The sequence below is a fragment of the Equus quagga genome, chromosome 20 (assembly GCF_021613505.1).
Source record: "Equus quagga isolate Etosha38 chromosome 20, UCLA_HA_Equagga_1.0, whole genome shotgun sequence".
Taxonomy (NCBI): domain Eukaryota; kingdom Metazoa; phylum Chordata; class Mammalia; order Perissodactyla; family Equidae; genus Equus; species Equus quagga.
The window spans coordinates 3,579,969-3,707,796 of NC_060286.1; the positions used below are offsets into that span (position 1 = coordinate 3,579,969).

General features: G+C 40.1%; 1 protein-coding gene and 1 long non-coding RNA gene across 2 annotated transcripts; both read left to right on the forward strand.

The window, feature by feature from the left end:
- Window positions 1-55,694: 55,694 nt before the first annotated feature.
- On the forward strand, window positions 55,695-121,650 carry TMEM260 (transmembrane protein 260). Its single transcript, XM_046647296.1, has 16 exons — window positions 55,695-56,272; window positions 60,983-61,014; window positions 61,742-61,893; window positions 80,926-81,103; window positions 82,281-82,394; window positions 88,854-89,033; window positions 90,563-90,603; window positions 93,946-94,029; window positions 95,236-95,350; window positions 96,651-96,820; window positions 98,768-98,939; window positions 104,375-104,523; window positions 111,706-111,882; window positions 113,261-113,314; window positions 115,111-115,201; window positions 119,360-121,650. Exons 1-16 carry the CDS (start codon window positions 56,119-56,121, stop codon window positions 119,612-119,614), a joined length of 2,118 nt encoding a protein of 705 aa, XP_046503252.1. The 5' UTR covers window positions 55,695-56,118; the 3' UTR covers window positions 119,615-121,650.
- Window positions 121,651-122,493: 843 nt separating this feature from the next.
- LOC124230699 (uncharacterized) lies at window positions 122,494-126,363 on the forward strand. Its single transcript, XR_006886276.1, has 3 exons — window positions 122,494-122,544; window positions 125,233-125,391; window positions 126,233-126,363. It is a non-coding gene; the product is annotated as an uncharacterized LOC124230699 (long non-coding RNA).
- The last annotated feature ends 1,465 nt before the right edge of the window (window positions 126,364-127,828 follow it).

A 127,828-nucleotide genomic window follows, 5' to 3' on the forward strand; every position in this document is an offset into this window, starting at 1 on the left:
ATAGTTACTTAAATTCCCTTTTTGTTCAGGCACATCTCTAACAACAACAAGTTTCCCTGTATGCTTTATTTCACTTGATGGTTTCTTCAAGTTTGCACTGTCGCCCCCCGAGAAAGAAAAATGCAGTGGCTTAAAGAAACAGGTAGTGCGGCTAAGAACGTTTGTGCCAGTGTCTTCAGCTTTTGGTCGGTCTTCCTTTTACTGTCTTGAACTGTGAAATTTTCCAAAGTCTCTCATGATCGCTTTTGAAATTAAGTTAGTCTAGTAAAAATGTCACTGCAAGTCAGAAACTCTTCTGTGTTGCTTTTCCTCACTGTTCATCCCTTTGGCCAATAGCTGTGCAGACGATTTTGTTTCCCAGCACGGGCAGAAGCTTAATGTGAGGTTGTTATTACCTAACGTTGTTTGAAATCTTGTACCTGGAGGGTGAACGTTCAAGATAAGTGAGCTGGAAGTGTAGGGGAGCACGTGTCATTTGCTGATGGGAAAGCCAAGGAATGGCGCAATTCAGTAACTGGGTTGAGACCAGAATGCATCTTCTTTGTAGTCAGAGGGGAACTTGCTGGCATGGTGGTTGGGAATGAATTAGTTTTCTATTGCTGTGAAACAAATTACCACAAACTTAGTGGCTTAAAGCAACACCAATTTATCATCTCATAGTTTCTGTCAGTCAGGTCCACTGGCTGGAATCAAAGTGTGCTGAGGCCTGAGGTCCTCTTGTGGGCAGAATCCACTTCCTCGTGGTTGTAGGACTGAGGTCTTTGTTGGGTTTTCTGCTAGCTGTTGGCTAGGGACGCTGTTAATCACCATGTGGCCCCCACAGGCAGTTCACAACTTGGATGTTTTTCTTTCTTCCAGGCCAGCTGGTGTGTGTCTCTCTGCCTTCCACTTCTGTGACCAGACAGGGGAAACTCTGCTTTTAAAGGGCACGTGTGATTAGCTCAGGCTCATGTGGATAATCTCCCTTTCTGAAGGTCAGCTGACATGGAAACTTAACTACATTTGCAAAATCCCTTCAAAATAATAACTGTGCATGCTGATAGATATTAACTAGACTTATTGTGGTGATCATTTTGCAACATACACAAATATTGAATGATTATGTTGTACACCTGAAACTAATGTACTATTATATGTCAATTATATCTCAGTTAAAAAAATAATAATTTTGTTAGCATTTGATCGAATAACAGGGAGAAGTGGTATGTACACCACAGGCTGGGAAACTTGGGGACCATCTTAGAGTTCTGCCCACTGCAGGGGAACCGTCAGAGCTTCAATTTCTTCTTTGAAATTGCTGGGGCACCTAAAACTTTCTCATGAGAAAGTCATTCCTTTGGGCTTAAGCTTTGTATTTCTAAGTGTCTTATAAAATAAAACCAACTACTAAATCTACTTCGGTCATATCATTTTTGAGCACCTGCTGTTTGTAGGCACTATATATTACTTTATTTAATCTTCTGAGTAACCCTGTAAGAAATGCGTTATTATCCCTACTTCATAAATGGGGAAACTGAGAGCCAGCAAGATAAAAAAACACAACGGTTTATGGATGGGGTTGGTGTTCAAATTCAAAGCTGTCTGAGACAAAGTGATGCTTTTTCTCACCATACTACTCTATGTGTCTATATCAGTCCGAGTTCTGACGGAAAACAAATAGAACACTCAAAGAGCTATAATCGAAAAGAGTTTAATTGATGAATTCTTTGTAGAGGTGTAGGTAAGGTTAAAGAATCAACAAGAGGAGGGAGCATCTGAGAAGGAGGAGTAGCAGGAAGCCATGGCCACCTCTAGGCCTGAAGGGACAAGGAGAGGGAATGGAGGTAGCAGCACCTAGAGAAAGGCCTAGCCAAGGGGGAAGCCGGGCAGGGGTGAAGGTCGGCCTCTCATGGGGAAGGGGTGAAATAAATAACCTACCTCTCCTTTCCACCTCCAGTCTCCTGCTGTTGATTTCCATTGGCCAAATGTAGCTGGAAGCCCGAGGGCAAGACAGCCCAGGTGACGCAGTCCACCGGGGCAGCATCCCAGGACACTAAGCAGGGCTGTGTGCAGTGGAGGGTGCGTCTAGAGAGGGAAATGGAGTATAACCAGAATAATTTCCAAAAACACAGGTACCTCTGTATGAGCAACGTATGGGAAGCTTCTTGAAGCCAAAGTCTCTGTCTCATATTTTTCACCTTAATATGATTTACAGAGACAGATACTTGATTAACACTTGATTTCTCAATAGTTAACATCTTGAAGAGTGTCTTAGTTTGCTAGGGCTGCCATGACAAAATACCACAGTCTCAAGGGCTTAAACAACAGAAATTTATTTTCTCATAGTTCTGGGGGCTAGAAGTCCAAGATCAAGGTGTTGGCAGGTTTGGTTTCTTCTGAGGCCTCTCTCCTTGGCTTGCAGATGGTCACCTTCTCGCTGTGGCCTCACATGGTCTTTTCTCTGTGCATGTGCACCCCTGATGTCTCTTTGTCCAAATTTCCTCTTCTAATAAGGACACCAGTCAGATTGGATTAGGGCCCACCCTAAGGACTTTAATTTAACTTAGTCACCTCTTAAAGCCTCGATCTCCAATATAATCACATTCTGAAGTACTAAGGTTAGGGCTTCAGCATATGCGGAGGATATGCCCTCATATCAATTCAGCCCATAACAACCGTGTTGGGCTTATGACACTAATTTCTAACTAGCTAAAAGAGAATGGAAAAAGTAAGCAGGAAGTGGAGAAGAGGAAAGGGAAGGAAATGTCCTCAGGTTTTTGCCCAAGAGGACGCTTCTGAAGTATACATTGCTCTAGCAGATTCTCCCTGCCATGGCCAGTCTTCAGGAACTGGTGGGACAGGGGTCGGGGGCATGGTGGAGAAGGACCCTAACAGGGAGGGGATGCTTATTTTATGATTTTGCCTAGTGATACGCTCCCTGCACCCCACAGTGACACAGAACAAGAATTTAAACTAGGCTCCCCTAAACGAGAATGACGTCAGACATAGGGTGAGCTCAGAAATTATTAAAATCAGATGATGTCAAACCCACTTGCGATAAAGCAAAAGAGAATCAAGTGCCCTAGCAGCGGCTCCCAACCCTGGCTATGCATCTGACTCTGCTACGGCACTTTAAAAAATAAACGTAGAGAGGCTTGGGCTCTGTCCCTGGTGATTCTGAAAGAGTAAGTCTGGAGTAGAGACTTGAATATTTTTAAAGTTCCATAAATGATTCTAGCACGTAGCCAGAGTTGAGAAACACTGGCAAGTATTCACGTAAGGAACTATCTATATGTGCAATTTAACACAGATGAATTCAACTCTAAGAACTCAGAGAGAAATAATTTGAAAAGCACTAGTATTTTCGCTTATCATACCACTCAATGCGCATAAGCCTTGGAAGATGTGCGACCATGAGCCTGAAGCCAGGGATTCGCTTTCCTGTGACTACCATCTGCTTCTCAGAATGTGTGCAAGTTGCCACTTCAGCTGTGAGAGACTGGTGTTCAAAGTACGCATTTTTGTTCATCATGGCTCCTAATTCAAACCAGTAACGTCATCTGGTGCTCAACCAAAGAAATAGCAATTCCTATTCCAGTCCTAAAGAAGAGACTGGCTGGGTTGGGCGTATTCAGAAACGGGTGTGTCAGAATCCAACATGGCCTCTCTCAAGAGATTTTTAAGGGTGGATTTTTTACTATATGAGATTTCCTCCTCAATTGCTGACTTTAGTGCTTAACCCCTACATAACATATGATTCTATTTTATTAGTTTCGTATACCCTGCAAAAAAGGGCATCCCTAAATTGATTTAAATAGAGTGTTCTAAACCATTTTATTCCTTCAATATCACATCACTATTTAATAAGTGCCTACAGGTATCAAGAGTACATGAAGAAGACGCAGATACCCTGCCCTCCTAGTCAAGTTGTGGACAGAGATGATAAGCAAAGAGTAAGTAGAAGGCACTGTCTATGAGGCAGTGACAAGTGCCATGGTTCAGGGCAGGAGACCAACCATGACAAGCAGAGGAGTGATCGGGGGAAGGAGAAGGAAAAAGGGAAGAGTGACGTCCTGGTAGCCGAGTACAAAAGGCTTTCCAAGGAGGAAAGAAAGACCAACTGGATCAGGTGGCAACGTGATGATGACCTTAACAAAGGCAGTTCTGCAGGAGAAGCAGGGATGCTAGTCTGGCTGAAGTGGGTTCAAGAAAAATAAGGGGAATTGGAGACATTAGGTATAGACAACTCTTTAGGGGAAATTTATGTTTCTGAACATCCTGTTTTATCTCAAGGTTGGGGCAAACACTGACCGTGAAATGACGTGTGAAGGTGAGATGGCAGGTCCGTCTGCCACTTACGGAGGGGAGGGGTCACTCTAGGCCCCGGCAGTCTGACTTTGTGTCCTCTGTCCCCCTTTTCACTTTCCAGTGTCTTCCCTAGAGACGCTTCCCCTTCAGGATCTAGTGGTCTCCCTTTTCAAATCCTGCTTGCTAGCAGTCATTAGCAGACACGCAAATCAATTCAATGCCTCTCTGGGGTGTATCTGCCTTGCATTCACCAGCAGGATGGGCAGGCTTTCCCTGCCAAGGAACCCTCCCTGTGACGCCTCAAATCCAAGCTGCCCACTTGGCTTATAAGAGGACTCGGCCTGCTAAGGCAAGTCTTAAGGGTTTCTAAAAAAGGAAAACCAAAATGAACCCATAGAGAGGAACAACCTAAAAAGTGTCTTGCATGAGCAACGGGGAGGGGAAAAAGGCCTCATCTCTCCTCTCGGAGGCCATAATGCTTTCGGAACTCAATGCTCCGATTCATACAATTCACTGCTATAGCATTAAGCCTGAATGGCATTTGGCAGCAGATAAAGTCTCTCTGTGTCACACAGTGGAGGGCTATGTGGCCAGATCTTGTTTAGAATTACATTTAAAACCTGGAAATCAAATGATATGTCCAGATAACTTCTGTGGTAAACCCCAAACCAGTTATGCTTCAGGTTAAGCCTCTGCATTTTGAAACAATGTGCCTTTATTCTCTCCAGGGCAATACTCGGACCTTCCTGCCAGCAATATCAAATAACAAGAGGCTGAGTGACTCCCTGTGCGAGCATGAAAGGACAAACGGCGAAGGAAGCAGCACCGCTCTGCTGAGAAAATCTCTGTCTTTGATACATCTCCTCAACACACACATCAAATGGGTTCACACCCTCTTGGGTCCTTGAGTTATTTTCTAATCTCTAAAGTTTTGAAAACAAACAAAAAACCCTAAACAAACCCAAAAACATTCCATCACTCCATAAAAATAGAGCTCTTCGTGTTCTTAATTTCTTTTCTTTGTCCCCCTCACTTGAACACGTCGCTCCTGGTCATAGAATGGTGTCCTTCCGCTGTGTCCTGTCTCTCAGCATCTCAGAGTTTGAATGCGCTAGGACAACCGACAGACCCTCTCGGTGGCTCTTTGGGGCAAGAAAATAATCCAATCCTGGTAACAGAGATAGAAAAGGGACAAAATTCATTTATGTTATTTAGTCTTCATCTTATCTCCAAGGCCGACAAGGAATGCAATGTCTTGAGCAAGCTTGAAGCGTATGCCCGTGATGTTGATGGATCCCCTGCCAATGTACGTCCCTTGTGAATGAACCCGATTTCCTCAGGAAATAGTTCTGGCCTTCCCTTCTGCCTTCCATACAGGAATATCTTCTGTGAGGCACGTGTGATCATGGTCACACCAGGCACGAGGAGAAGTCTTTAAGCACCTATGTTGGTTTCATCTGGCCTGTGGGATCAGCTTCTATTCAAGGTCAGAGCTCATGAATGAGTTGCTAAGATTTTCTGCTGCACGTGCTCCCTGAAAGCAATATCTGATGCAGAGAGGGAGAAGCAGCAGCTTGGGCACTGAGCACGTTTCAGTCCATTGGGGCAGGGACATACCATCTGCAAAAGTTCAATAATCATCATTTTATTACTTTAGAAGTAAGAGAAGGATTTTTTTCCTTCGGGTAAAAAATATTGCAGCAGATTTTCTTGCTAAAAGAGTCATTTAAATATTACTGGTCACGTCACATTGTGGTTGTTTGGAAATAATTATATCCATATCACAGACAGTAAATAATAGATGTGCGTTCGCTAACGTTTTATTCATGTTCTGTTTTAATACGGCAAACTTAGAAGTAATTTAATCTCCCAGTAAATTGAAGTGGTGGGGGGTTCTTCACACAGAAGACTGCAAGTTATTAATTCAGGGCAGTCTTCATCTTGCACAATTAGTCACTGTTTGCAGCTGGAAATGTTTTATTAATTTTCCATAGCAGTTGATTTTCCACAGTTTTCTCAGTTTAAATTAAGCAGTAAGAGCTGCTGTTTCTTCTTAAATAAATTTTCTTCCCACAGAAATACATGCTTCTGGCAATGTCAATTTTCCCATTTGATTAAAGTGCCAGCAGGCAATTAATAACTTAATGCATTTAAAGTACTTTTGGAAAAAGTAATTTGAATAGCCAAACTTGTGTATTTGAATTGATTGTTGCAGAAGATTTAATAGGCATTTGAAAATCCTAGAACCTTGGAGAGGACAAATGTGGCCCAGCAACCACATCTGGGGGACTGTGGGACGATCTCCATAAAAAGCCCAGAGCTGGCACTCACACTTGGGCAGAGGGACAGGTGACTACCACTTTGCAGGAGGCTGAAGGAAGAAAGGCAACCTCAAAATGGTCTTCATGGGGGTGCGCAGAAGACTCTAGGCTATGACATTCTAGAAGCCTAGAAGACATCTAGGAATGATGGTGTGGTCTGAGTGGGAAAACCATTTAAAAAGCAATGAGACAACAAGGATGAACCTTTGAAGACGTTACGCTTAAGTGAAAGAAGCCAAACACAAAAGGACAAATGTTGTATGACTCCACTTATATGAGGAACCTAGAGCAGTCAAATGCATGGAGACGGAAAGTACAACAGTGGTTGCCAGGGGAGGGGGAGTTCACGTTTAACGTGTACAAGAGTTTCTGTTAGAGGTGATGAACAAGTTCTGAAGAGAGAGGGTGGTGGTGGTTATGTGACACACGGCTGTACTTAATGCCACTGAATTATACACTCAAACGGGTTAAAAGGGTAAATTTTATGTTATTTACATTTTACCACAATTAAAAAAAAAAGGCAATGTGGCCTTTTCCCTGTTCAAAATGTAGAAGCAAGGATGTAGTGGGTCCTCTGGTACAAAATTCCGTAGTTCCTTGGGTCTTCCTGGAGCAGCCATGACCAACTGTGCTGACAACACAGGAGCCAAAACTATGTATATCATTTCTGTGAAGTGGACCAAGGGACAGCCAAACAGACTTCCCGCTTCTGATGTGGGTGACATGGTGATGGCCACAGTCAAGAAAGGCAAACCAGAGCTCAGAGAGGTTTATCCAGCAGTGGTAATTCAACAATGGAAGTCATTCTGGAAGAAGATAGTGTGTTCCTTTATTTTGACCATCACGTAGGGGCCATAGTAAATAATAGTAAACAATAAAGGTGAGATGAGGGGTTCTGCCATCATAGGGCCAGTTGCAAAGTTGTGTACAGATTTGTGAACTAGAATTGTGTCCAATGATACAACGTTGTACAATTCTCCAAGGTATTTAAAAACAACAACAACAACAACAACAAAACCACCCTATTAAAAAAATATTTGCCCCCGGGACCCCCCTGGTGGTATATGGGTTAAGTTCCCATGAGCTGCTTCAGTGGCCTGTGGTTCGCGGGTTTGAATCCTGGGGGCAGACCCAGCACTGCTCATCAGGTCACAATGTGGTGGCATCCCACATAAAATAGAGGAAGGTTAGCACACATGTTAGCTCAGTGGCAATCTTCCTCAAGCAAAAAGAGGAGGATTGGCAACAGATATTAGCTCAGGGCCAACCTTCCTCACACACACACCCAATCTATATATATATATCTGCCCCCCACAAAAAAGAGTAATAAGGACATTCAGAGCTAATTGGTTTCCTTTTTAAAGGAAAACACACACAGATAAAGGAAACACGCGTAGAGTCATCGATAGTGAGAGTTACGGGCTGCTGTTTGACAGCAAGTCTCTAACCGGCCTCCATGTACCTGGCTCAGACACTGCCCATTGCATGTGAGGAACACGCTGACCAACGCTCAGCAAAAGCTGAGAGCTCCGCCCCAGGAGCTTTGCTCGTGCAGTCTTCTCCCGCCGGTCGCCGTCTGCCTCCGGAGGGTCAGTGAGGATTGTTCCCAAATCTGTTTACGCCAGGTTATTTTAATTACGCAACTTAATTAAATATTATATAAGCTGATGAAATGTGAGCTCACAAAGAGAGCTGTTGTTTCTATGAAAACCAAGTTGAAACGAGCCTTAGTGAAACTTGACAAAGTGAGCCCTAAAAAAATACTGCCTATGTACTAGATGTGGACAAAGTACTGTTAAAGCTGGGGAAAATTATCAAAATGAAAAAGGATTCTGAACTTAGGTGGCTTTACAGGTGTCTTTATGTTTTGCTTCACTTGAAAGAAACTGAAACTGGATGAAGCCACGGGGGATGCACCCCCGGCCTGTTCTAAGCCCAGATGACTAGAAACTCCAGCAGATTCACACACAACAGTAAGGCCTTGGCTCCCATCCAACTGCATTGGATAAAGTAACATTTACTGAACTTTCAGGCATCCAGAGCTGGGAACCAATAATTATTGTTTTGACAAAGCCAGTGGATTGGTAGTAGCTGTCTAGCTGCTGTGTTGAAAAGTGTTCTGAATTATGCCGGGACTCAGTAAGCAGAAGTGCAAAGAATTGGCAGTGTTTTCCAGGGATGTGAAAGGGAAGCAAAATGAAAAAAGTACCACATATTCACTATGACTGATCTAGAAAAAGATAGGTAAGCACAAATTAAAACCAAATATTCTAACTGCTAGTTATTTTTATTGAACTCTTTACCAGATCTAAGACCAAGTTTACTTTTATTCCCATAAAATGGCATGAGTAGTGTAAATCACCCTTCTTGTTTCAACCCTAGCAGAACCTACTCATGACCAGAACGAGATGCCCTTTGTCTTGTAGAGGAGTCAACTAGGTCCCACAGATCCTGCTGACCCACCCAGGACTCTCTCCTGAAGAATAACATCCTATTCACTAATTGTCTTTCTAAAGACATGTCAACAGTGTTGACAAGTGTGTTGGATTTCTTTTGAAAAGCCCATTCTTAGGGGCTAGCCAACTTACTACTTCAATCATCTACCTGCTTGGAGAAAGTGTAAAGTGGTCTTTAAAAATATTTTGAAGAATGATACTAGGAGATGGTTTGTATCATTTTCCTAACACTGAGCTGGCACATTCCTGACAGTTCTAATGTAGATAATGGATCATGTGCACAGTGCCAGGAGAGAAAGATGGGGATTTATGTTGTGAGTATCAGTTTTTTACATGTCTCAAAGTGTGATGTACACCAGCTGAGGGCTTCAATTCACTTAGTGAAAGAGGAAATGGCAGCTGGGTTGCATTAATTAAAGAAAAAAAGTATGTAATAATAGGATTAATGTTAGCACCAGCTATTGCAGAGCACCAGCAAGTCAGTTTGATGCTTGCCCTGTTTATTATTAAGTATCAGGATATCAGAACAGGTTCTTCTTCTGGAGACCTGCTGATAGGAGGAAAGAGAATTTAAAACTGACAAATCATTTACACCTTCAGAAAACATCTTTTATTTAGGCTTTTTTTTTTTAATCTTTCTTCCTTTATGCCATCAAATTTTGTGGCTGTTGTGTTGTTGTTTTGTAAATATTTGTGCAAAGGGGGGCCTATTAGATATGTCTCAACGTATCAACAGGTTTCTGAGTTCTAGGTCTCTGAAAATCTGTCCCAGCTTTCCCCACCTAAAAAGAAAAGATCTGTGTAACTTAATAGATAACAGAACCATAATAGCTATAAAAAGCAGAGGTATCTGTTACGATTAACTTTGTCCACATGACCAAAAAAAAACTCCACAAAATAAACTAAAAGCCAAACAGAGGATTAAACAAGATAGAAGTATCTTTCTTTCTCATGTAAAAGAAGTCAATGGAAAGCAATCTATGGCTGGCATAGCAGCTCCAAGCTCACCAAGGACTAGGTACTCTCCAGTTTGATGCTCTGACATCATTTGTATGCCATCTCATGTTCCAGAATGACTGCTCGAGTTCCAGCCATTATGTCTACCTTCCAAGCAGAAAATAGAACCAGAGAAGAGATCTTCTCCCCTTGAGGACACTTCCCCAAAATTACATACAACTTCTTTTTTACATGTCATTGGCCAAACTTGTATCATTTGGCCACACCCAGTTGCAAGAAAGATTGAGGAGCATGTTCTTTTGATTAGATTGCAAGATGTTTAACTAAAAATTAGAATTTTTTTGTTACCAAAGCAGGATAGGGAAACCACTAAAAAAAAAAGTGAAAAAAGAGGTATAAATGATATATTAAGAAAGGAGAAAAAAATGGAGTCATATGAAATGCTCAATTAAAACCATAAAAGATAGAAAAAGTGTAGAAGACAAAAATAGGAACAAAGAACAAGGGCAACAAATAGGGAGTAGTAATGAATATGGTAGATATTAATCCAACCATAACAATAATCACTTAGAATGTTAATGGTCTAAGTGTGCCAATTAAAGGACAGAGATTGTCAGAGTGGATCAAAAAGCATGACCCAACTATATGTTGTCTACAGGAAACCCACTTTAAATATAAAGACACATATAGATTAAAAGTAAATGGATAGAGGGCTGGCCCCGTGGCCGAGTGGTTAAGTTCGCGCGCTCCGCTGCAGGCGGCCCAGTGTTTCGTCGGTTCGAATCCTGGGCGCGGACATGGCACTGCTCGTCAGACCACGCTGAGGCAGCGTCCCACATGCCACAACTAGAGGAACCCACAACGAAGAACACACAACTATGTACCGGGGGGCTTTGGAGAGAAAAAGGAAAAAATAAAATCTTTAAAAAAAAAAAAAAAAAGTAAATGGATAGAGAAAAATATACCATCTAACACTAGTAAAAAGAAATCAAGAATAGCTATATTTAAAACAGAGCAGACTTCAAAGTAAGAAAAGTGATCAGGATAAAGAAGGGCATTAGATAATGATAAAGGGGTCTATCCTCCAAGAAGACATAGCAATTCTTAATGTGTATGTGTTTAACAACAGAACATCAAACAGCATGAGGCAAAAATAGATAGAACAGCAAGGAGAGATAGATGAATGACCTGTCATAATTGAAGACTTCAACACCCCTCTCTAAGAAATGGACAGATCCAGCAGGCATAAAATCAGAAAGGACCTAAAGGAGCCCAACAACACCATCAATCAACTGGATATAGTGGACATCTATAGACTACTTCATCCAAGAAAATAGAATAAACATTTTTCTCAAAGTTACGTGGAATAGTCAAGAAGATAGACCATATTCTGGGCCATAAAACACACCTTAACAAATTTAACGGAATAGTAATCATACAATGTCTGCTCTCAGATCACAATGGAATTAAACTAGAAATCAATAATAGATAACTGAATAATCCCAAAATATGTGGAGATTATGTCCTCTGTCACCACTCCTTTTCAATATGATACTAGAAGTCCTTGCTAATGCAATAAGGCAAGAAAATAAAATAAAATGTATATAGATTGGGAAGGAAGACATAAAACTGTCTTTGTTCACAGATGACATGATTGTCTATGGAGAAAATCCAAAAGAATCAATAAAAAAACTTCTGAAACTAATAAGCACTTATAGTACAGTTGCGGGATACAAGGTTAATATACAAAGTTAAACATTTTTCTATATACCAACAATGAACAAGTGGAATTTGAAATTAAAAACAAAATATATTTACATTAACACCGCCCAAAATAAAATACTTAGCTAGAAATATAGCAAAATATCTAGAAGGTCTAAATGAGGACAACTACAAAACTCTGATGAGTGAAATCAAATAACTAAATAAATGGAGGGCTATTCTATGTTCATGGAAAGTGAGACTCAATATTGTCAAGATATCAGTTCTTCCCAACTTGATCTATAAATTTAATGCAGTCCCAATCAAAATTCTAGCAAGTTATTTTGTGGATATCAATAGAACTAATGCTAAAGTCTATATGGAAATGCCAGAGACCCAGAATAGCTAACATAATATTGAAGGAGAAGAATAAAATTGGAGGACTGATGCTACCTGACTTAAGATTTGCTGTAAAGCTACTGTATATCTTCTTCTTACGTTGTAATTTAGACAGTGTGGTGTTGGCAAAGGAACAGACAAATAGATAAGTGAAACAGAGTAGAGAAATAGATCCCCATAAATACATTCAACTGATCTCTGACAAAGTAGTAAAGACAATACAATGGAACAAAGATAGTCTCTTCAACAAATAGTACTGGAACAACTGGATAGCCACATCCAAAAAGATGAATCTAGACACAGACTTCACACTCTTCAAACAATTAACTCAAAATGGATCACAGATCTACATGTAAAATATAAAACTACAAAACTCCTAGAAGATAACAGGAAAAAACCTAGATGACAGTGGGTATGGTGACATCTTTTAGATACAACACCAAAGACATGATCTGTGAAAGATATAACTAATAAACTGAAATATATTAAAATTAAAAACTTCTGCTCTGTGAGAGATAATATAAAGAGAATGAGAAGACAAGCCACAGACTGTGAGAAAATATTTGCAAAAAATCTATCTGATAAAGGACTGTTATCCAAAGACCTCTTAAAACTCAGCAATAAGAAAACAAACAACCTGATCAAAACATGGGCCAAAGACTTTAACAGATACCTCAACAAAGAAGATGTACAGATGGCAAGTAAGCATATGAAAAGATGTTCCATATCGTATGTCAACAGGGAACTGCAAATTAAAACAACAATGAGATACCACTACACACCGATTAGAATGGTCAAAATCCAGAGCACTGATAACACCAAATGCTGGCAAGAATGTAGAGCGATAGGAACTCTCATATATTGCTGATGGGAATGCAAAATTGCACAGCCACTCTAGAAGAGTTTGGTGGTTTCTTCCAAACTAAATATACTCAATATACAATCCAGCAGTCATGTTCCTTGGTATTTACCCAAAGGAGAGGAAAACTATGTCCACACAAAAACCTGCACACAAATATTTATAGCAGCTTTATTCATAATTGCTAAAACTTGAAAGCAACTTCAGTATGAAGGAAGGAAGAAGAAGGAACTGTCCTTCAGTAGGTGAATAGATGAATAAACTGTGGTACATCCAGACAATGGAATGTTATTCAGCACTAAAAAGAAATGAGCTATCAAGCCATGAAAAATACATGTAGGAACCTTAAATGCATGTTACCAAGTGAAAGAAACCAATGTGAAAACGCTAAATACTGTATAATCCCAACTATATGGCATTCTGGAAAAGGCAAAATTTTCGAGGTAATTAAAAGATCAGTGGTTTCCAGGGGCAAGGTGGGAGGTAAAGAGTGGACGGAGATGAATAGGCAGAGCGCAGAGGATTTTTAGGGCAATGAAAATACTCTGCATGATATAATGATGGATACATGTCATTATACATTTGTCCAAGCTCATAGAACGTACTACATCAAGAGTGAACCCTAAGGTAAGCTATGGAATTGTTTGTGATAATGATGTGTCAATGTAGGTCATCTTTGGTAAAATAATAATGGAGGACACTATGTATGTTGGGGGCGGGGGGCAGGAAGTACAGGGGAAATCTCTGTATCTTCCTCTCAATTTTACTGAAAATTAAAAACTTCTCTAAAAACTAAAGTCTTTGGCAAGGGTGCCCACTCTCGTCACTCTTATTCAACATAGTACTGGAGGTTTTGGCCAGAGCAATTAGGCAAGAAAAAGAAATAGAAGGAATCCAAATAAGCAGTGAAGTGAAACTCTCACTATTTGCAAACATCATGATTTTATATATAGAAAACCCTAAAGAATCAATTAGAAAATTTTTAGAAATAATGAAAAACTTCAGCAAAGTTGCAGGGTACAAAATCAACTTACAAAAGTCAGTTGCATTTCTATATTCTAATAATGAACTAGCAGACAGAGAACTCGAGAATACAATCTCATTTACAGTCTCAACAAAAAGAACAAAATATATAGGAATAAATTTAATGAAGAAGGTGAAAGACTTATACACTGAAAACTATAAGATATTATTGAAAGAAATCGATGATGACATAAAGAAATGGAAAGATATTCCATGAACATGGATTGGAAGAATACAGTTAAAATGTCCATACTACCTAAAGCAATCTACAGATTCAATGTAATCCCAATCAGAATCCCAATGACGTTCTTCACAGAAATAGAACAAAGAATCCTAAAATTCATATGCGGCAAAACAAAAGACCCCCAATAGCTAAAGCAATCCTGAGAAAAAAGAACAAAGCTGGAGGTATCACAATCCCTGGCTTCAAAATATACTACAAAGCTATAGTGATCAAAACAGCATGGTACTGGTACAAGAACAGACACACAGATCAATGGAACAGAACTGGAAGCCCATAAATCAAACCACACATCTACAGACAGCTAATCTTCGACAAAGGAGCTAAGAACATACAATGGAGAAAGGAAAGTCTCTTCAATAAATGGTGTTGGGAAAACTGGACAGCCACATGCGAAAGAATGAAAGTAGACCATTATCTTACACTTTACACAAAAATTAACTCAAAATGGAATAAAGACTTGAAAGTAAGACCTGAAACCATAAAATTCCTAGAAGAAAATATAGGCAGTACACTCTTTGACATTGGTCTTAGAAGAATCTTTTCAAATAGCATGTCTACTTGGACAATGGAAACAAAAGAAAAAATAAACGGGTGGGACGTCATCAGGCTAAAGAGCTTCTGGAAGGCACAGGAAACCAGGAACAAAATGAAAAGACAACTCACCAACTGGAAGAAAATATTTTCAAATCATATACCCAACAAGGGGTTAATCTCCAAAATATATAAAGAACTCACACAACTCAACAACAAGAAAACAACCAAACTGACCCAAAAAGTGGGCAGGGGCTATGAACAGACATTTCTCCAAAGAAGATATACAGATGGCAAATGGGCACAGGAAAATATGTTCAACATCACTAATCATCAGGGAAATGCAAATCAAAACTACACTAAGATATCACCTTATACCTCTTAGAATGGCTATAGTCACCAAGACAAAAAATAACAAATGTTGGAGAGGACGTGGAGAAAAGGAAACCCTCATACACTGCTGGTGGGAATGCAAACCAGTGCAGCCACTGTGAAAAATAGTATGGCGATTCTCCAAAAATTAAACATAGAAATAGCATATGACCCAGCTATCCCACTACTTGGTATTTATCCAAAGAACTTGAAATCAACAATCCAAAGAGACTTATGCACCCCTATGTTCATTGCAGCATTATTCATAGTAGCCAAGACATGGAAGCAATCCAAGCACCCATCAACTGATGATGGATAAAGAAGATGTGATATATATATATACAATTGAATACCAGTCAGCCATAAAAAAAGACAAAATCACCCCATTTGCAACAACATGTATGGATCTTGAAGGTATTATGTTAAGTGAAATAAGCCAGACAGAGAAAGACAAACACCATATGATTTCACTCATGTGTGGAAGATTAATATATGGACAAAAAGAACTGTTTAGTGGTTATCAGGGGGAAGGGGTTGGGGGGGCAGAAGGGGTAAAAGGGCACATTTATATGGTGACAAATAATAATGCACAACTGAAATTTCACAATGTTATAAACTATGATGGCCTCAATAAAATTTAAAAAACAAATAATAAAGTCTTTAGGGCCAGCCCTGGTGGCCTAGTGGTTAAGTTTGGTGCGCATTCTGCTTTGGCCGCCAGGGTTCAGTTCCTAGGCACGGACCTACACCACTCTTCTATCAGTGGCCATGCTGTGGGGGCAGCTCATATACAAAATAGAGGAAGACTGACAACAAATGTTAGCTCAAGGTGACTCTTCCTCTGCAAAAAAATCTTTTAAAAATTTTTATCTAAATCAAAGAGGAGGAGAGAATGAATATTGGAGGTAGATAGCCTTCTTGGCCTCAAAGAGCATCCATAATCTGTGAGGACGGTTTTAGAGAAAGCAACTTTTATACCTATCTTCAAAATTCCCTTGTTGATACTATGAGAATACATACATATTGAGCTGGAAGGATCCTTAGAGGGGTGCAGTCTGGGTTTCTTTGCTGGCATTTTGTTTATAGAGCACCAAATGCTGCTCTCACCACTCTCACCTCCCCACCAGACATGAAATGTTTTGTCAATTTCAAGGAGGCAAGTTTAAAACACTTTGGCAAGTTTTATCTTGTTTTGCTTCCTAGGAGAGACCCAAACCATCCCTTGTCCTCCTACCCCATCCCCAGAAAAGTTTCTAAGCCAAGAATCTATTATCTCTTATCTTGCAACACTAAAAAAAAGGAATGCATTTCCATTGATTGAAAAAGTTCAGAAGTAAAGTCACAGATAACATGTAGAATTAAGGAAGGTTGCTATTTCTTTCTGCCATCTTTGAGTGCTTGCATTTGTTTTTTTCTTTTCTAGGTATCTGCTCCTTCTTTGTATATTCCCTCTTTCCCCTTTCTTCCTTCCTTCCTTAAATCATCACAAAGACATTCATCAGAGTTAGTGTACAACTCCTGGCAAATGCAGGAGCCTTGAACTGCTGGGTCTCTGGGTGCTGACGCAGCAGGATGCCCGTGCTTTGGGCAGCGGGAGACGGCTGTCTGTGGCAGGCTCTGGCACCAGGCCTCCCACCCAGACGTCCTCCAATGCCTCCCTTCCTAGCCCACCACCAGTCAAGGGTACTTCTGGGAGAGCAGCTCCTTTCTGCTTTTCCTAAGTGTTTCTTCCGCTGCAATCTGCCCCTGCCAGCTCCTCCTGAGCTCACTTGCATTGATTCCTGAAAATCATCAATACCTAAGCTTTTTTCTTTATTCTACTGGTTGCAAATATTAAGCTTGGGGTAAATTTTCTGAAAAGTTAAATGGAAAAGGTGAGTTAGGCTCTTGGATGTGTAATGCTCTTTCCTCTTGGTTGAGGGAAAGAGCATTCTAAGCAATAATTTTAAATCCACTTCAGTGAGTACCTTGAAGCAAGGAAAGGAGTGAGAAAAGCAAGCTTGATGGAGAGCATTAGGCAATTATCATTGAAAATTATTTAAGCTTAAATAAGTAAAATAATTTATTCTATAAAATCATACCAAGCACTGGAAAGGATTCTGCGTGGTCAGTTTGCTTTCTCGCATAGCAGCTGAAGAGGTAAGCAAAAATGTTGAATTCTAAAAGTCTCAACTTAGTGAATGAATATAAATTTGGGGGTGGCATTAAATACCTGAAGATGATGATGAGTCATTGCTGCAAACGGATTGACAAGTGGGGTTAAATGATTTTCAATGATATGAAAACCTAATAAAATGAAAACATTGAGTCCCCTGCAAATGATGACCTTCTCCCCACTTCTTCAGCCATAAAATGAACTCTTTCCAGTACTTGTAGAGAACCACCAGAGCACGGTGATTAAGAACATAGACCTTGGAGCCAGACGGCCTGAGTTTGAATCATAATTCTGCCGCTTCAAGCTATATACCCCTGGATACATCAGCTAAGGCCTCTGTGCCTTGGTTTCCTCATCTGTAAAATAGGGGTAATTATGTGAGTTATAGGTGTAAGTGCTTAGAACAGGGCCTGGCCCACAGGAAGCACTATATATATTATCTATTTCTATTTGTTACACATGCATTCTTTGCTTGTTGAGTAGCCCTGTCTTTGCCCTCACTGTATTCGGGACTGTGAGCTCTGGGGAAACTGCACCCCTCAGCTTGCTGGATGTGGGGGTCCCCATAATGGGATGCGCATATCCCACTGCTCCTCACCATTCTTGGAGTGTGGGGGGAATCGTGCACGTTTCTGCTGGGTGAGGGGGAGGGTCTTCTCCTCTCACTCCCACTGCTCCTATTTTTGTGAAAGGGTCCAGTGGTCACCTGCTCCTGCCCTCGGGACTCTACCTGAGAAAGACTGATCGAGCACCTGCAGTATGCCAGCCCCTGGGGAGTCGCTGGTAATGCTGAGATTGACAGGCAGCGCCTGCTCTGGAGGCCGCGGTGAGACACAGTGTGAGACAAACAGAGGCAGGTACGAAAGGCCGTGAGAGCCCGTGGGATGCACCACCTGGACTTATGAGGGATCAGGAAAGACTATATCCAGAAGGTGACATATTTAAGTAAATATTGAGGAATTGATGGAATTCTCCAGACAGGCAAGAAGGGATGAGGCACAAGAAACCAAGCACCAAAGTCCCCAGAATGTGACTAGTCTGGGGAATGGAGAGGTCTCCGTTCTATAGATCTCACCTGGAATTGGGTTGACCCTCTGGCAAGAATGTGGCTAGTCCAGTCCGTACAGCCTCTTTCTGGTTAAGAGGATGGAGGTGAAGCTTGGTGAGTGAAGCACAGGCGGGACCAGCCCCTGCAGCTCCCTGTCTGGGCGCCCTATGCTTTGGTCCTGCACTCGGGCTCTCACAGCTCTTGTTGTGACATGTTGTGGTCTTTCTCCCAGAGGTTAAGGATTCCACGCGACTCCTCTCTCTCTATCCTCTGGGACAGCATCTCAGACTGGGGTTCTCAGACCACCTGCATGAGAATCAAACGGGAGCATGTTTAAAAGCACGGGTTTCTAGGCCATCCCCAGTGGCCGAGTGGTTAAGTTCAGTGTGCTCTGCTTTGGTGGCCCGGGTTTGGTTCCCAGCCACCGACCTACGCCACTCTGCCTCAGCAAAACAAACAAACAAAGGAAAAACCCATGGATTTCCACCCCCACCCAGCTCTACTGAATCAAATGTCCTGGGGTGAGTGCTGGAAATCTTCATGTTTAACAAGGAAAAGGGCTGGGGTGGAAATATACTTTTTATGATAAACTCCCCAGGTAAATATATGTATGTTATAGTAGGGGAGCCACCGCTGTGGGGCCTTGTAGAGAGCATGGCATATAGACACTCAGGAAAAGTTTAATAAAGAAAAGACTAAGTGGATCCTTAGGAATGGAATTTGGTGGGGGGGAGGGGGGGGGAGGTTTGTGACATGGGCCGTTCTGAGTCTTCCCTCACAGCCTCTAGGTGGAATCCCTGACTGGGATCCCTCTTCTGCCCCTGGTCCCCATCTCCTTTCCCTGTCCTTGCTTCCCACAAAGTAGCCTTTCCCTAATTGCTTCTCCAGGGCACAGTTAGCCACCCGTTCACCTTCAAAGCTCCAGTGAGCACAACCGGCCTGGCTCCAACTCAAGGTTTGTTGTGGTCAGCTACATCCTGGTTTCTCAAGCTCCTCCCCACTTTTCTTTAAAAAAAAGGGAAAAATCTACTTCTTCAGACCTCTGCAGACCAGCGGATGAATCAGCCAAAATTCTCAACAGGTGATAACCGCTGAATATAGTGCAAATTCCAGGTGACAGACTTGTAAACACAGTCCTTCCAAAGCCATGGCTTTCAACCCCGGCGGCACATTGGAATCATCAGGGGAGCGTTTAAAGGAGCTCCTGCCTGGTCTCACGCCCGGAGATTCTGAGGTATCGGTCTAGGCACAGCCTGGGCTTCGGGGGTTTCCACAAGCTCCTCAAGGGATTCCAATGTGCCGTCAGGGTGAGAATGACTGCTCTAGAGACACCATCATCTCAGAAGTTCTGATGATCGAGTCTTCAAGCGTCCTGACAAGTCAGCCTGCGGAAGGGTAGTTGGGGGCAGGAGGGCACCTAGCCACATCACCCCGGCCCTGAGCTGGTTTAAAGGGTGGCTCAGCTAAACAGGTGCTCAAGACTCTGCTAAAGTGCCCCTGGAAATGGAAGAAGGTGGAGAAATCTATACTTACTAGGACACTTTTCAGGGAAGGAATTGCAACAGTTTAAAAGGAATTCTTTGATAACTAGCTTGAAGTATGAAATTATTAAACCCCAAAGGGCACGCTATGAGGGGCAATTAATGGTTACCAAACTTTCTTCTAAGTAGAAGGAGCTTGAGTACTCGCAAGGGTTTTGTTTTGCTGGGTGGGACTTAGCAATCTGGGGCCAGAGCTGCATCATTGACACCAACAGTCAGTAGGCGTTCTCCGAGCTTCCCACCTTAAGCCGTCAGCCTTTTCTGCATATTGAACATAAATGTAAGAACATTGGTTTGAAAGAGATCAAGTCATTGAGTCCTCTCATTTCAGTCTGGACCTGCCCATCAGCTCCTCTACCACTATGTTTTTAAAAAGCCTCCAGCCCAGGTCCTGCTTCCTGCAAAGACAGGGACGTGGAGCTCAGAGTGCCCCTGAGAGCAGAGGAGGCTGAAGCTGGCTGCCTGCTGAGATGGTATTTTGTTACAACTGTTGCAAACCTCCAGCCAATTTAGATCACATTGTTTAATTGTGCATCTATAAAATACTTTTGCCAACATGCTTCACTTTTTAAAATATCCTTACTAATGCTGATACTTAACAAGCATTTTTTAAAATTTGCTTCTTGTTTTAGTCAATTCTTAACCTGTCTTAACAGACGTATAAGTGAAAGGATAGGTTACCCGAAAAGGGATCTTGAGCAGAAAGGGGCATCTTTCTGGCAATTAGATGACAAGGCAATAAACAGCTAAAATCCTCAGGGGAGGGCCGTCGGAGGCGTCGCAGCTGCAGTCTGAAGTCAGCCTGGGTCCTGGAGGGAAGCCCACAGCTGGTACGTTTTCAGTGTCATGACCCATTTGCTTGGGGTGCAGCCAAAGGGATGTCTTATACTCCCACATCATCGACTACTAAGGCACCTGATCCAACAGGCGTATATTCAGAGCCCAGCCCTGGAGGGGGGCTTGGCTGAAGTGGTCTCTCCCCTCTAAATGGGGAGAGAAGGTATGCTTTTCCATACTGAGAAGTTATCTAGAAAAGTATACCTCAGCACAAACAGATGATAGAACATGTACCTATATTTTAACTCAGTTATTTCACCTGCAAAATAGGGTAGTAATACTTAGCACAGGGTTGTTGCTAAGTGAAATGACTGTATATCATTGGAATAAAATATTTAAACACCGAGCATATAGTAACAGCTCAAGTAATGATACTTCTTTTCCATCTATTAATTGAGGAGAGAAAGAACTTAAAGATCATCTGGTTTAGTATCTTCATTTTAAAGATAAGGAAACTGAGACCCAGAGAGGTAAAGTGACTTGCCCAAAGTGACAAAGGTAGGAAAAAGCAGAGTTAATAACTGAAGAAAGGAACTGTATTTTTCTTTGGATTTCTCAGAAAGCGATTTCCAGCGCTCTTCAAACTTCCACGCTGCCCTCTAAAACGAATGCCCCAGAACAATGACCTGAGGTCATTTAAATGACAAAATATAGGTCCCCCACCTAGGTTTAAAGCCATGTTTATCTGTTTTCAGTTGAGAAAGCTGCTAATGGCCCTAACCATGCCTTTCCCGGTTGAAGCATAGAGCCAAAACATTTGCAGCCTGAGGATTCTCTCCCACTGCTTGGAGATCAAACACAAACAGAAGCCATGGGGGGCCGGGCCATCTCTAACTGAGAGAATCAATACCGATGAAACAGATAAAATCCCCAAATCTCAAAATAATGAAAACAAAGATATCCAAGTAATAAAAGCTGCTAGAATCACAAAGACAATACAACTCCGATCTCAGCTGGCTCGAAGAAAGTGTCCATTAACAAGGGATTAACACAAGGGAAGTACACAACCAGTCAATAGGAAATGAAAACATTTCCCACCGCCTAGTTGCATTTGAGCCCACGCTAGGATTACGGATCGGGGTGTTGAGATGGTGTGGTTCTGACTACGGAAAGAGCGTCTCCAGAAGCCCTCAGCCATATGCCGACTTAAAGAAACAGCCCGAGCTGCTACTCGCTGGACTGAAAATTTGGAACTGACAAGCCAGACGATGAGACGAGACCTGATTAACAGCCCTTTATTAGTCGTGTCCATTGTCACTTTCAAATCAAAGTTCGAAAGAAAGCCTCCATCACTGCAGCACCTTCTAAAATATGCATTTTAGTCAAATTTCCCAAATGCCAGAGCTTTGGGGGAGAGGGGAAGGGCAAAAAACCACAACTGTGGAATAAAACGTTATTAGCTTTTCATAAAATAAGTAAAATGGCATTTTATGTGCCCAAATAAAGACAACATAGGCATTTTTTCAATATAAAATATCATAGTTTGAATGAAATTGGAAGCAAACATAAAAAATGAATATAGTTGACCAGCGGGTATAAATTAGTGCAATAATTACATTCTTATAATGGCTGTGATATTCCTAGTTAATAGCCAAGCAGCCTATAGAGTTGAATTAAAAGTATGATATTTAGGGGCCAGCCCGGTGGTACAGTGGTTAAGTGTGCATGTTCTGCTTCGGTGGCCCGGGGCTCACCAGTTCGGATCCCAGGTGCACGCATGACCCTGCTTGGCAAGCCATGCTGTGGCGGCATCCCACATAAAAAAGTAGAGGATGGTTGGCATAGATGCTAGCTCAGGGCCAATCTTCCTCACACACAAAAAGAGTGGGACTGCCTCAGAAAGTCTGACTAAACCTTAAGGGTTTCCCTGTGATGGATTTGTCACTATCCTAGAAGAAAGACACATTTATGGGGGCTTCTCCCATTCCTTCCAGAGTTCAGCAATCCCGGGTCTATCTCATCTGCTGCTGTCTCTGAAAAATCTTTCCTCTACAGCTTTTGTGTCTACACGTGTGTATATATGGGCTCACATAAATCATTCACGTCTATGTCAATTACTAAAATATTCTGTGGGATGCAAGCTTGCCCTGTCTCCTCAGGAGAAAATATTATTTTAGCAAAAACATGAAGCTTAGTCCCAATAACTTGCAACTTAAATGCAAAGGATTTGAGGCAGTTCTTTGGGGCTAAAAACGTATTAGTAAAGGCTTAGGTGGAGGAAGAGACAAGAGTAGCTTTGGAATTGTTTATCTATCTGTTGGGAAAATCTTTTCATGTAGATGGCCTCCCAACCTTTTAAAAACACTGCTTAGCAAAGTAGGAGGGCTGGCATCCCTGCCTCTTTTTTTCAATTTCCCTAAGCAGAGGCTATTTCAATATCGTGCGGCAGCCAATTGTGCTGCAGTCACCACCATCCCCGGGGAATCATAAGGAAGTCGCTGAAACGGGAGAACAGCAACACTTCTGTGCTTGGTGAGATTTCAACATGGTGCCTTAGTCAACAAGCCTTGGGTACCTACCACTGGGAATATGATACATAAGATAGGGTCCTCAGGAAGCTGCCAAGCATTTAAGACATGAAGATGGGTTTTGGAATCAGACCACCCTAGAACCCAATCCCAAAGTGATAGACACTAAAGTTACTGTCCTAATCATTCTCACTTACTCTTTGCTGAAAAAAAAAAAATCTTTTTTTGGGTTCTTTGTCTCAAAAAAAAGTACTGTTTCCTGGCCACCTCTGCAGATAGAGGTAGCTATGAGACATGCTCTGGCTGATGAGATGCTGGATATGATTCTGGAGACACTTTTAATTAAGAAGGGCAGCCTTGGGGCTGGCCCCGTGGCCGAGTGGTTAAGTTCGCGCGCTGTGCTGCTGGCGGCCCAGTGTTTCGTTGGTTCGAATCCTGGGCGCGGACATGGCACTGCTCATCAAACCACGCTGAGGCAGCGTCCCACATACCACAACTAGAAGGACCCACAACGAAGAATATATAACTATGTACCGGGGGGCTTTGGGGAGAAAAAGGAAAAAATAAAATCTTTAAAAAAAAAAAAAAAGAAAAAGAAGGGCAGCCTCAGCAGGCAGAGTGCTTTGCCTGTCTGTCCCTCTCCCTTCTTTTTGCCAGAGGTCTAGCAGCCACTTGGCAATGATGAATCCAAGGACAAAGGCCAACACACTCTGAATGGCATGGTGAAAAGACACAAAAAGCCTGAGTCCCTGGGATCCCTGAGCTAATACAGCAACCCTAGACTGCCTCCCCTTGACATCTTGTTGCATGAGCCAAATAAACTCCAACTTGCTTAAGCCACCAATTGTCAAGCATTCTACTATTTGCAGCCAAGGAGCTTCTAAATAATAAACCAGTATCTCTGAGCTTCATTGCCTCATCTGCAAAATGGGGATATAATCTTCACCAACTTTGGAGATTTGCTGTAAAGCCTCGTTGGTACATGTGTAATTCCTAGTCCAATGCCTGACTCACAGTAATAATTGGAGGCTATCATCATTATTACTATTATTTACTAACAAGGTTGAAATGAGTATTTCTTTTTCTTTGGGGAAACTTGAAGGAGCAGAGCCAAGCTTTCCCTGAGATGGGGACTGACTTGTGGGCAAGGTGCTGAGGTCGTGTTGGGTGGAGACCAGCTGACTGAGCTCAGCTGTATAAGGACCTTTACCTTAGGAGGACAATCTATAAATAGTCAATATCCAAAAACTGTCTCCCTCTGTTCTTCCTGTAGGAGATTTTTCTGGCTTATTGCTAAGGCATACTAGATGTTTCTACCACTTAGACAGCAAGCCGTTGCTTTGTTTATGGTGAAACCAAATCCCTCGGCTGCGTTTTCTCCCTGAGCAGTAATCACGGCAGCAAACTGCAAAATTAGCATCTAACAGAGCATTTCAATCAAAGATGAGAGAAACATTCTTTGGACCACAGGTTTTTGCCTCCAAAGATAGCACTTCTTTTTTTTCTGAGTATGTGAAATTGCCCTAATTCTGATTTATTTGATGTGATATGCTTTGGGCCTCCTGGTTTCAATCTTGCAGACAAAATGATCAGTTGTTGCCCTTTTTTTTAACCTGTATAAATTACTTTTAGCTAAAGCTTGTTGATATTTTGGTCCAGCACGGTCAGTACAAGGGGCATACAAACACATCATGTGTGATGATTCTGCATCTTCTGATCTTTAGCATTCATGCTGAAGACGACAATACAGTTATCCTTATTAGATAATGTTACTTCAAAGAGAAAGGTCTACTTCATGGTAAACCACTCCTTTATCTGGAAATATCTAGCAAGTGCTCTTCCTGAACCTGTGGCAGGATCACTAAGCCAGCTCTCCACCTCAGAATCCTCTCAGCATTCAAGATGAAATCTAATTGTCATCTCTGGTCCAGAAACTCGGAGCCAACCTGGAGCCTTTTTCATGATCCCCAATCCATATACATTAAACGGTGGGCTGCCTCCTCATCACCCCATTCTACTTCCACAGCATCTTTTGAATGTAAATCCTTTTTTCTTCACGCACGTCGTGCAAGCTCTCATCCAGGTCTTCAGCGTGTCTAAGGTGATCTGTCAGACTCATGTTTCAATGGGTCTCCCCATCTCCAAGACCTCCTGCTTCCCTCCATGCTCCGCTCTGCTGCCCAGGTGGTCCAAAACTCAGAGCTCGTTAGTGATATTTGTTTTAAACACTTTCAACTGCTCCCCACTGCTACCTGGTAATGTCCAAATCCCTTAGAGTGGTAATCAAGACCCTTAACAATCAAGCCCCAATCTACCTTTTCATTTTAACCTCCAGCCACCTTTTTTCATTGATCCCTACTCCAAACTATTTCCCATACTCCCAAGAAACCTAGCACCTTCATGTCAGGTATATTTATGGAACCTGCTCTCTACTTGGCTTGCTCTTAATTCTTACCTAAAAGAAAAGATGGAGAGATTGAATTGAACCTATTAAAGGAAAACCACATGTTGCAATGTAGGACACAACCTGGGGAGGCTACCAGAGTTCTCCCTCATGGGCCATGCACAGCCCACTCCATCAGTCACGGTAGACACGAAAGGCAGCCTGAGTCACCAGCTGCTTCTGACAGATTTATTTGTGCAATTCACTTTATTGGTAAAATTAGATGTAAAGAAATAGCTCATCCACAAATACACGATGAAATAAAAATTGTCTTTCACTTCCTATAGTTTGTTGAGGCTCAGCTTATAAGAACAGCTCCTAAGCAGTATAGGGGAGAGCACACCATCTCCGCGCCCATTCGGAAGGGGCCACAAATCCTGCCTTTGTCAATTAGTCCAGGTGGTAGCCCCTCAGGCCTCAGTCCCCTTACCTGTAAAATGCAGATGATGTTACCTACCTCCTAGAATTTTTAAAGGATGTAATGAGAAAACCCATGTTATATACTTATACAAGAGATATAAACAGTACTATTATTATGAATGTCACAAGCTTATTTTTAATTCTAACAACTATCATAGGAATTTGTCTTAGAGAGAAAACTGTCTCTGATTGGAAAAGTACTTCAGTAAATGCCTGCTATAGAATAAGAGACCCCAAACATTCTTTTTTTCTGTTTTTTTTTTTTTTGCTTGTTTTTCTATATCACAAGAACCTATTTACAACCACCCTGCTGGGGGTGAGAATCACAAGGCAGCAACAGCTTGGAATCTCCAGGGCCCAGCACCCGGGGAGAGCAGGTTCCCCTCTCCACAGGCTGGTGACACAACTCTGGTAGAGTTTCATGTCTCATCAGTTATTCGCTCACATTTTTCAACCAGGAGAAGTCTCAGATTTTTCCTGAAAATTGATGCTTTAAACAGAAGACACAGGAGCTTAGGGAAAAGATACTTATTGGGGGAAGAGGGGCCCAGAGGAGGGAACATGCCAAAACCAGGACGCCCACTTTACCTCTCCCTAAGGCTGGTGCCAAGAAATTATCATCTGAAATAGCAAGGAAGAAGGGGGTGAATATTTATTGTCTACTTCACATGGGTGCTTTGCTGGGTACCTTATATGATAACAAAACCAACAATGTTAGCTATCTTTTTCAAAATAATAATTATTTGCCATGTATCATACTAATTGTCATATAAGTATTTTTTAAGTTCATTCTTGTGACAATGTTGTAAGCATTTAGTAGTTACCTCTATTTTACAGAAGATGAAATAGAAGCTCAGAGAGGCTAAATCATTTGTCCAAGGTCACACAACTCGTTATTCTAATTCCAGCTGGAACTAGACACCGGCGCTGCCTGACTCCAGGACATCGGCATGCTCTTTTCCACACACCAGAGCAGCTCTCAACAGGAAAGATGTTCATGGGGAAGATGGCCATTTCCCATCAATCATCATATGCCCAGCTCTAGTAGAGTTCCTCACTCATAGTAGGCGCTCAGCAAATGTTTATAGAATGAATAAAAGTAGAAAAAAAGACAGGACAAAAGTAGGTATGGAGCATTAATACATTGCAAAGGAGCAAGAGAGGGAAATGAGAGGACAAGTGGGTGTCCTTCATAATTCAGAGCGACACCACGTAACTTGTTGCACCATTCTTGATTGGCTACATTTAATGATGCCCACGCCTGATTTACACGGTCAGAAATAAAGTCAACTGCAGCGACTATCATTTTGCGAGCCTGGTTGGACTCTGCAGACCTGCTGATTTCCATTAAGTGCCGTTTAGAAAAATAATTATGTGACTCTGCCCTGTTGGCATTAAATATACATTGTTGGTTTGGCTGCTAAAATATAACATTCAAGGAGCGCAGAGAGACAACCAATGTTTTTTTTTAAAGATGCTTTAACTGCAGATGGGAGATACTCGGTGGTTCCCCGTTGCAATCTGCCACACATGCCCCGTCCCCTGCGCTGGAGGGGCTGTGCTGTCTGTGCCACAGAGCCAGCAGTCACGGATTATGGCTGCAAGGGGTGCCCAGGTTTAATCTCATTTTTGAATGAATTAATATTATTAGTTTTGACAAATTAATGGTATTAAATGTGCAAGGTTAGTATGAATTATGTCCACATGCACCTATTACTAAATGTGCCTCATTCTTGTGTAAGAAAGCTTATAGAATCAATTCAGTGGAATCTTCTCTCTTTTCCATATTCTAAAATGCCTTCCTAGAAGCCTTAAAAAGATGGGCTAGTATACCTATGGACAAATGTTTAATGATAAAAATCCGTACCTCCGTCCATGCTGAAGGGGCTTCATGACTGAGTCAGGCACCAGAGGAAAAGACTTTACGGTGGTATTACACGTCCTTACACATGTAATCTAAGTATACTCCATCCAAGAAGATCCTGTCTTCTAGAAAAGCTTTGAGCCTCCCCATCTGCCCTTCCCTCTTCCAGTTAAAAAATCAGTGCTAGGGTATACCCATTTCCTTGGCATTAAAATAAAATTAGAAAATCTTTTTCAGTTTGAAACCAATTTTTTTCCTAACCTAAGTCTAAATGAAATGCATGTTGTTAGAGTCCTATGTCAGCAAAACTCAAATTCACGTCTATGGTTAAAGTTTTGGGGGAGATGATGATCAAATGTGAATGAGCTCAAACGATTTTTTTCTGAATGATATTTTTAATTATTAATTTAAGGAACCTACAATGTTGAATGCTGTGAACCTGCACATTTTTTAACCTGGACAACGTGGCACGTGCTGTTTGAGTCAACTAAGGACTGAAGAGGTTAGTGACTTGCTTGAGGTCACGTAGCCAGTTGGGAATGGATGAGGACCAGAAACAAGTCCTCAAATTCCTCCATCAGTGCTCTTGCACACTGTGTACTATTCCACATTGGTGTGCACATGCATGTGTGTACAATACCACGTTGGTGTGCACATGCTCACACACATTTAAAAAATGAAAACAGCCTACTTAAATGAGAATTTTGGGTATTACCCAACAGGAAAGGATATTTGAAACTCAAATAAATCATGGTGGAAAGTCCATCCGGGTTGCACGGAGAGAATTCATTCACTGGGGGTGCCATTAAAGTCAATGGTAAGAAGTCTGAAGAGACGGGAGCTGTAGTTTTCAGTAAGAATGGAAACACCTGCCAGGGTTTTGGCTGTGCCTGCAGACCTGGGTTAGTGATTTCATGGGTAAGCCGGTCTGAGATGTGAGGCTTCTGTTTGGCACGTTTTTGTACTACAGTGCATTCCAACCCAGAAGGATCAGAACCTTGAGTAGCTCAGGTGTCTGAAGAGACGCAATGTTGGGGCGAGCTGGAGGTTCCAGAACAGACAGGGGACACAGAGGCTGAGACAGCCTCTCATTGCCCAGGTGGAGCGAGAACAGCAATAGCCACCATTCATGAGTGGGGTGGGCTGGGCACTCCTCTGGGTCTTCTCCTTGAGCTAACTCATTCAATCCAACAGCAACGCTATAAGGAGGTGCTGTCATTATCCTTTTTCCATCTGGTGAAACTGGGTGCAGAGAGGTCAGTGAGTGGTGGGTCTGGGATCCACCTCAGGTGGTCTGGCTCCGGAGCCTGTGCCCTCAACACCAGAGCACCCCTCACACGTAGAAACCTGGGAATATTTCTTTGGAAAACTCATAAAGTCTATGTTCTCTTCAAATATCCATGCTGAGAAAAGTTCCGATCTTCTACACTGCCTCCTGCATGAGAGGAAGGAAACTTGGGCCAGTCCAGGCTCTGCCACCTAGTAGCCACCTGCCCTTTGGCAAGTCATACAACCACTCTAGACATTCATTTCCTTGTATGCAAATTATGTTAGGCTAATTCTGACAGTCACGTTTAGCTACGAAGTTCTATGATCCTAATCACTTGGAGATTATACTATTTACTAATTAGTTTTACATTACATAGATTCATATTATAACTTTTTTCGTTATACTCAGGAAATACCTTTGATAATACATAGATGACTTACTAATTCGTGAGTAAGACTCTTCTAAGGGTATATGTCTTATCCCTTGAATGACATTTTAACATCATGCCCCTTCTAATATTTTCAATTGAGATCAGGAAAGAAAAAGAATTTCAGAAAGAATTTTTCTAAGAGACAAGGCTGAGCAATGCATTAAGCTAAATTTTCTAAGGATATATGGAAATATCGTGAATGGAAAATACACCATGCTCTGATTAACAGAGTCACTCACGCCATATTTTCATTAGTCACCGTCCGGTGAAAAGAGCATGGTCTGGGCAGACTTGAGACAGGAATTCCAGTCCCAGGTCTGGCTAGTTAGACCTATGACCTTGGGCCAGTCCCCGCGTCTCCTAGGTCTCAGTATTTGAAGGGAGCTGTTTAGTCCAACTCATTTCCTTGCTAGCATAATGGTGAAAACATAGGCAGGGCCTCCCAAAAGGGCTCAGTTCCGGGGCCACTCCGCCAGTGTGGACCACCCAAGGTGACTGCACCTGAAAAGAGGCCTTATTCTTGGCATCTTTCACAGGCTTCATGGGATAAATGGTTAAAGAAGGAGATTTCAAAGTTGTATCAAAGTAATGTTGAGAAAAGGGCAGGAGGATGTGGTGTCCCTTACACTCTCCCCAACTCCAAGCACAGGATCCAGGAGAAGCTGCCCTAGCTGCGTACCCAGTAGATAGATGCTGAAGGACCACCCTTCAAAGCTAATGGATTCCGCAGAGGGTAACGGAAGGCTGCAGTCTCTGTGAAGATTCCCTTAGAAGCAGGGCTTTCAGAAACAGTGATTCCACAGGTAAATAGAGACAACTGTTCATCTCCACGGCCTGTGTTTGTGTGTGTATGTTTCCCAGAGCTTCTTTCAAACTTGAGTTTTGCAATTCTTAAACACCTTTTCAGCTCTTCTCTGAAGATCCTGAGTGTTCTTTTGTACACCACATCTTCCAACCCCCAAGGAGGCACTAATCCACCCCACCTCCAGCAATTAGCCTAACCAATATTGAAGTGCTGAATTTTTTTCAAGTTCTGTTTGTTTTGCCCATGACATTAAGTTGTGGTTAGATTGTAAGGATGGCTACGACAGCCATTTACATTGCTAGGGACCTTATTTTGGGGAGAAAAAAATACCCTAAAGTGTTGTTTATTTTTATCATTATTTTTGTTTTAAAATTCTCCCAGGATTTTCTCTCCACACCTTACCTCATTCTGCGTATTTTAGGAATAACTGTGAACTTGTCTGTGTAAAACTGCCCTGAGCTATTCTTTAAGTTAATTATCACTTCTTTTGGTTCTGTGAATGGCTGTTCAATGACACTGTCAGCAAGTGGAATGAACCAAATTACTTTAATTATGGAGTAATTGCACAGAGTGATGGTAATTAAATCTTGATCAGTTTAAGTGAGTAAATTAATTGCTCCAACTTGGAATGCACACCACAGCAAGAGGAGTTGTTTTGTAGTTTAATTAACACCGTCCACTGAAGTCTTATCGTATCTAAAATGCAGACAGTTAATGAGTTTGATATTATTCTCACCTTCATAAGAACTAGGACAGAATACATGCTGAGAAAGGTAGTGTACTGGGGAATGATAGAAAACTTAATATTCTTGTCACTTGTATAGATATATTGGTTGCAATCTCTACTTTGCCTTCTGGAGAAATGTGCAAATAGAAATATTTCCATATAATTAGCTTCTGGCCCCATTTCATTCCGATATTCCCTGATCTGTGCAACAGTATACATTTCTGAATTTGTTAATGTTTTACATTTCTACAGCCTGAATTTCATTGTGGATTTATCCATCATCTGCTTGCTTTTACTTTGGAGGAGTCCTGCCATTGTGAAGGTGTGCATGAGGTCTTCATAAAATTTCATCAGTTATCAACCATCATTTATTAGGCATAGATTTCTCTGACTGTTCTATTATCCGTTCCCCAGTGCTGGGAAATGCTTTCTGTTTTTAGAGGAACTTTCCTGCCTAGATCTAGATTAGAGATGCTCAGCGCTGACTATGAATTAGAATCACCTACAAAACCTAAAAAAATTACCAATACACAGGCCCCAGTATAGAATTTAGAGGGATTCAGACATGGGTATGTTTTAAGAGCTCGTCAGGTAACTCAAATGTGCATCACAAATTGAGAGCCACCATGCATCCCATTCTATAACCCTGAGGAAGATGGTATTATCACAAATTTCTGGGTAAAGACCCTCTGGCTTATTCTGGACAGAGTCTGAGGATTGGGACCTGGACTCTTAAGAGCCTGGACTCTTAAGAGATTGTCTCCTAAGAGCCAATTCTTCATAAATGTTCTACAACCATGCTCTAGAATAAACCAAATTGATAAGTCTCAGTTTACAAAGTAGAGAAACAAAGAAGCAAAGAAAATGAACATGATTTCTTTAGCAATCTTCAGCATTGTCTTATCAAACTCCAGGTAAGAAAAAGATGTATTGTTCTAAGCCCCAAGAGTGTTCATTTGTGGGCAGTTAGTTTCAGGCCATTTCTTTAGCGTCAGTGGGTAGTAGTGATTAAATGTACTTGGTCGGGGGAATGGCCCTGATTGGAGTAGTAAGTAAGCTTCTCAAGGTCATGCGTTGCCAAAGCCAGAACTTGAATCTAGTCTTCTCTGATTTCAGCGTCCACCAATGGTGGGCCTCTACACAGCAGTCTCTAGCTCAAAGTTAACACATTCAGTGGGAACATGACCGAAGAAAGTGTGTAGATTCCTGGAAGTGTTCACACATGAGTTGACAACTGAGTTGGATTTTGAAAACAAGATAGAGTTTTCTGTGTGGAGAAAGGGAAGGAAATGTTCTGAAAGCCAAGGGAACTGCATGTGCTAAAGGACACAAATTTGGGAAACTGCACATGGCCTTGCTGTGACTGGAGCATGCATTGTGGAGGGGAGACATATGCTAAAGCCAATGGACCAAAACTATCAATAACATACTCCTATGCAAAAAAGACAAATTTATTTAGCTTGTTGTGGCAAGCGAGATTGGTCAGCAGAAGGTTTGTGGAGCAGCCTGGTAAGAGGGAATTGGGAGGGGCTCTCTACAGGACTTGGGCTTTTGCTAGGTGGTTCTAAGGAGGGTTTAGGAAAGTGCAGGCTCATTCTGGATTGAGTGCCATCAAGAACGGGGAATTCAGTAATTGGATTTTTAACAATTTTATCTAGGAGATGAAAAGATTAAAGCAGGGCTAGCATCATCACTGGTAAAGTCTTCCGTGTTAGCTTGGAAAGGGGGCTATTTAGTCATTTTTGTGGTTGCGGAGTGTCCTTGTCTCTGTTTGTTTCAGACATGGTCATGCAGGGAAGTTTCCTGACCACTGTTACATGAGCACAGTTATGTTCAGTTGGGAACCTCACAGACTAGCCTCCAGGAATGTTTTTTACCTTCTCAAGGGGCAGGCCCTTAACTGACATATTAAGGGGCTAAGACTTATATGTTGAAGAGTTTTAAAAAGTGAAATAACACAATACAATTTCTGTTTTGGAAGAATCCCTCAGGTAGCTATGTGGAAGATGGTTTTGAATATGGCAAGACTAGATGCAGATGTCCCAATGGGAGCAGAGGAAAGAAAATGCCCAAGAATGGAGATTGAGAGGAAAAGACTGTTAAGAGATGCCTCATGGGTAGAAAAGAGAAAAATTGTACTTTATAACAATTCAAAGAGAAATAACAATACAAGTTTACTTGGACAAATCAAGGATGTCTCTTTATCTCTATTGTTTCGTTGGGGAAAACTACTTTGAAATTTTAAAGAGTTTCCTTTTCCTTGAAAACTAAAATCCAGTGTTTACTAAGTTCCTGCTGAGCAAACATAATTTCTTAGGCCCCTGAAACTTGTTTCAGCTCTGGAAATGTCCCTACATAGCCTTTTCTTACTTAGGATGCAAAAAGTTTGCAATATATTCATCCTGGCACAGTTCAGAGAAATACACCAAGCAAAGAGATAGCCGGTCCCAGGTTTTCTTGGGAGATGGACTCCATCTGTTGGTCCACGGCTGCGAGTCCTCATTCCGCTGCCAGGAGCCTGAGCAGCAGATAGGAAGGACAGCTGATGAAATAGGGTCGGTCATTCAGCCCACGCCTAGTCTCCAGAGTGCTCTTCATCCCATTCTGCCCCAGTGAAAAGAGTAAATGGGCCATGTGGAGAAACAAGAAATCACTAGAAAGCAGTAGAACTCTGGAAATTAGGAGAAAAGAGAGAAAACTTTCTTTAGTGTCGGGCAGGAGATTGATAGCAACCGAGCATCAAGGAGAGGGGACCACCGTTTTCAGAAACAGAATGCTAATTATAATGTTGTCCTGCTTTTCTTTAATCCATAAAGTTGTCATTTACTGATGTAAAAACAGGTGCATAGAGAAGACTCATGTGACGGAGGGAGGAATGAACCTAACAATGAAATCAGGAACAATAAATCATATAGTATTGCTTATTAATGGCCATAGGATAGGCATTTTAGCTATTTAGGGGAAAAAGGATACGACAATATGCAAAAAAAGTCTTTCCTCTTAGTCATTTTGTTTATTTGGGAGATTGCCTCAAGTCACTTAACTTAATTCTAATCTGTGAGAGCACATTTATATAAATAGCTTTGAGCAGAGTGCTTCTTACCATTTACTTCTACTCCATTTAACGTCAGTGTTTTGAGGAGCAGACATTGGTTTGAGAGCAACGTTTCATAAAACTCAGATGTCTTATTTACCCAGTACTTCTACAAGCCTATTCTGCAAATTAATCTTTTCTAAAAGTGTTGTATCAAGCCAAGTGAAACCCTCAGAAAGTGAGGATTTTATTACTTCATGACCTTATGTTTTAGTGGAGAAAAAGTAGCTTTGCACTCCCTAAAATGTGTTAATGTAGGGATAGAAATCTTTATCCTTCCACTTATATCGTGTCCAATCACCAGAATGGATTAGGCCCTAAATAATCTGACATTAGTATTAAAGCAAATATTTAAAAACATGTGTAGCCATTACTGGTACATTATGTATGGAGCTTTATTTCTTGGTATTAAAACATATCCTGACCCCAAAAACATTTAGTAGAAATCATGACTATTATGTGAAGTCGGGCAGGGAATACAGATTATGACTTACATCATTTTTTCAATTAGTAGCAGAGGAAAGATTGATGGCCATTTAAGAACTGATTAGAGAGACAGCGGATTAGAAAGGGGGTGCCTGGTGACACATTTTGCTTCCCAGCCTTTAAATGTGTCTGACTGCAGTGCTGAAGGACATCTGCCACGAGCAAACAGCGCATCATGTTCGGATTTCACAACTAAACAATGCTGTAACTAGCACGAAAGGTGTGTCAAAATCTCCAAAAACCACAAACCACTTTTCAATTATCAACAAATTGGAAGTGGCATTACATAAAGCTATATATATGATTAATGTAAATTATTTTCCAAAAACACAATTTCACATATTTCAAAATGTAGCTCATTTTCCATCCAATTGCCTAGGTTATTCTGGCACCTAATTATTAATCAGTAACTAATTTCTTTAACACACTCTATTTTGAGCCCCTGCCATTTGTTTTCACTCTGACAAACCCCGTGGGACATATAGATGCATAGTACATTGTTCCTGCTCTCATGGAGCTTACAATCTACATGAAGAATCATTAAAGGCTAAATGCTGGCATGTTAAAATAACATGATATCATCAATCTAAGCCACAATACATTGCTTAACAGTCAAATAAAGGGAATAGATTGTATGAGTGCTCTCAGCTTGTGGTAGGCAGGAAAGCGTTGTTGGGTTCGAGTAGTCAGTTGAAGCTTTATGAGGAAACGGGTATTAAGCTGGTTCATGAAAGATGAATAGGGTGTGCTGGTGAAAAGCAGCTCCAGGGCTAGGGAACCTGATTTGGAGCTTTTGCACTTTCCATAAATACTCCCGCCATGGCTGATTTAAAGCTACCAACCTGACATCATTGAAAATGAAATGGGAGAGAAATGCTCACAGTTGGCTGTTGTGAGCCAGTACAAGCTGACTCCGACACCACTGAATGGGAAATTTACAAGTGATGAAGATTCATTCAGTTCAGCAAGTGTCTTAGTTTATTTTTTATTGAAGTAACAGTGGTTTATAACATAAATTTCAGGTGTACAACATTATAATTCAACTTCCGTATAGACTGCATGGTGTTCCCCGCCAAAAGTGTGGTTGCCATCCATCACCTTACACATGTGCCCCTTAACGCCTTTCGCCCTCCCCTCACCCCCTTCCCCTCTGGTAACCATCAATCTGTTCTCTGTATCTATGTGTTTATTTATCTTTCACATGAGTGAAATCATATGATATTTGTCTTTCTCTCTCTGACTTATTTTGCTTAGCATTATACCCTTAAGGTCCACCATCCATGTTGTCACAGATGGCAAGATTTCATCTTTTTTGGGGGCAGCCCCATGGCCGAGTGGTTAAGTTCACATGCTCCGCTTTGGTGGCCCAGGGTCTGGCTAGTTCGGATCCTGGGCACGGACAGGGCATCACTCATCAAGCCATGCTAAGGCGGTATCCCACATGCCACAACTAGAAGGAGCCATGACTAAAAGTGTGCAACTATGTGCCAGGGGGAAATGTTAAAATGCCTCTGGTGAATCTGGCTTTCATTCCCCGTGACTGGTGAAACAGTCTTTGGGAACTAAGGCAGTAGCAAACCTGCTGTGTGAGATCAGGTCTCCCAGAGGGACATTCTGCAGCCGCCGCTTTGCTTTGGATATATGTGTGTATCCAAAGAAATGTTAACGTGACTTAAATATTGCTAGCAATTTTCAAGTGAAAATGCATGGCTGAGGGGAGAAGAAAAGGCAATTTGCCCATTCATTCCACTACAAAAAATTAGAATAGACTTTATTTTCTTTGCTTCAATCCCTGCCTCCTTGTTCTTTCTTTTTCTCTTTTACTTTCTCTCCCCATTCCTTTTTTTGCTACCTCCACCTCTCATTAACCTTGATTTACAGACAACCTCCAAGTTTACAAAAACAGCTCTTGAGAGAACTGTTCTGACAGTTGCTGGAAGGCTGTTGCTCAGCTGTACCTCTGGCCCAGCACTACTCTCCGTGCTTTGGGTACACAGGTGAACAGTACAAAGATAAGACCCCTGCCCTCATGGGGTCCACATTCCAGCTGTCTGGAAACCACAGGTTGACTGATTTCCTATGGAATAGCAGGGTTATATAGGGGAGTCATAAAAGTAAAGGCTGATGGCAGAATTCCAGGATTCTAGACTCACCGCCTAGTCCCTGAATATTGCTTATGCCCATAACGCCCTCTCCAACATTCCATTTTCATCCTAAATTGGAATTGATGACCTGACATTACCAAACACTGCACTTTCCAGAAAGGACTCCAAAAGTACCAGATTCTTAGAAACGGTGTGAAGTGGGAGATTTAAAATACAAATCTTAATTTATTTGACAGAAAGAATGGGGAGGTCAAACTCTTAAGACAAAAAGACTACTGATTTCTCCGAGAGTAAATATAGAGCACCCAGCTCAGACTGTTTTGTAAGAATTACCAGGGCGAGGAAGGACGACCAGAATAGTCTTTTATGGTCTAGAATTGCTGGTGCATGATAATAATAAAAAGTGGACTGACTTTCAGTTGAATTTATTGTTTTACAGTCTCTCCAGATGACGTCTCCATTTTGCTTCACCCGGGCCCACCCCTCCCAGTGGCCCCCCCTTGGTACACCGCTGTTCTCCTTTCAAACGTCATCTTAGACTCATCGCATCTATAAAGTCCTTTAGACCAGCCCATGTCAAGCTGATTCCTAGCATCTGTTTCTTCTATGATCTTCTATAGCCATTATACTCTGTCCCTCTTAATTAGCCCGTATTTAAATGCAACCTTCAGTGTGTTAATTATTCCTTCCTGCGTATGCTGTACCTCCTCAAACAAAAGGTAATGAGGGCAGGACTGGGTCTGGCACCCAGCACCTACCAAATGACCTGATAGCTGCACAGTAATTGTCCATCGGTTGGTAGCGCAGAAGGGTGTGGATGGCTCTGTGCGAACCAGTGCCCTCAGAGGCCCAGCTCCTCTCACGGGAGGTGAGTGCATCACTGTCCCAGTGTGGGCCCACGTTGGGCTCCCTGCAGAGACTCAGCCACGTGTAATGACCCAATGCAACTGGCCCGCCAGGCAGGGAGGGGAAGACAGGCTGGGGAGCCTGACCTGGGGGCAACATTTCAGGAATAAAGGGCAGAATGCTGCTGAGGTACAAGGTGGGGACCTGCGTCTGGGCCAGTGGGAGAAGAGGAAGAAGTAAAAGCTTTGTGAAGTCTGGGGCCCAGCAGTACTGCCCGGGATCTGTGCAACAGAGTGTGTCTCCCAAAAGGGTGGGACTCTGCCCAACTTTGCCACAGATGCCTGCGCGGTCTTCAGACGATGGGAGGGGCATCATGAGAGAGCAATCTGACAGGGAAAAAAATAGCAGCATTGGGAAGGGACAGTGGTGTCCAGCGAAGGGAATGGTGCCTGGCAGGGGTGGCCAATCTCCCAGGTGCCACCTATTAATTGTAAAAACCCTAACGTCTAGCGAGAGCACACCTCGCCCCAAGCACTAGTTTGATGTGCTTTATGTATGTCATCTCTTTGCTCTTCACAATCCTTTGAGGTAGTGTGATCTCACAGATACGATGTGGCAGAATAGGGATAGTAGCCGACTGAATTTGTTCAAGAGCACGCGTGAGGCAGCCCCCAGAAACATCAGACACACCTGTGGGGTGAGCTTTCCAGAGTCTGAATATTGGGGTGGGTTTTTCCAGTGGCTATTTTGTTCATGTGTCCCCATGTGATTTCACTGTTGGTGAAACCCCAGAAAACATGGATGACAAGAATAAAATAATCACACCGGGTTAAGGAGAAGGGAGATAACCACAAATCACAAACAAAGTAGTCCAGGCTCAAATATCTGGAGGGTGGGTGGTAATGGCGGGATGGTACTGCGCTGTGCTGATGTCCCCAGGGCAGATGGGTACCTAGGAAGAAGCTGATTAGCACTGAGGGCTGGCAGATCACCGGCCCTGCAGGGACAGCAGAGGGAAGACTAGCCTTGAAGCAGGCCTTGGGGGAGGTGGGAAGCCTCTCACCCTCCTCCTGCCCTCCCCCCTCCCCTCCCCGAGGAGGCTTATTAGCTGGTGCTTATTACTAGGCCGCAAAGAAGTGACTGTTCCTTAGTGACACTCAGACCAGTGGTTCTCAGCCCAGGCTGAACACTGGAACCACCTGGGGCTTTAAAAACAGCCCCACTCACCTCAGAGATTATTTTATTGGGCTGGGGTGTAGCCTGGGAGGGGGGGATGTTGAGCAGAATGGATCAAGATTTTTCAAAGCTCCCCCAGGTGATTCTAATGTGCAGCTGCCAAGGCTGAAAGGCCCCGGGTTAGAGCAGGCCCTGAGGAAGGAGAGTGAGTGCACCTGACGTGGACTGAGCACCTACTGTCCCAGGCACCGTGCTGGGTGCTTTCAGGGACCTTTCTCATCCTGAAAATCAACCTGCAGGGAGGTATGCTCATCCCATTTTGAGAAGCGCGCCAACTAAGCCTTGGGGCTAAGTCAAGGTCACAGTGCATCTCTGCCACCTGCCCCCAACCCTTCCTGCTGTAACTGCTGTCCGTCCTGGAAGGACAGCACCATCATTTCAAACACTGAAAAGAGACGTAGAAAGAGACCAGAGATTATCTTCTCAAATACTCCTCATGACAGATTATAAAGACACGAAGTGAGGCCCTGCCACACCCTTCCTGCCAATATTGCAAAATTGTCCTTGAGCCTGTCTCCTTCCTCACAGCTGTGCTGCTGTCCCCTCTGACAGGGTTTGCCCGTGTGTCTCAGAACTTCATCTCCCTCCTTCTGATGCGGTGCCACGCCAGGTGCTGAGGGATATGTCAAGGAGCTGGAATACACAGCGCTTGCCTTTGGGAAATCTCTCATTGAGCAGAGAACATTAACTGAAACTACTTTGGAACAGCAATATGGGGCAGGGTCGAATTATTTGCAAGGCAGTGAATTGCTCTAGCCTAAAATGTGGTCCTCGGACCAGAAGCACCTATATCCCGTGGGAGTTTGTCAGAAATGCAGGATCTCAGGCTGCACCCCGGACCCACTGGTTCAGAATCTGGTTCTCACACAATCCCCATTTATACGTTAAAATGTGGAAGCAAGCAGTGGTCATGAGTGATACTGGCATTACTTGTGTCCCTTTGTTGCTTTAGGAACATCTGTTTTAGCCTCTTTTTCCGAAGAATTTCTCCCTCTGCCCCCGCTACTTTTTTTTTAAAGAGCGTAGTTGCAATTTTCCCTGTTCTTCTTAAAGTACACGAACCAAGATGAGCAGAGAACCAGGATCTTGCTCATAACTCAGTCTTTTGTCAGGCTTCCTTATGTGGCCCCAGGCGCCTGGCACAGCTGCCGATATTTAGCTACGTTCTGCACCAGCAGTTCTAGCATTTGGTATGTGAAATTCATTTTTCTCTCTCTGGCTTAGAAAAGCCTGGGGCAAAGGAGGTGAAGAACGCGGCTCTTGCAGGACATCAGGGTTGTATTAGGTGTGGCAGCGAGCTCAGAGCATTTTCATTTTAGGTTCTGGCATTTTATTTAGGTCGTGGCCATCTATCCCTTTAAATGGAGGCAGGAGGATTTCTTTAATAAGGCCACAAACAAAGGTTTGTAGTTCTAAAGGCTCACCATTTGACTCAGGAGTCCTTAAATGGAGTTATACCCTAACCAGGGGTTGTGTTCTGCTCTATGTTTGGGATAGTTACTCTCAGAAATGTTCAGCGAAGTCCTCTCAAGCATGATCTTCAGACACTTATGATATTAATTGTTCCATTTAATAAGGGACCCACAGTCCCCTTAACCCTACGTGAACGTGATTTTCATGTAGTCAAGCAACAAAGTGAATCACTTTCTCAGATCCTAGATTTCCTCTTTAACAAACCTGTTCTACTCCTTGTTTTAGCATTAAGAATAAAGACCTACCTTTGCTATTGAACAGATTCAAAAACAAAACCTACTCAAACAGAGGAATGAATTTGCACATATTGGGAAACTCTCTGGAGTTTAAGGATGTGGATGACTTTGAAACAAACTGCATTGTTCTTGCACATGTGCAGAATTATGCTCTATAATGTTTGCATTTAGGAAAATTAATTATGATCCGAAGTCATGGGTTAGAAATATAATTAAACTGATTAGTGTCATAGGATAAAAATAAAAAGCAAGGCCTGTGACAGCTCCCCACGTGCCCCCAACTCCCCAGAAAGGCTCTTAAAGGAACATTTACAACACAAGCCTTTGTTCCCTCAATCTGTGGTGCTCAGGTCAGGTGGACCCTGTGGTGTGGCTGAAATATTTCAAACAGTCACTCACAAATGTGTCATTTGACCTGCTGTTCTTCCAAAGAGGTAGGAAAAATGTGTTTCTTGCTGGGATAACTTGAAATCAAATAAACATAATCTCTTTAATTCTTTCTAAACAGTTCCATATTTTAAGTCTAAACACAATAGAACACAAAGCTTCTGGCTTTAAAAAATAAAAGTTTTTATTTTTTATGTGTTGTTGGATTTTTTTTTCTTCCAGTATGTGTAAGTTTGATTTTAAGAGTATCATTTATTTCAAACCAAGTAAATGTATTTCCTTCAGTTTGGAGACACACACAAAAAAGATAGCAGCATCGTTACTTGGTTAAATGTCCATGGGTGCTTTTGTGAGCGCTATCTTTACACAAAGACAGATGTTCTTGTTTATATTAACCATCACTTGATAGACCAGAAGAAAGTGTAAACCCAGGCTTGCCACAAATGGAATGATATTTCCTTATGTAAAATTGGTTCTGGTCCATTGTTTTTATTTATCTGCAATAATGGTACTCACTCAAGTTTGTAATAACACTGTCATGGCTGAAAGGAGTTTGTTTTAGGTATTATATCTGTTATCTGCCTCCTCTCCCTTCTTTAAACAGAATCTCCAAGGAGAAAGTCTGAATGTGGCTTGGATTTAAGAAGAAGAGAAAAAAACAAAAGCTTTCCTAAAACCTCATTGGGCAGGATGTTATTTTAGATTGTTTTAAGATTTTTAATAATTCGTTTGTTTGCCCTTGGCATTAAACATTGGATAAAACAGAAATTGCCTTATTCTTAGAGGAGAATTACAAGGCTTGAAGTCATCATATAATGTTCTATTAATTTCCTTTGCTGTCTTGAGGCAAGCATACCTAACCCTTTGCAGAAACAAGGAATGTTTTCTAGTGCTCCCTTGCAGGGGATACGTACAGCAGTTTCGAAGTGTCTGCTTTGCATCACCACCACTAGAGTGCGCTCTAGTGCCACAAGATTCAGAACGTTTTCTTCAGACAGTTGGCAGGGTAGATGGGTAAAATGCCTGGAAAAAAATCTTTCCATCTAATTACACGTGTCCCTTTAAGTGTGTTGGTAAGAATGGATTACATTAAGGTGGAATTGCAGACTTTACCTTCAATATTAATGCATGACAATATTTTGGGTGAGTTTTTTTTGTGTACTTAAATTAGTTCCACTTAGCTCCAACGGTATAGTCAGAAGTATTATTTTTCCTCCATCCACAAGCTGCGTTTTCAGGCAATAACTCTCTCACTTTGTGTATAAATAAGCTTTGCCGTAGCCCCACGCACAGATGTGCAGGAGGATGGCTCGGGAAGAATGAACTTCTTGAGCGTTTGCTGCCCTCATCTCACGTCCCCGGCAGAGGACCCTCCCCGTATCTTAGCCCCCTAGGGAGTGACCAGACCACAGTCTCAGCATCTGCACTGGGCGCTGGCCATGCCGGGGGACAGCATGTGCACCTCAGTGCGACCCTAGCACAGTTTAGCAGCACCTCCTGCCTCAGCCCTCTATTCACACAGAGCACAGACTCCTCCCGAGGAGCGAGCATCACTGTGACTCTCTCCAGGCGCTGTGGGCCTTGTGTCTCCAGTGACTCACAGTCCTTTTGCTCTTGAGCCTTTAAACAGCATCAAACCCAATACAACTTCTTCTCCAGGCATCAGTCATCGTTGATCCAGCGAAGTCTGGACCACTTGTCCCCCTAGATGTCTGAGACTCTGTGCTCAGGGTTCAGCGACACAACCTCTGGGGCTCACATTCTCCTTCTGAGCAGAAGGTAGCCTAAGGCCACTTTCACAGAAGCATGTAGCTGAGTCTGCCTGGACAGACGGAGGCCCAGCTCTTGAGTCACCCTGAAGCAGATTGGCCCTAGAGGGACCACAGTCCAGAGTGCCATCTGAGGTGTCCGGTGTGCCAGGCTTCCTTTGCCTCACTATGGGCCTAGAGGGCCCCCCACAGGTGTCCAGCCCTGTGTGGGGCTTGGTGCTACCTGCTCCTGGGAACCTCAGTGAGGTTTGGAGCAGAAACATCCCAGCCCCCTTCTCAGGGGGGGTGGTGGTGAATGCTCTTCGCTGGACGGTTTCTTTTGCACAATGGGGACACGAAGAGATAGCTTAGGAGATTTCAGGCTCCCCCAGCCCAATAATCTCCACCTAGCCCCTTTCAAAGCCACCCCAAATAAAAGCAGAATCTAAATACAAGCAGTGCACTTGCTGTGTAAGTACAGCTTTAAGCCAGGCCACGGACTGAGCCCCTGCCTGAGGCCACGAGCCCTCTCTCTTCTGGCGTGGCTCCCAAGCAGCCAGTCCTGACTCCCCTTCCAGAAACCCAGGGGCCAGCCCCTCCTGGCTCCAAGCCTCCTGGGGAAGAAGAACACCGTCTGCCCTACTCCTGATCCCGAGATTCCATCAGGACCAGGAGCCCCCAAATGCCAGGTTTGTGGCACCTCACAGGCTTCAGAGAACACCCGTGATGATGGTCTGTGTGATAACAAAGCCCCCGAGCCGACCCCTGCTCTCCTCGGGCTCTCCTGAAGTTCCTTCAGCCTGTGCGCCTGCGACTTGCACACACGCAACCCCAGCCGTCTACTTCCCACCGGGGCCGCGGCGGGATCCGGCGTGTGGCGGGCGGAGCACAGGCCCCGAACCCTCAGCTTGTGCACTGTGCAGTCAAGGAGCTTCACGCGAACTTTCTGGGCCTCCGTTTCCCTGTTTGTAGAGGAGCCGAGGCAGGTGACCCGGGCTTAGCGCGCGCGACTTCCCCGCGGAGGCCGGCGCCCGTCCCACCCCGTCCCCCGCCGCGCCTGGCGCCCCCACCGAGCAGGTGGCTACTCCGCCGCCGAGTCAAAGCGGACTTGGCCTTGCGGAGCGAGCCGCAGGCGTCCTTCCTGGGTGTGTTACTTACCAAACAAGCTGGGAACTTCAAAAGCAACGAAGGTTTGACAGACTTGAAAAGAAAACAAGAATTCTGAGATTTACACAAAAATAAATGTTCTCCTGCCACAAAATTGAGTTTCCACCACTGAAAATGTTGTGATGTGCTGGCTTTTTGTAAATTGTTGCTATTATTTATTTGACATTTATTAAATCTACCTTGGGAGTTGGAGATACAAAAATGAAGAAATAATGTGGTTCCCGCCTCTGAAGCACTCACAGTCTACCTGGGGCTAGAGCCACACAACTTGGCGCTGTAACGAGAGCTTGTTGCATAGAATTTATAGTGCATAATTACGATTCCTCACAGTGTATGGTGGACACTATTTGATAATCTCATACCAAAACACAAATGCACTCATATTTGGGAATATTTCCTCCTAAAGCATTTTCCCCGTTCAATATGGTGACAGGAGCATAGAATATTATGGAAAGAACACTCGACTAAGTCCCAGTTCCGGTTCTGCCATCAACCAGCTGTGGCTCAGGTGCGATGCTTTGCCTTCCTGGTGTCTGCTTCCTTAACTGTAACACCGAGGGTTGTCACTTTAGATCAGTGGGCCCCAGACCAAGCTAATCAACAAGGTCACCGGAGATAGCCAGGACCTACCTGCAATTATTAATGAGACTCTCCAAGGGTGGGCCCAGGAATCCACATTTTTAACAACCTCTGCCAAACATTTCTGATGATCAGCCAGGTTTATGAAATACCACTCTCGGTCTTTCTTTAACATACCTCTTTTCTCACTTTGCTTGAAGAAATCTCTCTCAAATTCACCCCAGTCTCTTCCCTCACCTTCTCACTCCTTGCTGAGGGATTTCAGAACACGCTCTTTTGCATCTGTGGCCTGAGACACACACCTCTGCTCCTCCTGTGTCCTCAGGTCCTTCTTCCGCTGGGAGCCCATTCTATTCTGACTGCCTCAGTTCCTTCTCCACAGCTCGCTAATGCTTACAGCTGAAGTCACTTATAGGATGAACCCAGTCCCAACTATCCCACTCCCACCACCCACACATCCACACACTCAGGCTTTGAGGCCAACCCAGCCCAAGAAAAGGGCACTTCAAAAATTAACTCAAGGACACAGTGTCAAAGCAAGGGCCACTTGCCAGACAAGACAGTTGTCCATCATGGTTAATGTGTGGGCCTGAGATGAAATACGTGGGTCTGAACTCCTGGGGTTCACGCCCCAGCTCACCAGCTCAGTGACTTAGGCAAATTACCTGACCTCTCTGTAGCTCCCTTTCCTCATCTGTAAAATGGAAATAAAAGTAGTTTCTAGCTCAAGGTTGCTGGAATGTAAAATGAGATCATGTGTAATAGCTACCCTCTTTGGGGGCCTTAATATGCTGCAGGCACTGTTCTAAGCATTGTACATATACTAACACAGTGCACTGGTGGAAGCAGGTCTCAAACCCAGACAGGTAGGCTCAGAGTCTGTGGTCTCAGCCACTACTCTATAACTTATGTAACACACTTCAGGAAGTGCCTGGCATACAGTAGGAGTTCAATAAATGTTAATTTAAAGAAAATCTGTCCATGAGTTTCTTGTGACTCTGACTCACTTTTTATTTAGGATCCAGAATCTGGGCTCTTGCTTTCTACGTTGTGACTATTCCTTTATCTTATAGTCCAACTACAGCCAGACTCTGCATTACTTTCTGTGACTCCATCTTACCACCTGTCTACTTATCCAGTTCCCCCAGGGCTCATCCACCTCCGAAGAGCTCCCTTTTGTGAGACCTTCCTTCCTAATCCCTGTGTCTTTAGCCCCACACAGTGTTTCTGCTCTTCTTCCCCCATCCTCCTGAGAAGGACTTGACTGTGCTGGCCTGATGGAAGATGGAAGACCCATGGAGGAGAATTAAGTCATCAGTCCTCCCAGGCAAGACCATCCTAGACCAGCCAGCAGCCAGCCAATCCTCAGACATGTGAGCAAGTTCAGCCAAGGTCAGCAGAGTTACCATGCCAATTTCCCCAGATTCGTGAGCAATCATAAGCCCTTATTGTTGTATGCCACTGAGGTTTTGCAGTGTTTTGTTATACAGCACTATTGAAGTAATAGATATCTGGTACATAAATGTTAAGTGACATCACATGGATGCAATAACAAAAGCCAGAATGTGGGAAATCCTACAGGATGAATAATCCAGTTTCCTCTCTTGTCCTGTAGAATCCCTCACATTCTGGAGGGAGAAATGTTATAGATTAAACGAGACTTAAAGACATACGAGCAAAGGCTATGTCAAGATCTTATATGAACCTTAATTCAAACAAACCTGCTATTTAAAGACATTTCTAAGACAACAAGGGAAATTTAACATTAACAGGATAGTTGGTAATATTAATAAATTATTGCTAATTTTAGGCGTTATAATGATAAGATAGTTATGTTTTTAAAAAGGAGACCATATCTCTTAGAGACATATGCTGAAACATTTATGCATGAAATGATGTCTGGGATTCTCTTTTCAATAATCCAGTGCAGAAAAAAGGAGGGGAGGGCTATTGATGAAACACAAGTAGTCATATATTGATAAGTGTTGCAGCTGAGTGATGAGTACTAGAGATTCAGTATACTATTATCTCTAGTTCTGTGTATGCTTGAAAAAAATCCATAATAAAAAGAAAGAAAAGGAAGGAAGGAAGGAAGGGAGAGAAGTAAAAATAGGATGGTGAGGAATAAGGAGCAATTAGAAATCATGAAAGTGAAAAGTACAGTTGATTATATATACTGTTAAAAAAATTCATTAGGTAAGCTACCTGTTTTTAACTGAAGAGATAATAAGTAAATTGGAAGAAAGAACTAAGTAAATCTCTCAAAATGTAGCTCAGAAAGATAAGAAATGGAAAATCTGTAAGAGATTTAGAAACAAGGAGAAGCCCAGTTGGAGTTCCAGAAGGAAAGGAAAGATAATGTGATAGAGAAGCAGTCTTTGAAAAGATAATGGCTAACAATTTTTCAAAGCTAAAAGACCTGAATCTTCACATTGAAAAGAACAAATGAGTGCCAAGCAGAATAAATTTAGAAAGATCTATGCCCAGAAACATCACACAAAATTTAAAAACAATAAAGATGAAGAAAGAACCCAAACAGCTATCAGAGAGAAAAGGCAAAATAGCTAAAGGAATGAAAATTTGATTAATAATAGATTTCTTATCAATAGATGCCTGGGAAAAAAACAGGGCAATAAAAGTGCTGAGGGGGAAAATGATGAATTTAAAATTCTATACCCAGCTAAATCATCATTCAGAATCAGGATGAAAAAAAAGACAAGGTCAGACATTCAGAGATTCAGAAACTACTGAAAGATATATTTCAGAAAAAATGAACCCAGAAGGAAATGGCAGGATGAAAGAACTGATAGTGGAAAAATATTTAGAAATCTAAATATTACTGGAAAAAGCACCTGCATTTAAATGTGCATATTCTAATGCATCTAATTCCCTTCTTCTTCATCTCTGCCACCACTGCTCTGGTTAGGACGTGAGCCAGCTCTCATCTAGACTACTCCTGTGCTCACTCCTAACCGCCTTCCCTGCCTCTCTTCTTACTTACCTTTCTTCTTCACCTGCAGCCAGGGTGAACTTGCTAAAACATAGATCATACAACACATTGGAAGTTTCCTGACATTTTTAGGATAAAGGTCTTGAGATTATGTGTCTGACCAGAGGAACAGGACACCAGTTTGGATTTTGTTTTTGCCGCTGTAAGTATTCTTCCCTCTCTGTCCCAAGAGGGGAGCCAGATCTTCATGTTCTCCCAGGTCCGTGTTGGAGAAGGGCAAGGAGAGGTTACCAGGAAGAAGGCAACTCCAGGCTGGGCGTTTGTTTCTCACATTTGGGCTCATGGATGTTGTCTTGTCCCAGAAAGGGAGAGGAAGGGCACAAGAGCTGAGGGTTTAAGACATAGAAGGAACCAAACTAGAGGGGTGAGAGATTTCCAGAGATGAGAGACCAGATTCTCGAAGGTCTCCAAGCAGGTGGAGACCCAGATTCACTTGCTAGCAACACTTTGCAGTAAGAACTGGTGGAGGATGCCTGAGTGGGGTAGAGGGAACAAGGAGTGGGATACATACACAGACAGGCATCTCTTTGGCATCCCTGGGGGGAAATCTCTGCAGGCCCAAACCTGGTACTGGCATTGATGGCACCTGCCTTCAAGGGACCCTGTGGATTGGACAAGGAGCACATCAGCAGAGACCACCATGCAGATTAAGCCCAAAATGTGGCTTCACTTTTCTTACCTTTTTTTTCATCAATAAAATGAGGATATTGTGAGAATTAAATAAAATATTCTAGGTCAAGCGCTTAGCAGCCAGCCTGGCACACAGTAAGCACTCAACAAATGTTGGTTGTTATTATTATTCACTTCAAATATATCAATTGGGTAATAATGCCTGCCATACTTATAATTGTTTACCAGTGCATGCAGCCTGGCACAAAGTAGATACCTAATTGATATTTTTGAAGTGAATAATAATCAACATTTGTTGAGTGCTTACTCTGTGCCAGGCTGGCTGTTAAGCACTTAACCTAGATTATTTTATTTAATTCTCACAATATCCCCATTTTATAAATGGGAAAAACAAGGTAAGAAAAGTTAAGCAATTTGCCCAGCTAGTAAGTGATGGAGGTGGGATTTGAACTCAGGCAGTCTGACTCCAAAGCTCATGGATGTGACCACTGCCCTGTAGTCCTGAAAGGAGTGTGGCTCCTGGTAGGCCGGGTACCACCGTGCTCCTGAGCTCTTGCAGGACTACCATGGTGCTGAGAGGCCCGTCTCACAGTTAGGACTGCTTCCCGCCATCCCTGTGTGCTATCTGTTGGCTCCATGCTCCCCTCCCTGCTGCTCTTGCAACCTTCCTCTGTTTCTACAAACACGCCTGCTTTATGTACCACCCTCGCGTCTCAGACATTACCTTCTGAGGTGAAGACTCTAGAACCTACTAAACCCATCTTCTTTCATGTGCACAGAGGAGAAGGTTCTCATTTGTCCCTTAGGTAGTGTATTTGAATCTTAATAGTAACACTTGATGAATGGGCCCTGGACTGACTCCACTGATTACGGTCAGCTCATTCAAAAGGTCCTAAGTCCAACCTCATGATTCACCCAAATGACACACTCCACATGGGGCATTCCTGTGAGGAAACAAAGCTCTTTTATTGGGTTTGTGGAAAAATAGACCACCAAGCATGGCATTAACTTCCTGACACCTGACAGAAGTCTCCTGTGTTCAGATACTCTTCATCTCAGCTTATCTTTGGCTTCACATGAACTTGCTGTTACTATCCTTCCAAGATGAGCATCAACTCTCAGTGTCCTTGCCTTTCCCATCTGGGGAGAGACAAGCAGTGGGGATGGATCTAGGGCATTATTTAACAGGGTGTAATGCCAGCCCCAGAAGCCTTCGTGTATGTGGGGCTCAGACCTCCAAAAGTGCCCCAACTCCCTACCTCATCCAGCTCCCATCCTTTTTGGAGCTCCCCTCCTTCAGAGAAAAGCCAGCTTCCCACTGGGCTCTGTTACCTGGGAAGTAAGGAGTTTCTCCCTTGCTCATCTTACTCACTCCTAAGATCCAGGCACAAGAAAGAGGACCCATCTTATCTTACTTAGGAAGACAAAGATAACTAAGACATTCTTCTGATGCATTGTGAAACACTAAGTTGTCTTTTGACTCTCAAAACATTTTGAGCCACTGTTTGTCTTCTAAACCCCAGCTGTTAGTGTGTGGCTATTTTCTAAAGGGGAAGAAAAGTTTTAGTCTCAGAAAATCATTCAAATACAGTCTGACACCTATTTTAGTGTTTTTCTTCCCAAATCCCAAGGTTAGATCACCATAAGCAAACTGACACTTCTGGAGACAACCTCCCCAACTTCAGTGATTAGTGTGGCTGAGTGACTAATCCCAGCATTTCAGGTCAGGGAGAAGGAAAGAGCGGGATCACAGCCTGACTGGCAGTGGGGCCTGGGGCTATTGATCCTCAGAAAGTGCCATCCAGGGACTCCCTTCCTGAAGCCAGAGAAACGATTGCATAGTCCAGAATGGGTAAACTTTAATTATGTGCGGAATCACTACTTGTAGGCATGTGTATGAAAATAATTTATTTTATCAACTACGTTAAACTCATCATGATGTTACACATCCATCCTTTGGTGATTTTTCTTCAGATGTTGAAATCATCAAAGCAAGAAACTTGAGAGAGAAGAAAATACACTAACCTGGGAGTCAGGTACTAGATCATTAACTATGCCCATAGTTCAGAGCTTGTAAATCCTGTCACCGGGAAGGTCCTTTATTCTACTACCGGAATGCCTTTGATGACCTTGGGGATGCTAGTTTGAGCAAGCTATCGTGGTGCCAAAGTGGGGGAAGCATTTAGAGTTTGCAGAGGCAATTTTGGGAGTGAGGTGGATGAGGAGGCAAGTGAGCAGGAAGCTGGGCGATGGCTGTTGGTTGAACGCTTCTCCCCGTTCTACTAGAACTCAGCTTGTTTGGCACAAGTGGATTGCTATGGAAACGAGAAAAGGCCGAGTTTTGGCTGATGCAGCATGTTGAAGAGCAAGAGACAGAGTGGAACACGGTAGCAAGATTTCCCACCCTGGAAATACTGGGAAGGAGTTTGGACTTCTACAGACCTTGGAATTGGGGTTTTTATCCAATTAGACTCTAGGGAGCAAGGAGCTTCCCAGTTCACATCCTGGCTGCAAATGGATGGTTTGTTTCTCTCATATATTTGCATTTCTAGCAAATTAACTTTGAATTGGAAGTAGAAAAGTATGAGTCTTACTTGGCCTATTTTAAAATCATATCCTGGAGTGTTTCTTCTAAATGTTGGATAATAATAATGATAGCAAACATTGATTATGGCTCACAATGAGCCAGGCTTTGTTCTTTTTATCATTTTACTTATTCTTCAGATCAAACTTATGAGGATGGAATTGTTGTTATTCTCATTTTTCAGATGAGCAATCTGAGGGCCAAAGAAGTTAAGAAACTTGTTCAAGATCACAAAGATAATTCGTAGTGCCAGGATTTAACACAAGCGGCTCCCTGGACTATTAAGAAAATGTTTAATACCATATAAGTTCCATAATTTCTAAATTACCCTGTATAGTTATAGGTCTCTGAAGTTTCCTTTATCATTTGATTTATATCTGAGGTCTGGCTTAGCACAGACCTTCTTTAGGTGGGTTAGATATAATCTTTTCTAAAAACAATGGCGAAGTTAGATATCCTCTCTACAACCATTCTACTGTCAATCATCAAATACTTTTTGAGTTCTTATTATGTCCTAGGTACTATGATCGGCACTAGGATAAATCCACAATCCTAGTATTCAATATTTATTTTCAATGTGATAGATACTTTTTTAATGTCATCTTCTTTACTGACTGTAAAAAATTCATTATTTGAACCTGAATTAGAATAAAAAGATTTTGAAAATAGCATGAATCATTAAAAATTCTAGTTGAATTATTCAGGTATGAGCTCACCAGATTTTGAAACAGTAGTACCATAATATTTGTTATAAGACTCTTCCGTGTTGGGGCCAGACTTTTCTTTTCCTAAATGCATATTGTACCAATGTTTTGAATTTTCCAGCCATCCTGCCTCAAATGTGTTTTCTTCACTCAAATAGAAAAAAATAACATTTGCCCCATATATTTTCTTTATTTTCATATCAAGGGTCTTTTTGGAGGATGCGTTAAAGATGGCCATAAATTCTTCCCTATTCCCCTTGATAGGTGGAGTCTAACTCCCTTCGTCCCGAATCTGGGCTGGCCTTAGCAACATGTCTTAGTAATTTGTAACTCGCCCAGTAACATTCTGGGCCTTCTGAGGCCACGTGATTAAAAAAACCCAAAAACCCTTGCAGCTTCAGCCCTGGCCTCTTACAAGGCTCTGGGAAACTCAAGCAGTTGACAGGTTCAAGGACCCTGAGACCACAGTCGCAATCACCCCCCGAGGTAAGGACCGTTATCCCAACATCTGTGAGGATGATTTCCAGTTTTGTTCATAGTTTAAAACTCTATGGATATGTCTCTAAACAATTTGGTTTAGTTTTACTATCTTTCAACTTTAAATAACTAGAATCTTTCTACACGTATAATTTTATAACTTGCTCCTTTCGCTCAATATGTTTTGTGAGAGTCATCCGTATTATTCCATGGGAGCTAGCTACAGTTTGTTCATTCTCTTTGTTGTACAGTATTTCACTGTATAAATATACTTGGATTTATTTCTCTAGTCCATTGTTGATGGGTGTTTGGGGTTGCTCCTATTTTGGGGCTCTTATGAACAATACTGCTATGAACACTTTGTATCTGTCTCCAGGCTTCTCTAGGTACAAACCTGCAGTGGAATTGCTGGGTTACAGGCTCTGCACATCTTTATCTTCACTTTTGTTTCCCAAAGTGGTTTTACAACTTACACTCCTGATAACATTTCCATTGTTCCACACAGTTGTCAACAGCATATATAGTGAAACTTTCATTTTTGCTAACCTGGTAGGCGTGTGGTATCTATCCCATTGTGGTTTTAATTTGCATTTCTATGATTACTAATAAAATTGGACACATTTTCATATGTTTACAGACCATTTAGGTCAAATTATATGAATATCTCATAGATTTTTGATTCATGTAGCTAAGCGGCCCTCTAAAATGTTACACCAAATTCCTTTATCACCAATACTCTATAGGTACTAAATATCTTTGGCAGTTGGAAAGGTGAAAATGGCTTTTCTTTGTTTTCATTTCAAATTCCTTTGATTACTAGTACATTTGAGTGATTAAAATTATTTTTCTAAGGCATGTTTGTGTCTTCTTGCATTGTCCTATTGTGGATGGCTTATCGGCTAGTATTCCAGGTATCTAATTTTTCTAATTTAAAGTTTCTAACTAAAATTTCACAGACATTAGCGAGATTAAGAAACGTTTGACTTTATTCAAGTGGGGTTTGGGGGGATAATGACTTCTAAATGACAATTTATTTATTTAATTTTTTTGCTGAGGAAAATTCAGCCTGAGCTAACATCTGTTGCCAATCCTTCTCTCTCTTTTTTTCTTTTTGCTTGAGGAAGATTTGCCCTGAGCTACCATCTGTGCCAGTCTTCCTCTATTTTGTACGTGGGTCACCGCCACAGCATGGCCACCAATGAGTGGTGTAGGTCTGTGCCTGGGAACACAACCTGGGCTGCTGAAGCAGAGTGTGCCAAACTTAACAACTAGGCCATGGGTCTGGCCCCCTAAATGACAACTTCTTAGGCAAATTTTAGCACATTAATGTCTGTGAAGCTGATCTGAACGCTCAGAAAGAGTAAAACAAAGGGGAGTGACTTCTGCTTCCAGAAAGATGGAGTAGACACACTTTCCCCTATTCCTCTTGCTTTCCCTTTCTTCCTCAAATACAGATGTAATGTCTGAAGCACTAGCAGCATCTTGGATCAGGAGATAATCTTGAGGATGTAAGCTGAGTGGGATGGTGCCGGAAGATACAAGGACCTCAGTTTTGTCCTTAATGACATCAAGGAGTTGCCAAACCAGTGCTGGACTGACTTTCTCCAGATTTCTTTTACGAAAGAGAATAAACTCTTGCTTGTTTAACCCACTGTGGCAGAGTCTCTGTTACTAGCAGCTAAACGCAATCCCTAACAAACACACCAGTGATTTATCATTGTCCACTTATTACATAAATATTTGTTGTGTTATTTTGTGCCAGGCACTTTTTTTAGGCATGGGTATCCAGTGGAAATAAGACAGAAAAAGTCTGCCAGGTTTGAAATGCTGTTTAGACAAAAATTAAGAAATCATATGGCAGTTGTGTTAAAATTTTTTAAAAAAAGCTGTAACTTTAAGGAGAGATTTGTGGTATGTAGCTTTGAAACGTAACAGCCTATAGTTACTATTTAAAGTTTCAATAAAATCGTCTTGGGAAGGAAAGGCATAAAGAGAGAGAATAATTCTACATCTCAGCCCTGGCACACTCTGATGTTTGGAGGTCTGAGGGAGGCGGCGCTGGGCGGAGAGGCCAGCGGTAAAAGGAGAGCCAAAGGAGCACACTCCAAATTGTATAAACTCCAGCCCCCAAAACCAAGATGCGCCTCTCTTCATCATCCTTCATCTCTCTGTGACAACCTGACCACATATACTTCATTGACATCATTTCTTCCTTAGCTGCTTCTCGTACTTCACTCTCTTCCACGGTTCTCTCCTCTTCTGCCGCCATTCCCTAAAAGAAGAGATGGGCTAACATTTTGCCTCAACTTTGTTCTCGCTACACTTTGCTTTTGTCAACTTATTTATTCATCTCATCGTTACATGAACAACTCCCCAATTCATACTTCCGGGGCTGATCTCTACCTCCCAAACATGGGCAAAGAATTATGCCCCTTTAAAAGTAATTTGCCATGATAAAAATTTATCTTTTTATAAAACTCATGAGCAAAAGATGAAATGGATAAAAAGGGAATGAAGTATATGCTTGGCTCAGTCAGTATTATTCATTGGTACGCTCTTTCAGAAAACAGAGGAGACAGCCTGTCTTAGTAATCTATTGTTGGGTAACGAATACTCCAAAATTTAGTGGACTAAAACAATATTTATTATTTCACAGCTTCTGTAGGACAGCACTCTGGGAGAGGCTTAACTGGGTCCTCAGCGTGAGGGTCTCACAGGCTGCAATCAAGGTCTTGGCAGGAGAGAGTCATCTCAAGGCTCACATGGGGAGAGATGCACTCCCTAGCTCCCTCCAACGGTGTTAGTCTGTTAGTTCCTCGAAGGTTATTGGACTGAGGGCCTCAGTTCCTCACTGGCTGCTGGCTGGAGGTGACGCTCAGTTCCTTGCCATGTGGACCTCTCCAAAAAGCAGCTCACAACATGGTAGGTGGCTTCATCGAAAAGAGCCAATGAGAGGGCAAGAGAGGTAGTGCCCAAGAGGGGAATGCAAGCAAGATGAAAGTCCGTCTTTTATAACCTAATCTTGAAAGCGACCTCCATCACTTTTGCCTTATTCTGTTGATGGAAGCGAGTCTCTAGATCTGGCCCAGACACAAGGGGAGAGGATTACACAGGGGAGAGAATATCCGGAGGCAGGGAACTTTGGGAGCAGCCTACCACATAGCTACTGCCCTCCAGGAACTTACGATACAGCTGAGAAAGCATTATGTAAGTACCTGAGGAAGACTAAGGGACGCAATGACGGCCACTCTATGCAGTGGATGTTAGTTACTCGGCAGTGAGACACTGTGTTCCTGTCAGATCGCTTGTACCACGGTTTCGATTGCCACTGATCTTCAGTGTATTCTGCTATGCATTCCACGGAGGTTGCCGTCCTCCTCTCCACTCCAGAATAATTGCTATAATGATGTAAAATGTAAGCTTAAAAATCCTACTAAGAGCTGTGCTATGTGGTTGTCCGGTCGTCCCCACTCTTTTTTGCATTGCAGCTCAAGTATTGTGACTCCGTTTCATTTCCCACTTTGCGGTCAAAGCTCCACCAAAATAAATACCTCTCTTCATTAAAGTAGGAGACCACTTTCCCACGACATGAGTTATTTAATATAGAAACAAGTTTCTCAACTCCTGTGCAGAGTTTTTCTCATGGTGTAAGAAAAAAAACAGACCAACTAGCTTATTTTAATCTTTCTGAAAATGACTCGGCGATTTAGTAGTTAGCACCTGGGCTCACGACCAGCCGTAGCAAGCGCGCGCTGGCCGCGTTTCCCGGCTCCCTCTGCCCAGCGCGCGCCCACGCCGGCGGGTCGGGCAGGGTGGGCTCCGGCGGGCGGGCCGGCCTTCCGTGCAGTTCCACCCCGCGCCGCAGGCGGCAGAGGCGGCCCGTCCCCACCCCGGGACCTCCATCCTGCTTCCGTCTCCGTCAGACGCGACCAAGTCGGCGCGCGGGGGGGCGGCCGCGGAGCCGGCGGCCCCGGGCCCAGGTTGCGGCCCGAGAGGCCGTCCCGCGCGAGCCGCTGCTTGGGGCGCGCAGCAGCTGTCAGCCGAGGCGCGAGGGGCGCTGCCGGAGCCCCGGGCCTGGCTCTGGCGACGCCGCCGTCCCCCCGCCCGGCGGAGGCCCGCCCCGGAAGCCGCCGCGCGGCCGCGCTCGCCTCGCCGGGGCCTCGGGCTGCCGGTCGTCGGTCCTCCGTGCCCGCCGGCCATGGGGCTCCGCGGCGACGGCCCGGCCCGGGGGCGGGCAGCCCGAGCGTGGCCGCGGCGCTCCGGGGGCCTCGGCGGCGGCCTGGCCGTGTTCGGGGCGGTGGCGGCCGTGTTCACCGCCACGCTGCCGCCCTCGGTGCCGGGGGGAGACTCGGGTAAAGTACGCTCAGGCCGCCCCTGCCCCTCGCGTGCGCGCACCGCTCTCCGGGCCGGGCCGGGCGGCCAGGGAACGGGACCGGTGGCCATCCTGTGACTGGTCCTTTAGTCCTCGGGCTTTCGGGGCGGGCTGGTGCCTCGCCCGCTGGGACTCCCGGCCTGTGCCCTTCGCGGCTCATCTACCGGCCCCGCGTGTGCACAGGCGGGGCTGCCCGAGTCCCCGCGGCTTCAGCCCGGGCCCCGGCGGCGGGAGCGCGGGTTGGCGCAGGGGCTAGTGCGCAGGCGCCGCCCACAGGCGCGGGGAGGGAGGGGGGCGGAGAAGCGGGAGGGACGCGGACGCAGGCGGCGGGGGCGGAACGGCCCTGAGGCGGTGGCGGCGTGCTTGACAGCTGGCTGGGGCGCGGGAGGCGGCCCGCGGACCGTGTCGGGCGGGGCGCTGGGCGGGGCGGCGGCCGGGTGGCTGCGAGCACGCCGCCTCTGCAGCCGCGCGGGCCGCACGCGCCCCGGGGTCGCAGGAATGATGGTTGGGCGTGTAGGATGAGGAGGGAGATCCAGGGTTTGTTCCGCTGCCAAGTTAAGTGGCCCTCCAGTAATGCCTGGGAATGGCCAGCACGGTCAGAACGGTGCTGTCACTGCGGGAGGAGGCTCTATAGATTGAAGAAACTGAAGGCAGCCTTATCTTGCCGCTGAAGAGACCCGCAAGTCGAGGGACTGAAAACGGCAGCCGTTGGCGTGCCGCGTTTTCCGGGGCCGGGCGCTCTTGCTGGGTCCGGGTTGCTGTCGGCTTGTGGGCTGCGCGGCGGTCCCCTCGGGCTCCCCTGGAGGAGGATTCGCTTCCAAGCTCAATCCGGTTCTCTGCCAAGTGGGTCCCTGGGTAAACTGACCTCTGTCAAGAGAGGGAGAGGGCGCCTGTGTCCGAGCCTCTGTCGCTTGTAACCTACCCCTGGAAGCGGAGACCGCTGCGCTGTTCTGTTCTGGGCAGTCTGTCCGTCCAGCCCGCGCCCAGGGGACAAGGTCACAGTGAGGATACCAGGAGTCGGGCGCACGGGGGCGTCTTCAAGGCTGCCTCCCACGTTGAGGACTCTTGATGTTCCTCTACACGCCGTTCCCATTATTCTTTCTTTCAGGTCCTATTGAACAAAGGGGAGCAATGTTTCATTAGTACAGTGGGGAATGGAGTCACCATATTCCCAAGGTTTATGTTAATAGAAATAACTTTCTAGTTGCCGGAGTTTTGACATTAGAGAGCCTTCCTCAGGGGCTGTGTAGTTGTGTACCTTTACAAAAAGAAGAAAACATTGACAGTTACCATGGTGGTGTGAGCCTGAGGTATTGGGGTGGGATGAATAATCCTAACAACACTTATTGAGCACCTACTGTGTGCCAGGCACTGGTCCAAGCGCTTCATGTGGATTGTCCTTTAACCCTCCCAGCCCCTACTCTGTGCTGTAGGTACTGTCAATAGCTTCCTTTTATAAATGACAAAACTAAGCCTAAGCTGTGTCCAGAAGGACACAGCTAAAAAGTCGGGGCAGTCAAGGAAAGAAGCCAAGTAGATTGACTTGAGAACATGCTCTCTTAACCTCTGCTCTAAATTCTTTGTTAAATTTGTCATCACATATATATAGTCATAGTTAAAGTCTATTTAAAAATCTGTGATTATTGTCTTTATTAATACCGTCTTTTAGTTTTCTATGAAAAATAAAGTTATCTCTTCACTTTGAGTTACACAGTTTTTAGGTGTTCTGATTTGTTTAGTTTGATGCTAAGTAGTGGTTGCTTCTAGTATTTTGATGTTCATTTTTGGGGATGATAAATAAAGTTTTCCAAGTATTTCCAGTAAAATTTGTATAATATCTTTATAATTTTGTTCATATATTGAATGTACTCTTCCCCTTGTGTTTATGATATATATTTTTATCAATAAACAGCACATCTTAAAACTGATATAAAGCATGTATTCTTTTTCCTGATAAATATAAAATTATACTCTATAAATCCATCATATTGTGTGGCCTTACCAAAACTCTTTTTTGCACCACTTGGTACACGTGGTTGATTTATGGGCCGGAGTGCTCATGGTCCCTTGGAGGAGAGGGTGGGAATCTACTTCTATTTGTTATTCTTGGGAAAAATAAATTAGCTTGTATATGTGTTTGTATATTTTAAGAATACTGTCTTTAAAAGATGCTACATGACAATATAATTGTATAATTAATATAAAATATAGAGGGAGCTGGTTTTTATAAAGCTTAAGCATCTACTAACAACTCTGAGCTTGCCACCCATTTGTGTCCCAGACAAAAAAGCTGTGGTTCTCAAACTTGACTGTACTTCAGAATTGCCTGGGCGGCTTGGCCCCAGGGCCAGAGGTCTTATGTAGGTAGGTTTGGGGTATGCTCAAGGGATCTTCAGTTTTAAAAAGCAGATATTTCTGATGCAGGTCATAATAAGACTTAAATTTGAGGAAACCTTAGTGTAAAGAGTTGAGAGCAAGGACCAAGTAGGCTTTTTTTTTTTTACTATTCACTTTTTTTCTCTTTATCATATTCAATTTTAAGAGTTTGTTTAGTTTTTTATCAAGGATACGTTTATAGACTTTGAATGGTAGCATCTTTTCTACTTAGATTTTAGTTTAACATTTGATGAGAGTTGGTTATGGAAATTTGTCGCATTCCAGATTTATCTTTATACCAGCAACTCCAGCAAAGAATAACAGCATGTTGACTTTTTAATGGTAAAAAGAAGTTAGAGAAGACAGGCTATTTTTCTTAATGTTAAATGTAATTCTAAATACATTTTAAATGGAAGAGAATGAATAGTGACCTTGAAAATTTGAATGTAACTTTGCTTCATCGCATCTATAGAAATAAAAGAACCAAAAATTGATGAAAACAGTTTGGGAGTGAAGACATAAGGGCTAACCCATTCTAGGGTAAAACTATAGAATATCCTTGACAGTAGTTACAAAGGGAACAGTTATTTTAAATATTTTTACGTCACAAACAATTTCTTTAGAAAGTAGGTAGGATACAAAAAGTGCCTTTGGTTTCTAAGGTGCCCTTGAATATCTTCAGAAAACTTAAAGGATGTTCTTAAGTAATAGACTTAAGTGAGCAATATCTGTCTTTGGGTGCCTTATGGGGCTTCCATGATGCAAGCAGTCACTCACCTAATATAGAGGTGTCTGAGCAGCAAGGGTGACAATGTGATAGGTCATTTTGTCAGCCTCTACGGGCAAGGCTTGAATTAGATTATGTGGCCAGAGGAGGGAGAGGTGGTGCTGTCTGGACAGGATCCTGAAATGGATAGGATAATATTTTCAGCTTAGTGGGAAAGAGAAATGAAAACAACTAACCAGAATATAAGGCAATCTAAATAGGGTGCGAAATAGAGAGGTCCAAGCAGGTTCTATGGAAGAGGAAGAAAAGATTAATTCTGATGGGGGAGGCCGGGCAGAGATGTATAAGGAAAGGTGTCATGAGAAGGTGGCAATTGAACTAGGCCTTGAAGGATTTAGGAGAGAATGCCATGTGAGAAAATGAGTGATAAGAGGTGCGAAAGAGGACCGTTCCAGAGGAACAGTGGGTAACAGATTTGACTGAGGTTTTCATGGATATAAGCCTTGTAAAGGGACCTGGAGCCACAGAGGCCTTGCATGTCATCCTGAAGACTCTGAACTTCATTCAGTAAGGAGAGAGCAGCCGCTGAGAAATTTTAGACTAGGGATACGATCCAACCTTTTTTGGGGGGATGGGGGTGGCAGTAATAAGTGATTTCACTATGAAGATGAGTTGAAGTAGATTGGTCAAAGCTATTACTGTAGTCCAGGCCAGAGAGGATAAAGGTATAAACTATGGCTGGGGTAGTAGAAATTAAGAGTATTGATATCCATTGAAGGATAGAAAATGGACATTAATATATTTCCTAATAGATAATAGTAACTTTCATTAATCATCAATAAGTATTAATTGATTTCTTACATTGTACTGTATTATAGTGTACAGGGATGTGTCAGAAATGGTCCCTGTGCTCTGGATACTTAAAATATTAACAAATAAGCATTGAGTTACTGCATCATAATTTTAGAAATAATTAATAATGGTGAGGAATTATAAAGAACTATGAAATAATATAATGCTTAATGTTTTAAAAAAATATATGGTAAAGCTTACCAAAATAACCTGGAGCTAATAAGCATTTGGTGATTGTTTAAAGGTGTGTAACATAATTAATGTAGAGAAGATATCCAAATACCAGTTTAGGGCAGAATGGAACATTTTATGGAGTGTCCAAAACTCAGATGTCTGCACATTTTACATATGATAAGGTTGTATCTTTATAGACAGTTTTGGACTAAATTTTTGAGGGATAAAGAGCATATTACACTAATGCGCTGTAAATGTTTTTATATATTTGCAAGTGTATACAACTTTCAGGAGGGAAAATAAGCATTTTTTTTAAAAAAAACTAGACTTCACCTATATTTCCACTGACCAGTTACTAAAAACTATCAAAGATAGTTTGTTCAATAAGACCTAAGGGGGAAAATATTCTTAGACTATTTCATGCTGTTAAATCTCTACAGATTTACAGTTTTATCCAGTTAAATTAATGCAAAACCCCAATGCAAGCATTTGGATTTTGAAAACTTTGGAGGAGTGTCATTTTCTAATAGTAATTATTGGTTTTACATTATTTTTTCACAGGGGAACTGATCACAGCCGCACATGAGCTTGGAGTAAGTATTAGTTTTATTGTTTAATCAATGCTCTCATTAACAGTTTTAGGAATTAAGAAAGTTTAATTAAGCATGGAGTAAAGTAGATTAATTTATTTTCAAACCCCAGTTTTTAGTAACTTATAAGTACAGTACGTGACAATTTACTTTAAGTTTTAAATCCAATTAAACTAAATTATAAAGCAAAGCCTTTACTATATATACAGTAGCTGGCTTATTATCACCCCAAATTTTGTATAAGCTATGGAGAATAAAATAAATCGGGTTAACAGTTTTAATAAGTTTATTATTTAATAAACTTTATTATGGTGCATGATCCCTTTAGGCAAGACCTTAGGACTGTCAGCATGGTGGTAATCCGATAGCAGTGTGGTCTTTCAACTTTCTAACCAATACGATATTTCAGAACCTGCTTTTTTTCAGTAGCCTTTTAAATGACCCTAATGTTCTGTGAACCCAGAGAACAAACTACTTAAGAACTGACAATGAATGTGTCACCCTTTCTCTAGGTGACACACCATGTGAGAGACGCTGCCAAATCCACTAAAGAAAATATTTATTTGTATTGGCACAAGAGGATTACAATGGAAAAGCACTATTCAAACATTTAGTCATTGGCTCTTAGTCTTTATACTTGCCTGAGAAAAGGGCTACTTTTCAATTAAAGCCAGTGTGACTCTTCTTTTACGAGATGAAAACCTTCTCACTGTTGCTAATTTTTCCATAGGTTGCCCATCCTCCTGGCTATCCTTTGTTCACTCTGGTGGCTCAACTGGCAATTACCCTGTTTCCTTTTGGTTCAGTTGCTTACCGAGTCAATCTTCTGTGCGGCTTATTTGGAGCAGTAGCTGCATCATTACTTTTTTTCACCGCTTTCAGGTAAAGTAGTTGATTAGTTAAAATTAATTTTGACTAGTTGGAGATGTAGCTTTCTTATAGCCCAAGTGTGTACATTAAAAAGAACAAATCTTTTGTTGCTTGGAATTCCTAATCACTCATGTGACTTCACTTTCTTAATTTACAATAGTTTCATATGCATTTGACTCCCTCAAATGATGACACAGTTGGTTCTGCTTCATACAATGGAGTGAAGGTGTCACCAGTTCATTATCACAGTTCTCTGGTTAGGCAGAACTAATAAGGTTTGTCATTTTATGGAGATGCAGATGGGCTGGTTTAATTCAACAACATGAAGTTCATCTTTTGATAAATGGTAAATATCATTTAATTACTCACAGTATTGCTGATGGGCAGCCACCCATCAGGTCTGAGCTAATACCAAATCGTCCTGTGTTCTAAATACGCACATGTTGTGTACTTTTTGAAATGAAGCTATTAACTAAGGAAATCAGTTTGGGATGTGGTTTTAGTAAGGTTTCACTTTGTTCCATTATAGCTGTAGGGAGGATAAGCAAATTAGACCCCACTTACTTCATGATAGAAGGCTTTCTTAGTTTAGAAGCCTACCCTGCTCTTAAAAAATGGGTCATTAGTTTAGGATATTTGTAAACTCATTTGTCTAACCTGTGCCTAAGAGGATTATAATGAAAAATACAAATTATACTTCCTGCAAAGGGAAAACCAAATTGAAAGACTTTCAGAAACTATTGCAGGTTTCATTATAAAAACAAATAATTTTTGTATGTAAATATAGTAAAATTTGAATAGACAATTTCAGATGTCACTTTTGGACACTAATGTTTTTATTTGCATTACTCATAATATTGCTCTTTGGTTAAATTCTCTCTAAATTCCCTTTTAATTATTTATAGAAAGGTAAAAGTTAAAATAATTATGACTCTAAAGCATACTTTAAATCTATTTGTGGAAAGCTGCCAGATTCAAATGTCATAATTGTTGATCATTTACCAAATTTTTATATTATTTAATGTGTTTCTATTTCAGTCTTATAGGTTTTCAGTAATAGCCAAATCTTTAAGTATGAAATTTTTAAAATAACATCTCTGCTTGTATTGATTAGTGTTATGAATACTTTCTTTTTCTAAATGATTAGAATAATCTTTATTAGAATTGTTTCTTCTGAATCTTTTATAATTAAGAATCTGTCATTATTTTTGTTGAGAGAAAAACTGATCTTTTTTTAAATATTTAAGTTGGAATTTAGAGCTTACCTGTTCTGTATTGAATGTATGAGTTATTAATTTTTACAAGACATTTAAGACAGACATTAAAGAAAATTAATACTTGTATTTATTTAGATAGTGCATCTGTATTTTAAAAGATCATTTCTATAGCATACACATATATTTAAATGCTATGTGGATATAAATAGCTCTTATATAAAGTGATTAGTTTTCTAAAACTCTTCCATGTTTTTTGATATTTTAATTGTTGATGCCATTCCACATGAAAACCACTGTAAAAATTATGTATAAAAATCTTTATCTTTGTAGAATCCAAATGGCTTTGTACGATAATTTTCCTTTGAGTTGTCCACGTTTTTAAAATAGCTTTTATCGTTATGCTTGATTCTAATGGGCTTTAGATTAGCACACTAGCCTGTGACCCTTTTCTTTTACTATACAGTTTTAATGGCAAATTTGTATATTTACTGACATATGTTTTAAATCAAAAACTCCTAATATGACTAAACTGGATATTTGAGTGGTTTTAGTAATATAATACTTTGGAAAAGTTGCTTTCTTTCAGAAAAGAGGTCTAACGATATTGTCTCTTACATACATTTTAATATGAAAGTACTTCATTATTTTGAATACAAATAATTGACAAGGTACACGTCCTTTGGGAACAACCTAGTTCAAGTGGCAAATCTGTTTTGTCAAACAATAGACACCCTTCAGGAAAGAGCAAGCCATCTCTATGGTAATAGGACTAACAGTAGCCTATTGATTGAGTGGAAGAAGACATTATACAATGTCAGCTGGCTTGTTACAATTTCATTTGTTGTATGACCTGAACTTAACCTTTAAAACCTTTCTTCTGTGAATATAAACCCAACAGCAGGACACAGTTTTTGTACTGCCGTTACAGTGACGGCTTTTTTCCAGTCCCAGCATACAGTAAATGTATTCCTTTACAGGTTAACTCCTTTATCAGAATTTGTTTAGGAGACATTTCATTACTTTGTACATTTACAGACCAAATCATCATTCCATTTTGTTGTTGAATATTGAAGGCTTTTGATCCAGGAAACAGTTTTATTCTTTCTTTCCCCCATCACTTAAGAGAACATTACTGTACATGTAGGATTAGTGCTGACTGGTGTGCAGTAAATTAATTCTTTTAACAGGTTTAGTTTTTTTCAGGTAATTGTTCACATAGCATTCACTATATTTAGCTCTTGGGGTGGACATAAAGACCTTCTGTGCCTTTTAAACAAAGATTGTATTTCAAAAGCAAATTTCTGTTTAAATGTGTTGATGTAAAAAGCTCTATTTTTTTAGTAAACATGACAGACTGAAAGAACAATTTATTCGTTGTTTCCAATTGCTATGTAATTTTTGCTTTTCTTGCATCTTTCTCTTGCTTTTAAAAGCTGTGAGATGTCATTAACACTGCCTTTTTTGTCAGTCTTTCCTAATGGTTGGCAAGAACTCATTTATGTTTGCTCTGCCCTAATGTAGAAAGCATATGAGTAAAACAGCACATTGAAAGCTGTATGTATCACTTTAGTGTATTGAATTAAAAATAGTAAGATTGTGGCAGTTGTTTCTGTGTATATTTATGTATTGTCCCCTTCGGGGGTATTTTTAAGCATGCGTTATATTAAGGGAGTTTAATCTAATACATTTCATTTATATGAAATAGTATTCATTTTATTAATGTGTGCATTCAAGACTATGTAATACAGTTAGTGATTTATAGGAACTAGGAAGTTCTTTTTTAAGGCCATTGAAGTAAATGATTTTTAAGATTGATAGTATGATATTTAAAGTATCATATTTGAAATTCACAAATCCTATTAGTACAAAATAAAAAAGTTGCAGATAATATAAATGACTAATATGAACACCATTTAGCGTTGCCTAGTACTTGAATTTCAAACTTATTTTCTAAGAAATGTCAGACTAGGTCCCATGGACTGAAGAAGGAGGGACTGAAATCTCCATCGTGAGACCTCAGCGTGCTTGCGTTTCCTGTGTTCTGGTGTCCCCGAAAGAGGCTGGGGCATGTTGATAGCATTGTATGAAAGTTCTTTCCCTCAGGGAGGGTTTAAATTGCTGATGATCTCAGATGAGGGCGCACCTGTGTTATTTATTTTGGTGGTTACAGGGTAGGGGTATATTCTCAACAGGCTTGAGAGCCAGTGCATCCTTTTTCAACTAGTGTGGGTCAAAGGGAGCTGCAGAAGGGTAGAAGAATTCGTTCGACAGTATTCGTTGAGCACTTATGTGAATGGAAAGTAAAATTGTTTTAGTTTTTATAATCAAAATTCAGTGCTTATTTTGAAGAAAGTAAGACAAAGTCACTAACTATTAAACAGTTTTTCAAATATTTCTTCTAAAAGGCTCTGTTTCAGGAAACTTCCATAAAAAAACTTTCCAGTACCGTTAACTTTGTACAATAAGAAATCAGATCTCTTAATGCCAAGCAGGTTACCTAGAATATATGAATATTAATAACAATTAAAGGTATATTGAAACTATGCCTGCTTACTACAAAGAACTTATAAGCAATTTGACTAATATTTAAATATCTTCTGGCAGATTGTTTTGTGCCAACATTCTATTTATGGGGTATTTTATTCTTTATAAGTTACATATTTCCAAACATTATGCTGCTGCTAAAAATTAATTTGATCACACTTAGAAAAGGAACACTTGATTCTGAGCACTGTGTCTGCCATTCTTATAGCTTCAGCTAGGATTCCATTCAATAAAGAATAGAAAATTAAAATGCCATACCTTAGAGAATGTAGAATCTCCTGCTTAAGAGACATTTGGATTTTCCAGCTCAAAGAGTATTTTAGATTATTGCCGTAGAGAATAATGTGAAGCTCTCCCTAATTTCAGAGGTAACTATGCATAAGTAACAAATAGTCACCCAGTTTTTGTAGTTGGAGAAGAATGGGAAGTACTGGAGCATTAATTTCCATTCAGGAGAATATCTGTCTTGATCCCTGCTTAATTGATCATATATTTCTCTCATACTTGTATTAAAATTGCATTGACTGGGACTGGTTAAGCATATTAAGAGCTCGGTTCATTTGCATTTTCTTATAAGTAGAGGGACATATTAGGCTGAAATAGCAGCACTTCGTTTTGAAGGAAAAAAAGCAGGGCAAAAACTCTTTTTTAAGACTGTGGAGTCTTCTCTGACAGCTAGTCAGAGTTAGAATTAGTTCAAGGGAATGTTAATAATGCACTGCCTGGCCTAATCCCTTTGATATCACCAGGTATCCTCCTGTTCATGGGTTAATTGCTTTAAAAGCGAAGGCAATATTCTGAGCGGTGGGCCGCTTCACCTTTTCACAGCTGTTACCATTGAGTGACAACTAAATCCCATGTGTAAGATGAGGAAGAGCTCAATCTCCAATTGGGAGAAAATTTATGTAAACCACAATCCCTTCAGAATGTGCGGAAGTCATAGACTTTCTTGATTTACTCTGCTTTTCCCAGAAAGCTCTATTGTTCACTTTCCTAAGTCCCATCAACCCTTTGTAGCAGAATATCACAGCGGCAGCAGATAGCTTGAAATATATAAATGCTATCATAGCTCTGATTAATAGCAGTGCTTATGAGTCAAGTCTGATAACAGTGCAGCTCTCCACTCAATTTCAGATACTGCTAATGGAATCTGTCTTCTCCAATTGTAATATGAGAAGGCCTAATTTGCCATGGAGCTTGGAGCTGTCACCAGTAGGGGATTGTGGGGTCAGATGGGAGCTGCCAGGTTTTTGCCCTGCAGCTTGTATCTCTCACTTTGAATAGAGCAGCCCCCTGCCTGCCAGTTAGCTGATAGGCCGCGGTGGGGTTTATGCCACTGTATACAATAGGAAAGGGCTACATAGGCTGACTTTATAATTGTGAAGCTAGCTCATATTTCCACAGCTACTGTGCTGCATAATTTCTAATAAGTGGTTTTAACAAATGTCAGATTATGAAAAGTTTCCTCAATTACAAAAACTTATAAAACATTTAAATTGCTAAATCTGGTTCCTGCCGAGATTTTGCCACTGAAACTAGTCATCAGTCATTATGGCCATAATAATAAATGCATATATTTCTTAAAAATAAAATTATAGATCATAACTCAGAGATTTGTAGCTTTTCAAAGCTACAAAAATGGGAAAGTCTTAATGAACTGAAATATTAAGATATATTTCATAACTTTGCATAATAAGACTACTTAGTATTAAATCTCTATTGTTTATTAAGTTGGTTAGCGATGCTGATGAAAGTAGTGTAATACCCTCATTCTGTTGATTTTCGTTATTTGGATCTTTTAGGTTTACTTCATATACCTTTGGTATTTTAACATTTTAAAACTTATACAGCATCTTCTAAGTTTTGAGTTAAAAAGGACCTGGAGTGATGCCTTGGCCCGTGCCTTTGAGAATAACATGCTGGAATATATTTAACCAATTTCACTTTTGCTACTGAATACAAAATACACTATCAAGATTGAGTAACAAGCTAATCCTGAAGTCTTGTGTTCTTTTAAACATTTCAAGCAAAATTGACAAAAATCTGTAATTTGTGAGTTATTTTAAACTAGGCCCTGCTTTAAGAAGACACTGACTCCCATTGTGCAAGTTATTTGACATACCATGAAAACTTAGTAAAATGTAAATGATGGTGATTCCTATAAAGCCCAATTCAGTGTTTTTCTTTTCGATATTCAGGGATAAGTTGATAGGATATAATAAAATGAATTGTTCTAAACCTTAAATAGCTTTTCTCGTTTATTGGCAAATGCAAAAATCTTACTTCTAATGGAAATTGTGTGATTACATTTTATTTATGGAAGCTATTCGTAATCGTATTCCCTCCGTTTCAGTTGTGCTTTTTTCCCCTTCTAAGGCTTTTAAATTTTTTCCCCAATTTTATTTAGTGGTTTTAAATCAGGAATAATATTTTGTACTTTTCCTTTTAGTGTACTGATAGTTGGTATTTATGTAGCTGAAAATTCAGGGGAGAACAGTTTTTTTCTTTTTGATTGAATCTCGTGCAATAGAACAAAGCTTGGTAGGATTTTATCTGGAGTGAAAGTAAATTTTTATAAAATGTGGGGAAAAGGGCTTACTTGCAAATTTATTAAAGATGGAAATGTTTTACACTTTTTTAGGTGTCATGGTGGTTTCAGAGATATAACTTTAATATACAGTGTCCTAAATTATTGATTTACATTCATTAGGTCTAAACTTGAAAAGAAGAAATTTAGATTCCACTGCTGTCTAAATGGCCACTGACCATAATTTGCCCACAGAGTACCTGGCATATATTAGATGCTCAATATGCATTTGCTGAAAGAGTGTTGAGTGCACTGCCACAGAAAGAGAGTGTTGAGTGGTTTTCTGTCAGTAGCTTAGCTTCCCAGTTTGACCATTCTCCAAATACACTGAAGAGATAAATACATGCATGTTGGTTGTGTGAATGAGCCAGAAGGTAACATTTGTATAATTTTCATGAATAAGACCCAGAAAGATAAGAATTTGGGAGGATGGGGGTGGTAGATTTGCTGTTAATAGTATCCTCCTTTACCGTACTTCTTCCCTGAAATCCATTGCAATTTTTTAGTTGTCAATATGAGTTGATAGTAATTTATTTAACAGTAATGTTCAGATGCTGCATTGTGGCCTTCCTACTTGATTCTACTTATTTCAAGTAGGAGTTTTCGGTGTAGACAGAGGGGAGTGTACCCTCCATGTTGGGTTCTTTGCATGCAAGTAGCACAGAAGACAAATAGATTCATGAATTTTATGAGGCACGTCAAATGTGTATTCTGAAAGAATTTCAGGTTTCTGTTATTTGCCTTTTGATTGAGGGTTAGACAAACATGTGACTACACATGAAAATCAAATACCGTGTAGTGGAAAGAAAAATACGCCTTATCATCAATAGTAAACTTGTGTCAGTGGTGTACCTTGTAACCTCCTGATTTATCCATTGTGTCAACAGATGGATAGTATTCCATCAGTGAGAAAACCACTGCACAATCAGTACCCGTTTTAGGAATCTTATCTGGGGCTCATGGATTGTGTGGGCCAAAAAGAGAGCAGTTAAGGTTTAAACACAGAATTCTGAGCCTCGCATTTGTTAGGATACTCTTAATGGCATCACATATCCCTTACCCTAGTGGAGAATGGTGTCATTCGCATTATCTGGGTGAGATTTTAGACATTTGACCACCCTTCTCATACTATCTGTCACACTCTTCATATATCTTTCCTCATTGCCTAACTTCTGTGTTCTCTTGGAATGTGAACTACATGATTTTAGTGTGAACCCAAATAAAAAGCAATTTGGAAGATTTATTTACTGCAATGTAAAATATAAAATATATTTATTTATATAAAATAAAACATACTTCAATGACTTTTAGATTATTTAGTATTTTGGATCATCGGTATCATTGTTAGTGTGAAACCTTGAAAATTGAGCATACCTCTCTAGGAGTGTAAAATCTTGATTTTGATTGTTAGGATTGACATGTGACTCTCTCTTACAATATGGTGGTTATGTTATTAAAATTATCATGGTAATTGTGTTTGAAGTGTGTGATCTTTGTATAGCCTCGTAAGACGTTATCTTTCTGTAGTTAGGTTAGATTCTAAAAATACATATTTCATTTGAAGAGCGGTCTCCTTTGACCTCCTTCTTTGAGGCTCTATGAGAATTAGATTGCAAATGGAAAACATTTTTTTCTCGTATTATATCTAACTCATCATAAATGTTCTTAAGTTAAAGCGGAAAATAGTTTAGACTATTTTGCAATTTTATTAAAGAGTTCTGGTGAAAAGAGTTCTCATGTTATTCACATCCTCTTTGAATTTTTCTTCAGTTTATTAGTTTTGTTGAAGTAATAAACTGAAGAAAAACAATTTTTATCAATTTTATCAATTTCAATGGAAGAATGTATGTCTTTTAATTTTAATGAGCTAATTTTAAGATGCCACTTTAGTACATTAAGTGTAAATAAATAAATTTATTAATTCCTTAGTAGCTTTTTAAAAAAAATAATAATTTCTTGGGGCTGGCCCCGTGGCCGAGTGGTTAAGTTTGTCTGCTCCACTTTGGCAGCCCAGGGTTTTGCCGGTTGGGATCCTAGGCACGGACCTAGTACCGCTCATGAAGCCATGCTGAGGTGGTGTCCTACATAGCACAACCAGAAGGACCTACAACTAGAATAGACAACTATGTACTGTGGGGCTTTGGGGAGAAGAAGAAGAGAAAAAAAGGTGGGCAAGAGATGTTAGCTCAGGTGCCAATCTTTAAAAAAAGTAAATAATTTCTTAAGTATATTTATTTAAAAAAAAACGGAAATTGAAAGTAGGACTCCTGGATTGCCAAGAAAAAAATGCACTGGTGCTTTTGATTATGTCATTTTTGTTTGAAAAAAAAAATCAGACTTAGTCTACAGGTAGCTGACACTTGTTCTGTCTTATTTGGGAGGTACTTATATTTATATAGTCCATCTGTACATTAGACTTTATGGATGATACCAAACAGCTCATTTTGTGGGCTCAAAGCAACAATTTCATTTAAAACTCATGTTTAAATAATAATGTCAGATTGAATATTCCTTCTATATATTTTTACAAGAAAGATTACTTACCAGAAATTTGGGCTATCAATCATTTAACAGTATTTAGGTAGTCAGATTTATGAATAATGTTTCACTCTACCTATATAATCTAATTCTGCCAAGAAAACTTAAAAAATATGTTGTAGCCTTTTCAGGAAAAAAAAATTGTAGAGTGTGTATTCTGGTTAGAATTATTCCCCGAAAGAGTTAGATTACAACTGATTTGTCTGATCACTTACTCTGGGGCACCTTCATTGAGAGGGATCGTCATGGGCCAAATTCAAGACAGTGGATTAATTGGAGGCTCTAGGAATTCTGTAGATTCATAGGACTCATAGCTTCTTAAAAAAACTGATAAATAACCAGATAATAAGTGCTTGCTCAGTCACCTCATTTGCTTAATGCAGTTAAGACTAGATTCACCTTCAGACACACGCATCAACGTCTTTGCAGCATCACCTATGTAAGTTGTCTTTTTCTATCTCACATTTGCAGTGGCTTGTTCATATGGAAGGTTCATTGATATTTAGCTCAGTAAGACTTAAGGTGGAAACCTTGAGGTATTTTGTTTGAAATTTCACAAAAATTTGAGAAAATGTAAGAGATATTCTTTACACATCAGTATGTGAAAGGCAATATGAGTAACTATGAACCTTCTATATTTTATTATTTCCTTTGAAATATTTATGTTATAGACAAGGAATAAATCAAGTAATATGAAAAAAATGCTTAAGTAAATATTTATGTCTGTATTCTTGCCAAAATAATATTTAAATACTTAAAGTACAGAATGATGAAATGATTATTCCTTAGTTTCTGTAAGCTATATCCATATGGACATGACTTTATTTTTAAAAAATCAATGTAACAAAATCAAATGAATCCTTTAATTTTTTCCTTAATTTCATTTGTTACTAAGATACCGCTTTTATAACAGTAAAGGGCAGCAACGATAAAGGACATAGTTCTTAAAAGAAGCAAAATTTACTCCAATACCAAGACATCTTTTCTTTCCATTTTCAAAAAAAGATTAGTTTCTAAATAATAGCTTAAGTAATTTTATAAAGCATTATTTGGAAATGGTTGGATTTAAGTTGAGGTAACTAGAAACCATTGTATTTGGAGAGCATTAAAAACTAAAGATGAAGTATGTCTGAAATAAAACAGGTAGGAAAACATTTAGTTTTAAAAAATCACATAGCTTTTCTAGAGACACCCACATACACACATAAGTATGTATATGTAAACTGAGCTGTCCTTTTAGTTTTAAAAAGGCGCTAATATGCTGGCATGGCTATCCAGTGGTATCAATAGTTCAAAAATAATTCTATTGGTTTTGTAATACATTATTTAGAGAATTTTAAGTTCCTCAAATCTGGTTTCCTTATTGTGTTTTGATTAGGTTCAAGTTAAAAATTTCTATTCTACAGGATCACGTTTTTCTAGAAATATAGAAAAAACTGTCTATTCAGTACCCATTCAATACCTTTGATTTAATGAATGTCTGAAGGAGTGGCAACTACGCTAGTCTTAGCGAAAGTACTTCTGGGAATCTTCCTGGAAAGGAGATGCCTATGCTGAGTTGTAGGCAATAAGTGGGAGCTGGCCAAGTGAAGGCAAAACAGTGCTCTGGACATAGGGAAGCTCATGTGCACAGAAACCCAGAGGTGGAGGAGAAACAGCTTGTTAGTACAGGAACTTGCAAGTCATTTAGTGTTGCTGGAACACCATGTTTGAGATAGGTTATGTCAAAAAATGAAGCTACGAGTGGGCTGAGACCAGATCATAAAAGGACTTGTCTATTGTGATGAGGAGCTTGTAATATGACTCATGATCAAAGAGGAGTCCTTAAGGGGTTGAAGGCAGAAAAGTGCAAGGTGAGACGTTTTAGATGCCTCACCCTGGTGGCAGCGGTGGGCCTCGGACTGGAGTCAGAGAGCAGACAAAGCTGTGTGATGAGAATAGCTGAGACAAAGCAGTGGTGGAATGGGTGCAGAGAAGAGAATGAGTTTTTAAAATGTTTATGAAGTAAAATTGGCAAGATGTGGTATGTTCACCATGGGAAGGAGCTTTGACGATGACTCCTAGGTGTCTTAACTCAAACTAGGTAGATAATGAAAGTCACTAAGAGAGAACCCAGGAGCAGGAAGCATTTTAGGGAAGAGGATGAGAAATTTTGACATTGAGGTTCTGTGGGACATCCAGAGGTGGGGTGGCTTTGTGGTGAGGAGTACAACTGTCAGGTGGAGACATGTAAGTCTGAAACAAGTGAGAGGCAGTGCTGGGGACAGATTTGGTTTTTCAGTTTGTGGTTGACATCAAGGTGGTGGATAAAAGCCACCCAGGCAGAGTAGGTGGAGTGAGAACAACAATTGCCTGAGAATGAAATCTTGGGAAACACTGGCTTTAAAGAAGTTAACAGAAGAGGAGGAGCTATTTGGAGAGAACACAGAAGGGAGATCCAGGGCCACAGTAGGAAAGCCGGAGGGATGTGGGGGTCCCTGATGTCAACTCAGCGGAGTGATCAACGCAGCAGAGAGGTCTGGAAGCCTGTTGTGTTTGGCAGGTAGCTGGTCACTGGGTGCTAATTTGGCAGAGTGCTAGGCAGAGAACAGAGGGTGGAGGCTGCAGATGTGGACAGCGTGAGGCTAACACTGAGCCTGGCCGTGACGCTGCAGCTTGCCTTCATGAAATAAATCATCCATGATGTCAGCTTGCTTTTGTCGTTTATCTCTGCCTCAGTAAGATGAAAGGAAGCATGTTCAGATAATGTAATATGCCTTGAACAGTGTGATGAGGCTGCTTACCTATAGAGTCAGTGAATGAGTTGAAGACCTCCAAAGTCATCAGAAAGTCCTCACCCTTACCATTGTGACATCATCCTTTGACTCGTCAACAAGTCGGAGACTCAGCCTGCGGTGTAGTGATGGGGGGCATCACGTCTCCCTGTTAGCCTGCATGTGATGTGGCACAGGGCCACACACCTGTCTTCCTACGTTGCACTCACGCTGAACTTATTAACATGTGATGTACTGCTTGTCTTTCAGGACAGATACTTAGTTTTAATGAAAATCTTGTGATTTGGAGAAGAGCTTTATTAACTCTTTTCTATCAGGGGCTCGTTCAACAGTAGAGTCCACTCTTGCTTAATGGGTCTATTCCACCCTTTAACAATTTGATGTCCCTTTCTCCAACCCACTTTCCACTCCCTGGCATGACTTTAGCCTTCAGTTCACTCATTTCCTTGATGCCTGTACACTTGTCTTCATTTAAATGAGACCTGGAACCCTTTGCTCATCCTTTTTATCTCCTCCGTCAGCCCCCTGCTGGCTTTACTTCCTTCCCTATGTAATGTAGGCCCTGTGGCTCCTTACTTGAACTCCCTTTTCCTCTTCTCCTTCTATCCTACTCACCTAGTAAGGCCCCTAACCCTGGGTCAGTCCAACCTCTCCAAGCTTGGCTCAGGCTGCTGCAGACGTTTCCACAGGCGTGCAGACTGATGCTGCTGCTGCATATCCACCGTCTCTGCAGTCTCCAGCCTCAGCTGAGCATCTCTTGCTTCCTACAAATCCTTGTTATGTATCCCTCCTCAGTTTGTGGAATTTCCACGACAGATGGTTTAGATTATCTCTACTTTTCTTGATTCACTAGTGTATATGTTACATAGTTGGTGAACGTTGATTAATTCTGAATCTTAGCATAAAGCAAACTTTTAAAGGCAGTGTGTTAAAATATGTGCATTTTAAGGGACATTCACAGTTTGATTTATAAAAGGCTGTTGAAATCAAAGAAAACTCATACAGACTGAGCCTATATACCTTATTTTATCGAGAACATAAATAGCAAAACAATGAGGCCTTCAAAATGTTTCATATTCTACATACTCTCTTTATAGATGCACACTGACTTTCTGCTCTTGGGCATACTGCCCTCTCTTCTATTTTGCACAAAGCTCTGACAACTTCAGCATTTGTTTTCAGAATTTCCTCACATGGTTTCCCTTGAAAACTTAATAGAAATAATAAAGAGGGAAATCCAGTTGTTTCGGTCAGGATTCTTGGTTGCAAGCAATTGATTCCAGCAGTTCAGCAGAGAAGAAATGTATTAAAAGGAAGCTGGGAAGAATCCTACAACTCAATGATAAAAAGCCAACCCAATTTAAAAAATGAGCAAAGGATCTGAATTTCTCCAAGGAAGATATACTAATAGCCAATAAGCACTTGAAAAGATGCTCGACATCATGAACCATTAGGGAAATGCAAATCAAAACCTCAATGAGAAACCACTTCATACCATTAGGATGGCTAGACTCAAAAAGTCGGATAACAGGTGTTCACTAGGTTGTGGAGAAATCAGCACCCTCATCCACTGCTGGTGGGAGTGTATAATTGTGCAGCCATGTTGGAAAACAGTCTATCAGCTCCTCAAACAATTAAACAGAGTTGCCATATGACCTGGCAGTTCCACTCCTAGGTAGATACCCACAGAAATGAAAACATGTGTCCTCACAAAAACTTGTTCATGGATGTTTATAGCAGCATTATTTGTAATAGCCAAAAGGTGGAAACAACCCAAATATACATCAGTGGAAGAATGGATAAGCAAAATGTGGTAAATCTATATAGTGGAATATTAATTCAGCTATAAAAAGGAATGAAATACTGATACGTGCTACAAGTTGGATGAACCTAGAAAACACTGTGCTAAGTAAAAGAAGTCAGTCACAAAAGTCCACATGTTATATGATTACATTCATGTGAAAGTCCAGAAGAAGGAAATCTATAGAGACAGAAAGTAGACTAGTGGTTGTTTAAACCTGGGGTGGGGTTAGGGATGGGAGTAGGGAGGTGACAGCTAAACAGGATGGGGTTTCTTTTTGAGGTGATGAAAATATTATAAAATTGACTGGTGAGCCAGCCCTGATGGCCTAGCAGTTAAGGTTTGGTGCATTCCGCTTTGGCGGCCTGGGTTCAGTTCCAGGATGTGGAACCACACCACTCGTCTGTCAGTAGCCATGCTGTGGTGGCCACTCACATAGAGGAGCTAGAAGAATTTACAACTATACACAACCATGTACTGAGGCTTGGCGGGGGGGATGGAAGAAAAAGGAGGAAGATTGGTAACAGATACTGGCTTAGAATGAATCTTCCCCTGCAAAAAAAAAAAAAAAATTGTGGTGATGGTTGCATATCTGTAAATACACCAAAAATCTTTAATTGTACATTTTAAATGGGTGAATTTTATGATATGTGAATTATATATCAGTAAAACTGTTTTTTTACAAAAGGAAACTTTCAATTCTAGAATTGTAAAAAGAAAGAGGAAAAGAAGGAAGTTGGAGAGCTCGCAGAATTTCTAGGAGGGCTGGCTTACCAGGCTCTGAGCCTGAAACATCTGGAGTTCTAGGCAGGTATGTTCTAGTGAAACCACCACCGCTGCCATCTCTGGACACTGGACACCCCAGCTTCCACCTCCAGCACTGACCTGGATTCTGAATATTGTCCCTGAAAGTCTGCCATCATCATCTATGGAAATGACACATTAATGCCACCAGCCATGTCTCAATGGGTTCTGCCCCATCCCTGCTTCTTTGCCTCAGGAGTTTCCAATTCAAAGAATGGAGCAGGTGCTTCTGGTAGGCAGAGCCCAGGACCTACACTCATGCTCTACCTGCAAGGAAGACCGGAAAGTATCTTGTGTTTTCAATGGTGTAATAGGAGGGGGCTGTGCCTCATAAACTGGGCATCCCTCAAGCGTAGAAAGGGAGTTTACATGGTGAGTAGCAAAGCAAAAACCGAAAGATCCTCTACTCTTTTTGTCTTCAATTTATATTAGGACTGCAACCCAAATTCCTATAGACTTAGTCTGATTTCTAAGCAAGCTCATTTGAGATGCTAAAAAGATCAAGATTATAGGTTTGATTTCTGTTACTGGTTTTATAATCAGTTGGTTGCCTTCTCTTTTATAACCTTACCCAGCAGTCTTAGAAATTATTTCCTGATATCAAGGAGAATCAGATGAAAGAGTATATGGATTATTCATTGCAAAACCATTCTGACTTGGGTGGGGGTGGGGGTGGGGGTGGAGAAAATTCAGATTGTACTCCTTGCTGATGTGGGATTAGTCTTCAATAAAATGCTAATGCATATAACTATGTGTAATAGGCTCAGGTGACTGGATAGATTTTATCACTGAAGTTGATAATTTTACCTTTCTCTCTTCTATTTTTAAAGCTTTATGAAATATTTGGAAAGGCAGTTTTTATATATAGTTCATAATTTCAATAATTAGTGTCAATAATTCAAACACTTTGGGATGTCTTCTGAAGCATAATAACTTGTTAAAAATCATTGTAGGTTAGTGAGTTTTCTTCCTGAGGATTCTACATATCAGGACTTTCTTCTCAATTCTCCTTAATTAACTGTCTCATGGTTTTAAACTTTGACCTATTTCCCTTTCAAAAAAAAGGTTAAAATCAGTCTTGAGAGATGTTAAATATAATTCAAGCTGGTAGTGTGTTGTTTTGATAAAGTAAAAATAAATACAATTCTAATAATCTATAAAACTTCTATTCTTCACTCCAGGATGTACATATTTAACCAAGTAAAAATACAGTATATCATTAATCTAGAATAAATTATTTGACATTAAGATTAAATAACCATCATTTACCCCATGCTGTAATGGGACTAAATGGCTAGACTAACGGTTTGAATCCTGGTTCTGCCACTTAAATGCCATAGGACCTTGGAAAAATTACTTGACCTCTCTGGGCCTCAGTTTCTTCATTTGAAAAAAGAAGATAAATGGCATCCACTCATAGGGTTATTGTAAAAATTAAATGAATTACTATAAGGAAAGCACTTAGAAGAAAGAATATCTGACGCATGGCAGGCAAAACTCAATAAATGTTAGCAAATTACTATCTCAGGAATATGTTGATTTATTTTGTTAACTTTTTTTTTTCCTTTTTCTCCACAAAGCCCCCCCAGTACATAGTTGTATATTCTTCTTTGTGGGTCCTTCTAGTTGTGGCATGTGGGACACTGCCTCAGCGTGGTTTGATGAGCAGTGCCATGTCCGCACCCAGGATTCGAACCAACGAAACACTGGGCCGCCTGCAGCGGAGCGCGCAAACTTAACCACTCGGCCATGGGGCCAGCCCCTATTTTGTTAACTTTTTATTTTGACTTAACTTCAGATTTATAGCAAAGTAGCTAGAATAGCCCACTCTGTATACCCTTCACGCAGGTTCCTCACAAGTTAATATTTCACCACATTTGCTTATTCTTGACCCTGTGCATATGTGTGTTGTTTTGTTTTGTTTTTAACCATTTAACAGTAAGCTGCAGTCATGGTCCCCTTTTACCTTTAAGTGCTTCTGAGTATGTTTCTTTAAAACAAGGACATTTTCCTACATATCCACAGTGCAGGTCTCAGGAAATCATCATTGATACAACATTGTTATCTGATCTTCAGACCTGCTTCAGTTTTGCCACTTGTCCCAATAATGCACTTTATAGCAGAAGGAAATCCCAAATCACACCTTTAATTCTCTTGTCATATCCCTTTTGTCTTCTTAATCTGGAGCAGTTCTTCATGATTTTTTTTTTGGTCTTTCTAGACCTTGACATTTTTTGACATATCCAGGCCAGTTATTTGGTAGAATGTCCTTCAATTTGAGTTTGTTGTTTCTTCATGCTTAGATTCAGGTAATGCATTTTTGGCAGGAATGCCATAGAAATGATGCTGTGTTCTTTTCCTTGGAATAGGTCAGGAAGCATATGATGTTTATCCTATTGCTGGGCTGTTAACTTTGATCATGTGGTTGAGATTGCGTCTGCCACCTTTGCCACTGTAAGGCTAACATTTTTCCGTTTTAATTAATCTGTTTATAAGGAGATACCTTTAGACTATGTACGTATTTCTGTTACTGCAAAACTTTAGCCCACTAGTTTGGTATCCGTCGATGATTATCATGATGGTTGTCAAACGGTGATTTCTGATGCCATCCCTTCTCCTACAGTTGTTAGTTACTAGTTGACTTTCTATGGACGTTCCCGTCTCCTCCGTGTATGTACATCAGTATAGCTTCATGGGTTTTTGTTTATTCATTGGGTTACACCCTATTACTATAATTATTTTGGTGGTCAAGTTATCCCCAGTTTGGCCTGTGAGAGCCCCTTTCAGCTACCTCCTGGGTCCTGTTGTCATATCCCTGTTTGAGCACTTCCTTACTTTCTGGCACAAGATGTTTTGGATTCATTTTTTATTTGAGCTCCCCCAGCCCTGGAATCAGTCCTTTCTCCAAGAATGCTAATTTATGTTTTAAGTAGAGGGGGGAATCTTATATCTTATGCTGACTTTCCAAAGTAATATTCACAGATGAACTTAGAAGTTCTGTTAAAAATGTTACTAATACTTTAAGATTAATTCATTCTCTCATTCACTGTTTCCTTTTTGTGCTTGGGGCTAGACGCTTCCAATATAAGTGAAGTTTAACTCCAGTTCACATTTCAAAAACAATCTCAAAATAATTGTTAAGACAATTAAATGCTGTAGATGTTCAGAGATGGGCTAGAAACCTGGGAATTGAAGAGAAGTTTGAGAAAAGAGTAGAATTTGACTATATGGAGCAAAGGGGGCATTCATTTCAGGGGTACAGCATAAGCAAAGGTGTGGTGCTAGGAATAGGCATGTCTTATTAGGGAGTTTTGAGTAGCCTGACTAGTAGATGGAGATAATGTTGGTAATTAGTGACTATGTGGGGTCCAGTTTATTGGGAACCTACATTCCAGGCTGATTCATTTAGAATTTATCCCATAGGCAATGAAGAGTCCTTAAGTTTGGGGCGAGGGAGTCATAAAGAGTATGTTTTAGGAAGTTTAATCTGATGCTATATTGCAGAATAGAGTGGAAAACAGAAGACAAGTTAGGAAACTATTAAAATAATTGAGTCTAAGGCAGTAGGAATACAAATTGAAAGAAATTTGGAAAGTACTTTGGAAGGAAGAAATGATTTTAGTGTGTTGAATCAGGATGACTGGGAGAATGAGGACCTCTGAAATAAGTAGGAAACTGATGATTTTTATAAGGGAAAGAAAACAGGAACAAATTGCAAAGAGAAACTCAAAAGAAAACATGTTTGATGATACTCAAATTTTTATTTTAACTTTTCTTTTCTATAGCGGTTGGTTAAAAGCCATAGAATTACTCCGTAACTTTTTATACAAAACAATGTAGTTAAAAAGTAATGACATGGGGCCATATAATACCCTAATTATTAGACACAGTAATGCTGTCTGAATTTCATAACACTTGTTAGAAATAGATATTCAGTAATAGCTTTAATTTTCATGTTTTTAGATTTATAGTGAAATATAAAGTTGTTTTGGTTTGATATGCTCTGGTATATTCAGCCACATTACCAGTCTCAAATCATATCTCTGAACCAAGATCCAGATTCCTGATTGATTTGAAATGTATGGCTCTTGTTGGCATTTTGGGGTGAGAAATTTGTTTCCAAGTATAGCATTTGATTCTTTTTGTGTTATTAAAACTCACATTCTCATCTGTCTCTTTAAAAAATATATCATTTTTAACTTCAACTTTGTGTGAAGAAGAAATCATCAGAAACTAAGAGCTTAAAAAATCTTAACATCACCACATATTGTAACCAAGACATCCTTTGCCATGTGCTGGGAGATAATTGTAGAAAGTACCTAGATCCAAACTTCCACAAGAAGTGAGAATGAATGTTCTTGAATAGGTATCTTGCCGTTTCATTAATTTCTACAACTAAGCATATTTCAGTGTTCACCAGACCATCATTATTCTTCATAGATGCAGCAAGAAAAATGACACAGGTTTGTTATCTCTCTGGCTGCTATCTCTTCAGGCTTTCTGAATTGGCTTGAATCCTAGAGGTTAGATCTGATAACTAAACCTCCTTCAGTCCATAGGATTCCAGCAGGGTTGTTTGTTTGTTTGTTAATACGTTAATATATGAACTTCCTAATTAAAATTTTTTGAAAGAAATTTTACATGAAGTAATGTATTAACCATATAATGTGTTGGGATAGTGCTGGGTGACATAATTTCTGCTGCTACAGTTTATAAAAAGGAAAATAAAGTCAGTTCTTTTTGTTGGGAAAGAAGATTTCATGTTATCTGTCTTTGCAGGCTTTCTGGCTCATATGCTGGAGGAATCCTTGCTGCGGGGGTGTTTTCATTTTCTCGTCTAACATGGCAGTGGTCCATTGCAGCAGAGGTTTTTAGCTTAAACAATCTGTTTGTGGGGCTGCTTATGGCTCTTACTGTACATTTTGAGGAGGCAGCAACTGCAGAAGAAAGATCAAAGGTAACCTATTTTGATCAAAGTGAAGTCACTTTTTGTTTTAATTTTTAGACAGATGCTGTATTTCTTTTTAAGTTCGGTTTAGATACCGTTTATCTATTCTGATTACTGTCAAGGTAATCTAGGCATGTTAAGAGAGAAGATATTCTCAGTTCTTTTACTGTGAACCATGAGAGCCTTTATAAAACATGGGACTTTTTTTTTTCTCTTAGAGTTCAAAAGTTTTTTGGAGAATGAGAGGATTCTGAAATCCCTTTTGAGTCCTATGGGAAAGACAGGCTTGTTAGATAGTTCCTTCATCGTTTGTGTGTGTGTATGTGTGTGATCTTAAGATGCCAAGCTCTGGATTGACCCTCTCAAGTTATATATCGTTATGGTACATTGACTTGCTCCTTAATTGCAAAAAGATCAAATTTGTCCTTTTTCTAACTGAAAGGAGAATATCAGATGTAAAAATGACATAGTTTGGAAGAGCTTGCAATGAATTGTAAGGCAAACGCTCTCGTCAGAATCGTCTGAAATGTGAAGGAACCCTGTCTTCCGAGGGCTTACAGTCTGCGCGTTGGAAAGAGCCGCATCATCCTAGTCTAGGCAGCTTTGTGTCGGCAACGAATATAGAAACACAAGAACATCATGGTTCATCTGTGGTTTCTGTAAACAGATCTGTGATGCTATGAGAGTTTATTTTTGGTTTAAAATTAACTTTTTTACTGATTATGAAAATAACGCATGTTCAAAAAAAGCAAAAACACCACCCATGGATAACCAGGTTTCTAATTACAAAGTATTATATTTCATTTATTTAATTTAATAGGAGAAAAGGTAGAAAGAATTGCTGAACTTCAGTTATAGACTTTATTTGAATAAGAATTATGTGATATCCTATTACTTTTAGGACTCATCTAGTCACTATACAGGACTTTCTAAAACTTAGTTTGAAGACAGTCATTTAAGGGCAAACTGCAATGATTTGGTGAGAATGAAAAATATTAATAAAAAATAATGGTGTTAAATATTAGTGATTGTTAAAGCCTGACTTCTTGCATCTGAGAGGTTGATTGTAACCTGCTGGTGGTACAAATACTTGGTTTTAATGTAAAGAATAGCTTTTTACTATTGTGCTTACGTAGAGTTTTGGGTGAATGTTTAGCTTGGATTTTTTTCTTTTATTTATTTTCAGATAGCCAAAATTGGTGCTTTCTGCTGTGGCCTTAGCTTATGTAATCAGCACACAATAGTGCTCTATGTTTTGTGCATAGTACCATGGATTCTCTTTCGACTTTTAAAAGAGAAGGTAGGTCTTTGCATTTTGGAAAAAAAAAATCATAATATTTTATTTAAGCACGATATAACATTTATGGCATCAGAAAACATGGGGCTTTAATTTTTTTTTAGTTTTATATAAAGCATAAATAACCTTAGGCCCTAACAACATTGACTGAAAAAGTAGGATTTACAAAAATTATGCAGTATTGATTGCAGTGGCATCTGGTCTGTTTTATAATTTTCCTATGGATTCTGAACAACAACTTGATGAAAATAGGCTAAAGGGACTTAAAAACAAATAGCAAATTTCCTCAATGGTTTTATTCTACATTCTGAGATGAAGAATAGTGTATTAATAATAGTTCATTCACTCATCCAATTGTTTGTTGAGTGCCTGCTCGGTACCAGCTGCTTCCTCGGTGCTGGAGATTCAGCTCTCAACACAACAGACACCATTGCTGCCATTGTGAAATAAACAATAACATCTCTGGTAAATAGCAGTCCTGTTTTCTCAGAACAGATTTTCTTAGCGTTAAAAACGATTTATTTTAGTTTCTTCTTTCTCTGAAAGGAAAAATGATTAGTAATTTAGATGGCGGTATAGAGCAATATAGGAAAATTATTTGTTAGGCAATGGAGACGTAAGGCAAGGAGAAGGCAGGGAGCAGAGTTAGACACTAGTTCTTGGAAAGAGAAACTCTGTTCTATCAGTCTTCCTCACAGAGGTTAAAACAGTCCATATACAAAGCCAATACTGGAGTCATTTCACTTACTTTATTGTTTGTTTGTTAATTACACCTCAGCCACCTTAGTTTATCATTTCATTATTTGTCACTTATACCCAGCTATAATCAGAATTATATTAAGAAAAACACACATAATAAAATTATTATATAGAAATAGGGAAATAATTATACCAAAGCTTTAGATAATTGTAGTTACTACACTTGAATGCATTTTCTTTCTTAGCTTCTTGGCAACAAAGCAAAAAGGGTAATGTGGAGCTTTTAAAATTCTTTTTATGTGATTAAAAAAAATGAAAAGGAAACATAACAATTGACAGGAAAGATCAACTTTTTCTTGGAACTGAATTCTATTAAGTCAATCATATAAGACCTTATGTAAGGGATGTTAAACAGCGTGACAGGCAGTGTCTTTAATAGTGATTTTATAGAGTATAGAGTTCTTTATATAATTTTTTATTATATAAGCCCTTGGTTAAAAGAATTGAGATATGATATGAAAAAGTATAACTCAACGAAGACTTTTCTATTGAATACAGACCTGAGGAGGCCCAAATATTTTTCTTGTGAATTGATGGATGCACAGATGGAGATGCATATCAGTGCATCCTGATATCAGTCATCTTAGCCAGGCTTCTTTTTTTTCCCTAGTCTTCATTTCTCTTTTAGTTTTTTTTGCAGCTGTATTGAGATATAATTGACATATAACATTGTGTGAGCTTAAAGTATACAATGTGATGATTTAATATATCTATATTGCAAAATGATTACCACAATAAAGTTAACCAACACCTCCATCACCTCACATAGTTACAATTTTGTGTGTGTGGGTTGAAAACTTTTAAGATCTACTCTCTTAGCATCTTTCAAACATACAATACAGTGGTCATGCATTGCTTAACAAAAGGGGTATGTTCTGAGAAGTGTGTCCTGAGGCGGTTTCATCGTGCGAACATCACGGAGTGTATTTACACAATGCTAGATGGTATAATCTACTACATACCTAAGCTCCATGGTACTAATCTTCTGGGACCACCATTGTATATGTGGTCCATCGTTGACCGAAACGTCATTTTGCAGTGCATGACTATATTGTTAACTATACTCACTATGCTGTACATCACATCCCCAGAACTTATTTGTGTTATAACTGGAAGTTTGTACCCTTTGACCACTTTCACTAATTTCCCTCACCTCTCAACCCCCACCTCTGGCAACCACCAATCTACGCTGTTTCTATGAATTCCATTTTTTAGATTCTACATATAAGTGAGGTCATACAGTAATTATCTTTCTCTGTCTGACTTATTTCATTAACATAATGTTCTCAAGGTCAATCCATGTTGTCAGAAATGGCAGGATTTCCTTCTTTTATGGCTGAATAATACTCCATTCCACACCACATTTCTTTTTTCTGTTCATATGTTGATAGACACTTAGGTTGTTTCCACATCTTGGCTTTATTAATAATGCTGCAATGAAGATGGGTGTACAGCTGTCTTTTCAAGACAGTGGTATCATTTCCTTTGGATATATACCCAGAAGTGGAATTGCTGGATCATATGGTAGTTATGTTTTTAATTTTCTGAGGAACCACCATACTGTTTTCCACAGTGACTACACCAATTTACATTCTCACCAACGTTGTACAATGGCTCCCTTTTCTCCACATCCACGTCAACGCTTACCTCTTGTCTTTTTGATAATAGCCATTCTAACAGGTGTCAGGTTATTCTCATTGTGGTTTTGATTTGCATTTTCCTGATGATTAGTGATGTTGAACACCTTTTCATATATCTGATGGCCATTTGAATATATTTTTTGGAAAAATATCTATTAGGTCCCTTGCCCATTTTTTAGTCAGATTATTTGTTTTTTTGCTGTTGAGTTGTGTGAGTTCCTTATATTTTTCAGATATCAACCCCTTATCAGATATGCAGTTTGCAAATATTTTCTCCTGTAGGTTGCCTTTTTGTCTTGTTGATCATTTCTTTTTTGTACACAAGCTTTTTAGTTTAATGTAGTCCCGTTTGTTATTTTTGCTTTCATAGCTTGTGCTTTTGGTCTCATAGCTAAGAAATCATTGTCATGACAAAGTCAAGGAGCTTTTTTCCTATGTTTTCTTCTAGGAATTTTATGGTTTCAGATTTTATATTTAAGTCTTGAATCCATTTTGAGTTAATTTTTCTGTGTGGTGTAAGATAGGGGTCCAGTTTCATTCTTTTGCATGTGAATCTCCATTTTTCCCAACACTGTTTATTGAACAGACTATCTTTTCCCCATTGAGTATTCTTGATTCCCTTGTTATATATGCATGGGTTTACTTCTGGGCCTCAATTCTGTTCCATTGGTCTATGTGTCTGTTTTTATGCCAGTACCATATTGTTTTGTTTACTATAGCTTTGTAATATAGTTTGAAATAAGGAAGTGTGATGCCTCCAGCTTTGTTCTTCTTTCTCATGATTGCTTTGGTTATTCAAAGTCTTTTGTTGTTCCATACAAAGTTTAGAATTTTTTTTTCTATTTTTGTAAAAATTGCTGTTGGAATCTTGATAGGGATTTTATTGAATCTATAGATAGCTTTGAGTAGTATGGACATTTTACCAATATTAATTCTTCCAATCCATGAACACGAGATATCTTTCCATTTAGTTGTGTCTTCTTCAATTTCTTTCGTCAATGTTTTATAGTTTTATAGATCTTTCACCTCCTTAGTTAAATTTATTTCTAAGTGTTTTACTATTTTGATGCTATTGTAAATGGGATTGCTTATTTTTTTTAGGTAGTTTGTTGTTAGTGTGTAGAAATGCAACTAATTTCTGTGCATTGATTTTGTATCTTGCAACTTTACTGAGTTTGTGTACTAGTTCTAACAGGTTTTTGTTGGAGTCTTTAGGATTTTCTATAAATAAGATAATATGATCTGCAAACAGAGACAATTTTACTTCTTCCTTTCTGATTTGGATGCCTTTTATTTCTTTTGCTTGCCTAATTTCTCTGGCTAGGACTTCTGGTGCTATGTTGAATAGGGGTGGTGAGAGTAGACACCCTTGCCTTGTTCCTGATCTTAGAGAAAAAACTTTCAGCCTTTCACCATTGCATATGATGTACGCTGCGGGCTTAGAATATGTGAGCTTTATTATGTTAAGATATACCCTAGATCAATTAAATCAGAATTATTTTAGGGTGGGATCAGCCACTGGCTCCACTCTGCAGATGGGCAGACCCGCTGGCTGGGATCTCTGCTCAGGCAGGCAGGAATGCAGTCTGCCAGGATCTGAGCGCTGGTTGCTTTGTAAGCCCCACTTCCCTTCTCCATCTCTAACTGATGCCCACTGGTTGAGTGCCACAGATCCCCCCTCAGTGGTCCCTATGAGGTGAGACCAGAGTGGGCCTCCTGGGAAGCATCCTGCAATGGTAGGGGAGGTGGATGTCCACTCGGGACTCTCTTTTCCCATTGGGAAAACTAGCCCCAGGGGCGCCCTCTCTGTGCAACGCTGTGCTGGCCTGGGGGAGGTGCGATGTGATCAGAATGTTCCTCTGACACTTCTAGTGTGATCCTTCTCAGTCTCTGTGGTCTGGGGACGTGCTTCAGCCTCGCCTCCAGATTCTGAGATTTTCACAATGGTGTCTTGTCTATGGATAGTTGCTGTTGGTCTTTTTGTGATGAGGACTGAAGTTGGGGATGCTGTATATTGCCATCTTGATGGTGTCACTCTTAGCCAGGCTTCTGACATCAGAGTAGTTGCTTTCAGATATCAGAGAAGTGCATTCTCTGGCAAGAACCTAAAAAGCATGTATTTTGTGTTAGTTGATTGAAAGGAGAGCCATTTGCTTTGTTTAAACCATGCAGGACTCAGAGTTGACAAGTTAGGAGCCTGGTCTGAGAGCCTGTTTGCCCTGTACTTAGGTCAGCTACTGATGAATGATGAAATTTTGCGAAGTATCACTCTTCAAAGGACCTTTCATTTCCACTGTTTAAGTAGCAGAGGCTAGAAAATAAGGTCTACCAATGAAGTGAAAGGATAGTTTTGTCTCACTGGTCAGGTGATTTGAGGCAGAGCAGGAGGTCAGTTGGTTGCAGCCCTGACTGCTCACTTAAATTATCTGGGAAGCTTTAAGAAAGTAAATGTGTGTATATATATTGCACGTATACACATGCAGTCATGCGCCACATTAACATTTTGGTCAACGACAGACTGCAAATAGGACAATGGTTCCATAAGGTTAGTACCATATAGTGTAAGTGTGTAGTAGGCTATACCTTCTGTTTGTCCAAGTGCACTCAGTGATGTTTGCACAACGACGAAATCGCTTAACAGCGCATTTCTCAGACACTATCTAGGTCATTAAACGATGCATGCCTGTATATGCATACCTGTATTAATGTATATATATATTTGTGTGTGTGTGTATATTTATGCTGCTCCCACCGTAAAATAATTCTGATTTAATTGATCTGGGGTGAGGCCCAGACCTTGATAGTTTTACAAAGCTCCCCAGGTGATTCTAATGTATGTGCAGCTGGGACTCAGACCCACTTTCCTGGGCCCTCTGAAATAGCGCTCATGTAATTGTCTCCCTGTTTGTTTCCCACACAAAAGGAAAATTCAGCAGCAGCTGCATCTTGCCATTCTAAGTTGAACTTTATAATATGCAGAAACTGCTAAAATATAAACATTTACTTTCTTTAAAACTGCTTTTAAGAATAGCAAAGCCATGTTGTTCGATTAGTTACTTCTTACTCTTTTTATGCCATCATTTTTTGTGCATCTCACTACCACTTTAGAATTATCAAATGAAATCAGTATTATAATAAAAGCACTCCATTTTCAATTAAGAATATTTATTTGAAAATACTAATATAAGTCAACTGCTTGCTCTATTTATGGTGAATGTGAACCATAGTTCTTGAATTCATAGTCACATATGAATTTCCCTTTTTTTAAAGGAAAAATTGGCAATTTCCAATTATGATATTTGTAAGAGACCCCATTTCCCACTTGCTAAAGCAACCAATATTTGAATCTTTCTAGTATACCAGAATTCTTTTGGACTTAATCTTTATAAGACTTTGTCAGTATTGTCCTTTGTTTTAGAAGTGTGCAGATGAGAAATATATTTTCACATGAAGCAACATTGTTACATAGAACATAAAAAATTTCCTTCCAGCCTATATGTAAAATTGAGGAAAAAAAAGAGCTTTTGGATGAGCTGGGAGGTTATTTAAAAGCTAGTTCCATTTGTGTCAGGTATTTCCATGAAATGTCCAAAACCCTTGTAGAACAATCATATTGTCAATGTATAATTGTATTAGAGTATGTAGTTGAAGCCTACTCCTGATGAGGTGATAAGTGAATTGGTAATAGAACCATATTTGGGGCCTATTCAAAATCAGCCAAACAGCTTCATCACTTCCAAGTGAGTTATCTCAGCTGTGCAATGCTGCGTGTCATGACATGGTTTTAAATGTAAAAGATGCAATAAACATGATACTCATGAGTCTTTGTTAGTATTATTTGCTTCGCTCGTATTTCACCTGGCATGCGAAGAAGTTCAGGCTGATGCAATTTTCTAGTAATCCACAGTAATCAGAAGGTTTAACATAGTGTTCTGTGGTGACTTAATATGAATTGAGAGATCAGCTCTGAGTAAACATATCTGATGTTTTCCTCGATGTGTTCTTGAAGGCCCAGGACGAGTCGCTAAATAAACACGGTGACGATGCAATGTGTCTCATGCAGGAACTCTCCCTGGGCTCTTTGCTGAAGTTGAGTCTGTGCTGCTTTGCTGGTTTGCTGCCCTACACCTACCTTCCCATCTCATCCTACCTCAATCAAGCCCGTTGGACCTGGGGAGACCAGACAACGTTGCTAGGCTTTTTGACGCATTTTCTCAGGGAAGAATATGGAACATTCAGTCTGGTAAATTTGTAATTAAAGCCCTTTTAAGGAAATAAGTGGCAAAACTTCAGTGTTCTGCCTGGACCTTGATTGAAAAAAAACAATCAATGTTTATGGATGACAGTACATAGAATTTTCATTTCAGTTATTTATGTAACAAACTTGCCCCTTGAAATGTGACTTTTACATACATTAGAAAGAAATTGGAATCACTTAACCTGAGATCATACAGTTTTATATCTTGAATATACTTTTCAGGATAACAAGCATTGAAAAGACTCTGCTGCCAGCAGTTGAAGCATTTCAGTCTTCTTAGCGTTGGGTATCACTTTGGGCTCTTGGTCTGTGATTAAAAATATTTGGGAAAGATTAAAGAAAAAAAATCAGAATTTTTAATTTACCTTAACCAAAACACTTTCTTTTTACATATTTGATGAATAGTATTCATGTTGTATTTAGTGTAGTACCTTTGTGTAAATACTTTATAAAATATAATTTCACTGAATGTGAAATTTAGTGTGTTCTAAGTTCAAAAGGTCTTGCTTTCCCTAATACATAAATTAGGGGAAAACACTAAATGTGGTTATAGTAAAGTTTACCTGGAAAATGAAAGGATAAATGTATGGTTTTTTATTTTAAGACAGTTGTATCAGATTTTTCTTTCACAGTTTGTGCTTTTTGTGTCCTACTTAAAAAGGCATGTTTCAGAAGAGTACATATTATATGACACCATTTATACAAAATTCTAACCATGCAAAAACTAAAACAATCTATTGCTCAAAAGATACATACAGAAGTAGTAAAACTATACATTTTTAGAAAGTAGGGGAATAAGTAACACAAAATTCAAGGTAATAGTTTCCACCGGGGAATGAGAAAGGTAAGACCTGTGAGGGCTTTGTGAGGGACCTATGCTATTCATGCACTTCTCTCTTAACTGGATGGTGGGTCTCTAGATTGTTTAAAACTCTTTATCCTTTAAATATATTCTATATATGTTGTTTGTATGTAGGAGATATTTCATAATAAAATAGGTTAATAAAAGGATAATTATTAATTGTTTTTTGCCTTAGAGAGTTTGATAATTTAAATTTATACTCTGGTTTACTTATATTAGTTATTCCATTAAAATATTGCTGGAGGGCCATTGCAGATTTGAAATTTGTATAATTCACACATAATTGTCAAATTATAGACTAACAGGTGGTAATGAGCTCTAGTCAAAGTGCCCAAAAAGAGCTTAAAGAAACTCTCTAACAAGAGTGTAAAGTCTATTAATTCGTTAATGGGTTATTCATTCCTGAGGGAATAATTTAAGTGATCTTTAGCCAATTATTATTTCTGAAATTCTTGCTAAAAGATGTATATGTTTAGTTTTCACTGACTTCACTTCAAAAATTTCATAACGCTCTGAAGACTTTGAATGAAGAGGGGTGTTGCATTATATATTTAAAACATCTGTCTTTTAAATCAAGGTAGTTAAAATACAATGGCCTAACAAAGCTTCAGTTTCATGCCTGTGCAAATAAACTTTTCTCTTTTATGTTTAGGCCAAATCTGAAATAGGATCCAGTATGTGTCAGATATTGCTGTGAGTATGAAATATTGAAAGTATTTTTAAATCAATTCTCTATTAGTTCTTTTAAGTGATTTTTGAGAGTTCTGAGTTTCTCTTTCTGAAGGCAATATGTCTGAGAAGTGGTTTTCACCTATACAGTTGTTTGTGTATCCTGTTAAATATTTTAGTATTTCTTTCGGAAAGATAAAGCTTAAAGTGAGCAAGAAAAACAGCAGTGAATGAGAATGTGAGGAGATTGTATCCAACTGAAAGTTGAAACATTTTAGTTTTTTTTTTTTTAAAGATTTTATTTTTTTTCCTTTTTCTCTCCAAAGCCCCCCGGTACATAGTTGTATATTCTTTGTTGCGGGTCCTTCTAGTTGTGGCATGTGGGACGCCACCTCAGCGTGGTTTGATGAGCAGTGTCATGTCCGCGCCCAGGATTCGAACCAACGAAACACCGGGCCGCCTGCAGCGGAGCGTGCAAACTTAACCACTCGGCCACGGGGCCAGCCCCCCGAAATATTTTAGTTTTATATGTTCCCTACAGCCTCCTCACATTCTCATTCATAAAACTAAAATGTTTCAGCTTTCAGTTGGATACAAATTACCCAGTGTAGTGTTGCTTTATAAATTTATTCTTTGTTCTGCTTTTATATATCTTCTTTATTTCAGAGACATTTTGTAACATTATATTTAGCAATTTGAATCATTATTTTCTTGTTATTTGGGATTGAGCTATGCTTTTTTAATTCTTCAGAGCTTAATTTATTTAACGTCTCTTAAGATTTTTCCTGTAAGCTGTCCTTAAGCTCTATTTTTGACTTACATATTTTTAACATCCCGCCTTATTAGAGCCAGCTTAAGCAAATATATTTCATGTATATTATCTACTAGCGTTCTTTGAAAATGAGTTAGTATTTTCTTTAAAACCTACACAGAGTAAGACAACTTAAAAAATATCCATACCAATCCTGTAATATTTTTATAATATTTTTCAATATAAAATTAGGCAAGAATAGTTTTCTATAACTCCCAACTAAGTGATCTCCTAACTAAGTATTAATTTTGGATTTTCAGGACTATTCAAAAGCCATTTTAAGAAAATGGGGAGAGTATTTCGACTCTACACATGAGGCAGCTCACAGGTTCTCACAGTCTCTATCTTAGTTGCTTGCTAGCTTGCTTGCTTCCTTCCCTCCTTCTTTCCTTTCTTTTTAAATGACCTTTTCCCCTACTCCAAAAAAAGATACATAATCATTATAGAAAGTTTAGAAAATACAAGTAAGCAAGAATAAGAAAATTAAAATTACTGTAGTTCTGACATGCAGAGATAACCACTATTATTAATCTGTTGGCGTTTTTGTCTATATCCTTCCAATATTTTTTATATTTTTGTCTTCAAAAATGTGATCATAAAATATATAGTTTTATTAGCCTGCTGCTTTTCATCTTATACTATATCTTGAAAATGTTTTCCTGCCACCACTTATTCTTATTTTGATGGTTCTCACAATTGATTTTATTTTATTTTATTTTTTTCTGCTTTTTCTCCCCAGTACATAGTTGTATATTTTTTAGTTGTGGGTCCTTCTAGCTGTGGCATGTGGGACGCCACCTCAACGTGGCCTGATGAGTGGTGCCATGTCCCCAGCCAGGATCCGAACCAGTGAAACCCTGGGCCACCGAGCTGGAGTGTGCGAACTTAACCACTCGGCTGTGGGGCTGGCCCCTCACAATTGATTTTATATATTTCGTTTTATATCTGACTGAGACATGTGTGGCTCCTTTTTCTTTTTTGTTGGGGAGAAGGGAGCAAGAAGCTCAGTTTCCCTTTTAAAGGTAAGGACAGCTTTTCTGGTCTTTTACTTAATTCTGCTTTGCTCCATCCAAAAAGACTCACCACCTGCTCTTTTCTACCTACCTTCTGGAGTTGTTATCACACTCAGGATTACTGATATATTTTGCCTTAACAAATCCCACATGAATTCCAAAGAACTCTCAAGAGTATGGACCATACATCTAACTTTTAGTAGTTGCACATAAAAGTCATCTATTGAGGAACTTGAAGGCCTCCTTCACATTGAAATAATAGCAGTTAGGTTTTATACCCAGAAAAAAAGACTTGACAAAAGTGATGACCACTCACACCCACACTATTTATTTGAACCAATTCCTATGTGGAATAGAGGCATAATCCTAGCACCCTCTGATTGAGTGAGAGAATTCCTAGTCTTTAATTGTTGAAGCTGGACAGGAGTGTTGAGAAAGGCAACTCATAATTAACTTACTAGAAAATCCTTCAAAATGATGGAACCTAATCATCTACCCTTTTTGTCAAGCAAATTAAATTCTTTCCCCATGCATATCTCTAAATTGCAACCCTGTACAGGGAAATTATCGAATCTAACCCTAGGCAGTGACCATGTTTTAGAGCTTACGTTTAAGCAACAGATTTCCAAGAATTAATTTTGAGACTGACTTCATTCCTTTTGAAGAATGGTTTAAAATGGGCCTCGTGCTGGAATCAATTTTTCAAGTGTATTTGAAAAGGAGTAAGGATATCTTCTCATAGTAGATGAGTCTCCATTAGTGAAATACACATTGTGTAGTTTCCATAATTATGGCATCACATTTTCTCCAGTAAAATTGCCAGTAGGGAGAAGAAAGTTCTTCAAGATGGTGGATAGATTCATTTGTTTTTTAAAAATTGGAGACTGCCAGAGCTATTTTAGAACTCAGATAACACTTGGAAAATGCTTATTAGTTAATGGAAGAATTTAGTTTAATTGTAGGAGAAAAAACATGCATTTCTTGGAGATTGTTTAAACATTTTTTGAACCAAATAATATAGAAAAAAGGAATACTTTTAAGGAAGAAGATAACCCGGAAAAGAATGGTTGGAGATCACTTCTCTTGTCCTTTTTTTCTTCATGATTGGATCCTCAGAAAATTATTTGAATTAGCTTTGTTTTCAATTGCTAAATCCCTGGAGGCCATGTCTACACTGCTGATAGAAGAAAGTCCAAAAATCCATTTCAGATGACTTCTTGACAAACCAGTTGGGGATACAAATTGGTTTACAATATCAATACAGTATACCAATATCACAAGCACAGTATTATTTGTTCTGATCCTATTCCAAATGATATAAGTTGGTAAACAAATGTTACAATTGACAAATCTCAGAACTGTTTAACTCTTTCTTTTGGTACTTTGTCTCCCAAATTTAAAAGAAGACAAAATAATTTTAAAATCTGATTCCAGCCTTTAAAACTATTCAGTGCATAATCAGATGTATTCTACAAAGGATGTTTTATTTGGAATTAACCAAATTTGTTTTCTGCCAACAATAAGGTAGATTTTCTTTTACAGTGCTCAGGTAACAAATATGAGGACCCAACTCTCATTCAACATTCAAGCCCTCGCAGTCTGGGCAAATATATGTTTAGCAAGAAAGTGAGTAATATAATTCCTTTTCCTATTATTTTTCTCATATTCATTAATTCAATTAATATTTTCAGTATGTCATTGTAAAACATTGCCAATAATATTTTATATTCCAAATAAATGACTAACCACTTCTATTAAAGCAAGTGTGTATTGCTTTCTTGCTAATTTTTTTGCTATAGGTTACTAATTTTGAAAGATTGAGCAGTATATCACAATCTCAAGTCATTTGATGTCTTAAACTTTTGACTGAATCCCTTACTCTACCCATAACCAATTATTATTGTTGCATTGCAAAAGAATCAAACAACTATTTGAATTCCTCTGGAGATAAAATTAACCTCCAATGATAAAAGATAACCTAAAAAATATAGCACTATTAATTTCCATTAATTTTTTTGTTCATTTACTTTCTAGTCTGTTGAGTGTATTTTTATGTAAATGTGTATATGTACATATATTTACAGTTTTATTTCCTTAATATTTAGCATTATATTGTGAGCATTTCCCCATACTATAAAAATACTTAACTTCGTTTAAATGTCCGTCATAGTCCGTCCTATGACCTAGGAGAATTAATGTAAGTGTTCTCCTAATTTGAGGATCTTTGGATTGCTTCTACTTCTTCCACTATTAAAAGTAATACCAAAGCATTTTGTGGATTAATCTTTATCCACATTTCTGGTGATTGCTTAAAGATTTATGCCTACATGTCAAATTACTGGATCAATGAGTATGAATGTGTTTAAGGCTCTTGATATATATTATCAAATTAACTTGTCTTGGGGATCATACTAGCATTCATTCTCATACTGCTGCACTCTCACCAACATTGAGATTTGTCATTTTAAAGTCTTCGTTGTTTTGATGCATGAAATTCTTTTGTTTTGCATAGGTTTAATTACATCTTAAATTAACAAGATTAATAATTTGTGGTTTTTTGGCAAATTTTCACTTTATATCTTTTGCTGTGTGGTTCTAAGTTGTCTACAATATAGTACAGTATTAAATTATTAAAGTACAATAATAAACTGTTACTATGTTTTGGTTATTTATTCCAACTCTGATTTTTAAAACTTAGATCTTTCTTTGTTCCTACTTAAAAATGGAAAGTTTTATGATCCAAATATTTTTGCCTATAGTTTAAAACTATGTAATATTATTATTGATATTCATGCTCATAAATAATTTTGGACATTTTAAATTTTTTTATAGGGACAAACAGAACCCATCATTAGTATGGCTTTTTACTGGGATGTTTTGCATTTATTCATTGTTCTTTGCTTGGAGGGCAAATTTAGATATTTCAAAACCACTTTTCATGGGTGTGGTAAGTTACTTAGATATTTCCTTTGACTATAAAGTTAGTGAAGAATGTACAAATTTGTCTTTCATGAATCTTATAGAAGAGCAGATTATCTCAGAAATACTTAAAATTGTATATACATTATAATAAATCAAGAGCTAAATTATTGAACCAGTAAGGCAAAGGTCTCTTTTTAGGGAAAAAAAAGGTCATGTTCAGTTAACACAATAGTTGAACAGAAGAATAAATGTAAGGTAGATGTAAGCTGGTCACTCTGTGTGTGTTTGCTGATACGGGGACTACTGCATGTCTCGTGGGACTTTTTTTGAGTGGAAAGTCCTGACCTCACCAGTCCCAGGCCTGTGCAAAAGAGCAGCCACGTTTCTGTTTTTCCCTGGCTGCCATCTTTGAGATTAGGATATTCTTCCCCTTATAATAGAAACTCTATAAATGTAAATAGCTCTTTTTTAACAGCTGAAACCAACTGTTTTTTTTTGTGTGTTCAAAAGGCCTGATAAATAATACCTTACTTGATCACCTGAATTCAGAATCAATTGAGAAACAAAATAAACCAGTCCTCTGGGTGGGAAAGTCCCCTTTGTCACTGACAAAACTGCGATTGGAGAGCGTGGTTTATACCTGTGGGTGGGGGGGCTTCCTCACCTGCATCCCAGAATGGACAGACCTACGCTAGTTACAGGCAGTGCTGCACAGGACAGGCCCTCCCCACCCACTGGTGCCTCCGGGACAGAGCCTGCCCCTGGACAAGTGCCTCCTGTGGGCAGGTCACTTCCGAGAGAGAGAGAGACAGAGAGAGGGAGAGAGACAGAGAGACAGAGACAGAGAAAAAGGGAGAGAGACAGAGACAGAGACAGAGAGGGAGAGAAGAGAGGAGGGCTATCAGGCCCAGACCCTGCTCCCAGACTCCCCAGTTGGATCCATCCCCACAGTCCTCCAGGAAGAAGTGAGTGAGGGGGTGTTATTACTAGAGGAGCTTCCCCACATGGAAGGAAACTTCAGGAGCAAAGCAAAAGCATTGGTCCCCCTTCTCCACCTGACACATTGCAGGAGTTCAAGATGAAGTATTGAGAAAAATGAGTGGACGCAAAAAGGTTGATTCACATGTCAAACTGGGAAGGAGGAATGTTTGAAAATGGGAAAGGAAAGTGGCATGGAGTGGGGGTGGGGAACTCAGTTAATAAGATCTGAGTGACAGCAGGCATCAGCAACTAGGTGTGTGCAGTGTATTTTTAAAGCATGTAAGTACCTGATGGATTGCATAAATCAGGCAGCTGGATGTATAGTTTGCACGTCTCTTTCGCAGGTCGAGCGATTCTGGATGCAGAGCAATGCTGTGGTGGCCGTCCTTGCTGGTGTCGGTTTGGCTGCACTTGTTTCTGAGAGTAATCGAGTGCTGAACACCAGTGGGCTTCATTATCTGGAATGGCTTTCAGCAACTCTCTTTGTAATTTACCAAATATATTCTAATTTCAGGTAACACATGGTTATTTTTCTGAAAAGTAGCACTCAAGCCAGAGACATTTGGACATTTAGATTCTAGGACTTTATTTCGCCTTTAACTTTCACACTTTTCTCGTGAGACGGCCTGGGCTGGGTGCAGTGGTTCTTAAACTTTTGAACCAGAATCTCAGCATGAATGATACGTAGTTTCAGGGCATTGCAGACAAGGGTTCACGTGTTGCATGTGAACTGTCTGCATACTTTCCTCTAAGGAACCCTTAGAGATACTTTCGGGTCTGGAGTATATGTAAAATTCCCTGATCTAAAATACCTCTTAGATGGAGAGTGAAGACATTTGAGCCTCTTTGTATGCTCTAAAATAATTCACTTTATACTTCAAAGATTTTATCTTTTGAGTAATACCTGGCCTTATCTAGTTTACTCTGTGGTAGTGAATATTAATTATTTTGAAATAAAATTCTAAAAGTTTCTTAATCCTTATGCATTATTAGTATTATGTGTATTTTTCAAAACCTATTTAATAACCATTCTAATGAAAAGCTTAGCCTAACATAAAAGATGTCCAAGTTTTAGATGATAGTTCATTTATTTCCAGCAGTATAGAGTAAACATTACAGAAGTGGAAAAGCCATTGGAGATTCGATTGATATTTTAAAAAGTTACATTTCCCCTTTCAACTTAACTTTAAAAACCCATGTTCCTTATAATACAGGGGTCGAGCCAGTGTCAGGATGGCTGCGTCACCAGGAGGCAGTGTGGGAAGGGGACACACGTCTCAAACACAACTCCATAGCTAGCTCACGAAGGGTTTGCAAGCCCACAGTGTGTTTCCCAACCTTTTTTATCCCAGTCTCCTCCTGGCTTGGGTCTCTAGGGCAATCCAAGTTCGGCACCAGGTATGAGTGCTCAGGATGGCTGGTTTTATTTTGTTTTGATTCTGTTATTTGCCCCAGGGGAATGGAATAGATAGCAACTTTGCTGGGTGGCCAAATGTGAGGGCCTCACCCTGCAAAGTAGAGAAACATAATCGGAAACAGTTGCATCAATTTTAAGGCAAAGGTAATATTTTGTTCCTAGCAGTGTTTATTTGATTTGTAGTACTAACCCAGTGATGTGACTTTAGGCTGTGTTTCTTGGCACCACTGAATGTAGTGGACCTGACACTAATGGGAAGGGCATTGCTTGTTGCATTCTTTGATGCTTCCACTCTCTTGCAGTTTGTTGCTTTTTTCATGGGAAGCTTTCAGAATTCATGCCAGTTTTTCTTTGAAGTTAGAAAGTCCACTTCATCATTGAAAAGAGTTGTACTGCTGTTGTTGGCATTGGCAAATAATGCCTGGAGAGGAGTAAACAACTCAACCTACTGTCCCTTTCCTTCCTTCTCGTTGGTCTCATTCCCTAATGCTTTCTCGGTCTAGAAGGGAGAGAGGGACATGGGAGCCTGTGGTTCAGGGATGTGATGGAGAGGATTGACCATACATGCAGGAGAGTCAGACAAATGTTGTATACATTTATGTCAGAAATCGGCAGATTCCCTCTTGTATTTCTGAAAATTCCTTTGGACTAAATGGAATTAACAAGAAATTACCTTAAATTCCAAGTAGAACCAGAAACCTTACTTCTTTGTAGTGAAATTGGATATGCGTTTAGGAAAAAAAAGGACTTATTCTTGAGCACCAACTGATTCTCTTTTTATGGAAATGATTATCAATTCCAGAAGTAAAGCAGTACACTGATTTTTTTCAATTGCACAATTAATTCCTTCCCATTTTTTTTTCGGATGATAGTGTTCTCTTTTCAAATATAAGCATCTTCTTGGAAGATACAAATTAGAATGTTTTGAAACACTAAATGTAGATTGTGTGATAGGAAAGGAATGGAGTGGGAAATAAGCCAAGTCTTATTAAAACTGAAGCAATGTGTTGCTATTTTAATGTTTTCTTTGATCATTTTACGTAGCATCTGTGACCAAAGGAACAACTATGTGATCGATAAATTTGCAAAGAACCTTCTAGCCTCTATGCCTCGTGACGCAATTATCTTACTCAGAGGAGATTTGCCAGGAAATTCTCTCCGTTACATGCATTATTGTGAGGGACTGAGACCAGATATTTCATTAGTGGATCAGGAAGTAAGTATATGAAAAGTATACTTAGAATATAGTAATTGTAATAATTTGAAGACATGTTTTTTTAAAAAACTATTTTTTTAAATAATGGGTGGGTACAATTTTCTTAATCACTCTTAGGTAGGATATATATCACATTCTTTTGTTTATTTTAACTAATAGTGTAAGTCATATGAGTTGCTTCTTTCTCATTTAAACTGAACGTTTTAAGAATCAATATGTTCTCATCACTCCTACTCAACATAGTAGTGGAAGTCCTAGCCAGAGCAATTAGGCAAGATAAAGAAATAAAACATAGCCAAATTAGAAAGGAAGAAGTATAACTGTCACTAGTTGTGGATGACATGATTTTATATAGAGAAAACCCTAAAGACTCCACCAAAAAATTTTAGAAATAATTAACAAATTCAAGAAAGTGGCAGGGTACAAAATCAACAAACAAAAATCAGTTATGTATCTACACACTAACAATAAACTAGCAGAAAGAGAAGTCAAGAATACACAATCCCATTTACAATCACAACAAAAGAATAAAATACCTAGGAATAAATTTAACCAAGGAGGTGAAAGACCTATACACTGAAAACTATAAAACATTGGCAAAAGAAATCAAAGAAGCCACAAAGAAATGGAAAGATATCCCATGCTCATGGATTGGAAGAATTAACATAGTTAAAATGTCCATGTTACCTAAAGCAATCTACAGATTCAATGCAATCCCAATGACATTTTTCATGGAAATAGAACAAAGAATCTTAAAACCTTTATGGAACAACTAAAGACCCCAAATAGCCAAAACAAGCCTGAAAAAAAGAACAAAGCTGGAGGTATTACACTCCCGGATTTCAAAATATACTACAAAGCTATAGTAATCAAAACAGATGTACTGGCAGAAAAACAGACACACAGATCAATGGAACAGAATTGAGAGCCCAGAAATAAAACCATACATCTATGGACAGCTAATTTTCTACAAAAGAGCCAAGAGCATACAATGGGGAAATGAAAGTCTCTTCCATTAATGTTGTTGGGAAAACTGGACAGCCACGTGTAAAAGAATGAAAGCAGACCATTATGTCACACCATACACAAAAATTAACTCGAAATGAATTAAAGACTTGAATGTAAGACCTGAGACCATAAAAGTCCTAGAAGAAAATATAGGCAGTACTCTCTTTGACATAGATCTTAGGAGTATCTTTCTGAATATGTCTCCTCAGGCAAGGGAAACAAAAGAAAAATGGGACTGCATCAAACTAAGAGTTCCTGCAGGGCAAAGGAAACCATCAAGAAAACAAAAAGACAGCCTACCAATTGGGAGAAGATATTTGCAAATCATATATTCGATAAGGGGTTAATATCCAAAATATATAAAGAATTCGTACAACTCAACAACAAAAAACAACCTGATCAAAAAATGGGCAGAGGATATGAACAGACATTTTTCCAAAGAAGATATACAGATGGCCAATAGGTACATGAAAAGATGTTCAATATCACTAATTATTAGGGAAATGCAAATCAAAACTAGGAGCTATCACCTCATGCCCGTCAGAATGGCTATTATTAAAAAGACAAAAAATAACAACTGTTGGAGAGAATGTGGAGAAAAGGAAACCCTTGTATGCTGCTGATGGGAATGTAAACCAGTGCAGCCACTATGGAAAATGGAATGGAGATTTCTCAGGAAATTAAGAACAGAACTACTATATGATCCAGCTGTTCCACTTCTGAGTATTAATCCAAAGAACAGGAAAACATTAATTTGAAAAGATATATGAACCCCTCTGTTCATTGCAGCATTATTCACAAGAACCAAGACTTGGAAACAAAGTGCCCATCAACAGAATGGATAAAGAAGATGTGGTATATGTACACAATGGAATACTACTCTGCTATAAGAAATAAGATGAAATCTTGCCTTTTGTGACAGCATGGATAGACCTCGAGGTTATTACACTAAGCAAAATAAGTCGGACAGAGAAAGACAATCACCATATGACTTCACTTGTATGTGGAGGATTAAAAACAACAGCTAACGAACACATAGATAAGGAGAACACATTGGCGGTTACCAAAGGGGAAGAGGGCTGGGAGAGTGAAAGGGTTAAAGGGCGCATGTGTATGGGGATGGATGGCAACTAGACTTTTGGTGGTGAACATGATGTAGCCTATAGAGAAGTCAAAATATAATGATGTACACCTGAAATTTGTATAATGTAAAACAATGTTACCTCAATAAAAAAAATAGATTAAAAAAATCAATGTGTTTCATGTTAGATTCAAATAATATCCTAGGTCTCTAGTTCACATGACAAACCATGAAAATATTGTATTGTAAATTTATTTTTAAGCCAATCCTGCTGGTCTAGTAGTTAAGATTTGGCACTCTTGCTGCCGTGGCCTGGGTTCATTTCCTGGTCAGGGAACCACACCACCCATCTGTCAGTTGTCATACTGTGGTGGCTCTGTTGCTGTGATGCTGACAGCTATGCCCCTGGTATTTCAAATACCAGCAGGGTCACCCATGGGGGACAGGTTTCAGTGGAGCTTCCAGACTAGGAAAAAGGACCTGGCCATGTACTTCTGGAAAATTTGGCCATGAAACCCTATGAATAGCAGCAAGCATTGTCTGATGGAGCACCAGAAGGAGAGAAGATGACGCAGAAAGACCTGGCAGGGTTCCGCTCTGCTGTCCAGAGGGTTACTGGAGTTGGAATGTACTTCACAGCACCAACGACGAATTTTTTTTTAATTGTTCTTATTTACATTCAGCCAACTCAACCATTCAAATTAACACTGCCCACTGGTCCAGGAATTAAAATAAATTAGGTTGAATATAAAATAAGTCATTCTGCAGGTAAGTAAACATTTCACTCAAAATAGAAATTAACCACAATTCTGCTATAGAATTTTTGTGTGAACTTTGTTGATCTTATGACAAAAATATGTTTTGAGAGGAGTTATGAAAATTTTGAGGTCTGTTAAAACAAGCTTCTGGAACTGAAGAAATATATTTAAACTATAAGATTTATTATTTAAACCATATATACTTAAAAGGGAACAAATCTATCTCTGGTGTCTTTAGAGCAGTCATTAGGAAAAGAGAAATTCTTAAAAAATACTATGATTAGTTTGATTCAGCAAATAACTAGGCACAATTCTTTAATAAATTTTGTTGAATTAATGAATAATTAGAAATTTTTGGAGAAATCTGTGTAAACGGATTTGCAAATACAGGGAAATTTGCAAATCACACATTTTTATAAGCAGTTTGCATTTGTATCAAGTACACAGATGGATTAATTTGATCTCCAGTCCAGCTTCTGACGAAAGCTATTTGCTGATAATATGGTATTGCAGTATGATTTTAAATACTGTTTGGGACAGCAGCTGCTATAGTTGAGAAGCATGAATTTCAAAGTTAATTAGACCTAAATTCAAGTCCTCTTCCTGTCACTTCCTGGATGTATGATGTGGGGCTAATTTTCCTCCCAGAGCCTCTGTTTCCTTATTTATAAAACGGAAATGATCATCATATAAGTTAGGATGCTTCTGAGTGCAAGAAACAACATATTGATTAAGAGTGGCTTAAACTATGGAGTTTTAAATTCTACGTAACAAGCAGCCTGGAGATAGGAGGTTTGGGGGTTGATGACACAAGCGGCGCAAGGAGGTCAGGGTTCCGAGGCAGCTTTTCTGCAGGTCTCTTGGACTAGTGGATGCCCAGTTCCGAACATCACATCCTAAAACAAAGCACAGTGCTTCTGCGGCCTGCCCCACCCCTCTCTCTATTGGGAGTGACATGGGCCCCAGAAGCCCCCACTCAGGCCCCACCAACCAGTGTTGGGTCATGTGCCCACTCCTGCTCACTAGCACAAGGGATGACTAGACCTGAGCACAGTGCTGCTCTGGGCTACTGACCAAAATCAGGATTATGTTGGTGAGAAAGAAGATGGTATTAGCTGTTGATGGGCAATCAAAAGTATCTGATATGATTATTCTCACATAATAGGCTTACTGTGAGAATTAAGTGAAAAACATTAAAGTCATAGCACACAGTGGGTATTTAATTAATGTTAATATCCCCAATAACTGAAACTATTGGGTAAATAAAATCTAATTCAGTAAGTATTTTTTGAATATTTACAATATACACTTAGATTAAAATTAATTTATTTCTAGTTAAATGACTTGTATAAGGCAAGTGAAACATAGGCATAATTACTCAAATGATGATATCCAAACTTTAACAGAGCTTTGAAAGTGTAAATAGGAGTCTTTTCTTTCTTTCTTTCTTTTTTTTTTTTGAGGAAGATTAGCCCTGAGCTAACATCTGCTGCCAATCCTCCTCTTTTTTTGCTGAGGAAGACTGGCCCTGAGCTAACATCCATGCCTTTCTTCCTCTACTTTATACATGGGACACCTACCACAGCATGGCTTGCCAAGTGGTCCCATGTCCTTACTCGGGATCCGAACCAGCGAACCCCAGGCCACCGAAGCAGAACATGTGCACTTAACTGCTATGCCACTGGGCTGGCCCTGAAGTCTTTTCTTTTAAAAAAAGAAATCTATATATATAAAAGTCTAGAATTTAAGTACATGTTAATTACAGAATTAAGAAAATTATGATTTTTTTCTGATACTAATGATTTATTTTAATCAAAGGAACATGTCAGGCTATGTAATTGGAGCTACTAATAAATTCAGACAACTTAGCCAAAAGGGTGTTTAGCTTTGAGGCCTAAATTATCATATGATTGCGCTTCTCAAGGGCAAGGATTATATCTTCCTCATTATACGTGAGCAATACTTGATTTTTGAATGAATGGAAGAATGGAGTAATGACACATCTCTATGTTTTGCCTGGGCTGTCTAGCCTGATCATCAAAGACATTTCAACTTGAGCAAACGTAATTGAGAGCTATTCCATGCTGGGCAATGTGCTAGGTGCAGGTGCACAAAGATGAGGAGATACAGTCCCTCTCTCTAGGAGCTTACAGTCTAGTGGGGAGTAGGCTAAGAGCTATAACAGAGGCAGGTACAAATGCTATAGAATATAGACCATACCGTTCTGCAGTAGAAACTGAGGAGGGCATCACAGAGGAAGCGATGTTTAAGCTGGTTCTGAAGCACATTCTCTAGGTATGCGAATGGGGGAGGGTCATTCTGGGCAGTCCATCAGATGTGTGGAGGCAAAGTGAAACTAGAGGCTGGTGTCACCAAAGACAGTTGTAACTTAAGACATGAAGGCCAAGGTTTAAGCCATTAGGAGAGTGGGTGCCACATACCTTGGTTGTGCTTGTATGTATCTTTCAATTATGTTTATATTTAATGAGTACATACGCATTTTAGAACTTTTGCATTATACTTGCTAAACTTGATTTTTCTTAAGAAATATACAAAAAGTATGATATCATATGTTATTTTTCTGGCAGATGATGACTTATGAGTGGTATTTACCCAAGATGGCCAAGCATTTACCAGGTGTCAACTTTCCTGGAAACCGGTGGAATCCTGTGGAAGGAATATTACCTAGTGGAATGGTCACATTTAATCTTTATCACTTTCTTGAAATAAATAAACAGTAAGCATTCTTTTCATATAATAGCTTTTCTAAAATCTTAAGCTTTTCTAAAATTGTTTATATAGCAGCTGTGCTTTATCCAAAAGACCAATTTTCTACACCTATTTCTCTGTCACCAGTGAGATTATCTTTGTAATTAAATTGAATATCTGTGCATAAATGAGGCCAGGCAGAAATAAATGTTATTGTTCTGGGTAAAGGAAAAATAAAGACAGATTAGCAAGAATAGCAAATAAGATCTTAGTACAATTCAGAGAAATTGGAGATGTGCCTGCCTACTTGAAATCATTGCAGGTGGATCGCAAGCAATTATAGTTTCCCCCTGATCAACACCATGGCCCCCTGTTAAGTGTAAAGCTAATGTTTTCCTGGAATAATCACTATATAAAAATAGCTTATGGAGTTTTTAATAAAGGATAAGACATTTTTATAAATAAGAAAAACACCTACAGTTATGTTGGCTGAGATAACATACAAGAATTGTGAATTCTATACTTGAGAACATAAAATTATTCATAGTTAAAGTCGAGGGTAAATAGCTGCTTCAGTGGTGTGGTGTTGAACATTTCTCTTGTCTGTGAAATGCTTGGGATTGTCCAGAGTGTGAAGAGAAACTTATTTCATAATTTCTATTCTCTTATAAAAGGGACCTCAGAAATTCTTTGTAAATTCCAAAGTTAAGTTATCCCTTACTAAGAACACAATAATGTGATGCTTTTGGTGTTCAGAGTCTGGAGTTTACTGTGGCTCATGAAGTAATATGAAGGTAATGGATATAAACATGCTGTGAGGGTAACATTTAATTATTCTATTGTTAAATGAGATCTTAAGAACCATTGACTTCCCCAAATAGGCATTTTTTGTGAATTTATTTAATTCATCCTTACAAACGTTTATTGAATTCACTGTGTTCCAGCTTACGTTAGGCTCTGGCAGTAAAGCGGGAGTCAGTTCCGAATTCAAGTAGGCCAGAGTCTGGCTGTGTATGTACAGAGAGGAATAGAACTGGCCAGAATATGGTGGGGTAAGCTCTGTACTGGCAAAGCCTTGTCAAGTGTGAGACACAGTAAATGTTCAATATGTGTTTACTAAATGGATGATTTAGCTGACAGCATAAGCCCAATGTTCTGGGAGCATGGATGAGGAAGCAATTCTGCCTGGGGGCATTCAGTCAACATTTATTTAATAAATATTGGGTGTCCAAAATGTCCTGACAGCTGTACTGGCCGCAGAGGTGTGGACATGATCCCTGCTGTTACAGTCTTTCAGAGAGGGGTTCAGGTCATGTCTTAAATAAGAAACAAATAAATTACAGTATCATCTGGTAGGCTCGATAATGTTGGTGTGGACAAAATTTGGGAGCCTTAAAGACTAGTAGGACTTTGCCAAGTGAGTAGGAGAAGGCTGATTGAAGGGATGTGCATGTGCAAACTCAGGGAAAGGGCCCGCTGAGCTCTGGGGAAACGGGGGTGTCCCAGCCTGTTTGGAGCTCAGGGCCGAGAGGGCTGGGTAAGGGGGTGAATGTGGATGGTGGGGCCCCGATGGTGACGGGCTTTATCCTACAGACATGGATGAGGCGTGTCCTCATTGTGGAAATATTGTATGTTCTTTGTGGGAACTCTAGACAATATGGACAAGCATAAGGAAGATCAATATCGTCCGTCTTTCAAGGACAACCACTGTTAACATTTTGGCAAACCTTTCGAATTACATTCATTTTTAACAGAAATTATTTATACACATGCATATATACTCACACATGCATATTCTACATAGCGGGGATAATGTTGCATTTCCTGTCCAGTTTTTTTCACATAATATCATACCATGAACATTTCCCCATGTGTTCAATAAAATGTCTCATTACCATCATTTTTTGGCTTAATATTGTCATAAAGATGCATGATAACTTAACAAATATTCTTCTTTTGGACGTTGATGTTTCTAGACTTTTACTACCATAATATAGCATGGTGATGTTTATGATATTCTGATAAAGATGCATGATAACTATTCTATTTTTGGACATTGTTGTTGTTTCTAGACTTTTACTATCATAATATAGCATGGTGATGACTATTCTGGCCCATAAATTTTTGTTAATATTTTTGACTAATCAAGGCCCCAAGATAAATATTGTTTATTGGTGTCAGTTTTTAAAATAAAGTTTTTAGTTTAAAAAATAGTATGTGTTCATTACAGAATAAGAAATTATTTTTTTAAAACTAAAAAGAAGTATGGTCCTATCATTCAGAAATAACAAATATATCAAAAATGCATATTATTTACAAAGTTGAAAGCATAATGTGGAAGAATCCTATTTTTTCATTGAATATCATAAAACCATCTTCTTAATGTTTTTACAAACCCTTTGTAAATAGTTCTAGTAGGTACATGTACTGTGATTTAATAATAATAGGGGAATGGAACTATTAGTAGATACTTAATATGATGTCTTAATTTTTACCTAATAAAATTATAGGTTACAAACAAATACCTGTGTATCGTTTTCTTGTGGAGGAGCTGGAAGTTTGAATTATTAGAAAAGATTCTCAGAAGTAAAATTACTAAGTCAAAAGACATGAGCAATTGAAAGGCACTTGATAGAGACATTGTTTCCCAAAGTGTTGGACCAGCAGTGTCATATGAAAGCTCTCTAAATGGATACTTTTTTAAAAGGAAGGAAGCTAATATTTATTGAACATCTATTATTTTATTTTTAACATGCACTATGAAATTTAACGCATGTATACATTTGTTAACCCCCACAACAATCAGGATACAGAACAGATCAATGATGCCAAAACTCCCAAGTGCTGCTCATATGTAGTCATACTGTCTCGGAAGTCATAACCTTCACAACCACTGATCTATTCTCCATTACTGTAGTTTTACCTTTTCCAGAATGTCATATAAATGGACTCATAAAGTATGTAACCTTTTGATACTGGCATATTTCACTTAGCATAATGCCTTTGAGATCCATCCAAGTTGTGTGTATCAATAGTTTATTCCTTTTCATTGCTGAGTAGTATTCCATTGTATGGATATACCACAGTTTATTTATCCATTCACCTGTTGAAGGATATTTGGGTTGTTTCCAGTTTGGGGGCATTTGTGAATAGAGGTGCTGTAAACATTCATGTACAAGTTTGTGTGTGAATATGTTTTCATACCTAAGAGTGGGATTATCGGGTTGTTTGTTTTCTTACTATTGAATTTTGAGACTTCTTTATATATTCTACATAGAAATCTTTTGTCAAATATGTGGTTCATAAATATTTTCTCCCAGTTTGTAGCTTGACTTTTTATTCTCTTCAAAGTGTCTTTTACAGATAAAAGTTTTTATTTAAATGAAATCCAATTATCATTTTTTCCCTTTATGTCATACTTTTTGGTGTCATAGTGAAGAACTCTTTTCCTAATGTCAGGTCACAAAGATTTTCTCATGTTTTCTTCTAAGAGTTTTATAGTTTTATGTTTTACATTTCAGATCAATGTTCCATTCTGAGTTAATTTTTGTAAGAGTGGGAGGTTTTAGGACAAGGTTCTTTTTTTTTCTCTCATATGAATGTTGGATTGTCCCAATATTGTTTGTTGAGAACATTATCCTTTCTTCATTGAATTGCATTTTCACCTTTCTCTGTATTTATTTAAAAAATCCTTCTGAGGTTTTTGATTTTAATTTGATAAGTGTTTTCATGGCATATCTTTTTTTATCTCTTGCTTTTAACCACCTATACCATATTTAAAGTGGGTTTCTTGTAGACAGCATGTATTTGAGTCTTGTTTTATTATCCATTCTGACAATGTCTATCTGTTCCTTGGTATATTCAGACCATTCACATTTAATGTAAATATGATATATTTAGATATATGTCTACCATTTTATTATTTACTTTCTGTTTATTCTCTCTGTTTCTCATTCCATTATTTCTCCCTTCCTGCCTTCTTTTGGATAATTTGGAATTTTTAGTATTCTATTTTAAATTGTTCATTGAGATTTTTACTGTGTCTCTTGGTAAATTTTTCCAGTGGTTGCTCTTGAGATTACAGTATGTGTACTTGACTTTTCCCATTCTATTTAGGATTAGTATTTTACTACTTCAAGTGGAATGGAGAAATGTTACTGCCATATAAGTCCCTTGAACCTCCCCACTTTTGATTGTGTTGTCATATATATTATATCAGACATGTTTTTTGTTTTTGACTGTGATATGTATATTTTAAAACTTAAGAGAAAAAAGTCTGAAATATTTATCCAGATATTTACCAGATCTCTTGCTCTACCTTCACTCCTGATATTCCAAGTTTCCTTCTTCTGTCATTTTACTTCCTTCTGAAGATACTCCTTTAGCATTTCTTTGAGAGTAAGACTGTTAGCAGTGAATTCTCTTAGTTTTCCTTTGTCTGAAAATGTCTTTACTTCACCTTTATTTTTGAAGGATATTCCTGAAAATAGAATTCTGGATTGATAATTCTTCCCACGACCACCACCACCCCTGCACTTAAAAAATGTTATTTTACATCCTTTTGACCTGCATGGTTTCTGATGAGAATTCTGCAGTCATTCAAGGCATTGTTTCCCTGTGTGAAATATGTTGTTTTTCTCTGGCTGCTCTCAAGATTTTATTTGTCTTCAGTTTTCAGCAGTTTGATTATGACGTGTCTAGGCATGAATTTCTTTGCGTTTAGCCTGTTTAGGGTTCAGTGAGTTTTTTTAATCTGTAAGATTATGTCTTTCACATAATTTGGGAGCTATTCAGATGTTATTCCTTCAAATATTTTTTTCTGCTCCACATTCTTTCTTTTCTCCTTCTGGGATTCTGATGACATGAATGTTAGGCCTTTAAGTATTGTCCCACAGGTGCCTGAGAGTCTGTACATTTTTTTCAATCTTTTTTCTCTCTGTTTAAATTGTATAATTTCTGTTGCTCTATCTTCAAGTTCATGATACACACACTTTCTAAAATCATATTAAGCCCACCCAGTGAATTTTCAATTTCAGTCATTATATTTTTCAAGTCCATAATTTCCATTTGGTTCCTCTTTATATCTTCAATTTCGTGGTTGAGATTTTCTATCTTTCCATTTATTTCAAGAGTATTTGCCCTTACTTCTTGGTGCATGGTCATAACAGCTATTTTAAAGATTTTGTCTGACAATTCCAGCATCTGTGTCATCTTGGAATTGATATCTCTAGATTATGTCTTCCGTTGTGAGTTGAAATTTTCCTGGTTTTTTATATGCTGAGTAATTTTGGATTGTATCCTGGACGTTTTTAATAGTTGAGTCTTATTTAAATTCTAAGGAGAATGTTAACTTTGTTTGTTTGTTTATCAGGCCACCAGCGAGGTTAATTTCAGGTTGCAAGTTCTGACCTTCCTTCTGTGAACTGTGGTTCTAATGTCAGTTCTGTTTTCAAAGGATTTATAGTGCTATCTAGATTAATCCCTTCTGTGTGCTACCCAGTACCCAGTCTGGGACCTGGGTGGTGGTCTGCCCTGTGGCTCATTTCTCAAACCCTGTTTAAGGTCAGATCCGTGCATGCTGAGCTCAGAGATAATCCAGGAGTTCATACACAACTTTATGGGACTGCTCTCTTGATCACCATCCTTTCTGTGTTCACCCCAGTATTTTCCAGCTCCCCGGGCTTTACTTTCCCTCTTTTGCCATGCAATTCCTGCGACTGTCTACATCTGGGGCCAGGCTCTGGGAAGACTGAAAGAGGCAAAGAGTGATGGGGATTTGCCCCCTGCTCTTGGAACTACAGCTGCTCTGATTAGAGAGAAGAGTTCTTCCCTCAGAGTTGTAGGAACCTGCCCAGCTGCACCTGCCATCGCTGTGCTGTGGCCCCTGCTGATGGCACGGTATTATTGCCTGTTGCCTGGGGAAGGAGAGAAGGGAAAACAATCCAGAGGATTTCCTCTGCCTTCTCCAACCCTTAAGAGTTCCCTTTCCTGTTCCTTGGGCTAGAAAAAAAGGGCTTTTCTTGGAGCTCTTTTTTTCCTCACTTGATGTGTACTTCTGGGCTTCAGGCTTCCTTTGAGTCCAGGCCAGGTAACACTGGGAGGGAAAAATTGGTGAACTCACCGCAGAGTTGGTAGAACTTAGACTTCTGGTTTCTTCCCCCAACCTTCTTTCTACCATTTAGTTTTCAGAGTCCTCGGATAGCTGTCCCATGTTTTCTGTCCAGGAATTATAGGTGCATGCAGTGGGAGACAGAGCAGAATGTGCCTCCTCCATCTTCCCCAGAGCCAGGACTCTGTTATAGTTTAAGACTGTGCTTTTATCAGTTGTCACATCTAATCTCAACCAGCTCTGAAAGATAGTTATACCCATTTCACCGATGAGGAGACTAGACACAAGTAGTTAGGTCATTTTCCCAAAATCATGGAGATAATAAATGGTGGAAAACATCTAAAGTCTAAGCCAGAAGTGTCTTGTAAAGTTCATAAAGTTTTTTATTTTCAAGTAATTTCTCCTAATGTACTTTTTTCCCCTACTTAATAATAGCTATTAAGGCGTACACCACAAATTGGAATAGAACTATTCAATTATAATGTTTTTGAACCAAGCTTATTTAAACTATTTCTATTACTGATTTTTACAAGATTTGAAGCTCTTAATAGTGATTCAAATCTAATTAATTTTACTTAGCAAATACTGTGTATTAGCTATTCATCATGTTATGTGTGATTCAGTTAATTCAAAGAGAGAGTGCCTATCCTCAGGATGCTTCTGGGCTACTCAGAAAGACTTATAATGCAAAGAATAAGTACAATAAAATAATGAAAGAAGAGATAAAAAAATAAAGTGCAATGGGAATTTGAGAAAGACTACTTCTAAGTAGGGACACAATGCTGACTTAAACGGTGTCAAATAATATGAATACACATGAGACAGGACCACAGAAGTTTGTATTATAACAGCACCTGTCCCGGAGTAACTAATGTTACGAACAGGCAGCTTTCATCATTTATGTCAATCCCCTAAAACAGCTTTTTTACATGAATATAAATTTCAAACAGTCTATTTGGGAAAGATTTAAATAAACCAAAATGTTTTCAAATGGTTTATTGGTAACCAAGGTTAAGGAGTCAAAAATGACCCCTCATGAGTTGTATTTATTTAACATTTAGAACTTTAAGTTAAAAACATTTTTTTTTCTGTTTTCAATAGAAAAGAAACATTTGTTTGCATAGGAATTCATGAAGGTGACCCAACCTGGAAAAAGAACTTTTCGCTGTGGCCATGGGGTTCTTGTGACAAACTAGTTCCTTCAGAGATTGTATTCAACCCTGAGGAATGGATTCGACTTACGAGAAACATCTACAACTGGACTGAAGAATATGGAAGGTACAAAGAGCACTTAGATTTTTCATCAGAGTACAGCAGCTTTGTGTGCCTCAAAAACTTACTAAATTTTGAAGTGCCTTTTAATTTCTTTTGGTATTTTTTGTTTTGTTTTTTATTAGCTGTTAGTATTGTTATTTGCTTCCCACAGAGTATCATAATAGAGAAAGAGGACATGTATTTCTTGTCTTCGTGTTTGAAGAACCGTGAGAAGATGGGAGGGAAAGGAGGCTGTGGTTGCGGGCACCACAACAGTTAGATGCATGCGACCTCCACTCCAGCTCTTGCAATGCGATGTCGTCCCCACCCTGTATCTCCTACCCTGAAGGTGGAAGAGATTCGTGAACTGCAGAAGCGCTTTAAAAGGCGCCCTGTTGCCCATGATAGTTTTCACTTGTATAAACTTGCCATGTGTCTCTTTCTTCGAGAATGACAGTTAACTGCTCCACAGGGAAGACGGGGACTTGAGTAACCTTTCCTCACGGTTGTTTGTCATCAGCCTGGTTATGCTGTTTTGGGCATGATTAGTCTTCTTGAAGCATTTCTATGTAAAGCTGACACTTCCCCATATGGAGAATGAGTCATCATCTAAAGAAATGTACTTCTATTGCCTATTTTTAAAATTAGGAGTTATTTAAAGATTAGATAATCATTGCTTATAATTCAAGAACAACAGGCAAGACCATATGAGCAAATGCTACGGAGGCTTTTTGAATCCATGAGAGCAAACAGAGCGCACTGCTGTGCACCAGCTAGAGGTGGAGAAGTAGGTCTCCGCCAGAGCGCTCTGTGGCCGTCTGGGGAGAGTTAGAAAATCACCCATCCTCCAAGCAGCCAGTGACACAGCATCACTCGTTATCTCCGTTCTGTCAAAATAGATAAGTAATGAGAACTTTTAATTAACAGAAAGAAAAAGCCAGTAAATGGTTTAGCCAGTGTTCTTTAAGCAGCTTCCTAGCTCCCACAATGATTTCTCAAAGCCAGGAGTCCCCTCTCTTCAGGTTTATCACTTTGCTTCACAACCCGTTGGCTCTTAGCTGTGTCCATAGGGTGACCCAGGCCTTAGCCCTGCACCACGGCCCAGCTGACGGTTCTAAGGAACAGCTGCTCCCCACATGCCTCCAGCCTCTTCCCACTAGTCCTTTGTTTGCTCCCATGAGGCACTGGGGCTCATTATGCAAATTAAGAACACATTTACCAAAACCCCAAATTCCTAACAATTGAACTTTTCTGGAAGAGTAAGTTTATTATTTTGTTTCCTATCAGTACTTCAAGATCCAGCATATTGTATTGGCCTTGCAAGATTATCAAACCAGGATTACATGTCTATAGCAATAAATGTAGCTGACAGAAAAATGTTGCCGTTTTCTTGTAACTACAGGTTTGATTCTTCTTCTTGGGAGTCTGTGGCCAATGAGGAGATGTGGCAGGCAAGGTGACTAATCTACATTTTTATGTTTGCAGTCTGTTTTTAATATAGCAGAGAGGTCGCCTGTGGCACTTTCTATTTTGGGAGTAGGGGCAAGTGGTGATAATAAAAATAACATTTATGATCAATTATTTTCTTTGAGGCATAGTACTAATCGTTATACATGCATGATCTCATTTCATCCTCACAAAACCCTGTGAAAAAGTTATTATCATCCCCATTTTACAAAAGAACAAACTGAAGGTGGAGAGGTTACCTGTCCAAGGCCACAAGCTATCAGAACCCACAGCTGTCTGACTCTGGAGCACTTGTAACTCCTGTGCGCTCCTGCTTCAGCTAAAGCAAAGTGAGGGCGCCTGAGTGAGGAGAAGGCAGTGAGGACCCTGGCTCCGTGTGTCATGTGCTAGTTAACTATTTAAGCCCTTGTTGAAGACTTACTAGAGCCCAGCCACTGTGCTAGGCGTGGGAGCGACACGTGAATGTGGCGCAGTTCCCACTCTCAGGGAGCTCAGTCTAATGGAGCAGGCAGACGTATGAAAAGAGATGTGCCTGTTAACATGCTGGATGCTGTGCTTCTCTATGTTCCTGTACAGAACACTTCATGTTGATGCTGTTGATTTTCTTGGTTCCTGTCATTCTGTTAAAAGAATCAAAATAGGGGCTGGCCCCGTGGCCGAGTGGTTAAGTTCGCGCGCTCTGCTGCAGGCGGCCCAGTGTTTCGTCAGTTCGAATCCTGGGCGCAGACATGGCACTGCTCATCAAACCACGCTGAGGCAGCGTCCCACATGCCACATCTAGAAGGACCCACAAGTAAAATATATCACTATGTACCAGGGGGCTTTGGGGAGAAAAAGGAAAAGAATAAAATCTTTAAAATAAAATAAAATAAAAAAGAATCAAAATATCTAACACTAACAGCCTTTGGCCTAAATATTAATGTAAATGTCCTCACTGATGCAGACAGAGGTACCAATTCCTTATGAAGGACTTCCGTCAGCAAAAATGTATTGATGCCCATGCTGGGCTGGGGACTGAGCTTTGCACCAAGAATTGAGTTATGGTATAAAGGGCTTGCTTAAGTTTAAAGAGGTTTGTAAAAAGTTGTCGAGAAATACAGCTCCAAAATAGCAATTATAAAAATAAATATAGCATAGTTTTTGCAGTAGTGCCTTTTAAAAAGTCAAACAACAGCATATTACAAGTTATTAGTCTAGTTACAGGGACAAATACTTGCTTTGAAGAATGGATCAAAGATATACCATATGTTTGCACAATTCTTCACTGTGATTGAATGCGGGAAAGCTGGGGGAGAAATCACATAAAAGAAGAAAGCAGGTCATTATTCGGGCAGGTATTGATTTAATTGGTGTGCTGAATACAATTTGGATGAGTTCATGTGGTCAAAGAGCCCAGTCACCTTTGAAGAACTGGTCACACATGGCATGAGCCGTTGCAATGGGCACCTTCAGGTTTGTGCTGACCAACTCAGCAAGTCTTCCCCTCCCCAGATGCTCTTGCATAACAATAATGCACATCTGGAGGAAAAACAGTGTCCAGTAGTCATGAGGAACATAAGCTTTTTGTTAAAAGATTTGACAGTCAGTGTGAATGCAGTGTCTTGCAGTGGGGGAAGCAGGGGTTGCTACTGGTTCAGAGTAAACGTCTATGAATATGAGAGAAGGAAAAATAATATAATAAAGGGTTTTGTATGTTCCTTATCAATGGGAAGGTCTGGCAGATTTAGCTTTGACTGTGAAATTGACATGATTCTAATAGAGGTTCCCACCCATCCCCAATCCCAGGATGAAAACACCGTTCTTCATCTTTAACCTGGCAGAAACGGCAAGTGTGCCTTCCGATGTGAAAGCCCAGCTCTACACTCAGGCCTACACCGTAGGTTATGCTTTTATGTATATCGTCATATTGGGCAGGAGGGTGGGGGTGATTCTTTGGGATGGAGAGAGGGTATATCACAGTAGAATTTTTTGTTTGTTTCCAGATTTATTTGGCATTATAAAGCATTATAAGTGGAAAAATACTCATATTTATCACAAATAATGTCTAAAGTAAATGGCTGTGGTCAGCAAATAATGGTCCCCCTAAAGATGTCCATGTCCAAATTTCCAGAACCTGTGACTAGATGACCTTACATGGCGAAGGGGACGTTGCAGATGTGATTAACTTAAGGAACCTGAGGTGGGGAGGTTATCCTAAATTATCCAGGTGGGCCCAATGTAATCACAAAGGTCCTTCTAAGAAGGAGGCAGGAAGGTCAGAGTCAAAGATGCGACGATGCAAGCAGAGGTCAGAGAGGAAGATCTGAAGGTGCTGCACAGCTGGCCTGGAAGATGGCGGAGGGGTCACAACTTGGGCAGTGCAGGCAGCCTCTGGAGACGGAAAGGGCAAAGAAACAGATCCTAGAGCCTCAAGAAGGAACACAGCCCTGTTAGTTCTGCAAAGACTTTGATTTTATGACGCCAGAAGTGTAAGACAATAAATTTATATTGTTTTAAGCCACTACATTTGTAGTTATTTGTTACAACAGCAATAGGCTTTATAAATATCAGCTTTATTAAAAAAAGCCAAGTCTGACAGGTTGCCTTCTCTGCAGAAGTCATGGCCCTGGCTGCCCTGTGGTGATGGGGCCATAGCTGGTTGAGATTTCATGGGAAACCTCAAGGGTCTTGGACAGTGGTGCTGTCTTCTAACTGTGGCCCAGGAAGCCGACTAGACTGAGACCAGGCAGACTGAGCTCTTGCGCAGCCAGGCCTCCGATGGAGTCGGGTGTGAGCAGAGGCTTGCCGCAGCTCTGCTTGAACAAGTGCCTGCTCTCCTGCGATTTGAGCACCAGACTCTTCAGACACCTTCAGGGAGAGTCTTGGAGCCTGCTCTGTAGGAGACAGACGTCCTGGCAAGGAACCAGTGAGAGCAGAGCCCATGGGCTGGCTGTGTGAGTGGAGGAGGTATTCCTGCTCTCTTGAGGCTGCTGTGGATCTGCTCAGCCTGGGCACTTGTTTGGTGCTAAGTCAAAATAGCATGATGTCCAATCAGGATGACTGGTTTTACTCCTAAATTTTGTGATCATTGGTTTATTGTTTATTCATTTATTCATTCACTCACAGAGCACTGATTGACCACCCAGTCTGTACCCAGTATTGTGGTGGAGACAATCGAGCATTGTCCCTGCTATCGAAGAGGCAGCAGGTGAGGGAGGGAAACAGAAGATAAAGTGCTCAGTTCAGCTCAGGCTTGTGACTGGAGGAGAGTCTGCAGAGAGCTGTGCCTGGGGACACCCTCCTGGAGAGGGGAGTGCTGAGGGGGAGGCTTCCAGAGGAGATGTCACTGGAGCGGCATCCTAAATGATCAGAAGGGGCTAGCCAGACAAGTGGTGGCGCAGCGTCGTGAGAGAGTGGGGGAAGGAGGACAGGCTGTAAGGAGGGAGCCACAGGGACAAGGCAGGGCCCTCCAAGGCGCCTGCCCTCGAGGGCAGCAAGCAACTAACGACAGGAGGCAGCATGCTGGAGTTCTGTCTGGCAGTCGAGAGGTCCGGGTTCAAGGCCTCCGCCATTGATCATCAAACTATGAGTCAAGTAACCGTTCCAGCTGGTGAATTTTTCTTTAAAAAGCGTGAGCTTTAAACTTTATAGAATATCTCTCATATCCTGGTCATATCACGTCCTATTTATCTCTGATCCTGTGAAAAACAAGTATGTATTTGGGAGAAATCTGAGACTTACTGCTATGACATACTCTCATCAGTAATGTGTTCCACGGTCAGCTGTGAGGCCACTACGGAAGCTAATTCCTGAATTATTGTCCCTTTGGGCTTGTGAGCTTTAATCTTCTCTGTGAACGCCAGTCTGCAGCACACTCTATGGGTGTCTCCTGTGCGTACATCTCCAGATGTCTGACATTGTTTGCAAGACAAATGAGGCCAAATACTTGATGGGTCCACACAAATCTACCCCCCAGTACCGGTTTTTCAAGAACATTATTTTTTAGAGGTGAAAGATATTTTTGTTACTGTTTCCATTATCCCGCTCCATAGCTTGTACAGAACATTAAGTTCAGGTGTAGTGGGGACGCAGGGAGTATCCCTGTCAGCTTTAGGATACATGTGATAAGTTAAAGATGTCCCCAATAAATAGAATATAGTCCACCAAGACTACTGTCACAGTAACACACACAGAGGAAGAAATATAACTCACGACTGGCCTCTCAAGCTGCGGCTCACGTGGCTTGACAGGCCGTCAGAGCGTGCCGGTGATGCATCAGTAACAGCGTCCTTGCAAGGGCAGTCTGCTGGTTCTAGTGCCTGAAGACTACAGCGAGAGGTCGGGAGGAGCCTCTCTTTGTCCTGAGCCATTTGGGAAATGCTCACTGAAGTGCTGGCATCTGTTTTGAACGCCAAAACCTTAACAGGATTTTGAAAACTCAGGAAAGTAGGGAAGCTGAGCAGCTCCTGAGTACCCCTCTGTGTCGGCAGTGTGCACGCACTCAAACATGTCCCTCGTCCAAGGGAGGCTCAGCAAGAGAAACAGCGGACCAAGGAAAAAAGACTGAGGAAAGGTAGAGAACTTTGACTATTTTACCAAGAAAATAAAAGGGCAGGAGGCTGTCAGTAGCTTTGATGTATGTGAAAGCATGAGGTGACTCTTTCCTATTTTATGGAGTGAAGGAAACTAAGGGGAAAATTGCTTTAAAAGGCACCTTGAAGACTAAGGGTCGTTACAGATCAAAATGGCATGTCAGACACAGGGTGGGGACTTTTTCATGGGATGCTATTTTGAAATAGGTTGGATATGCATTTGTCTGCTGTGGAGTAGGGGTTGGGGAAATAGAGAATGTGACTGGCTGCCTGTCACCCAGATGACGTGGTGAGTACAGTTCTCATCCGGAGGGCACTTGTCCTGGAGAAGGCACCACTGCTTGCTCTGTGCTCTCGTGGGGCCATGGGAGATTCAAGATCCTGTGAGTCGCCCTTCAATTGATAATCCCCAGGAAGGCTGTGAAATTCCCAAGTAAGCAAGGGTAATATTCCATTTTGCAGATTCGTTCTTCTTTTTTGTTTATTTGTTAAATGTTCCTCTGGAAAATTCAATATCAAAAATTCTAACTCATGGGGCCAGCCCCATGGCCGACTGGTTAGAAGTTCCATGCGCTCTGCTTTGGTGGTCCGGGGTTTGCAGGTTTGGATCCTGGGTGCAGACCTACTCCACTTGTCAGCCATGCTGTGGCAGCATCCCACATATAAAGTGGAGGAAGACTGGTGCAGATGTAAGCTCAGGGACAATCTTCCTGGAGCAAAAAAAGGAAGATTGGCAATGGATGTTAGCACAAGGCAAATCTTCCTCGCCAAAAAAAAAGAAAGAAAAATTCTAACTCTTTCCAGTTAGTATTATCTCTGATATTGAAAAACAAAATTCTGAATTCCTGTGGGCAAACTTATAACTATGAAAATTATAGTTGTAGGTTACTGTGAAGATTTTCAAAATCTCACTTTAAGGATGTCTCTTACATTCTGTTATGCCCAGCCTACTCGATGCTGGGTGTGTTTAAATTGTTTTATTGTTGCTATTGTTATTACTGTTCTTTTTAATGTAGAGAGAAATTTATGTAAAAATGAGGGACAGAATTTAAATTCCTTAAACTTCTTTTTCCATGCAGTTTTTAAAGAAAGCTATTTTTTTCCCCAACAGCTAAATTTAGAGTTTCAACTTTTCGGCCTGTTGATGAACAGCTTTCCCTGATTAGAACTAAATCCCTCTCCAGAGCATCTTTCTGGAGGAGGAGCATTTTGTCCTGACACAGTGTGTCTTAGGTTCCCTCTGCAACATCTGAAAACTCCAGAAGCAGTTTTAGATGAAGCGTCCTTGCCTCCTGCTACTGCAATAATTACAGCAACGTCTTTGCATTTTCTGCATGGCCTAGTAACCATTAGATTTTTACTGTAGGCTGCTTTGATTTTTTTCTTATGTTATTAATTTCTCTGTTTTTTGAAAAAAAGTCAAGGAATAACAAGGGAATACCAACATTTTTGCTGTTTTCCAGCTTTACAAGGAGATTGTCTACTTACAAAAGGAACACCCAGTGAACTGGCACAAGAACTATGCCATCGCCTGTGAGCGGCTGCTGCGCCTTCGGGAAGGAGGTGCAGACCCTGAAGTCTTGTTATCGGAAACCATCAGACATTTCCGCCTCTACACTCAGAAAGCGCGGAATGACCCGCAGCTCGCTGCTATTTTAGTTGCTCTGAAGCACCTGAGAAAAGAACTGCAAAGTCTGAGAAATACAAAAAATGTCTGAGACAGCAAAACGTGAGAACCCGCTCCTCATTCAGCATCAAAATTCTGAAGTCCGAACACTTTCATCCAAGAACAGAAACCGTATAAAAATTGAAGACTAAGTCACCTCCTAAATAAAAGTAATGTGGTGCAGCAGCACTGTTTAACGGGGGGTTTAGTGACTGAGATGTGCTGTTAATGCAAGTTCTGTTTATCCCACGTTACCAAACTAGCATTTCAGTGAGAAGCTGTCAAAAAATCTTCCCACCTCCACAGTCTTCCACCAAATGACTATGCTTGATTAGATTCTAGAAGAGAATGAACTATTTTCATACACTTAAAATATCAACTGCGAGTCTTCACAGGGCCCTGATTATTGGCATTGGTTTTGAAGGTTAAATTCTGAAAACGTTAATACCAGACCAAAGACACTCTCTATTTCCCAAAAGTGAAATCTTTTTTTTCTTTTGAGACTGAATCTTGTTATGCTTCAAGTTAGAATGCTTCTTTTTCTTTTTTTTTCCCTCTTGTGTCTGTGGTTGTTACATAATCTCACACTTCAAGCTAAACACAACTGGGTGATACTTTGAAAAAAAGTTGAGGTATATATTTGATTGTCTTAGATAATTCTCTGAAATCACTAAAACCTAAAGCTAATTTGTTGTTTGCTTTTTTCTCAGTTGCATAAACTGATTGGCAAGTAAAAAGGATTTTGTATTTCCTTAATTAATTTTATATTTGTGTTTTACTTCTATTTGGGCTCATAAATCTTGGCCCAATAATTAGGCAGCTCCTGCTGCCAAAAGGAAAAAAAACGGTGGAGATTGGGGGTAGGGGACGGGGAAGTGGTTCAATGAATTCATTTCTGTTACAAGCATCTTTTATACATATTACTAAAGAGAACATAGTAAGAAATGCAAATAACAGTTCTTTATTTTATTATGACAGTTAATTAATAGCAACTTGTTTTAATGAATAAAGTCAGTCCGAGTGCTTCAGCACTTCCTAAGGAAAGGGCAGAATCGGTGGGGATTCTTTCGCCCAGTTGCGGAGCTCCTAGACTCCAAGCACTGTATAGAAATGCTCACTAATGAAGAGGGAGGGGTAGAAGCCTGTCTGCATTCAAAGATCACTGGTGAGTCATTCAGCAAGAAAAGGCCCCTTACCAGGAATAGTCACAGTTCCGTGGCATTGTACTAGCAAAAGGGTCTGATCAAAGGTCTCCTGTGGAGCTTGCATGGTTCCCTTTCATACTACGACCATAATTAAAACCACTAATTCTCTTTTAAAATGCTGCAGGATGCCATGTAGGCATCTGTCTGGAGTGTCCTTTGTGATGTCATAAGCTGTTAAGGACCAGTGCCGAGGGCTTTTGAGTGAAATGCCAGTCATGAAGGTGCTTCAAGACAAGGGTGCCTCGAAAAGCTTGACAGGGCCTTGACTGCACAATTCGAGCTGAATTTGCCCCTTGTCAGCTGCCAGTAAATAAATCTCAAAGGGGAAAAGCTGAAGTTTCATTACCTGATCCGTGGGGCTTTGTTGGTTTTGGCATCACACAGGGGAAGCCCTTGCCCCGCATTCTCTGGGTTTGAAGATGTCCACTGGAGCCTGCAGTGCCTGGACGGGGTTCAGAGCGGGACCTTTTGAAGAGTGTCAATAGTTGTAACAGTTCAGCTGTTAGGAAGACAAATAAATGGAGGAGCTCATTAATCCGCTTTTGGCTCTCAGTGCCTTTTGCCCTTTTATCACAGCCTTATTAGGCTCCTACTCATCTTGAACCAGAAAAAAATGAATTGAAGTTGTTGAGTACTAATTGGCAAAGACTTTTAATCATGGGCCAAGAACTTTCACTGACTTGAAAGTAACTTCTCCACAGGGAAGAACCAAAAACCTGGTTTACCTTAAAACAAAAACCTGTTGGAGTTCAGTGTGGTGTAAAAATTTAAGGAAGCATTGATAAATTGTCTAAGTTTATCCATTTGAAAGAAATTATGTAAGATTATGATTTCCGCTTAAAAAAAAAGTACAATAAAATTCAAATAAACATTCCCTGGAAAATGTGCTGTCTTTATTGGTTCAGAAAGGAGACTGCGTGCATGTGTGAGACGTCACGTCTGTTTCTGAACATCCACGTGTATGCATGTAAATATTCATTTGAGCATCTACACATACACGTGGTATTGGAGGAACCTTATTAGAAGTAATATTTCCTGTTTACGGCTTTAAGAATGGCCAGTAAAGGCCTTTTTTTGAGAGTATCTGCTTTTCAAATTTGTGTATACTGTGACGCTACATAATATGTCTGAATATGCTTTGTGTGTTGACTGTTGTCAAACGGTGCGTGAATTGTTCTGTATTTGTGCAACAATAGCTTTGGACCACGCTCTCTTTGAGAAAGTAATGATATGACGGCTCAGAGTAGGTAGGATCATGATTATTTAAACTTCTAAAGACCGTGAGTAAATGAAAAAATAGCAAACTGAGCTGAGATTTTGGAATGTTGGGCTTCATTCCCAGATCAACTACTTTGAAGAATTCTCTCCTTTCAATTTGTGAGGTTGAACAAGCTGCTTTCTTTTTCCTTCTCTTACTTTTCCTTGGCTAGTGCACAAACACCACAAAATCTGGCAGAAGGGGTCTCCTGTAGTCTAAGCCCCGCCATGGAAGAGAACGTGAAGGAGGTGACTTCTGATGCAGGATTTGGCCAGCTTTCTCCTAGGAGTGTCCCTGGAGTGCCGTGTGTTGGCAGGACGACAGAAACCCCATAAGGCCAACTTCTGCCTGGACTTTGGCCTGAGGAACAAGTGGGAGCCAGCAAAACTGTCTGCCTCTCCACAGGCTGCCGTGGCCTCCTGTCCGGCCCAGAGGCTAGTGCGCACCGCAGGGTGGTGGAGACAGGGATGTGGCCCGCGTTCTCTGACAAACCTCCCAGCCCTGTTCTCCTGATGGGAGGTATGCGTGGTTCTTGTTATTGACTTTCTTCTTTTCTTTGTTTGTTCAAAGGGGCCATGATTTAAAAAATACTTTTGTTCTATTATTCAAAATGCAGCCAAAATAGAAGGGAATCAATTACTAGGATACTATCTTGAAATTTTCAAATAGAAATTGTGAAAAGTTATTTCTGTCCATATTCTTAGGATTTTCTTATGATAGAACCATGATGTTAGCCTTTATGATATTTAATTAAAGCCATTATGAGTACTAGGAGTATTTTATGATACCCTGCTGATTTCTTTAAGTCACCAGGCAAGGATATGAAAAGCAGTGTTTTAAATTTATATTTTAAAAGTCAAACAATGTGAGTCCTTAATCATAGGTCCCAACAATATCCCTCAGAATTTAAAAATGTTAATACTTTTAATAATCAGAAAAAATTTTAATACCAAACGTTAAAAAAAAAGATCCTGTTACAGCAAATCCTTTTACTCTGTTTTAATTCTGGGATATTTTATAAATGCACAAATGTGGGGTATTACTTAAAATTCTGTTCTTCTAGCTGACTCCAAGTCCTATGGTTAGGTAAAGAAAATAATTCTACCCTGAAGAAAACAATCCACACTGCTTTGTTCATCTCATATTTTGTTGTGGATGCAAAAATGTTCTAAAGTTTATACTCACAAACAAATAAGTAATGTTTCCAGAGATTCTGGGAACATCTAAAGGCCAAGATCTTGGCACAGTATTACAGAGCAAACAGGGAGCTAAAGCTGTAGCAGCGATCATAGTCAATGAAGACGTCATTGTCAGTACCCTCTAAAGGTCTGTTTGATTTGGATCGCATGGATGGTATAAAAAAGGCCTCAGGAATAGCGCAATGTGCCTACCTGGATATCGGAAAGGAAACTAATAGTCATGTATCTTAAGAAAGAAGTTTTTCTGAAGAAAAAAAAAATCTGTTTGTTCTTCAACAGTGTAACATATTTGGTGGGAACTGTATGTACTAAGAAGACTAGCTTATGTCATATTGCAAAAAAAACGAAGGTGAGGGGGAGAGATGAGGAGAAGTTCCAAAACGGTAAACACAATGCAGCAATTATTGACCTGTAAGTGGAGTTATCTGGATCTTTTCCGCAGATCCAAAGCGTTATTGATGAGCGTTACTTGTCAGCAATGGAGATACAGTGATGATTTTAGAAAAGTTGATAAGGCTGAGAAAGTTTCAAGATACAGATCAAGAGCACAAAGGCAAATAACTGGGCCACATTCCTGTCCCAGTGACCCAACCTCCCAGAGCCCACGAGCGGCCTCCAGTCTTTCTGTGCATAGTTGCCCTCAGATGAGGTTGGTGTCAAAGGTCTAATAAAAGACAAATGGAAACAAGCCAGATTTAAAACTCTTTCACAATTTTAATTGCTTAGAATTGGTTATAAATCTGTATAAGTAGTTCCCAGGGGAAAAGTATGATGGAAGGAATACAATCTTTATATTGGTAAGTTCATTCTATGTTATATATTATAAACTAGTGAATGGAGATTATGTCCTGTTTTTTAAAATATACAAACAAACCATAATCATCTTCTATTTAGAAATATTACCTAAAGGGGGTTATTCTGTAATGTAAGCTTTTAAAAAAGATATTTTGAGATTTCTCTCATCTAAATGAAATATTCCCTAGCTGGTTGAACTGTTGGAAATACCGTTAAAACCTGTGGTTGTCGCTTATATGCGAAAGTATGTGTGATTAAAGCCAGAAAGGGAACACTGCTCGGGAATCAGATCCAGTTTTCTCATCCTTGCATTATGGTGTGATGGAGCCTAAATGAATCCCCTGCATATTGATGATTCCCTGGATCCACGAGCATCATCTGAGGCACAGAAATCCCTGTAACACCCTGGCACACCAGGACTTGAACTCAAAAACTGCAACAGATGGCCCAGTGGGGATTTGAGGACGGGTAAAAGATACAGGGACTAGACGACTCTTTAGTATCTTCCCTCAAAATAGGTTTTCAAAATGGAAGGAAAACGTTATATAATTGTTTTATTATTCACCGTGGTTTTAAAAGTTAATATAAAAGAAATCAAAGGCTCTTTTAAAATACTCTAGCAAAAGTGACAGAAACTTTAAAAGGGGTTGTTTATAAAGAGAAGCTGATCCATTTATCAAAACACTAGGGTTCCTTTGACCGAAGAGTCAAAAGCCAGTCTAACAGATGAGAGGAATTTGAAAAAAAGTTTTGCTTATAGAAGAAGGAAAAACCAAAGTTCAGTTATTATCAAGTTCAGAGCTTAAAACGGGTAAGTTCATGGGGCCGGCCCCGTGGCAGAGTGGTTAAGTTCGTGCGCTCTGCTTCGGCGGCCCAGGGTTTCCCAGTTCGGATCCTGGGTGCGGACATGGCACTACTCAACAGGCCACGCTGAGACAGCCTCCCACATGCCACAACTAGAAGGACCGACAACTAAAAATGCACAACTATGTACCGGCGGGCTTTGGGGAGAAAGAGGAAAAATAAAATCTTTTAAAAAAAAACAAAAAGGGGTAAGTTCCATGATAGAGCTTGTACTTAGTGGTTGTTTTTATTTAGTGTGTCACAATTTTTCACTAAAATTGTCGCCTATTCCTTCAATATGTGGGCCTGCACCTACACAGTTTTATATTTTTCTTTCAATGATCAGAATTTTAACCATTAACCTCTGCAGTCACCTGCAGTCACTGGGAGCCAGTCCCTCGAGGTGCAGGATTGTGCCTAGTTACGGTGATTGTCAAACTGGGTCATGAAGCCAGCTTAGTGGAAATTGACCAGCGTTTTGTTAATGAGATGAAATGGAAACTATCGTGCCGCATCTGAGGCAGCAAGGGTAAGTACGGTTTCAAGAAATTTTTAGTTTCATTTCATGTATGAGTGTGTAACATATGTCTCACACTGTGTGTGTATTTGTACATATCTAAAACATTCACGAATAAATCTATAAATGTATGTGGACTGGGTCACAACATAAAATGTACTTATTGTTGGTCACAGTAAAAAGTAAATTTGAAAGCCACCAAAAAGGTTAGTAAGGGATCATCTGGTATAACTAGCATGACTAATGTAGTTTGATAAATGAAGAAACTGAGGCCTACAGTGAGTCAGAGACTTGATTAATGTCACACAGCTAGGTGGTGGCAGAGCTGGGACTAGAACCTGAGCCCGCGGCTCAGTCTGGTGTACTTCCGCCTCGTGCAGCACAGTTCAATGAAACCAGCTACATTTCACTGTCAACGCCGTGTCACATTAAAGTCTCCAAGTAATGTGGCCATCTTAAAATTATGGTAGACTTTTCTAGAAGTGAGTGGTGTGTGAAATCAAGAACTATGTCTTAGGAAATTATTTAAAAGCCATGCATCGATCTTTCTTCCCCTCCTCCAAACCTCTGAAATATAATTTCTTTTTCCTTTCCTTTTTAGACAGGGCCAGTTGTATCTCTGGCTTTTGACAGAAAATTTCTCTAACCACTTAGACTAAGGAATATACATCCAAATTAAAAGGTTTTAGTGTGATAAGAAAAAGGCACTTTGAAATCTAGGAACTTATTAGCATAAATTACCTTCCAGCTGAATCAGCTACTGAGAGCTCCCTTGAGAAAGCCTGCGCTGGTTTATGCATGCCTTCTCTTCCCACGCAGGCTTCAAACATGTAAGCACATCCATGTTTTGCAGAAGGAAGTGTGTCCCAGCCCCACAGGGAAGGTCACCGATTCAGGAGTTGGGCTTCTCCTCACAGAAACCAAGACCACCTAGAGCCAGTGTTCACGATCCTCCTGTTTGCTTCCGCCACACTATGAAAAATTCCTAACAGTGTCCAGAAGGGCAGGGGGCCTCTTTGTCTAGTGTTAACTATGTGAGTCATATGTGTGATTTGTAAAAATATATAACAATAATAATAATTATTGTTGTTGTTATGACAACTAATCCCATTCAGTATCCATTGAATGGCTTCAGTGATCAGAAACCATCTAAATGTCCTGCATTTCCTGTCAGAGTTGGAAGTAATTTGACCTTTCATTTTTGGGAGGTAACTAAATTTGATATTGCTCGTGAGGCAAAGGCTCCTTCTGATGCTAACAGACAACACCGTTTTCCTTTTCCGTGCCCCCTTGTGAACAAACAGATGATCTGCTGAGCCTAAACCTGTTGAATATTGTCAGCTAATTTGTACACAGCAAGCGTGTGAAACTTTACAAGAATCAGACCAACCAGAACTGTGTTTTAAAGCAATTCATGAGATTTCGTAATAATTGTTCTTATACTGTCCTGTGAAGCATGTGACCTGCTTGAAATTTTGCTAAGATGGAGATTCGATGTTCGTTTTGATAAAATGCTCCAGGATAAACAAGTACTAGAGCAAACACCTTCGCCCGCTCCCTGAGGCTCCTGCCTCGTGCAGTCTCCTGCAGGCGCTCCCCAGCCGCCCCGCAGGGAGCGCGGCCCCAGTTCTCACGGCCTGCCTGAAGAAGCGCACGCCGGGACGTGCGCCTGCTGTGTTCTTTTTGTCCTAAAAGAGCAAAGAGCGGAAACCTAGTCCTTCCCAACTCTTCCACTCACGTTCCCAGGTTACAGGCTGTTCCAGAAAGCACAGGCCTTCTAGATGGCACTAGAAGCACCAGGTCATGTAGTGGTTAGAGCTAGACCCCAGCCCTGCCTCCTGCCAGCCGGATGACTTGGAAGTGTCTGTGTGCGTTAGCTTCCTTTTCTGTGGAACCGGCGTATAACACACTGACCTGAGGGTGCGTCTGTAAGGACGAAATGGGTTGCTGCATATAAAGTGCATTGAACAGTGCGCGGTAGTGGCACCTGTCACAGTGCTGGCTGTTTTCATTCATATGCCAGTAAAACCACTTCTCATCTACTCTGTAAACCCGAGTAAAATAAGAATTCAGAGCCTGCTAGTGCCTTGCTTCTCTCTTGTATGTTTTAAAAAGTCCTCACTAAATATGCATCTGGAAAACTTAAGTAACTCGATTTAAACTATAGTGATAATTATAAATAGTGTTATTTAAATTATATGGAAACCCGGCAATTCTAAGAGTAACCAAGAAGCACTGAGCAGATGAAGAAATGAAATCAGTCCCATCAATAAAGGAAACACGTCTCAACCTGTGATTGCACACTGCCCCCCGCCCCGGGGAAAATCCATTCTGTGCAACCTGTCTCCGTGCCATCCTGCCCTCCCGTCACCATGCCATCCCCCCTCCCGTCACCATGCCATCCTGCCCTCCCGTCACCATGCCATCCTCCCCTCCCGTCACCATGCCA

What these genes read in the sequence shown, in the direction of transcription:
- TMEM260 (XM_046647296.1), top strand. Translation starts at nt 56,119, where the DNA reads ATGGGGCTCCGCGGCGACGGCCCGGCCCGGGGGCGGGCAGCCCGAGCG. An exon ending in CAGCCGCACATGAGCTTGGA is followed by an intron (nt 61,015 to 61,741) that starts GTAAGTATTAGT and finishes ATTTTTCCATAG; the next exon opens with GTTGCCCATCCTCCTGGCTA. An exon ending in TGGACTGAAGAATATGGAAG is followed by an intron (nt 111,883 to 113,260) that starts GTACAAAGAGCA and finishes TTGTAACTACAG; the next exon opens with GTTTGATTCTTCTTCTTGGG.